Source organism: Artibeus jamaicensis, unplaced genomic scaffold, assembly GCF_021234435.1.
Source record: "Artibeus jamaicensis isolate MK-2021 breed Jamaican fruit bat unplaced genomic scaffold, CSHL_Jam_final contig_944, whole genome shotgun sequence".
Lineage (NCBI taxonomy): Eukaryota > Metazoa > Chordata > Mammalia > Chiroptera > Phyllostomidae > Artibeus > Artibeus jamaicensis.
The window spans coordinates 3,523,143-3,663,294 of record NW_026522020.1 but is presented as its reverse complement, the minus strand read 5'-3'; the positions used below and the strand labels follow the sequence as shown (position 1 = coordinate 3,663,294).

The 140,152-nt window shown below is 57.0% G+C and overlaps 2 protein-coding genes across 4 annotated transcripts in view; one reads left to right on the top strand and one right to left on the bottom strand.

Annotated features, from left to right (window-relative positions):
• ACKR3 (atypical chemokine receptor 3) overlaps nt 1-7,587 on the bottom strand; it is an 8,609-nt gene extending 1,022 nt beyond the window's left edge. The window contains exons 1-3 of one of the 2 annotated variants that reach the window (XM_037161483.2): nt 7,450-7,587; nt 7,244-7,315; nt 1-864 (exon numbers count right to left, since the gene is read on the bottom strand). The exon at nt 1-864 is cut by the window's left edge and continues 1,022 nt beyond it. In XM_037161483.2, the coding sequence (XP_037017378.2) occupies nt 1-813 (813 nt within the window). In that variant the 5' untranslated portion in view covers nt 814-864; nt 7,244-7,315; nt 7,450-7,587. Of the gene's footprint in view, nt 865-7,243; nt 7,334-7,449 lie in introns of those variants that run through there. The other variant, XM_037161484.2, reaches the window with a different exon arrangement.
• A 37,619-nt stretch (nt 7,588-45,206) lies between these two features.
• IQCA1 (IQ motif containing with AAA domain 1) lies at nt 45,207-139,786 on the top strand. 2 transcript variants are annotated; one of them, XM_037161508.2, is made up of 19 exons: nt 45,207-45,444; nt 52,408-52,732; nt 54,783-54,902; nt 56,333-56,527; nt 57,538-57,609; nt 69,306-69,511; nt 84,466-84,550; nt 93,346-93,465; nt 97,300-97,375; nt 101,160-101,266; nt 101,386-101,487; nt 104,369-104,433; nt 106,064-106,146; nt 113,307-113,414; nt 116,851-117,050; nt 123,745-123,831; nt 131,307-131,484; nt 135,877-136,115; nt 139,241-139,786. In XM_037161508.2, exons 1-19 carry the CDS (start codon nt 45,434-45,436, stop codon nt 139,364-139,366), a joined length of 2,505 nt encoding a protein of 834 aa, XP_037017403.2. In that variant the 5' UTR covers nt 45,207-45,433; the 3' UTR covers nt 139,367-139,786. The 2 variants fall into 2 exon arrangements, with proteins under 2 accessions (XP_037017403.2, XP_053511143.1); XM_053655168.1 differs by lacking the exon at nt 113,307-113,414.
• Nucleotides 139,787-140,152: the final 366 nt, after the last annotated feature.

Below are 140,152 nucleotides of genomic sequence, written 5' to 3'. Positions count from 1 at the left end.
CGCCACGTGGTAGGGCAGCCAGCACACCAGGAAGACCACCACGTAGGAGAAGATGATCTTCCGGCTGCTGTGCTTCTCCTGGTCGCCCGACGCCGCAATGGCGCGGGCCAGCAGGAAGTAGAAGACGGCGATGACGCAGAACGGGATGACGAAGCCCAGGACCACGGACACCAGCTCCATGCCGATCAGCCACTCCTTGGCGCTGTGCTCGGGGTAGAAGGACCGGCAGTAGGTCTCGTTGTTGGACGCGGACGTGACGGTCTTCAGGTAGTAGGTGTCGGGCAGGGACACGCAGAAGGCCAGCAGCCACACCAGGACACAGACACTGCGGCGCACCATCTTCTTCCTGTGGCTCGAGGTGTTGGTGAAGTAGGTGATGGACAGGTAGCGGTCCACGCTCATGCACGTGAGGAAGAAGATGCTGCCAAAGAGGTTGATGGAGAAGATGAGGTGGGTGACCTTGCACGTGAGCTCGCCCATGGGCCACTGGTTATGCTGCACAAGGCTGACCACCCAGACCGGGATGGTGACCACCACCCACAGGTCGGCGATGGCCAGGTTTAAGATGTAGCAGTGCGTGTCGTAGCCGGTGGTCTTGGCCTGGATGTTCACCCAGACCACCACGGAGTTGGCGATCATGCCGATGACGAAGATGAAGATGTAGATGAAGGACAGCGTGTAGAGCAGGACGCTTTTGTTGGCCATGCTGGGGCACGTCATCGTGTCGACCATGATGCAGTCGCTGCTGTTGCACGGCCAGCCCATGTCGGAGAAGTTCCCAGGTTCCGAGTAGTCAAAGAGATGCAGATCCATGGTGCCGAGGGCCGCAGTCAGGGCGCCTGCACAAGGAATCGAACCACAAAGCTGCAAGAGAAAGACCGCTTCGTGAGGAAACATTCGCGTTCCGGTCAAAAGGCTTTTCCAGGCCCCGCAGGCTCTGCAGTTTCACGTCAGCTCAGTAGAATTTTTGCAAAACAGACTACAAGACAACTCTGCAGAACCGAATCTAACACACCCAGAACCGAAGACCATGCGGTGCTCAGAGAAACCTGCACCAGCACCCAGCTCCCCTCCAGGCACAGCAGGGGGGGGGGCCCTCGTCCAGGATTCAGAGCTGAGGGTGCTCTGTGTACGCACATGCGAGCTCCTCTGCAGCAGCAGGTGAGGGCTGGGGACACGTCCTCACCCCCCTGGGGCCTGTCACCCGCTGCTGGAACCAACCGGCCATGCTCGGGGCTGGGGCTTAGCAGCAACTCAGTGGTGCCGGTCAAACCAGCCCACGGCCGGAGCCCACAGCCAGCAGGGCGGGGCCAGACACTGAGGCTGTCTGTCACGTCTGCACCAAGGCTTCCTGACTGGAGGGGAGAGGGGGGCGAGGAATAAAAGACTTTCCAGTTCCGTGACTCCCCAGTTCACAAGCCCTTCCTCGTGGAACAGTCACGTGTTCCCAAGTGCACAGGCGAGAACGCTGACTAAAGCACAGATTACATGCGAGCAGAAAACCCGAAGACAAAAACACCCCTCAGTGGAGAAGTGGTTTGGCATCCGGAATATAACTCAGCTGTGAAAACAAAGAGGGGATCGGCGCTCAGGAAGGCGGGGCTTCTGAGCAGCGCTCCTCAAAGCGGCGTGCAGGAGCACGCACAGCACAGTCTCTCCCGAGTCCGAAAGGGCAGATGCACGGTGCACGTTCCCCTGTGACTGTGTGTGTGTAAAGGCGCAGAGGAAGCTGGCTGTGTGTCTACAGCTCCGGGCCAGGAGGCTGGGCCGAGGGAACAGCAGGAATTGCAATTTTGACTCTATAAAGTTTGGTGTTGTTGGAAAAATGGCATCAAGAATTATGTAAATTTTAATTAAGAAGTATAAATGGGCAGTTACAAAACAGTCCTGGGGATGTCAAGTACAGCACGGGGAATACAGTCAACAACACTGTAATAACCACGTAGGGTGCCAGGTGCTTGCTAGAATCATGGGGGACCACTTCATACGCTATATAAGTGTCTCGCCACGATGCTGTACACCTGGAACTAATAGAACATCGAATGTCAACCATAATTGAAAAATAAAATAGTTATGTAAATTGTAATAAAGACAGGAATGTCCCAGAAAACCGTACAGGTTCACGGTCCCTGTTCCTGGACCTCAGAGACCCATGTGACAGCAAAAGGCAGGGAGGTCACCGTGTATCCCCTCTCTGCTGCCACTTCCCGGGTTCCATCTCACCAGTCGCCTGGATTCTACAGAGTCTTCGACAGCTGCACACGGATGGTGCCACATGTCCACCACGAGGGGCAGCAGCCTGACCTAGGCCTGCGGAGCACCAGCGCCCGCCCACCTGCCCGCCCGAGGCCCTCCTGCCAGGGGTCTGCAGAAGGCCCCCGTCCTCTCCTGGAAGTCCCACGTGGCGGAAGGGCTCCACTCTGTCCTCGGGGACTCTCCTGGGCGATGTACCTCCTCCCCGTCAGGCTCCCGATTCAGCCACCTGGTATCCTTGCTGACAAGAGAGCGGCCGCGAGCTGCCCCAGGAGTTTAGGGGCAACCCCAGCTCTGCCCGGGGGCAGCAGGTAGGCTGGGGGAAAAGCCAGGAGTGGAGGCCTCCAAGCTTAGCATCCCCGCGGGGTGGCTGTGTGTCCTGCAGAAAATTTCTCTCTGCCCAGACAGACTGCCAAGTGCTCAGGAATCTGGCCAGCACTCCCCCAAACCGCCTTCTATACGTTGGCCACGTCCCACTGCAGACCCAGAAGACCCCTCCCGACAAACCCCTCAGCCCCTACAGCCCCAAACAACAAAGGTGTCCGCTGTTCCTCCCTCCTCCTCCCACCCTACCCGGAATCTTCACGTCCTGTCCAGCTACGCAAGCCCCGCCCCCAACGGCTCCTTCGTGCACACACCCAGCCAGCAAAGCCGCCTGCTCCAAAGCAGGGCTCGGCAAACCCAGAGTCAGTGACTCCTGAGGAGTTAGTAAAGCCAGAGCTGACCAGGCACCTCTGAGACCAGAGATCTGAGGCCACTGTCTCTGGAGGTGAAATCCCTGCTGAGTAGAGATGCTGCTGTCACCCTTTTCCATGTCCCCACATGTCTGGGGTGACCCTTCTGTGACGAACTCTGCTCTGGGGTAGAGTGAGCCAGCAGGACCACAGACTGCTCCCCTCCCCACCCCACCCCCAGAGCTCCCTGGCTAACTGAGGAGGCCAGGAAGCAGAGGGCAGTGGGGGGACAGTGCCCTGGAACCCATGGGGGCTTTCCAGGAGGAGGCAGGGAGAGCTGAGGTGACCGGGGACGTGCCAACAAAGATGGTCACTGGACCTGACTGGGGCCAAGCCCCCGGGAAGGAGAGCTGGAGGCAAGAGTCAGGGCTGAGCAGGGCGAGGGTCAGGCTGGGACTGTCCCTGCGGGGGCCACAGTGGTCTTGAGCAAGTGGTGGCCTCGGTGCTGAAAAGGCTTCTGAAAGCAGAAGTGGCACAAACCCCGTAGGTATGCAGAGGCACGCGGTGGCAGGGCGCAGAGCGGGCGGGAGGCGGGCCACTGGGGAGGAAGGCGCTCCCAGGGCATGCGGGCCAGGCAGGGCCCCCAGGCACCCGCATGCACACTGAGGGGGCGTTTGGCCTCTGGGCTCCTCAGGACCTCTGCCTACAGATGACCTTGATGGGCTTTCTGCACTGTCCTCCCCGCAGCGGAAGCTCCAGGAGCCACTGCACACTATCCCCAGACGAGATCGCCTGCTCAGCCTCTCTCACTGCTATGCTGCTGGAAACTGAGGCCGGGCCAGCTCCCTCCGGCTGGCAGCTCCGGTCTCCTCCAGAGACTTCATCCAGCAGGAACTGTGCTTGGGTCTCCGGGGGGAGGGGGGGGAGCCCCGCCCCTTCTACCTGGCTGCCTGCCGTTTAGAGAAGGAGAATCGCAGGCCCTGCAGAGTCTTGAGGCAGCTGCACGTGACCAAGGTCTGGTGTTTCTGTGTTTGCCTCATGGAGTTTTGTTACTGATCCTGCAGTAAATCTACGGGGCAACCCAGGGACGAGCCCCGGCAGGCGCCTGTGGCCAGAGCACAGGGGGCAGCGGGGTGTCCGCCAGTTCCAAGGAACCAGAAAACATTTGACCTGACCACATGCTCAGGAGTGGCCTCCAGGGATCCTAGTTTATACAAGTAAAGAACTGTTCTGATTCGTTTGAGAACTCAAAAAATAGAGAGGAAGAGGAAGAGGAAGAGGAAGAGGAAGAGGAAGGAAGGAAGGAAGGAAGGAAGGAAGGAAGGAAGGAAGGAAGGAAGGAAGGAAGGAAGGAAGGAAAAGGGCAGGCCTTGCTGTAATTCAGATCGAGGCCACCTGCCCTCGGGGTCCTCAGACCTAAGTCAGTTAACACTGGGGACCCCCGTCCACTTAGGTATCGGGGATAGAATGACCCCTACATCCAGAAACCCGATCCGGCCTGTGTGCTCAGCTGCCTGGCAGGGAGGCCGTGTGACACCCACCAGGGCAGAGCCAGGGCCCCACATCACCACGGCTGCCTGCCGTCTGGGCTGGCCGAGTGTAACCAGAGCGTGAACTCCCACCCCACTGAGGGCCAGGACCAGGCCGTGGGCGGTCAGCGGGGCAGAGAGCCACTCACTGTCTCTCTCCCTCACTGCACACGATGGGGCTCCCAGAAAACAGACGAGACTTAGCCTCTTCTGTGCAAACGGAGCTAAGACTCTCTCATGAAGGTGTCTGGTGCCCTAAGAAACCTGGGGGGCGCCAGCTCTCTGGCAAACCGAGCCTGCACGTGCGCAGTCCCCACGCACCCCTGCTCCTATACCGCCCTGAGGCAGCTGCGGTTCGGGGCCACCTGAGGCAGTCCCAGCCTCTCTACCGTTCGAGCACTTGGAACAAAACACGGGTCAGCCTCCCAACCTACTCGTGGCTCAGCAAAACTTTCTCTGCAAAATTGCGCAATTCCCCCACCACTGTAATAACAAAGCAATAACGCACCTTCCCCCCAGCTCTAAATTAGTAGGTCCTTACATAACAAAGACCACCTAGTCCCCCCGCAGAGCGCCACCAGGTAGTCCAAATTACAGAGCCATCCCTGTTCCTTTCTCTTCTTTTGCTTGCCTTTATTTAACAGCAAATACGTGCCCTGGAGCTATAATTTCCTGGACTTAAAAACACTTGACTGTTTCTAAATCGCGCCTGCTCACTGGGAAGGCCTTCGGGTGCCATTTTTGCTCCCAGGGGCAAACCCAAGTCCCTCCCTTGCCTGGGTTTTAAAATGCACGTACTTCCCAGCCCCCAATTCCACTCACGTCCCACAGAACCACCGGGGAAAAAAACGCGTCCTCCGATCTTTAAGGCTGTGTTCTTCTCATCGGTCACTCTGAGGATTTAGCGTGACCCTTGCCCTCAGGCCCGAGTAACTGCCACCGACTTCCCGCGTGTCTCCTGGAAAATGAGAGCCCCGCTGCCTCAAACGTCGCACAAAAAGCCACTGTTCCTGAGTAAATAGGTTTTTTTGTTTGTTTCTTTTTTTGTGTGTGGATTTTTTTTTCCATCCAGAAAGCCTACACTTTGCCTGCTCAGGGCCTGACTGGAAACCCTGATACCTTACTTAACTCTCCCAGGACTTGCTGAAACAGGGGAGAACCACCCCTCCCAGGTCCCGCCTGCCTTTGAAGGCGGGCAGCTGCTTTTGCTATTCTTCCCCAAAGTTTCCTTCAACTCTGATTGCAGTGCACGCCCCTTTGAAAAAAAATCAGATGGGCAGCGAAAGGCAGGCGCTTTCCAGTTTTCTTTTGCCTTCCCACCTGCACGTCTGCTTTTCTTTTGTTTTTCCACCCCCGCTGCCCCTCCCCCGCCCCAGAGGCTGTGGCATCAAGCTTCGCAGTTGTGCACAGTCAAGTGTTTATGGCAGAGCTGGAGAAAAAAGAGCAAATTGTTTCCAAGCTCGAGCCCCCACGTGCAACTGTGCCTCTGAGAGGGCCCTGCATCGGGGAGCTGGGGGGGCAGCGAGGCAGCCGGCAGCGTCTCCCTTTAAAATCTATGCAAAGTGCGGCAGCCCCCACAGCCCCCCAGTCCCGCAGTCCCGGCTTTCTTCCCTAGGCAAGCTGATTTGGTCTCGGCATTTTCCTGGCATAAATAAAGGCACGCCCAGGCAGCATCTGCGTCTAAAAAGAGAAGGAAAAGTTATCACATCGCGACTCTGCAGAACGAACTTTCAAAGGACTGTAAACCGTTGTGGGGGGGAGGGGGTGGCATACCACTTCTGGGAAAATGTAATTATTCTGTTGTGAGCTGATGAATTGTGAGAAAGAGAGAGAGAGAGAAAGGAAGAAAAGAAGGAAAGAAAGAGACAGCCGGTCTGACTTTTACAACTTCTCGTTCTGTCTGGAAATTACAAGTCACCCGCACCCACCCACCTCTGACCTCACTCCAAAGCCCTTCTGAGATGCCTCCTGGGGACATGAGCGTGCTCACAAAATCAAGCAAAATTCACGTTTTACCTGGAGAGTATATTTAAATTACAAAGGCTTAGACTTGTGCACTTTTTTTCCCAGCTGAAGTTGGACTTAACACCTTCTGAGCGAACAAGAAATTTGATTATCAAGGATGCGCTGCATCAAGAGACAAGGAGACAGCGCCAGCTGCATTGAACACTCAGTCTTGGAGCCCTCTGGCTTCCAGAATTCGGGGACACCCCCCCCCAGCCCCGCAAAGCACTAAACTCAAACACACCCCAGCTCCACAGAAGCTCAGCCCGATTCTGCTTCCCCTCACGCAGCGCACATCTTCCTGGAACTGCCTGTGAACCGCTGACTCCAACTCCCAGCGATGTACTGGGAGCGAACGCAGTAAGCAGGGTGTCCCGCACACAGCCCCCGTGCCAACTCTCAAAAGCAGAGTGAACAGCCCACCTTCTGGTGAAGCCCTGCGCTCCCTGGATCTTAAATTCCCACAGCAGCCAATGAACACCAGATTCCTAAGTCCAGCAGACGCCCGGAGGGGTCGCCCCACAAGTGGCCTGAGGAAGCTGCCCTTTGCACTGTCTGCAGGGAAAGGTGCCCCCTCCCCGGGGCAGCGGCCAGGCTCTGCCAGGCGGCCGTGTGACCAGCCGCCCGGCTCTCAGAACGCAGACCTGCACCTTCCAAGCTCCCACCCCCGCGATTTGAAAGAAGCTTCCAACAAAGACCCCTCGGCTTAAGAGCAGGAGCCCTGCCCACCGCCCGCCGGCCGCCCCCTCCCCACCAGGGCTGCAGGAGGAACGGTTTCCTTACCTCCCGGCTGGCTCCGGCTCCTGCGCTCCCCGCCTTAGGGCCGAGCAGTTCCGAGCGACTGGAGCTCCAGGGCTGCGGACGTGCAATATATACACTGCAGCGAGCCGCCTCTAGATGGCAGCTTTGTAACCCTCATCTCCGCACCGCCCCCCCAACCCAGATGCAGGCACGCATGCACGCATGCACGCACGCACAGGCACACACACCCCTCTTTGTGAACCCCGGTCTGCTGCTTCCAGCGAAGTTCCTCCACACCAGCGCGCTCTCGGGAAGCCCCCAGCTCCCTTCCTTTGCAAAGTCTGGTGAAGCCACGAGGTCCCGAGCCTGTGGGGGAAACCGTGTCAGCAGGAGGGAAACTGCGAAGAAACCCCAGTGCTTTGCGAAACTGTCAAATATTTATCTGCTCTCAGGTATATCTTTAACAATAACAACCCCATTAGCACCGAGGCCTCCCTTTGAACGCCCCTCCGCTCCGGGGAAGACTTTGCTCCCCAGACGAAGGCTCTGAACTTCTGAACCGGGGTGTTGATTCATTCCGCCTGGGTTTTGTTAATTCCTGCAGAACAGGAGCCCCCGTTTTAGTGGGAGAAACCTGTCGGTATCACATTATAGGACCCCCCAAAGCGGGGGAAAGACCCTCTGTGGTAAATTGTATTTGGATTCTTTTATTTGTAAAGGACTTCAGGCCAAAGCCCTTGAAAATCTAAATAGCAGAATGGTATTCTGAAGCTGCCACACAGTGCCAGGCACACATTAAAAGTAGCAAAAAATGTCTTTGGATGATATCTTTTCCCGAGGTGAGTTTAGCCAACACTATATTATGACTGTTATTATCCTTAAAATCTACATTCTTATCTAGAAGTGGGTGGCCCAAGTTCCCGGGGGGGGGGGGGGGAATCGAGGGGGGGAGCCTCAAACGTAAAAATGTGCTCCAGGTAGGTAGTCTTCACCTCCCATGCCCTATTTAGAAAAATAACCACAAAGCAACGACCCTAAACTTATACTTTCAAACCGTGCTGTGGGGCTGTCCTCCCCCAGAGTCAAGTGCGGTGTGTTTGTGGGCTCTCGGCTCGGCCGTGTTTTCACTTTCTCCCTCCCGAGCTAAAGCTTGTTGAGATTCTTTTTATACTTCTACTAAAAATAAGGGCGGGCAGCCAAACGCAGGGCTGGAGGGCCAAGAGGTCTGCTCTCCTGTGGCTGAGGCCGCAGGGCGGAGAGAGCCCTGAACAAAAACAACATTTTGTTTAGATAAATCATCATGGGGGCAGGGGGTGGGGGGCAGCTGAGAGCGCACCTGCTCTGCCGAGGCAGCGGGCGGGGGTGGGGGGTCTGCTCACAGCCGCCCACCCTGGCCCGGCCCAATCCAGTGCCTGTCCAGGGCTGCCTGGCTCCTGGGCGCCGCAAGAGCCACCTCCCCGCCCCCAGAGGAAGCTGCTGTCCAGGAAACTGCAGGCAGCTCCCTCCTCGCACCCCAGGTGTAAGGAGGCTGTAAGAAAGCTCATTCACCGCTCTCTGGGTTCCGCTTTCTTCTCTGGGTGCCCCTGCCCCGGAGCCTGATGGGAAGGTGCCCACGCGCTGCCAAGCAGCGGTTTCTCCCTGACACTGACCGCAGGCTCGACTGTCTATTTCTGTGAACTTGGCGAACTGTCTCCCTGAGACAACTCTCTCCTGGGGCGTGTTTGGGGGCCCCACGAAACCCAGGATGGGTTTGAATCCGCTCCAATCGAACAGAAAGCAGCACTGAAGAGAAACCTGTGACAGGATGCGGTTGCTAACGCGGAGGAAGGAAAATGCAAAGTAGTTGTAAAGAAGAACTCAGTTGAGTTCCTCCGCGGCGGGGGCGTCCTTCCCTCCCTGGGGCCGGGCTGAGGGTGTGGGGCACCCGACAGGCTCGACCCTGCGCTCTGGGAGGCGGCCTGCAGGCCTCCTGGTGCTCCTCAGCCCGACTGTCCATGCCCCCAGCGCCCCAAACCTGGTCCTGGGGGAAAAGAGAGGAAGTAAGCCGTGGTTTCCAAGGGGACAAGACTCTATCGTCCGGGACCCAGAATGTCCTGGGACCCTTCGGAAGTCTACCTTTAGCTACTAGAAGGATCCCATTAGTGGAGACGGGGTCCCACCCATGGTTAGCTGCGGGGGAGTGAGTTTGGTTGCCCCAGTAGGAAACGGAGGAGGAGGAGGGCCGCTGGCTGGGAGCCTCCGGCGGTCTGCTCAGGAGAGCGGCCGCCCGCAGGGTGCTGACCAGCCTCTGCGCTTCCCGTCGGTAACCTGCACCTGGGACTGCAGGGAGCCTGCCAAGCCCCGCCCCCAGCACACCCCCTCCCCCCAATCAGTTTTGCCTGCAGGTGTGGCAGCCTGAGTCACCCTCCTGCCTGCAACCCGGCCTCTGAAAGCTCAGGAGGGGGAAGAGGTAAGGGCAGGCAGGGTCCCACATCTGCGTGAGCAGTCAGAACAGGGTGCACGCATAGAGGCTGTGGACTCAGATGTGACCCCAGAGACATGCCACAGCCCAGAGGGCCTGGGGACTGAAGACCAACTTTGCCCAGGAGCAATCTCAAGAATATGGCACAAGGCCCTGCCCACCCCTGGGTCCTGCCCCTGGGAGGAGCTTCAGCAGCTAGGGGCTTGGCCTGCTGGACTGACCTTCTCCGGGAATGACAGGCAGACACGTGGCTTCTTCCACCAGGACGGGCCTGGGAGCCAAGACGGAGCCCTGCCCTCCCCCCGGAGCCAGGGCGCTGCCCAGACACCTCCACTTTGGAGCCCTAACTCACACGCCCTGCGTCCCGGCAGCTTGGCCCTGCTGGGCATGAGGTTCTTATCTTTGGAACAATTATAATAGAACCTTCTATTCTGGCCAGGGGCCTCTGAGGATGGAATGAAAGGGTTCCCTAGAGGGACCCTGCAAGTCCCAGAAAGGCCCCACCCCTGGCCCCAGCCAAGCCCAGCGCTGCTGGGGACTGCGGGGCGTTTCCCTGGCAATAGGAGGGAGAAGCGGCTCGGACTGGCAGCCCTCCAGGGGCTCACTGATAAGGTCCGAAAGGGTTCGTCGGAGCAGCTGAACCTGAGCCTCCACTCGGCACCCCTCTCTTTGCTTCCCCCCCATTTGTAACTGAAGAAATGAGGCCCGGAGAGAGTGGGCCACCTGTCCAAAGGCAGAGTGGGAGAAGACAGGTGGAATTCACACCCGGGGCTGCCTGATGTCGCAGCGCAGGCTGTTACCTGGTGTCACGGACACGGGTTCACAAAAGGAAAAGGAGCAGCCACTGCAGCCACCACCGATCAGGCCGTCGAAACGGGGTTCCCTAAGAGCCCACCCTTGGGTGAGAATCTGGGCACAACCAACTGATGGGGGCAGGGCTCCCAGAAGAAACTCACTGTGCGGAAAAGTCTCCACTGTGGCCCAACCCCTCCTGACTCTCTGAAGCTCAGACGCGCCCTGAATTTGCCTGAACTCCAGGCACGGGCGCTGGGTCCTTCGAACACTGGACCGGGGCTGCTGGGAAGATGGGGAAGTGGGGTGTGGTACCCCCAGATAATTCCTGCTCCCCACCGGGGTGGGCGAAGCTGCTCCGGACTCTGAGCTCAGTCTCACAAAGACTCACTCCCGTCACAGGTGTGGACAGTAAACCCACATTAAGTGGGGGGGACACAGAAGTAGGAGGGTGTCAGAGGGTCTGAGAGCAGCAAGACCCCGAGTCAGGCCTCTGTTGGGTCTACAGCAATTCGACCCAAATAGGAGAATACGTTTCCTCTTATTAACACACACGCCAGCTTGTTTCTACCTCAGGACCTTTGCACCTGACATTCTCTTTTCCTGGAATGCTCTTCCCAATGACTGTCATAGGGCTGCCTCCTTCTCTTATTCTGCTGGAAGCTTAAATATAATTTCTTTAGAAAAACCGAATTTTACCAGTCTAGCCACAGTATCCCCCCATCCCAGTTATTCTCGTGTTACCTGGTATTTTTCATAGCCCTGGACCACCATCCAAAGTCAGCCGTGTATCGTTCCGTCCTCCCCACGGGGGCAGAATTCTCCGAGGGCGAGAACGGCGTTAACTCGCTTGGTGCAGTTCCCCCACTGTGACAGGCAGCGCTTGACACGTGGCGGAGTCCCAGCAACATGGACCCAGTGAACTGAGTGAATGGATGAGTGAACTCACACGAACTCGTTTTTGAATCAGGGTTTTGCCCCCCTTACATTTCACTCACCTTCTGCCTCCCAGAAATGGGGAGGAGTTAGGAAAGGACGCAGGTTAAATGTTCTGGGAAAACAGAAAACCACACACGGTAAAACAGGCGAAAGACTCGCATCGGCACTTCACACGAAGGCGTGTCTGGTGGCCAAGAAACACGGCGAGTGCGCGACTCCCGCAGCCCTTGGGAAAGTGAAATGGGAGTCGCAGGACCCGACCTCAGGACACCCGCCTGGAAGGCCAGGAAAATCGCCAGTGTTGACAAGGACACGCAGACACCACGCGTCCCACGAGGCGCAGGTTCCTGCAGCCGAGGGGCGGAGGGCCGCGTCCCTCCTCCTGGACGTGCGGGGCCCTGCAGACCCAGACGGGGTCTGCACGTGAGACCAGGACAGAGTTTCTGCTGGCTGCGCCTCAGCACACAGTGGGGCATCTGACCTGCCAGCATCCGGTCAGGCAAGGCTGTGACCCCACGTGGAAACCTTCGTTTCCATGGAAGTGTCTGAATGCTCACGCTCACTGTCTGGACTCCCTGTGCAGCAGACGGGTTGCGCTCTGAGCGACACTGCTACCCCCAGGTGGGGGGCGCGGACACAGCACACCGCTTTGGCCGCATTCCCCGGGGTTGGCCACGCACACGCCCCGTGGCCCAGCAATTCCATCGCAAGGCGTTTACCCAACGAGAAGGTGTGGTGTCGCCCACAAAAAGAAGTGCAAGAACGGTCATGACACGACTGTTTATAAGAACCCAAACTGGAAGTTACCCAACATCGGCAGGGAAAAATATTACAGACCAATATCTCTCATGAACATGGGCATAAAAACCCTTTAAAAACAGAAGTCAAATGCAACAGTGCGTACTGTGACCGAGTCGGGGCTGCCCTTGACAGGCGAGGCTGGTTTAACGCGCACACCCCAGTGCGGTTTTCCACGCCCCCGAAATGAAGCATTCGGAAACACTCAGCATCAGTTCGTGATAACAAAGTTCGATCTAAAAATAGCACGATTTCTATTTCTTCAGTTCCTCGATCTGATACAGGGCATGTGTGGATTTGATACAGGATGTGTATGGATTTGATATGGGACATGTATGAACTCAATATAGGACATGTGTGAACTCGATATAGGACACACATGAGTGCCTAGAGCTAACCTCCTGCTTACTGGTGACGCGGGGACACTCCCGACACCAAGGGCAAGGCGAGGACCCCCATCCTTGCCACCGCCTTTCCACACCGCCCCGCAGGCCCCAGCGAGTGCCAGGAAAACAGAACAAAAGAAAGAAAGATGCAAAGCCGCTTCTATTAGCAGGCGATGATTATATCACAGACTACAGGGTCAGTGGACAAAAGTCAACTGTATTTCAACCAGCAACAAACAGTTAGAAAATAAAATTCTAAACTTCTATTACAGTAACATCAAAGGCCATAAAATACATAGGAATAAATTTAGCAAACGTCACATGAGACCTCTACAAAAATAGCCCTGAGAAAAGTGGAGGAAGACCAAAATAAGACGCACTCTTGTTAATATGTCAATTTTCCCCAAATCGATATATAGATTCAATGTAGTCCTAGTCGAAATCCTAGATGGTTCTTTTGTAAACATAGCAAGTTAATTCTGAAGTTTTTATGGCAACTCGAAAGACCTAAAAATGGCAGAAACAATTCTGAAATGAAAGATCACTAGAGGACTCTCTCTTTGTGATGCCGTGACGTACTGTACAGCTACGGCGATCAGCGTAACATGGTGTTGGCAGGACAAACGGACAGAGTGAGGGGGCAAACTCCACTCCCCAAACAGACTGGCAGGTACCGTGAATGACCGGCCCCGAAGGCATCACCGCCATTAGCAACATTTGGTGCCAACCACGTCACCGCATCCCGGTAGAAGCCAAATCGCTGCTGTCCCTCAGCGGGGGTTGGCCGGGAGGGCTTTTCTGGGACTGGGACGGTGCTCTGTGCCCGACAGCTCTCCTGCTTCCACAGGTACGTGTGTTTATCTAATCTTACCACACGGCACACTTAGGTGTGTGCTCTCTACTAAAGTTTCCTCAAAGAAGTTGTAGAACAGACGCACAAAATGATACCATTCATTTCAAATTTCGAAGCACTTAAACAAAAGCACGCACTGTCCGTGGTGAGGCACAAACAGCCCCCGCTGATGTAAGACAAGCTCCCCGCCCACCTGGGGACGGTGGTGACCCCTGGGGGGGGCGGGAAGTGAGACCAAGTGGGACCCACGGAGCGTCTGCACGTCTCCGGAGTATTTTTATTTCTTTAGGCGAAATGTTCGCCCTTGTTAGGTCTTACTGGCGGCCCGCAGGTACGCGTTACATGCTTGCCCTTCTCTGTGTTTGAAACGTTTCATTTTAGCCTCTAAATTGTAAGGAAAGGAAAAGAAACTTGAATAGAAAGTTCTGGGCGAAGCATGGCTTTCTCTACTTTCACTCCATTCTCGAGTCTGACACAGAAAAAGATGTCGTCCGATCTCTGAGGGGGTCCAGGACACTTCTCCTGAGAAGGGCGCATCAAAACGCCGCAGCCTAATGGGCACCTAATGGGGTGCCAGGGGCAACAGGTTGCACCTGAGCCTCGTCTCTGAAACGCAGGGGACACTCAACAGCATTGTCACTGCCAACTCCCTGAGCTTCAGGTTACAGGTTTGGGCCTCACCACCTACCAGGGATTCAGCTCAAAAAACCTAACCCTGAGGACAAAGATGAAATATCTTATGAAATTCTTTCGGTGGATGTGGTTTTTAAGATGACAAGTTTTATATATGCTGATACATTTATATATTTTAATTTCCTCTTATGTTTGAAAAGATCTCTAGGGAGCTTAAAAACACCGTGTTGGTTCAAATTAGTAGGGGAACACCTCCTTCCTTCCTCCTTCCTTCCTTTTCCATTCAGAAAGAAAAAGGAAGACACAGGACAGATCCAAATCTCTCTTTCAAGGGACACTTTTCTTAAAAACCATTAACAACAAATGCCCAGAGTGTCTATGTAAAGGGACATTGGCTTCCACTGAAACCCTGTCTCATAGAATGGAGCCAATGGTGTTCTTGCTCTTTTTTTTTTTAAGTTAGGAAGGCCACACAGCCAGCGGTCTTGTTGGTGATTGCCAGAAACTCGACCTGAACTAGTTTAAGCAAAAAGGAGGGGTTAACAGCCCCAACAGCTGAACCAGGGTGAAAAGGGCCCAGAGCCGGCCTCGGGGTCGGCGGGAACCAGGACTCGGAGGCATCAGGACTTCCTCTCGGTTTCCCATTTCTGCCTTGCTCTGTCCTGGACCCATTTTCTCAGGCTGGAATCAGGGCAGCTGCTCAGGTTCGTATCTCTTCCCTTCATCGTCCGGGGTGAAAAGAGCCTTCTCTTTCTAGTACCAGTTTGAAAAGCCCACTTCCGACATAGGTCAGGAGTCACTCCTTCGCCCAGTCACTGCAGCCAACAAGCGAGGGCAGGTGGAGGCGACCAGGTGCTGCCGCACTGTGCGCACTCGGAACAGGTTTGGGGGAGATGCTGCCTGCCCTGGGAGAGAGCCCTGGATGGGCGGAGGCGCGGGCGCGCCCAGACTCGGTGGAGGGAGAGGGTCTGAGCTGCGAGGGAACCACACGGACCTGGGGTTTACAAGGCGCAGAAGAGGCGGGGAAGTGGCCAAGCAGAACTGGGTGGAAGCACCCGGTTCACTAGTTGAAGAAATGTCAGGTGGGCGATGTAGGCAACCATCTCCAAAACCAGAACCGGTGGCACAGCGGCCCCCATGTGTGGAGGGGCCGTCTCAGATGTTGCTGCAGGTAGTCGGCTAGACATCAGTCAGGGGAAGAGAGCACAGGGGATGAGACACTGAGTTCAGTGAACTGGGGAGCGTGAGCCCCTCCGCTGCACCGGGAAGCTGCGGCTTCACACCTCGGGGAGCACAGCACCGGGCTGCGCACTTCAGTGCCTCCCCTCCCCCACCCAGCACCACACTGTTGGAGGGGGTGGCGCAGGGGGAGGAGCTAAACCAGTGAGGCCTGTCAGTCGACTGGGCAGAATCCATCAAAAGACCATAGGAGGGACTTCCGCCAAGATGGAGGCGTAGGTGGGACATCCTTGCACAACCAAATCTAAAAACAATACAGTTTTAACAACAATAAACGCAACCGAACCACACAGAAAATCAAATACAGAGTCTGAAAACAACGAACTGCTCAGCTAAACCAGTGAGAGGGGCGAAGCCAGCAATGGAGTGGGTCGGGCAAAAAAGATCCCCCAACCCGGGCGGTGCACAAGCAGCCAAGGGCACAGATCCCAGGTCCGGGCTAGCTACAGACGGAACCCAGGGAAGAGGCGCGGCTGGCTGTCTGCAGTCAGTCGCACATTTGCACGCAGATAAACCAGTGAAGAAGCGAGCCTTGAGACAGATTGCGCAGGCCCCAGCAGGCAGCACAGGGTGGCGGGCTCGCACCTTTGCCCTCAGATAAGCAGGCAGAGGCAAGTGGTGAGGGAGACTGGGCAAGCTGAGAGGACCGCCATTGCTCCCTCTCTGACCCCGCTCCACATACAGCGTCACAAACCAGCGACCTGGGTGGCCCCGCCCTGGTGAACACCTAAGGCTCCGCTCCTCATATGTAACAGGCACAAACAGATAAAAAACATGGCTCAAGAACAACTCAGAGCCCCAGAGCCGATAAATCTAAGCAATGAAGAAATAGCCAAACTTTCAGATGCACAGTTCAAAACACTGGTGATCAGGATGCTCACAGAACTGGCTGATTTTAGTCACAAATTAGAGGAACATATGAAGGCTAAACTAATTGAAATGAATGGAAATGCACAGAAAACCAATAGTAATGGGAAGGACACTGGGACTCAAATCAATGGAATGGACCAGAAAGAGGGAAAAAATGACCAAACAGAAAAGTATGAAGAAACAATTCAAAAAAATGAGGAGAGGCTTAGGAACCTCCAGGACATCTTTAAACGCTCCAACATCCAAATTATAGGGGTACCAGAAGGGGAAGAGGAACAGTTACAAGTGGAAACCTTATTTGAACAAATAAGAACTTCCCCATTCTGGCAAAGGAAATAGACTTCCAGGAAATCCAGGAAGCTCAGAGAGTCTCAAAGAAGTTGGACCCAAGAAGGAACACACCAAGGCACATCATCATTACATTAGTCAAGATTAAAATGAAGGAGAGAATCCTAGAAGCAGCAAGAGATAAGGGGACAGTCACCTGCAAAGGAGTTCCCATCAGACTGCCAGCGGATTTCTCAAAAGAGACCTTACAGGCAAGAAAGGGCTGGAAAGAAGTATTCCAAGTCATGAAAACCAAACACCTACATTCAAGATTGATCTACCCATCAAAGTTTTCATTTAGAATGGAAGGGCAGATAAAGTGCTTCTCAGATAAGATCAAGTTCAAGGAGTTTATCATCACCAAGCCCTTATTATATGAAATGTTAAAGGGACTTACCTAAGAAAAAGAAGATAAAAAAGATGAACAGTGAAAGGACAGCAAACTCACAGTTATTAACAACCACACCTAAAACAAAAGCAAATTAAGAGGAAAGCTAGATCAGGAGTGAACCATAGAAATGAAGATCATGTGGAGGGTTAGCAACAGGGGAGTGGGAGAAGGAGAAGGGGGGAGAAGGTACAGAAAATAAGTAGCATAGACGGTAGATAGAAAATAGATGGGGGAGGGTAAGAATAGTAGGGGAAATATAGAATCTAAAGAACTTGAGATACGTGTTCATGAACTAAAGGGGAGGAATGGTGGGGGAAGGGTGTACATTGGAGGGGAATGGAGGGGAGGAAATAGAACAAATGTAATGGTATAATCAATAAAATAAAAAAATATTAAAAAACCTTAAAAGTTGAAAAAAAAACATAGGCGCTTGGGAAGTGATGGTTCTTTTGAAAAAGCACCTGATCCATCCCGAGTCCAAGCTAATATAATCCCACAGGTACAAAGAAGCTCGCTCGCGCTCTCTCTCTCTCTCTCACTCGGGAACCCGCGGTCACCCATTTGTTCATGAGCCCTCTCGCCCAGGAGCATGCAGCCATGGGGACTAGCAGCCACCAGGGCCCAAGGCAGACTGTGTGAGCTCCAAAAGACTAAAATTTCACAGGAAGAGGAAACTCTGGACTCTGGCTTTGGTCTTGGCCTTGCTGAGGACACGGTTGGAATTTTTCCATGACAGGATGGAGGGAGATGACACATTGGAGACCCAGAGGGCAGCTTCTAGTCCCACCAGAATGAATCACCTTGCCACACCGCGATTTCCGTGCACGGGTCCTCGTGATCCCATGAAGAGGCCGATTTCCACCAACATCACAGACAGCAAGTCCTTAGCTGCCTTCCCAGTGGTTGCTGTCTCAGAGCCGGCAACCACTCAGAGGGGCTCCCCAGGGCTTTCAAAGTCCTCCCAAACCTGACATGCAGTCAGACCCTGCTGTGATGACCACACATGTATTGTCTCCCAGCCACTAGCTCGCCCTCTATGCCTGCTCTGTGAAAAGGGACATGAGCCCTTTAACTGTGTTTACGTTGCCAGCTGGCATGATACCCAGCTGTGTCAGTGGAGGGGCGGAGAGAGGGGGGAGTGACCGGTTCCCTCAGCCAGGCACTTCCCCCGGGACTCCTGGGCGGGATTTTTGTACAAAGCCCAGGTGCCCTCTGATACAAGATGTCCCCATGGACAGCTCTCCTGGGACCCCAAGGACAGTTCTGCAAGGCCTGATGGTGCATCACCATGGCCACAACCCGCCACCCGGCAGCCCGGGCTGCACCCTCCTCAGTGAGCCTGGACCTGAGCCCCAGGGTCGTGGCTGCCTCAGCGTCTGCCAGTCCTGTCTTCCTCGGAGCCCCCTCTGCTTCTCAGTTGCCATCCTCCGTCCCCAACTCTCTGTCAGTGTTATCCATTTAGCCTTCCCTGCTCAAGTTCAAGTCCCTGTGCAGTGTCTCCCTTTGGTCTGGGCCCTGACCAACCCCCCCACCTTGTTCCTCCAGAAGTCCCTGCTCCCTCCCACTGGGAACTCAACACCCCTCGTGGGTGCGGAGACGCTGCCTGATCTGGGTCCCAAGTCTCAGTGAGGCCCCCTGCTCCTTATGCAAAACTTGGGAAGGATTCCTAAGCCCTCGGGGCAGGCGTGTGCCTGAATCACCGGTTTTTTTTTGTTTGTTTGTTTTTTTTCCGGTAGGAGGAAGGGATCAGGGCAGGCTCAGAACCACCTGGGCGCTTTCTCTATCTTGAGATTCCCACCTGGAGATTAAGTTCCTCGGAGGACTGAGTCACCTAGGACTGAGTCACAGCTCCCCGGGACACTGTGCCCAGCCCCTCGGGGAGCCTCTGCCCTGGTGCCCCCGGCAGTGGGGCAGACAGAGGTGGGACACAGCCCCCAGAGGGACAGATTTTCCAAAACCACTGGAATGGGTTGAGGTGACGTAATTAAAACATCACCAAAGAAAATGCTTCTTTTTCTGAAGCTCATATTTTTTTTTTATGCAATTCCCTTCCCTTCACCGTAGCAGATGCTTGTGCACCAAACTGCCGCGTTGTACAAACACAGCACAGCCTCCTGGGCACTGGATCCTCCACCCCCCGATCCCCAGGCCCAGACCCAGCCAGCCCCTCAGGCCCATCACTGACCACTGAGTCTCTGGCCTGGCCCCAGAAGGACTCTCAGCCACATGCAAAGGTGGCCGGCTTGCCCTCGCCTCTCAGGTGCCCACCAGACGCCTCGCTGGCTGGGTCTTCAGTGACCGGGCCTGTGATTCGGCTCCAAACGGCAGGTCCTTTTCCAGCCCAGCCGGTGGCCCTGACTGTGACCCTCAGGAATCTGTTCAGCCTTTTGGTCGTTGGCTTCTGTGGGCCGGGGTCTTTGCTGCCTCCCTTAAAGGACTGCAGACCTGCACAGGCCCAGTGTCACCAGGGCCATCTCCAGGTGGGGGACGTGTGGGTGCTGAGACCTGTGGTTCCCTCCTTCAGATCCACGTCCCTCCCCCCGCCCTGCGCCTGCCCTGGAGGCCCACCCCGTGGATGTGTCCCGGGCTCCTGGGCGCTCCCGCTTCTGCGGGAGCGAGCCGCAGACAGGTGAGAAATGTTAGCTGCTGTCCCACCCTCATCGGGTGCCACGCAGAGTCACCAACGCCAGGCAGCTCTGGCTCCTTCTCCACAGAGGTGGGTCCAGGTGTCACCGGGCAGGGACCTGACTCAGTTAGGTGGGCCGTCTAGGAGAAAAGAATACGCAGTCACAAAGAGAAAACTCCAGTGGCGCAAAAAGCCGCCAGCGAGGGGTGCGTGCCAAGGGGGAGTGGGCGTCAGAACTCCCTCAGAGGGTTCCAACAGTGTCACAGCTGCTCCAGGGCCTCTTGGTGGCTGCAGACCTGTCTGTGTCACCCCCTGTGAGGTTCCCCACTCGGGCCTGATCTCCACGCGCTCTGGGGACAAACACTTCTCTGTTCTGACGGTGTGATACGGTTTATGTTTCTAGTTCTTCCACAACAGCAGACGTTGCCATGTTCTCCAAATAAAACTGCCCCTCACCCCCCGCAGGAGAAGTTGTTTGGGGTCACCGCAGTCTTGCACGGTGGGGAGCAGCCCGGACAGGTGGCTTTCCGCGGGGGGCGGGGCTGTGGCCACCGGGCTCTGGTGGTGCTCACTTTGCCGTCCTTCCCGTGTGAATGAGAAACCAGCTGAACGAACTACACGGTCCAGTGACAGGTAGGCGGAAACAGGTCCACCCTCTCTCCCCCCATTTGTCCGCTGCTGTCCCCTCACTCACCCCGAGGACACATTTACAAGCCCGGGTCCAGAGTGGCCCACCAGGAAGGTGGCCTCCCTTCTCACACCTCCTCTCAGGGCAACAAAACACACATTTGCATCTCAAAAGGTCGTCCCCGGCTTGCTCTGGAAAGTCCCCTGGGTCTCCCTGGGAAGATGTAAATCACTGTGAGCCTGAGAGGCGGGGCCCCGTGGGAGGAAGGAGGAGCGTTGGCCAGTGAGGAGCAAGGCCGGAGTTCAACCGCTGGCACATGAGTCCAAGACTGGCTGGGCCCGGCCTGGGTTCCCGCTCTGCTGGGACAGGAGCAGGAGCAGGAGCAGGCGGGCGGGTCCCAGCGGCAAGAGCAGAGCGCCAGGGCCGGGGATCCAGGCAGATGGGGGACCGGGAGGATGGGGCGGAAGGGTAAACCGAGCTGCCTGGGATACTGACCTGAGAGATGTTTTTCAAACAGCCCAGGATGCTGCTGTTGTTTGCAAACTCTCCACCTGCCCTTTCGAAGCCATTGCTCCGTGAATTAACGGGCTTGGGGGGTGGGGGCAGGGACAGGAGACAGTCCCCTCATGACCTGTTTAGACGCAGGCACCTGGATCCGTTCTCCCGCAGTGACAGTGGATTCCAGAAGGTGGCTGTCAGGACAGTCCCCTCATGCAGGGCCTGCTGTGTGTCTCAGCAGGTTCAGGGGACCTGCTTTCCGCATCCCTGCTGGGGGCCAGGAGCACACTTCCTTCCTGTGGCCCGACGGCTCAAAGTCACAGGTGGGGTTTCTGGGTGGACAAGCAAGGGACTTCAGCTGGCTGGTGGGAGGGGCCCCAGGCTCTGCAGCACCTGGTGGGGCCTGGGAGGGACCCCGAGGGCTGGGAGGATGAGGGAGAAGTGGGGAGTGGGGCTCGCAGCCCCTCCTCAGTGTACCTAGGCCCCTGGGATCCAGACTCGGTACACAGCCCGGCGGGGGCGGGCATGGATGAGAGAGGCAGAGGCCGTGGGTGGGGCACTCCCTGTGGCTGTGTGGGTGCAGGATGGAGGCAGGGAGCAACCGCAGGGGCTCCCACGGGAAAATAGGCACCGTCTCCCAAACGAGGACGTGAGTACAAGGTAAAGAGAGGCTCAGCAGCCAGACACCAGGAGCAGGGCCCCAGGCTGTCCAGCCAGCCAGAGAACAGGCTGAGTTACTGCAGCTGCAGCGGGGAGGGGGGAGGTGCAGCCAGGTACGTCCATGACAATGACTGCAGTGACAAGGAACAGTCACTGAGTGTCGAGTCTTACTTTAGGAGAGACATCGCATGCATGCCTTTGAACCCTGGGGACAGATCTGCAGAGGGTATTAAACATGTCTATCAATACCCCCATTTTACAGGAGATGAACCTGAGGCTCAGAGAGGTCCCTGCCTGGCCCAGAGATAAGGGAACCTGGGTCACAGGGCTTTGCAGAGGCCGCCTCGCCCGGAGCTAGTCTGGGCTGTGTCTCGAGAAAACAAAGCAAAGCCTTGCACAGGCTTGAGTTTCCTTGAGAGTTGATGCCATCCGTCAACACGTACCTGATGGCCGGTGACAGGAGGAATGTTGATGCACCAGTCCTAATTGTGCAGCTGGAACCTGAGCCTTCGTCTCTCACCGGGCTCTGCGGGTCCGCACGCTGGCCTGGCAGATGTGTGGGCAGCGGGGTGTCCGCCTGACCCCCAGCATCTCCTGCCAGGACGTCATCTGGCAAAGCAGCCAGCGCTCCAGCATTCCAGGCCCCCTGGAACCCAGGCGTGGGCACAAAGAAGGACAGTCCTAACTTCTCCCTGACACTCCTCAGACTGCACAGAGTGGCTGGGGACAGCCGGCCCCTGTCCTGATCAGGGGTGTGGGAGAAGACAGGGCATGAAGCAAAAACACCTCTGCTGGAGCGCTCGCACCTTGATGCCCAGGCTCAAGGCACGCATGTCCGGAGGCCGGTCCCCACCAGCGGAGTCACAGCACACAGAGTCACGTCAGGACCGCTGGAGAGGCGGGGACTTCCTCGGCTGCACTAGGGAGAATGATGGTTTGCAGACAGTGTGAACCCATCAGCCCTCTGGAAACCGGTGGACTGATTCGTGTCTCCGTCACTTGTCTTCTTCCAAACCTGAAACTTAGTGTGCAGGTCCTGAACGCACTCTCTGGGTGGCCCCGCCACTGCGGTACTGTGCTCCTATTACCTGGGGGTGACAGGTGAAAACTCGGAAGGGCGGGCGTCCACCTGAGATCTGCCTCGTGGGACCTGCAGGAGAGATGCGCAGGAATGGGGCCACCATGGTCATTGGCGGGATGGTCAGAACTTTCCAGAACTGATGAAAGACACAAATCCTCAGACACGAGAAGCACAGTGACTCTCGAGCAGAACACACATATGAAGAGCTCCATACCCAGATGCCTCACGGGGATTTCAAAGCACTGAAGTCAAAAGCAATGATCTTAAAAGCAGACCAGGGAAAAGACGGACCGGCAGCGAGGAACAGCCCCCAGCTGGGGCCGCGGAGCCCAGAGCTGGGGCAGCAATGCCTTTCTCGGGATGAAGGAGAGAAGCCGTCCGCCTGGGGTTGCAGACCCCGGGGAGTCGGGCACTCAGAATGAGCTCAGAACAGAGCCTTCCCCGACCGCACGCCGCGGAGCTCGCCTGTTCACGTGCACGGCTCCGTGGTCCCTGGTGGTTCAGAGTTCCGCAGAGGGCACCAAAATCCGGTTTCAGAACCCAGTCATCAGCCCAAGGACACGCTGAAGCTTTAAAACCAGTTGCAACTACTCATTCCCCAATGAGCATTTCGGCAGTCAGAAATAAATCTTTTGGACTGTCAGAAATTGAGGGGGTTTTTTAGCAGCAAAGCTTCCTTAAAGGAAAGGAACCTTAAAAGAAAGTAGAACCTCTACTTTTAAAAAGTTTCTAAACTGTTCTACTCATGATAGAAACTTTTTAGGAAAGAAAAAGACTCAATATTCAAAAAAAGAATGAACAAAGAAAATAGCAAACTTGTACATAAATCTAAACAGATTCCGATTTTTATCTGTGGAACTGGTTCTTCATTTAGCCTTTTGCAGATACGTGGGGGCAGACTGCCTCCCTCCGAAGCACCTTTCATTTAGCGCCCAAACTTTAGTCACTGCGCTTGTATCTCTCAGGTGCAGAACTTGAATTGCGTTGAAGAAGAAGTGAGTATAATATTTTGAACATTCATCACCTGTGTGGAGAGGCTCCGGACAATGTTTATATTCTCCTTTATATTTTAGTTTGTCTTCTGCATTTTCTAGAATCATCGTTGCTGAGGTCTGACATATGAAAAGACACATCCGCCTGCACTGGGGGGGTGGGGGGGCCATGCTGCTCCCCCACAAGCACAGAAGGCCAACAGACGTCTCCTCCTTGCATTTTATAACGGGTCTCAGAGGGCACTCTTACCTCCTCAAATCCGACTTCCCACTGTAACCCCAAGAACAGACAACACGTTTGATTAAATTCTCTGAGAAAAAGTAGTTGCGTATTATTACGACAGTGTGGAAGAGCCACGCCCTTGCTCGGAGAGGACCCGGGAGAGGCCGAGGGGAGGCTGTGCTGGCCGGTGAAGCCCCACGGCTCCGTGGGTGGGCTCGGCGAGACCAGCCCGCCAGAAGGGGCCGGAAAGAGGCCATTTTCCCTTGTGGGCATGCGGGTCATCAAAGGAACCGTGTTACCTCTCACCACGTATGAAGCAATCTCCACGTCGGAAACTCAACACGCTTAGCCAGGTATCTAGTTTCTCGAGAGACCAGAAAGAATTCACGGGTGACACGCAAACCTTGCTGTCCTGCTGTGCTTCACAACTCGCGGAGCTGCGCGCCGTGTTTTCCCCAGCCACACATGGAACGAATCTCCGAAAAGGAAGCAAAACTCTGTGGTCAGAATGTGGCTCCGTCCTTTGTAGTCAGGCTGAGCAAGAAGCCAGCTGCTCCATTATAGCTTCATTTCCTTTCTCACATACTAGAAACTCGAGGTTTTTTGGTTCTCATCACACTGCATGTTTCAGGCATGCGAAGTTCAACAGGGATGCAGGAAACCATGCAAATAATTTAATAAATGAACACGGCTTCTCTTTCTAGTAACAGGAGAGTGTTTGGCCTGGAAAAGCCGGTGAACTCCCCCCGTCAGAGCTGTAAAGTATTCCCAGGGGTTTTATCTCACCTCCCCCAAGAGAAGAGACCGTATTACATGCCATGAAATCCCCCTGTTTTATAACCCGGTTGTAAAGGGAGCATTAAAAAGCCGTGGCGTGGAGACTGTGGTCCAGGCTCCTCCCCGACCCCACTCACTGCTGAAGACCAGAGTCTCCATGGGGGAGGGGAGCAGACGCCCAGGCCCAGCCGAGCTTCCTGGCCTTCGTTGGTCTGAACTACACTTGGAAGAGAACTGGATTGCGCTGGCTTGCCGGTCCTCTCTCCGACCATTTGTCCACACTCTTCCTCCCCTGCGCCCTGCCCTTTCGTCCATTCTTACTGCTGGGCAGTCAGTGTCGTTCCCGAAACAGTGATTGCCCCCTCCCATGCGTTGAGCAGCCGGGACTCCTCTTCAAACACAGCGCCGAGGGAGGGGCCCCGGGCCCCTCGGACAAGCACACAGGCTGCTGAAAGGTCTGTGGGGAGCACTGCAGCCCCATGTACCCTGAGATGGCGGCAGGACCCGGAAGCACAGAGGGTTCCCAGGCAGGTGGCCGGAGGAGGGGCCTTGAGTGCCCAGCAGAGTGGGCGTGTCAGAGCCGTGAGTGACACCCTCAGCGGCAAATTCCCACGGTCTGGGGAGAGAGCCCCTGACTGTCAGGGCATCTGTCTTCCATCCTTCTGTTGCTAAGATGGAAGCTTCCTCACCCTCACTTAGGCCTCTAGAAAAGAAGGAGGAATGGGAGGGACGAAGGGTGTCCCGTGAAACCCAAGGGAAGCAGAGACTGGCATCCCCAGGGACCGCGGTGACCGAGGAGTGTCAGCCCCTGAGATGCCAGGCTTCCCGGGTCGTGTGCCCGCCCCCACCCTGCTCCACTCTGCTCTGCTGTCCCCCGCTGACTGTGGACCAGACCTCTCTTCTTTGGGGTGAAAAACAGTGGCCTTGTCCCCCCCCAGAAAGATATGCAAATGTCTTCAATTAAAAAAAATAAATTCCAGCCCCGGCCAATGTGACTCGGTGGGAGTGTCCTTTCGTAGTTGGAAAGGTCATGGGTTCCACCCACCTCAGGCTGCAGGCCTGGGGCTCGGGTTTGCTTACAGGAAGGCAACCAGTCTCCGCTTCTCTCCCGCTCTTGGAGCAATAAAAAAAGTCCTTGGGTGGAGGGTAAAAATAAATACATATATATATATATATAAATAAATTCCATATTCCTCCTTCTAGATTTCTGCCATGCTCTCTAAGATTCCTAAAGTAACTGCCTGCACGTCCCTCGCCCAGATCCAGCCCAGATGCCTTTCCTGAGCCTCAGGCCTGTGTCTCTCCTTCCTCCACACACCTGGCACCTTGAATTTGTGGGTTGAGCGGAGCATCGGTCCCCGGCATCTGCCCCTCCTCTCCATCCCCCAGCTCAGCCACAGCCAGAGACTCGCCCCACTGCTCCCTCTGGAGGGAGGAGACGCATCTTTACTTGTCTGTCTCCCTCAGAGTCAGCGCCTGCACCCTTCCTGCTCCCACAGACCCATCTTCTTCTGGAAATTTCTAGAATCTGCCCTCAGCTCTGCCTTCCCAGTTCCAAGCTCTCACCATGAGGGAGCCTCTTGACTCGTCTCCCTGCCTCCAGACCGGGGGCCACCCCGTCGGGCCAGCCACCCCGTCGGGCCAGCCACCCTGCCACCAGAGGAAGCCCTGGAAACCACCACACTGCAGCTCAAACCTCCCCGAGCCTACCACCTGTGTGTCCCCATGAAACTCCATCCCCTTCCCAGGGGGGGACACACAGATGTGTAACCACCGCCCGGAGGAAGCACGATTCCTGGATTTGACACGTTAGTTCTACTTTGGGTTCCACTGTCTCTTTGATTTACAGTGGGAGGCAGATTCTCCCCCTGCCCCTGGATGGGACTTTCATCTTGTCCCGCCACTGTTCTGGTCCCTTTCTACCAGTGCGCCTGCCCCATCCAGTCGGTGATTAAAACGTTAGTGTAAGCGTAATGCAGAACATGTGATTCTTGCTCCCCTCAGCAGCCCTGCCTCCGCAGGCTGGGGGCCGACTGGAGAGGGTCAGGGCTGCCTCTGTCCCCCACGGTGTTCACGCAGCCACCTCCCCAGGGTGGGACTGGGACACACGAGTGTCCACCACTCTTCTCTAAGTCCTCGGCAGCCCCTTTCCTGTAACCTCGCCGCCACCCCCCCCCCCCCCCCCCCCCGAACGCAGGGCCCAGACGAGAGGGATGCAACAGCGTTGTCTTCATCCCCTTCGGCACGGTGGCCTCAAACCCCACTCTGGACAATGACATCCATTTCTTGGGGTCTCAGTGAAACTGAAAAGAAGTGACGCCTCTTCACACCCCTTTGCATTCCATTTCCAGGGTCCCCAGCACACGGGTGCCGTTCATGGAGCCTGCCCCTGCGCCCGCTTTGCCCCAGCGAGACCCCCAAGGGCCTGAGACTCTTCCTGGGTGCTCTCTCTTCCCTCCATCTCCCGTCCGCTAGAGTAGTTCCCACGCATAGTTTTACACCCCAAATGGCACCTCCTCCAGAAGGCCTCCCTGACTTCCTTTTAGGTTGAACACGTGCCTCACACTGCACTGGACTGTTTCCTTTCTGTTTCCCACAGTTGACATGTGCCCCTGGAGGGCAAGAACTGCACGTGTGTCGTGTCAATGTGGAGGGTCTGCACACTGGGTCCCGGACAAACAGTCCCTAATGGGCAAGTAAATGGAGCCCGAGGGGCCAGAAAGCATGAGGGGGAGCCCTAGAGTCAGGGCGCGCCCCGAGTGTGTGCAAGATGCCTTCCAAATCCTGGGTGGGGGGTGCCGCGCCAGGCACGGGCAGGAGGGGTGTCCCGGAGCGCTGCTGCTCTCCCGGAAGCTTTACCCTGCGGACCAGACACATCGCAAGCTTTCGCATTTACAAGGAAACTTAATTCCAGCTGAAACTCGGCTCTCCGGGCGAGACCGCAGCGCTGCTCCGAACGGAATGTGTGCCGCTCCTTCCTAACCCGAAACACATGTAAATGGGATTATGGGCTTCTCGCTGCCAATTTGCTTTGATGGCATAAAAGACCCAGGAGATAGTCCAAGTGCTGTGGGGTAATTACTGCACCGCAGCTGGTCGGGAAGTTTCCGACAATCCCAGGCAGGGCGCCCCTGCGGGAATCGCAGCGATTTTCAAAACGGGACCTTTGTTCGGCGAGGGCTGGCGCGGGTGAGCGGCACCCGGGAGGCTGCGCAGCCCCGCAGTGGCCCGCCCTGGCCACGCCCACTCACTGTCGGGCTCTCAGGACACGGGCTCTGAGGCTGTTTGGAGCTACGTCCGCCGCAGCCTGTCTGGGCCCCCTTCACGCTGGGCTAGGGTTGCAAGGTTCACGGGACAAAAATGCAAGACATCCAGTTAAGTTTTAGTTTCAGGTAAACCACCAGTAATTTTTTCACGGCCCGTACAGTATTTGGGACCGGCACGGCCTGTACCTGTGCGGGACTTGCTTACGCCAGAACACATCCATCATTCATTTGAAATTCAAATGTAACAAAGTATCCTGTGTTTCACCTGGCAGTGCCACAGCTTCCTGTCCCCTTTCTGAGGGCAGGACACCTCCTGACCAAGAGGCCAACCAGGCCTGGTCCTCAAAACCACACCTGATCTCCAGGAAGACAGAAGGTAAAGACGGCCTCTCCCAGCACGGCACCCCCTCCCTGCTCAGCGGCAGGTCTTCCCTGGATCCCTCAAAGAGGGGAGGGGTGCAAGTCTTGCTGCCCCTCTAAGTTGGGGAGCCCCCCCCAACAGAGAGCTCTCTGGTTCAAATAGACCCTTTTGACCATATTGTCATCATTTCAAATTGGGAAAATGTGTCACCAGCGAGCGGCTGTTTCCTTCTGGCTGGTCTGCTTTCCTGGCTGGGAGCCGTCGGGGCCGTGGCTGCACTGAGCACACGCAGTCCCAGCCACCGGGTCGGGGACTGCGGCCCCCAGGGCTGTGGCGGGTTCTGGGACTCTGACTCCAGGTGTGCGGCCCCTGACCAGCAGGGAGGGGGTGCGGGCTACTTGTGTTGCTTTTCACACTGGGAACAAAAAGAGCCTTTTAATCAAGACCTGTTAAGAGTTGTTTGGGGAATAATTTTTAAAAGGAGCACTTTTTTTTAGAATACCTACTTTGAACATAAACACTTTCTTAATAGGTTTTTCTTTCTAACCTGACAACTGAAGAGCTATAATTTGCAAGTGCTGATTCCCTAAAAGAAGCACATTCCTGTGCTTGAAAGAGCATGAATATGAGTCAGTGAAAGAAAGAAAGAAAATGTCATAAGGAAATTATACCTTTTGGGGAAAGTGCAAAAAGCAATGAGGGGCTGGAGGGAAGAGTGTGCCGTAAAATTACAATGCATTTCCCACCCTGGCGTTCTCCGCAGAAAATCACTCAGTCTGACGCATGAATGCTGGTAGCAAAAAGACAAAAACGTGAAATTAAAAGCAGACCACACTAAAAACAAAACAAAGCTGGAGGAATTCAAGCCATTCCGAAGGACGAGTTAGACGGGTCTTGCTGTTTGCAGAGGAGTGCTGGGGGCCGGCCCCGCCCCTCCGAGTTTGGGCTGGGTGGCGGGGTTGGAGGGACTGGGGAACATCTGGGTCATGGGTCGTTAAGACCCTAAGAGGAATTAGGAGCCTGCTTCCCGGAAAAGCGCACATAACTTTACAGGCCGTCTCAAGAGGGTCACGCACCGCCCCCACCCCCGATCTATTCACAGAGCCCAGGTTCAGAACCCGTGTGCGAAGCCAAGCCACAGTTTAACACCCTTGCTTCCTCGTGGCCGATCTGCACGAGGCCTCTCGCACCCAGAACTCTCCCATCTCCCCATCGGCAGGCAGGATTCCCACCTCCGTGTTTCTAGAATTGGACCACGAGTCCGCTGGCCAGGTGACAGAGAGCTTTACCCAGGCAGCGGGGGGCATTCGGGGGCAAGATCGCTGGCATCTCTGCCACCAGAGGGTGGGCAGTGAGGGTCCTGCTGCACCACGTCCCGCGTCACCCAGGGAAGGGCCCTTGGTCTCTGAGTTTCTGTGTCCTCATCTGTCAATGGGGATGGTGAGAGGTGCCACCTTGGGGCTGCAGGGAGGACCACGTGCTGTCATGTGTATGGAAGCGTCATGCATGGCAGGCGTCCCTGAGAGTCGGGTCTTCTCGGTCTCACCTCCACCCCTCATCACTGCTCTCTGGGTCGCCTCTCCGACAACCTGCAGCACAAATCCCTTGTCCTGGGATCTACTGTGGAGCTCAGTCTGGGACAGGGCACCACGGGAGCGCTCACTGAAGCAGACGGTTCTCGAAGGGCACAGGTGGAACTGGAAGCCTGGCCTGGACACTCGGGCGGTTGGAGGGTCATCCCGTCCACTGAAAGCTGTGGGGCACGTACCCAGGTTTTGGGTTTGGTCCCAGGTCGGGGAGCATATAGGTGGCAACTGATCGTGATTTCTCTCTCCCTTCCTTCCTTCCTCTCTCTCTAAAAATCAATAAACATATCCTCAAATAAGAATTTTTAAAAAATGGGAGTGATAAAACAAGACAGTCCAGCTCAGGGACCACCCCAGGTGTGGGCAATGGAGGATGAACCAATGGGTTGATGTTGAAAAGGACATCAGACACCGGCGTGGAACAGCAGGCCAAACACACGGACCCTCGTCACCTGATGTGCGGCCCCCTTCCCTGGCAGTCACCTCACGGCATGGTCGGCCTTTGTGGAACCGGATCTGTGGACTCAGGTGTGGCCACCTGCTCACCTTGAATGCCGTGCCTGGGGCCCTCACCCGGGAAGGAGCTGAGTCATGACAGCAAGAGAGAAACCCGTCGCCACAGCCTTGGGAACGGGGCTTCCAGGAGGTCCAGGCAGTGTTCACCTCGAAGCTTCCTTTCCCTTTGTCTTTCGGACCTCAGCTCCTTTGGTTGGGAGAATGGGGCGGCGGCTGCCACAGTCCTGCCCGTGGTCAGTATCTGGGCCTCTGGACGAGGCCTTGGGGGGTCTGGGAAGGGAAGGGGGAAGCGGGGAGAAGACCTCTCTGACTTCAAAGGAGGGGGACCGTGATGGGCATGGAGTGATAAGAGGCCCCGGTGGGATCTGGGAGTGCGGACAGGTGACCCCTGACCCCAGCCTGGGCGGCAGCTGGCCCTGTGTCCTGGTTAGACCTCCTCACCCAGCCAGCGCCGCACACGGGTCAGAGAGGCACGTGGCCGATGGAACGAGGAGGACTTTCTCCCGGTTCTGCTGGATTAAAAGGTGCGCTTGCATCGGCGGAGAGAGCACGGGAGCGGACACAACAGCTCGGGAGTGGACACAAAGGTTCCAGGTGTGCGCACAGAAGCCTGCAGGTGTTCGGTTCATCCTCACCCCGTGTCCACAAGCTGGTCGGGCGTGAACCTGTGCCTCCCCTCCCCACGGGCTCTACGCTCGCCACCGTCCCCACTGGACTTCCCTCTAGTTGTGCCCCTCTTCTAAACAAAGTCCCCGTGGCCCCTTCCAGCTGAGGTGCCCACATCCACGTCGCCCTGGCCCCTGGGCCGAAGGCTGTTGGCAGGAAAGCTGTCCACATCTCCCACGGTGGCCCTCGCTCCCCTTTATGTGAAGACGGGGGATGTCCTGGTGCCCAGCGACCTGCTCAGCTCTGAGCTTCTGGTTGCTCCTTGTACTTTCACTGACAGGCAATTCTGATAGTATTTTCACGTTGCCGATCATCTTCAAAATTTACTGTCTGATGGTTGTATCAGGGTGACAGTGTGGTTTCTCTGGCTGTTTTCCAAACACAGAGTGTCGCCTTGTTACTGAAAATAATTGGTAGATAGATTCCCTCTTAAGAAATTCTCAAGGGCAAGTAAACAGAGAACATCCTAAACCACTTCCTGCCGGGGACGGAAGCTCTAATTATGTCCTTTGACTGCTCGTGGGAGTGAACAGTGTTCTGCCTTGTTTACTAATGGCATTTATTCGGGTGAAAATGTTTACTCACGGTTCGGCCCAGGTGTCCTCCCGCTATTGGATGTGTTTCTCATCAGTCTGTGTGGCTGTGGGTGCCTGTGGCGGATAGTTACGCTGCTCCGTGTGCCATCCTGCCCCTGGTGCTGGCCGTGTCGGCGAGGCCTGCCAGGCCTTCGCCTCCAGGCTGCTCAGGGCACCGTCTCCCCACTGTGCGCTGCGTGCAAGCGTCTCACAAAGGCCGGGAGCCGGCCCAAAGCGCCGTCTCCAGGTCGAGTTAGAACAGAGAAGTCTGGGGGCGAAGGCTCCCGCAGCTGCTGCCCGTGTGGCCGTGTTCTCCGACGCCCGTTCGGGGACTCTCTCAATAGCGTGGTTACTCTTTCATGGCCTACTTTTCATTCATTCACCAGTTACATTTTCCTTACAAACCCCCCCGCCCATTAGCCCACCCATTTTCAGTGTGAGAGTTGAGTTTACTCGTCAACGTTGAGGATCAGTAACTATTTTGTATAAATTTCCATCCTGGGTAGAGTCTATCGGAAAAATGAAGGAACTGAGAATGTTTGAGTAGAACCCATGGCCACGTGTCTCTGAAATTTTGTGTGAAACACCGAGTGAAAAATGCCCTGTTCCAATGTCACCTTGTTGGAAACAATCGGCCGTCGCAACTTAACGCCCCAAAATCTCCCTTTTGAACAGCCTTGTGCTTTCTCCAGCGACTAACACAGTGCCACACGTACTGGTTTATCGGCTGTGCACTTGCTGTTTGTGAAAAGCAGTGGCTTGCGAGGCCAAGTTAAAGGCCTGAAGCCTGACCAAGAGACGCAAGTGGAGGACGGAACAGCCCAGGCTGGGGGCACCCGTGCGGACTCAGCCGGGCGGGGAGGGCAGCTCATTCCTGGTGTTTTTCTGGAAGTCTGGCTCTAGTGAGGTCTTGCTGCGCCTGGAGTCTATGTACATCCCAGAATCTTCTGAAGAAACGCCTCTTTGGGTGGACTAGTCGGCATGCAATTCTTTTTCTCTCACCTAGCACTTCTGGTGGAAAGTTCCAGCGAAGTTTTCCCAAATTCTTTCTTGTCCTGTGAAAGTCTCGGGGTCAGCCCTGGTTTGCTGCTCACGAGCTGCCTGACCTTGAGGACGTTATGTGACCTTCATTTTCAGATTTACACAATAATGCTAATAAAGCTTGCCTCATTGGTATGGGGACTAAATGAGATAGGTAATAGCAATGCGTGTCAAGTATAAAATGCTATACGTAACCGTTGGATATCATGTTGTCCTGAAAAGGCTCCTGAGCATTTCATAAGGAAAATAACCCCTCAGCTGTTTTCCGGGTGGGGCAGGAAGTGGGGACACCGGCCCAGAGCTCGGCCTGCTGAGTGTAGTGGGGTTGAGACTGTACAGACCCACGCTGGTGGGGTAGGAGGGCAATGCAGACCCGGAGTATGGCTGCAGGAATCTGGAGCTTTCTTTCGGGAGAAAATGAAAGTCTAAACGGTCAACAGCAGGCAGGGCCCCAGGGCCCCCCATTGGACCCTTTTGGGGACGGGCCCAAGGTACTTCGAGGGCTCAGACTGCATAGCGCAGTTGTCCATGTGGGGGGTCGGGTGTGCCAACTTGCTCCGTGCCCACCGCCTCCTCTACTTCCCGCGTGGCCCCTTCCTCTCTTCTCGGAGGGGTGGGAAGGCCAAGAGCGGACAGGCTCCCCACTGAGGTGCCGAGGGAAGAAGGCCCGTGAAGACGGGACAGCGTGAAGGGTGCACCGCACACGCTCAGATTATTACTTTCCGAGGCAAACACGGTACAGACAGCTTCACTGTAATAAAGAGAGTGGTTTTAGTCATTGGAATTGCAGCTGTCTGTTCCATTTTTCTGGTTGCGTGGAAATGTGTTATTGGGCACATGCTTTGAACTCATTTCATCAAAACAAATATTCTAGAAATTCAGCAAAATGAAGTCTTTCCTCCTTGTAAACTGGAAAGAGCCCAGCCGCCAACACACGGAGCAGGTGCTGGAACATACCCCATGTCTCAGGTTCAGGACGAAGCCAGCGCCAAGGGTTTGGGGCCTCAGCCGGGGCTCGTGTGTGGGCTGCAGGGTGCTCGCACCTTCCACCACCTTTGTCCCGAGCATTGGGGTGTGTGGGTAGGTGGGGCCAGACGAGCCCTGGGTGAGGGGGTGGGATGAACGCCCCTCCCACCAGTGAGTCAGCCAGACCAGAGATCAGAGCCTTCTCACAAAGTGCAACCAACAGCTTTCGGGTAAAGCAGGTTGGTTTCCCCAAAGTCCTAAAAGAAAAGAAGTGCTTGTTACCCATCAGCTAATACCACTTTCAGTCATTAATAACAGGAATCGCCCCTGCACTTCCCAGCACCCGGACCTTCCGATCACACGTGGGCAAGACCAGTTGGCTCATAGGCAGACGGCGTAAGTACACGGAGCAGTGACCGAACTCTTTCGCTCTCTGAATTTGGCCAAGATGCAGCCCCCCTGAGCTCAGCTGGGAGATGCTCTGCCCGAGCCACCAAGCAGGGATGAGACTGGCCTCAGGGGACAGAGCCTAGAGTCTGTGGAACAGAGAGCAAAGCCGACTGGGCTTTTCAAGTACACCGTGTTAACCCCTAGGCTCGCCAGGGTCAGAAGCCAATAAACGTCCCCTTTTGCTAAGCCAATTTGAGGTGGCTTCTCTGCCATTTACAACCTAAAAAAATAAACAACAGCCCTGCAGGAGTTTAGATGAGGTGGAGGGGGTATGGGGGCAGAGGGCAGCGAGGAGAGGCTGGGGGTGGGCGGACTTGGGCTCCTCCGGGCTTTGAAGGCCACAGAAGAACCAGCTACCTGAACACAGAGCCAGGCAGCAGAGGATGGAGCTATCTCAGCAGCAAAACCAGAAGGGGTCGGGCGAGGCCCTTGATGGAACGGGTGCGTCTGTGAGAGGTCTCGGCCTGGAGAAGCGGAAACGGCGCTCCAGCCTGGCTCTCCGGGAGGAAGGCTGCGAGACGCAGGGGAAAACGTGGTAATTCTGGTTTTGTGCCCTGTACGCTTTCCCAAGGGGAGACGAGAAATGGCTCTGCTCCGGCAGACAGGCAGCCTGCAATGCCACTCGCCCAGCACTCTCGGAACTCACGATGCCCACTCACCCTGAGCAGAACCCTGACGGAGCGGGACTCTCCGGCTCAGCCGAGACGGGGCTGACGGTTGTTGGGACGGGCAGGCCTGGTGTCACAGGTCTCGGCACAAGGCAGCCCTCCCTGAGCCTGGAGAAGGGCAATGCTATCAGTAACGCCTCTTACCTTGTTCCAGGCGCAGACCAGGTCGCTGGATCCTGGAACGATTTATGGTGCCTGCTGAGGCTATGGATCTTATCTTGGAGTGAAAAGCCTTCTTGCAGCTTTTTCTCTGCTGACTGTACCCTCAACCCACGCCCCTCCATGCAGTCGGAAGGACCTGCACCGCTAGGTGTACCTGCCAGCTAGCCTTGCCCCACCTGGGAAGCCAGCAGCTTCTGGCTAGTGCAGCCACCCTGGAGGCCGCTGGCCGCTACTGTGCACTTTGAAAGTGTGCCTGTGCCCAGCTGTTTTTTCTTCATGAGGCCAGAGGAGCTCAGAGGGGCACTCTGAGCGTGGAGACACCTCACGCTCGGCTGTCAGGAGGACGCTGTTCTAACACGGAAGCAGCTCTAAGAAGGCAGAGACCTCGGACAGGGGCCCCCCATGGGGAGACAGACTTCCTGGCCGGCTGCAGGCACTTGGCACGCACTGGGTGAAGGGGTCAGGCGGCGTCTGCTCCAGAGACTCTCCCAGACAGCAGCGGTCCCTGCCCACTGCATAGTGACCGCACTTAGCCCTGCGGCGTGATGCACTGACGGTGGAATTATTTTCACTTTATTTTTGATGACACAGAAGTAGCCACACATGTGACCGAGGTGCAAACTCTAAATTGTGGGGAAGTAGATGCGAAGCACAAAAGCAGCTCAGGATAAGGGTGCGTCAGGTTCCTAAAGGCAGCAAAGGTGCGTGGGGAGTGGGAAAGATGGGGAGAATGTGATGTAGCGTGTTCCACTGCACACGTGGGCATGCGATGCACACGCAGACACACGCATGCAGATGCACACAGACGCTGTCTCTAATGTTCTTGTATTGCGGAGCAGGGTTTGTTTTGCAGGAGCTTCCCGCATGCGTGGCCCTACTCGGCCTTGCGACCACCCACAGAGGGCAAGGTCTGGTCTGGCTCTCTGCCTTAGAGGGGCAGGACACGGAGACCTTTCTCCCAAATAATGTCTATTTGTCATTTTCTTTATTAGCCAAAGTGGTTTTTTTATAACCACCTGATTTTATAGCCTGTGGCAGGAAGAATTCTAAGGAGGCCCCCGAGACTCCCACCCCTGGCGGGGAGCCCCCATCACCCCTCCCCTTGAGTCAGGGCAGAGAGCCGGTGCCTGGGATGGGTCAGTGGTTCCTTTGATCAGGTTACAACAACCCGCAAGACCCCGTCTCCTGCTCACAAGAGAGAGTCGTTCCAGCTGGCTTTGCAGAAGTCCGCTGCCAGGGGCTGGGACAGGGCCACAGGGCTGGGACCTCGGGGCAGCTTCCAGGAGCTGAGTCCCAGGCCGTCCCACGTTGCAGGACACCGCATGCTGTCAACAGCCTGCACGAGCTGGCCAGGGACACAGGGACCCCTCCCTCGGGAGCTGTGCTCGGGCTTCTGACCACAGAACCATGGGATGCTGACCCTGTGGTGCTCCAAGCCGCTGAGTCTGTGCTCACAGGTCCCACACAACAGAAAGTGAACACACAGGGCATTGTCTCCGATTTTTACCCATGTCTCCGTTTTCTCCATATCTGATCGTTTCTTTTCTCCATTTGCCTCTGCCCGAATTCTGCACCCATTTCACTGTTTAGCAGTGATACGGCCTCCAAATCGCACACAGGCACAATGGAAGGTGCCCCCGGCCAGTGCACCCCGGCCAGTGCACCCGGGCCTTGAAATGCGCAGACGTGAAGGCCGGCCACTCTGACTTCTGCTTCGGTGGGACACGCCGTACTGGCCAGGGCTCTGGGCCAGGGGTAAGGCCTCTGTGCTGGGCCCTGACTGGGAGGAAGCCAGAGCTTGTTTCAGAGTCTGAAGACAGTCGGCGCTGCGGCAGCTGGGGAAGCACGGTCTCTCGATTTGCATCAGCAGCGTGCAGATAGCAGCCCTTGGCACCCCAGACTCCTGCCCTCCGAGCCGCCTTCGGGTCTCCAGGCACTTTCGTTCTCTCTCATCCTCCCCCACCACCCACCCCCACCCCGCTGCCTTTTCAGAGGGGCACGAATGGAGGCTGCCCAGCCAGGGGTCTCAGGCATGGCAGCCCCGCCTGCGCGCAGCCCGAGGGGAAGCGCTCCCTAATCTCCGAGCTTCTGCAGGAGGAGACTGGACAGGAGCCCACGTTGCAGGGACGTCTGGATGGGATGCAGCGGCTGAAACGCGTGGTCGGGAACGGCACGGGAACGTGCGGAGGAAGCAGGAGGAAGCGCAGTGAAAGAACCGGGATCATTCCGCCGCCGACTGTGTATTTGAATCCCGGGTGACACTGACGGCCTCCGAGGGGATCGTCGCATCTCACGACCCACTGCTCCCCGGGTGACTTCTCAGCTCCATCGGTGGCAGTCCCAGGAAGGCTGTCAGCACTTTCTCCTAACTTCGTGTCTCGATTCTTGCCTGTGTCGGTAAATCTACGTGTTGCTAAGATGTTAAAAACGATGTTAAAAGCCCTGGAGCAGAAAACACAAGGACAGACAATTTGGCCAGGCACCGTCCTCCAGCGCTTGGAAACGAGAGGCCTGAGAGCTGCAGGCCTTTATTTAGTAAATAGAAATAATTCGAGGCGCCCCCGGTGGACTAACTGGTCCCCGGCCAGCCAGCCTGCTGTGAACAACGGTTCAGGTGGGTACGGTTGCGGGCTCACAGGGGTCGGCCAACAGGAAGTGCGGAACCCGGAGAAGAGAAAGGCAGACGTGACGGGAACCACGTCCGAGATGCGGCGGAGGAGAGACCCTGGCTCCGGTCTCCCTCGCCCGCCCCCCCGCTCGCTCCCTCTGACAGCTTCCAGCTCTCAGCTCATTAGCCGCCCAGTGGAAAGGCCCGTGTGGACGAGAACCAGTGGAAGCCTCTGGCAAGCAGACAGCTTGGAACGGAATTCCGTGGTCTGGCAGCTCCCGAGGCACCGGGTCCTGCCAACGACCTCTGGAGCGAGCTGGGTGCCAGCTGTCCCTCACCTGAGCCTTCAGATGAGACCACAAAGCCTCGGACACCTTGGTGGCAGCCGAGTCATGAGAAGGCAGGGGAGGCTCCACAGATCCAGCTGATGTTCCTGAACCACAGAGGCGAGAGACAGGAACTCCATCTGGACGGTTTGCTGTGCAAGAGCATCAATGAAACCAAGGTTTCCTCTTTGAATATATTAATAAGATACCAACCAATTAATACTAATCAATAATACTAATCAAGGAAAAAAGAAAAGGCACAAGTTGCGTACATGAGGAATGACAGGATATCCCCACAAAACCTACAGATCTTAGAAGAAGTATTAAAGAAATCTTAGAAACAATTTAATATAATAAATTCCACAACCTATGTGAAATGAGCAGGTGGCCTGAAACGCACAAATTACCAAAGTGAAGACGAAATGGGAGCCCAAATACTGTTATATCTATTCCAGACATTCGAGTCTTAATTTGAAAAAACCTTCATGCAAAGGAAGATGTCAGGCTTCTAGCTTCTAGCAAACAGCTTCTAGCACACGTTTCAGGAAGAAATAGCAGTAATCTTCCATCAAGTTCAGCAAACAGGAAAAAAGAAGACTCCTTGCCTTATTCCATGAGGTCTGATAACTCTGCAAGAAACCCTGACACCAATCTCCAAAGTAAATGGCAGACAAGATCCTGCGTGAACAGAAATGCAAACCCCTCCAGCGGGTCTCACACAGAAAGGTCAGCAGCGGGTAGTGAGTCTCATCTGTGCCGTGGGGTTCGCCCCAACAGGCGTTCCCAAGTCAATGCACTTTGCCGCAGCAACAGAATACAAGAAGAAAATCCCGTGATCATACCAAAGATGCAGAGAAGCATTCGACCAACTTCAACAGCGTTCAAAGAGAGGTCACCACCCAGGCAGGGACAGGTGACTGACGCGACAGGAGCCCCGCAGAGCGGGGGGAAGGGCGGCCCCCGCACAGCGCCACTGCTGGTTGGTTTCCAAGTTCAGGTAGCTTTCACCCCTGCTTCACAATCTCTAGAAAACTTAATTCCCAATAGATTCTAGACCTAAATGTGAAAGGGACAGCAGAAAGCAGTAATCATAAAGAAGTGGATGGATGCATTAGATTTCATTAAAATTAGGAGATTCTGTTCACGAGAAGACATCATCATGAGAGAAAAAGGCAAACCATGGCGGGGGGGGGGGGATATTTTCACTAAACATCCTCAACACAGACTGGCATTCGAGTGCACACGTATCTTTCACCAGTGAACAGGGGAGAGCCAGAAAGTCTAACAGAAGTTGGTCCCGGATGCCCGGAGACACTTCTCACACACACAGGAGGCCACGCGGGCACGTGGAAAGGTTCTTAGTGCTCTTATGACTCGACAGGGGAATAAAAATGAAAACGGCAATGACATGATAGCGCCACAACTCCACAGAAAAAGAAAAAGGCAGAAAACACCAAGTGCCAATACGCATGTGGCGCTGCCCCGTCACTTATTGGTAAAATTGAAGAACGTATCCGCACGACCACTTGGGAACCTTTTTGGCAGTGTGTGCTTTAGGTGAGCACACGCGTGTACACGGACCCTCTGGCCCGGCGGGGTGGGGCACGCAGGCGTACAGAAGCCCGTCCCAGTGGGACCGCGGCAGCGCTGTGCATAAGGACTCCAGCCTGGGAGCGGATCTGCTCCAGGGCAGAAAGGACAAATACAACGAGGTCGCTTCACGCAGCAGAATCCTGCCTAACAACGGAAACCAACGTCATCTACGTGCAACAGCACGCAGAGTCCCACCCCCCACGCCTGCTGGCCCCACCTAGCCCCGAAGGAGCACGCGCTGTGTGGTTCCTTTTACACAAAGCCTGCGCGGTTTACAAGCTTCTTCCTTTATAACGGGAAAATAACCTCTGGGGCCAGGCAGGCGTACTTGCCGTGGGGCAGGAGACCGGGGTGAGCTGGGAGAGGCACGGGGGGCTGCTGCGACTCACGCGCCAATTACACGCGTGTCTGCAAACTGGGGAAAGGCATTGAGCTGGATGCTTAAGAGTCGCGCGCTTTCTGAACTTATATTTTAATGAAAAGTATTTTAAAAGCTGTAGTTATCATTGCGTGTGTCTGTACTTTATGGGTTAGGACAACTAAAAAGCGTGACACAATTTTCTCAGCATAAAAGTCCTGAGCAAGCAGCTGCGTGGGGACGCCTTAGGCAGGCACATGCACGCGAGGACTCAATACCTAAGTCCCAGGCCCCACAAACGGAGCGCCTCCCGCGTGCAGCCCTGTACGGGGCCGTGCACATCTCAGAGGCCCTGTGCTTCTAGGCAGAAGGGTAAAGGGGGAAGGACACGCGCAGATTCAGCTGGAAGGCGGACGGAGGAAACATGTGCATGTGAAAATCCTTACCAGCCTTCTGTCTGTTTCCTTAAAACCAAGATTATATTTCTGTTACGCCTGGCCGTGAACTATGGTAAATTAATAGACTAAGTAGATCTTTTCTCTGCTGTTAAACTGCATTTCCCTGATCGAATCAGGGCCGTGGACAATCCGAGTCTGCAAGTGGCATTAACGCGCCACTTTTGTCTTACGCACAATGCAGCTGTTATTAGCATTCTGCCCCGGCCTCGGAACTATTGTTTTACCAGAAGCAATGTGAAAACAGCAAAAGGGGAGGGAAGTGGCTTGAGAAAACAAAGCAAAACAGAAATTGGGCAGAACGTGCTGGTTATTCAGATGCATTATCAGAATATAGGAGACGGTCATTCCTGAGGTAGGGTTAAGACAAACGTGATCAATGGCTGGTGGAAACCGTGTGTATTTTGAAAGACAACAGGTGTTCAAACAATGAGAAGTGACCTCCTTTGCACCTGGGTTACAAAAGCTGCCTCTGTGTTTGTGGGAAAAAACACAGGATAATAATACAAATAAAAAACATCCTGCCTCTGGCTAGTTCCTTTTTATTCCTTTCTCACACTGGGCAGTTTTATTTATAGATAATAAGGCAGCCTATCAGAAACGCGGGCACACACACACACTCATTTCCTGGTGGAAGTGATGTTTATCTGATGGAGAATAGCCTTGGTCTCTGTATCAGCTGTTCTCTCTGGAATTCCACCCAGAGCGTGATGGACGGATGGCTCACATCCCGTTCAAACCACTTCACTAGCACAGTCTCAAGAAAATCTGTCAAGTAAGACTCATTTCCCAGCCAAAGGCTCCTCTGCTGTGTTACCGTAACAGCCTGGACAGAAGCCAGGCCACACCGCCACACTCTGTGCGGGGGCTCATCGCTGTCAGCTGTCAACGGTCACTGCTGTTAGGCTGATGGCTGTGTTAGGAGCCTCAGCTGCACACCCTGGAAAGAGCAGAGCCTTGACATCTGGGACACCCCCTGAGGCTCCTCTGAACCCCCGAACTGGGAACTCTGCTCACTGAGATGAGGATTTCGAGCAGACCCCCAGGCGGCCCCCGCAGCTGAGGGGACCCGCTGCCGCAGGGTAGAGTGTGGCCTCTGACGGGCCCAGGGCTTTGTGGACCTTGGGCGTCTAGTCCTTGTAACAGTCCCCGGAGGCCAGCGGCACGGTCCCCGGTCCAAGTTATAACGCGTCCTGGGCTTTGGGGGTCGGCTACAAGGAATCGTGAGAATGGGTGCGTGTCTCTGAACGCCAGAGGCCTACCCACTTCACTGTAATACTCACGAGTGGACAAAACGCATGTTTTACGTATTCCCAGTTACGTGGGACAATGTGAGAAGCAGCACCTCATCAAGTTGCTTCTGTACAGACAGACGCCAGACCTACCGGGTAGCCTGTTACAGCAGAAAGTTCAATGCCGGGCATTTTCAAACACACCTCTCATGTAGGATCCATACCCGGCAGCACAGAAAATGCCTCCCCCATCTGTGCCGACAGAAGGCCTTCCGACTCCATTTGAACTGTGCCCATTGGACGGGGCTGGGCCAACCTTCGCTGGCTGCGGCCCCCGCCGGCTGGGCAGTGCGGAGAAGCCGCACCAGAGCCGGTGCCCGTCCTTTCGAGTGCACCTTCAGGTCCCCTGAAATCGCAGCGAGGCCACAGCAAGTCACTTTTCCCAGTCCAGTCCCCATGGTCATGGGCAAGCTCTGCCACGGCCTTGTGACGGGAGAGGCGGAGTGGGAGGAGGCCACCAGCAGGGCTCAGACACCGAGTTTTCAGAGAAGCATTTCAGGAACGGGATCGCCCTTCTAAGCACCCAGGGTCACACCCTCTGGGGTTCTAGCAGGCCCCACACTGTGCGCGACTAGCGGGTGTTCTCCACATGCAGGGAGGGCCCCAGGGCAGCAGTGTCACCAGAACGGCTTCAAGTCACGCTGTTAGGAAATGGAAGGGTTGGGATTGGGTGTCTGACAGCTCCCATTGTCCCCGAGCCTACTAAAGCACCCACTCGTTTTTAAAGGAACTATGGGCTTCTCATCCGCCCAATGACAATGTGACCTGCTTTCACGTGTCAGCAGAGTCCTCCAGCACCTTACAGAAGACGGCTCCCAAAGATGGAAGGACCATGGACGACCGACGCGGTCACCGAGCCAGGGCAGAAATCGGCTGTGAGACGGCCTCACCGCCACCCCTGCCCTTGAGGAAGGTCACAAAACTTCCTGTTGTTTAAGCTCTTTGACACTGAGTCTTCTATTACTTGCATTTGAAAATGTGCCAATGTATAGCGAGTGCTCTATTTCCCGAGGGCTTTCGCATTTGGGAACGTTAACTTCAGTGAGTAGGAATAGCTGGGGTCACGTTTCCCCCCAAGAACTTTGTAAATGTCGCTACTTGTTCATCTGACACTGACGGGGTCACCCATGCCACTGCGGGGACCTGTTGCCATTTCTCCTGCAAGCTGATCAACATGTCCTGGACACCGCTGTCCTCTATCAGTGTTTTCTGGACCAGAATGAGAACTTACGGTCTGCAGATACAACTCTTTTACTTCGGAAACGTGCCCTTCCATCTTAGAAAAAAATTGACGTTAGGGGTCTCGCTTTCAGGAATATCAACAGACCTTTTTCTCACGGGTTCAATGCCTCAGTCTTGCTCTCACAGGCCTTGGGATCGACAGCTCTCCTCCCGAGTCAGCGGCTCAGGCTGCGCCTACTCTGCCTCTCGGTGTCCCTGCCCTGGACGCCCTATGGGACTATTTCTAACTTTCACCTGGTTTCCTTTGTCACAGGACCTTCTCCCACTTCCCACTATGTTGTTTTATAGTCTCTTCCGGCTGTTATTCTATTGTTTTTATCACCTTACTCCACTACACAAAACACACGTATAAAGTGTTCTGTTGGGTCACAGTTTCCTCCACCCCAGGCTCCTCACCCGTCTCAACCACCCTACCATCCTCATTCCCCCCTTTCAGTGAAGTCTCGGGTCTGAATGCTAAATATGCTGCTTTTCGCTTAGTAATTTTTAACATGGGTTGCTCTTTGCAAATTTTCTACTTGTGAAATGTAATGTGAGCGAGTTCTCCTTGTATCTGAACAGGGTTGCCCACTGGGTTATTGCAATTTTATCTGCCTTGCACCCCGTGAGGTAAGAACGGATCCGCTGGGTCTGTGTCAGGTCCGAAAGTCCGGCAAACCCTTTACTACCACGCCCTTGCCCTTGCCAAGCGCGCATCCGATTCCTCTGGCAAAACGCCCTGCAACTTTTGACGCTTTGCCTCCATTCACTGCCGGGCCCAGAACACGGCAGACCCTGGTGATTTCCAGGCTCCTGTCCAGGCCTGCGGCGGCAGGGACCCGTTCCTACGGACAACGGTTTTATCTCCCTGGGGTTTCCCGGTGGCTTGTTTATTCTACTTTACACTTGCTTACTTGTTTACCCTACCCTTTCAGCTGACTTCATAGATTGGCATCCTCTTTGTAGTAGAATTATGAGTGAGAATTCTTAGTATGTTGCCTGCTTGGTTTCCTTCCCAGGAGGGATGTACTGGAGGGGGTGGGTGGATGTGGGTACCGTTATGCAGTGCAGGACAGTTTATCCAATCTGCGGCATGAAGTCGTACTCAATTTTTTGTTTGGTGGCTCCTTTATTTTTGGCTTGTTTTTACTCTTCTGTTCATTGCATTACTAACTGTGGGACAGAGGCTCTGTGACCCAGACTGCGTCACTTCTATGTGGTAGTCCTTGCTCTTTTGACTAACTGCATTTGTTCTGAATATGTTTCTATATGAATTGCAGGATATAAAATTTGCAAATAAATCTCAACTGTTGCACATATGTGTGTCTCGAATGTATGTTTGTGATACCGTCCTTCCTGTCAGTCAGCGGGGTGACTGCTCGGCTCGCTGCCTGCTGAGCAGCCCGGCGCCAAGGAGGAGACCAGAGTCACATACGGTAACTGTGCTGTTCACTCAGCTTTTATTGAATGCAGGGTCGCTCAGAGTAGAACATCAATGTACATTAGTATCCCACTCTAGCAATCTAAGAGGAATATAACACACACACACACACATCAGCGGGGGATAAGGAACCCGAGTCCCAGAGTCTCAGTCTGCGGGTCCAGGAGACAGAATGGTGAGAAGGGAATCATCGGTGTCTTGCAAGGAAGGATCTCCGAAGCCAGGTGGCCGGTGGGGCAGGCGGAGTCCTCTGTCCAGCAGGGCAGAGGCTGCAGTGGCTGACGTCAAGGGAGACCCGCATGGCTTGGAGCAGCCCTCTGGGGTGTGGAGCTTGGCTGTTTCAGCCCTGGTCTGGAACCTGCCTCAGTTATACCTTGGAAGTGACGTCTTCCGCCCTTCAGGGTCTCTTGGTAAATGTCTTGGCACCACAATGCCAAGCATGGACTTTGCCCAGGACCCTCTGGGTGGTACATGGCTGTTCTGCTGGACGCCCCTGCTCTGACCACGTGTGTAGGTATCTTAAGTGTCTTCTGGCCAGCGTGTCTGCTCTGACTTAACATAGCTTCCTGCTTGGACCAAAGTGTCATGGCTGACTGGCTGCCATTTTAGTTGACATGAGTAACTCCACTTCGTTTTATAGTCTTCATACTACCTTAATCGGACCAATGCCATTTTATTGGTCCTGCTCTCCACAGTATGAAGGAGAAAGGACAAAGAAAACAATGGGAGTGACTTGCTCATTCACAAGGCACTGGCAGCTTCACTTTCATTTTGCCCCAGAAGGGCAGCGTCGGCGTCTACTCTGCCCTGAACACCCAGCCTAAGTCGGCTCCTGGCCCAGAGCAGAGGGCCGGTGACTCTAAACCAAGGAACGACTGTTACCTCGCTTTACAGATGGGGAGACTGAGGCCACAGCATTCGAGGCCTTGTCCAGGACTACATTTCATAAGATGATGAAAACGGGGCAGCAAACAGCGGTGGATGGGACCTGGGGCCTCCGGAGAACGCTCGCGGGGCGGGTCCAGCGGGAGATCGATCCCTCCCACCTGCTCGGGAGCGCTTCTTCTTCAACTGCTAGCCGCCGGCGCAGGAGGGGCTGCCCGGGCCTCCGGTATCAGGCTTGGTTGCCACGGAAACAGAAGACGGAGGCGCAGGCGCGTTGCGCACAGCGGGGGCGGGGCGCGCATCCGGCAGGAGCCCGAGAGAAAGGGCACTGCGCAGGCGTAGCGCCTCCGTTGCTAGGTTCCGGCTTGCGGCCACAGTCAGGTTCCAGAGACTGGGGTAGCGCAGAGAACCATCTCATCCCGCTGTCTGTGCTTGCGCATCCCTGGCTGGCACCTTTCCTTGGCCACAGTGCTAGGATCTCCCAGACACCTGCTGCTCCTTCCAGAAGGACCACTTCCTTAGCGCCTCTGGTGGGGTCCTGAGACCTGCAACCCTGCAGGTCTTTTGGAGGGCGAAAGAAGAGGTTCCCCGCGGGCGAGGGAAAGAGGAAAAGTAGCCAACCATGTCGAACATGTAAGTGATGGGCTGCTGGGCCACAGCCAAAGTGTGGTCTTCTCCAGACCAAAAGATGGCTTATTGCGCTTTGCTTTTTTCTTCTTTTCTTCTCCCACTTCCTTTTCTTTCGTTATACATTATAATAAATAAAGATACTTCACAAGCTAGAGTATCATCTTCTCCTGGACGAGGAATGTCAGACACTCAGATCTTCCTCCTCCCCCTCACACTGCCTCCTCCAGGCCCCCTGCGGTGCCCCCTGGCCCTGCTCATGTATTTTGGAGGAAGCAGAACCTCACAGCCCGTCGCCTGCTTTTGTGTTAGCAGTTTGCAGTACTATATGCTTGCTTTGTGAAAGCACCCAGGTTCCAGTATTACGTCAAGAAAGGTCTTGAAGAAGCGATATTATACCCCCTGCTTTGCCCGAAGAGACACCAGGCAGGTGGCAGCAAGAAGGGCATTGACCTCGCCCTGGACCCCGCACTTGCGCAGCAGTGATCTCACTGCCTTGAAATAGAACGACTTTCAATCTCACGACACCCCTTTAATGGAGGAGCTGCGACATTATGTCCATTTTACAGATGAGGAAACTTAGGCACCAAGAAGCCAAGCAGCTCGTTAGTGGCAAGGCGGGCCCTGTAGCTCAGCCTGCACCTTCGCTAGGCAGGGAAATGGGAGTGGAGAGGTTAAGGGCCTGCCGACGTTGGCAGCTGGGGGAGATGAGGCATCCAGTGCAGGAAGTGTTGGGTTGGAAGTGCCAACTGGCCATCAGACGGAGAGCAGGGAGGCACCTAGTGTCTGGTCTTGAGTTCGCAAGAGAGGCCTGTGTATGGAATAGAAACTGAGAGCTGTTGGTGTGTGGGTGGTCTTCATGAGGCACGGAATGAGTGTAGACAGAGGGAGAAGAGGTCCAAGGGCTTGGCCTTGGCTCCTCCGACAGTAAGAGGTTGGGGACAAAAGCAGAAAATAACAAAGAGGTCACAGACGCGGTCAGTGGGGAAGAAGCAAAATCGTGGTGTCCTGGAAGCCAGGTTAAAAAAAACACGTTCTTCGGAGGGAGTAACGGACTCTCTGAAATGTTGCTGGAGACAAGTCCCAGCAGAACTGGGAACTGACCATTGATTTGGCAGTGTGGCGTCTGGCGGTGACCTTGACCTTTATTGGAGCGATGGAATGGAAAGATTGAGTTGAGTGAGGGCAGGAGAGAAACCGTAGACAGTGAGTGCAGCTAACTTTGTGAAGGAGTTTTGCTGTAGTTGGTGGCAGGGAAATGAGACCCAGAGACAGACTTTTTTTTTAAAGACAAGGGACAATGGCCTTTTTGTATTCAGGGGGAATGGCCCTTGGACAAGGAAAGGGGATGCTCTGGCCAGAGCAGGGAGACGCTGGTGCCGTCCATGTTGGGGAGGGCACAGGACCCAGCTCCAGGCCTTGGCTGCAGATGGAGGGCGATTATCGCAGGCCCCGGGTGGGCAGAGTGGAGGCCCTGCGGACAGGCAGTTCCGAGGGTGGGCGTGGGGGGCGGGGCGGGAAAGAAGGTGCAGACGGTAGATGTAGACAAAGGCAACACTGAGGGATGCGGGCAGCACCTCCTGATGAAATGAGGTTCAAAGCCGGGGAGCGTTGGGGGCAGGGCCGGAAGGGGCAACAGGATCCAGGCAGGCCCTTGACCCCCCCCCACCGGTGACAGAAAGGGAGCCTCCCTGGGAGGACTGCTGTGTCCTCAGGTGGCAGCCGGGCCTCCCTCCTAACAAACGGGCTGAGGGAACATTCCAGAAGGAGAGTGAACAGCCGGACGATACTGGGAAAGTGGAAGGCTTAGTGTGCGTAACGCAGCTTGGTGAGCACTCCCGCTTTGCCACGTTCCGGTTTTCTGTGGAAGTCCGCGGCCTGTCTGAGCGCTCTGGGCCCGCACCCCCCACCCCCACTGCTGTTCAGGAGAGTGGCCCGGGCTTCGCGTGCAGGAATCTGGTCTTTCTCAACTGTCACATGCGGTCTCCTCCACCCACAGTCCTCCTGACTTCAGTCTCTGTAACGTTTTTGGGTCGAATGCTGAAGTCTGAAACCAATCATGTACTTAAAAAATGCTAAGTAGTCTCATGGATAAAATAGTACCTTCTCCTTACAAGGCACACTTAGAATTGCCAGAGCACTTCCACATCTGTTATCCCCTCCGCAGTGATCCCGTGGTGTGTCCGGGGCGGGCGCCGCATCCAGCTTGAGGAAGCCGAGGCTTGGGGGCTGAGCGAACTGCCCACGACCAGCTACCTCAGGAGGCGGGTCCTGACATCACACGAGGAGCCTTTGCCTTTAAAGACCACCTGGCCGTGCCCAGGAGGAATAAAAACACATGTCCGCACAAAAGCCATATGGAAATGCTCACGGCAGCGTCGTTCACAACAGCCAAGAGGCAGGACACCCCACGTGTCCGGCCACGGAGACATGGGCACCGAAAATGCAGTGGAATGGTAGTCGGCAATAGAAAGGAGCGAGGTGCAGATGGATGCTGCGCCACGGGCGAGACCCGAGCACACGAGGGAGGGCGAGGAGTGGGCACAAGGACCACCTGTTGTGCGGTTGGACGTAAGTGTCGTGCCCAGAGCAGATAGACAGAGACAGATGGACTGGTGGTTGCCTGGGGTGGGGGGCGTGCCCAGGGGCACACCAGGCAAGACTGCGGCCAGGGGCTGAGTTTCTTTCTGGAGTGGAGAAAACGTTCCAAAATCAGATCCACGGGAAAGTTGCCCAGCCCTGGCAACGAGCTAAAACCCACCGAGGTGCCCACTTTGAAAGGGCGCATTTATGATTCGGGGATTCTCTTGTTAAGAAGTTGTCTTGCCACGTCCCTCATCCAAAGTGACCTTTGCGGGTGTCCAGGGTGCTGCGACCTCAGGGCAGCAAGGCGGGCTGGGGCTCCAGTGTGATGGGGGCTTTGAGTGAGGTGGGGGCCGCACGGGCTGGCCTGGCCAAGGCCCAGTGTCTGGGCACCTGGCAGCCCAGGAGATGGAGGGGTCGTGATCAGTGGGAGCACGTGGGAAGTGCCGAAGACAAAGTCAGCCTCCAGGGTAAGGGGTATGATGCAGGGGTCAGCGTGCTCAAACAGCCCCTAATATTAATATATTCCCATCAGCCAATGAGCTTCGCTTGGTCTCTCCGAGAAGGGTCCCCCGAGAGACAGCAGGTGAGGGAGCACAGGCCACGGCCCACCAAAGGCAGGGCCCGGAAGACTCAAGCCACCAGAAAGGTCTCTGGCCAGAAGTTCCAGTGCCGGGCCAGCTCCTCCAGGGCCTGAAGGGGCTTCTGCACCTCCGAGCCCCAGCGGGAGCTGCACAGGCCCTGAGTGGGGGCAGTGAGGCCCTGCCGGGGTCTGCTCCAAGTGAAGGCAGCCTCGGTTCTAGGTGGGTTCCACTCTGGTCCCTGGCTGGCACTTTCCCAGGGAAGCCTTCTGTACCCCCAGGCCCTGTGCTATTGATGGGTTTGCAGCTCTGTGGGGTTCAGGTCACGCCACCAGCCCCCTGTGGAGGCAGCCTGCCCAGCGGTTGCACAACCCTGATGCCGATGGGTGTGCGAAGTGCTTTGATGTCTGATAAGATGCCCTTTATCTTTCAGGGTCGGCTCTACCCCCACGTGGGGAGATGTGACTGAAGTTATTTATAGAGTCTGCACTGCATTATTACCAGATTCTTGGTAATATTAAGTCTGCACGTCGGTCTCGGGAGTCTGCTTTCTTTACATCTCATCTCTGCAGGCAGGGGCGGATATTGCCTTCTGCCGACTCTGAACTTCTGCCACTGGCATTCTAGAATTTTCTTCAGCTCTGCTCTGGGTTTTATCTACGTCTTGCTACTTTGCTGCACTAACGGACTTACACTTTGTTACCGATTTCCTTGGATTTTGCCGTGGAGTCATTCACAAGCAGTTTTTAAGTTCTTTCATATCCATCCGTTACCCCTTTCCCCTTCCGTTTTTCTGGGGGTATTTCCAGTGTTTCTCTAGTGAAATTACTCTTGGTCTCTGGATTTCAGCATTCCGCATCACCCCCCTCTGTCCTTTGGCGTGCGTAGGTAACACTCTCCATCGGGCTGGTGTCGTAAATTAAAGTTTATTGAGCATCTTCCCAGTATCTGCGGAAACGATCTCCGGTTTGTACTGTCCTGTTTCTGAGTTCAGTTCAGCGATGAGTGGGACTCTCCTAAATTCCCGAGACGGCCCCCCTCGGTCGCAGGGAATGGTTCTTTTGATCTGGCGCCGTGTTCTGTTTGCTGAGTGGAATTTCAGATCCAAGTTTAAACAAAATGAGCCTGTAATTTTCTTCCATAGAGTTGTCTTGACAGGTTTAGTCCCTAAACCCGACTCAGTCCACAGGGCGAGCGCCGGTTCTTCTGTTTTATGTGAACCTGTGTTGAGCCGGTTGGAATGCACGGCCTGCGGCCCGGCGGGTCAGCGGGCGCCTGGGGCCACCGCCCCCTCCCGGATGCTGGAAGCCTGGGCCTCCCTGGCGGGCATTTGCTAAGCCTCTGCCTGTCTTCTGCTCCAAAGTGCATCTGGCCCCTGCTCTTCTCTGCGGCCTCCCCGCCTCCCCGGTTTGTTTGTCTTTTTGAGCCGTGACAAGCAGAATTGCTGAAACGCCCCCCGGCACCGTGACCAGGAGGTGACTCTGTTGCTCTTCTCTGGGGCCGTTCCTGGTAAAGAGCCCTTGTTTCGGGTCATCTGTAGGCCCAGAACGGGGTTCCCTAGGCTCAAGGACAGCCTAACTTTCTGACAGTCCCCTTCACTTTTCCGGCGGGTGTGGCTAGCAGAGCACTCCTGTCCGGCACTCTTGTTGGAGATGCGTCTAGGTTTGGAGAAATCTGGTTCCTGAGCACAGCGGGCAGAGCACGGGGCGGGGGGGGGGGGAGCAGTCCGTGCACAAACTACCCGACCTGTGGGGCGGGCGGGGGAGGAAAAGTGGGGCGTGTGGGGCTACGGGTCTTCGTGTCTCTGGTGTCCGACACATCCCGGCCACACAGTGCGTTCTCCCCCCATCGCTTTGGCAAGAGCTTCACTCGTATGTGTTGCGATGCCGGGGCTGCTTCTGTTTTCGGTGGAGGCAGGGGTGGCTCAGTGTTGAGCAGTGGTCCGGGCTTATGTCACACAGACCTGGGTTCAAGCCCCCTACCTGCCAACTCAGGGGCAAGCCGTCTCCTTCTCCCAATTTCGGGAGGGCGGTGATAGGAGCCCCTTTTCGTGGACTGTCACTGGGATACCTGTTGGACAAAGGTGATGTGTGGTCAATGGCTCAGTGAGGCTCACAACTTCTTGCTCCCAGGAGGGTGTGGCGAGTGGTAACGAAGGGCCCTGGGGGCCAGAGCAGAGCAGGGAGAGGGGGTGCCTGGGAGCGACCCCTGGGAATGACCTCGGGGAGGGGCGAGGGGCGCCCGTGGCAACAGCTGGATCAGAGAAGCACGTTTACCGCCACCTCCTCCCGAATCGCCTCCAGCCAATAGCAGGTGAAAGGGCTGTAAACACCCGAGGGCCAAGAGGACACGGGAGTGTGTGACAAGGGTTGTCACAAAAATGTAGGAGCAGGGAAAGGAGACCGAGGAGGAGGAAGAGGCAGGTCAGAGACCCTGGTGCCAAGGCTGGAGGGCAGGGAAGGGAAGGCACCGCCCTGGGAGGGGGCGGGGAGGTCTGGTCCTTCTGGGCTGGGCTGGAGGGGTGAGGACTGGCTGGAGGTCTGTAATGGGGACCTGTCCACCCCAGGATCCAAGCAAGGAGGCGCATGCAGGCGGCCTGGGGACACCAGGCACAGGGGAGGGGGACAAGGAGAGGCTGCCCGTGAAGAGGAAGTGAGAGCCCTCGGCCCTTTGCCAGCAGGGAGTTGGAGCTGCCCACACAGCCTGGGGAGACCCAGCAAGTGAAGCCGACATTCTCGGGTGGCCCTGGTCCCCCGGTGGTGGCTGGGGCCCTGCCCGCCCTCTCACACCCCGGTGGTGCCCACTGGCAGATAAGCCCCTCCCCAGACACGGTGAACTTCGTTAGCTTTTTTTCAGTGAGGCTCAGTTCTTACATATGTAAAAGAGCCAAAATCACCCAGTATTTGTATAAAAAGTCTCCGCCATTCATGGCAGAGTCCCATTAGGAAAAGAATGGCGCACCCAGCAGTGGGGACTGATGAAGGGACCGAGTGACAGAGGTGTGAGCTGCGTGCAGGGGAGCCGCCTGGGGTGGTGGGGTGTCCCGGGGTTGGGAAGGCTGGGCCGTCGCCAGCCTGAGCCTCCCGTAGAAGGGGGCAGCCAACCACGTGCCCACACACCAGGGGTCGGGGGAGAGGGCAGACCCCCACCCCAGCCCCCTCTGCTAGTTCCCGTGGGCTCCTGCCTGGGGTCTCGGCCCCCTGGAGCGCCCAGAGCCACCCTCCATTATGTCTGAGGTCCCTGGTGGGCGCTTAGAGCTGTGGTCACTCACGGTCACTGCCATGCAGCGTTGGTGACCACAGCCCACTCTACTTGCTCGTTCTCTTGTGGACGGACACCTGGGTCACCTCCAGGTTTCTGTTGTCGTGAACACCTGTTTCTGTGGCCATTCTTGGTACCGGTTCCTGAGCGTTTCTCTGGGGTGTACCGGTTCCTCGGTAGGGACACACGGGTTCGACTTCACAGGACCGTCCGGAACCGCTTTCCAGAGTGGTCGATCGGTTTGTCCTCACCAGCTCTAGCTTCGGACAGATCAGCTGACTGGTCTGCCCATCGGCTTCAGAACTGGCTCTGCCGGTATAGCCGGGATCCCCTTTGCACCATTTAGGTGAAAGGCTTTCTGAGCTCTTTATTCGGTGGTGGCGGCAGGGGTCACACACAGAAATCACAGGCCCCGAGGGACAGCAGGCAGCGTCTGAGCTCCCAGCTGGTGACGCATCACCCTGGCGGCCCCAGACGCCAGCCCGCGTGCCCACAGAGGGGTTTCGAAACGCTCATCGCGCGGCCTGAACTCTGTCTTTTCCAGAATGTACAATCAGATGTGGCGTCAGACCCAGGAAGCCCTCAATTCCTTGCTCGACAAAGAGTCTCAGAAGAGGGCGGAGCCTCCCAGAAGTGAAGTGTTCATCTTCCAGATGTTAGCCACCTTCTACATCAAGTACGTGCAGATCTTCAGGAACCTGGAGGACGCCTACGACCAGATGGTGCACCCGCAGAAGCGCACGCTCATCCGGAAGGTCCTGGACGGGGTGATGGGCCGCATCCTGGAGCTGAAGAATGAGATGGTGGAGCTGGAACTGGGCGAGTTTCACTATTTTGACAATATCTTACAGGACCTAAAGTTGACTCCCGTAAGTACCTGGTTTTCTTGTGTCTTTTTGGGGTAAATGAGATGGGTAGTCCTGTAACCACTGCTCTGCGGGCAGCGGAGACACGTTTATTAGTTGTTCGCTGTATCGGAAGTTGACGCACAGCCCCCCGGCAGACTGTACTGCTAGGGCCGTGGCTGAGGGGCCCTCATTTTGGGCACAGATGAATCTTTACAGGCTTTGGGTCTGCCGGACACTGAGGTCACTGTGATTTTGATGGTCACCGTGGCGTCTCCCCAGGCGTCCTTTGTGTCTGGCCTGCAGGTGCTCCGTCTCCTGCGTAGCCTGCGGCTCCCTGGGGCCAGCACCCAGCTACTGGTATCACGTGCCCAGCACCACTGGCTGCAGCCGACTGGTTCAGGGACAGGCCCCCAGGCAGCTGTGGCACCGGCACTTCCCTGAGAGATCTGACCTGGGACAGGGGGGGAGACCGGCTGGCTTCTGTCTCCAGGTCTGGGGTCTCACTCCTGAGCCCCTTGTCAGTGGGTGGAGACCACTCAGCAGGCTCTCAGGACACTGGTGGAAACTGCCCTTTAGAGAAGAGAGAGGAGAGACGAAGCAGGCTCCCGGAGGAGCACAGATAAGTGGCAGAGCCCCCTCTGCGTCCAGACATGTCCCTGCTACGGATGGACACTCGGCTGTGTCCCTGCCCTGGCTCCACAAGCTCCCCAGCCCTGCCATCGGGGTTCCCTTGTGGCTAAACTAGCCAGAGGGCCGTTTCCGGAAGCTGCCACATCAGGAGCCTTCCCTGATAGGTCCCTCCAGCGCAGACATACGTGTGGGGGAGAGTTGCTCCACCCCCAGAAGTCTCCTCAGTTCCACGTGCGGAGACCAGAACCCCCAGGGTCTGTGGGGGCCTGGAGGCAAGCCTGGGGTGCCAGCCCCCGTCTTCCCCTCTGGTCCACGCCCAGTCGCCCGGTTGGCCCCAAACCCTGACTGCGGTTTTACGGGCCCAAACGGACCCGGTGGAGCCACGTCCAAGGTCTTGTCTTGAAGTTTAGTTAGTGTAGCACCTGCACATGCTCGTCCGTAAGTGGGTCACAGCGTCACTGCGAGTGGGGCTGTCCCCCAGGCTGCCCTTTGTCCCCCGGCCACACACCCCGTGGGAATCTGAGCTCAGCTCACCCGGGCACGCCATCAGCCTAAGAAAGGCTTGGATTTCAAAACCATCCCGCCTCCCAGAAGTCCCGGGGGTACCACCCCACGGAGCCCTCCCAGAGGTACCCTTCATGCGGTAATGCTTATACAAGGAACTGATTTCCTTTTGAAATTCCTGGTTGGGGAGGAAGGTGTGGGGAGTCACATTGGAGTGGGAAAAAGGACAGCTGACCCTGGGCACCGGTCAGCTGGTCTACCAGCAGGCAGCCAGGAGGGCCCGAGGGCACTGGGCAGCGTGTCTCGTGGGCTGGTCAGGGGCCCGCTCGGACCTTTCCTAGCCTTGTGCGCCTCCAGTTACTGAACCCCGGCTGGTGAGTAGCCATTTGACATCTGCTAATTGGAACTGTTTGGTGATATATACAGCGAAGAATGGAAGTTTAGATTTATTGTATAAAAAACAAGTTTCCTGATAAAGCAAATTCATTTTGTAAGTACGTTTTGTAATGGGGCAATTCAGATAAAAACAAACCAATTACTAGAAAAAATAGGACCATTGTAAACAAAATTGGATGGTGCTAATGATAAATTACTAGGTTTAATTCGACAATCTCTACAGCTCCATCCTTCACTATTCTAATTGGCATTATTATTCTAAGTAGACTGAGATGATGATATATTTCTTTGAAGAACTTCATTAAGTTACCATTAGTTGATGGAAGCCTACGTGACGTGAGTTATTAAAGTGTTACTGTGACCATTAAACAGGGCGCAGCCACGGTTTTTCTCTGGACTCCATGGGATGGGTCTCACCCATCCCCTGCTGTCTCTTAAATGGAGAGTTAGTTCTGTCGTGTTCTCACCATGTGTTTTGATTGGGTTTGGGTCCTGGAATAGCCACCAAAATGGTCTTTACGTGTTTTTCCTCTTTCTTTAGCAACAACTAGACATTCCCATACCCAAGTATTTTTTGAAGGAGAAGGTGGAAGTTATAAAGGAAAGAGAGAAGATCCTTGCTCAGATACTGGTGGACTCCGGAGTAGGCCGACCTGAAGTGGTTTGTATATCCTTTTAGCAGAGACGATGCCTTAGTCCATAGAATCTGCCTTTCCACTCCGGAATGAGAGGACACTGGGTTCCTTCCCGTGTGAGAGAGCAGCACCTTCCCCCTCGTTACTCAGTATAGACGCTTTTGGTGACTCATGTCCATGATTTGTCAAGAACTTAGACACGGAGGCCAAAGGGCAGTTCCCTGCTGGTGGCCGGCATGTCCAGGGCTGTGTGGATTGTCAGGTCCGGGTAGTGTCCGGTCACAGACTTGCCCCCCGGAGAAGCAGCCCACGGCTGCTCATGTGAGACAGTTGAGGGCCTGCTCAGAACTCCAAGATGACGACACTTTCTTAGAAGGCCAGTTGACATTTCATGACATCAGTTTGAGTGACACGGGAATATCCGCAAGGGGACTGTCTTGAGCGAGGACAGAGAAGTCCTCAAAGACCCCTCTGGAAAGCAGAGAGCGTCTGGCCCTCCAGACCCACACAGCTGCCCAGTGGTCACCGAGGCTCCTGGTCAGCGAGACCCGTGGCTTCTGGGTGGCGGCCCTGGGTGTCCAGGTGACTTCTGCATGCTCTTTGGGGTCTCACCGCACCCCACTGTCCCCTCAGCTGCTTGTTTCTTGAAAGTACATGTGGGGTGTAGCCCAGTATCTGCCCTTGCACTTGGGATGCCCGGCTTTTCCTCCGGGGGCCTCCGCCAGTGCGGGAAATCTCCGAGCCTCCGGAGGGAGCCGGGAAGGACTGGGATTGTTCCCAGAGCGACAGTGCGGAACTGCCAGGAAGTAAACAGTGATGGCTCACGCTCGAGGGCCACCTGCTCTCTGCCCGAGTGCCCTCGCACACGTCCGCTGACCTGACACCCGAACAGCATTCGCTCTGCTCTGCTGTGCCTTGTGATGTGCCTTGTAGAAATGGGTGCGTGCCGCGGATGTGAGGGGCAAAGCCTCCCCAAACACAGAGCTCTGACTTTGGCACGGTCATGTTCGCCCGGTCATCCTGTCAGTGGTGACCCATCAGCACTGTACATCACGTGTGCTTTACGTTCAAATTCTCGAGTTAGAAATGTGCGTGTAATTTATGTTTACGCGCTTCTGTTGGTTCATGAAACACGGATAGCCATTTTGAGTTTCACCGACCCGTTCCATTGGCAGTCCCAGTGGTTTGGTGCCAACCCAAGATGCGGAGCTAATTAGTGTCTCGTCTGGACTGGTGGTATGCGCTGCAGGGGTCCTTAGACAGGGGACAGCAGTGTGAGCTTATGTCCTGCCGAAACGCATACCGCTCGTGGGCAAACAGTGGGCACTGAGCAGCCGAGAACCCCCTTCATCAACATCGGGGAACTGAGAGTTTGGGTTGGAGGGAAGCGTGTGCTGTTTCTGTGGTCCACTGGTGGAGGTCAGTGTGCAAACCTTGATTCATCTCAAATTTCCAGGAGAAATCCCCGGCCAGGACTATGCCCCTGGAAGAGGCCGTGAAAGCCATCCAGACTGCGGAGCGGGCGCGGCAAGGCCGCCTGAGGGCGCTGTTCATGAAGCACATCTTCCTTCAAGAGTTCAAAGCCGTGCAATCCCGGATCCTGGGCGAGAGAGTAGCGGATGTGGGGGCTGCCGCCCTGCGTATCCAGAAGGTGAGGCGGGAAGGGGGTTCCGGGCTTGGGGGCCCAGGCGTCGGATGCAGCCGGGGATGCGTGTCCCAGGGTGTGGTCAGCTCACGGCTCAGAATTCCGGAGCCCTGCGTCCAGGAGGATGGGATCGGTTTTCTCACCCTGGGGAAGCTGTTAATTCAGCTTGGCCGCGTCTGTTAACCTTTATTGTAGATAGGTATGAAGCACAAGGCATTTTCTTCCCGTTTTTTAAGTCATTGATAATTATCGGAAAGATAACTTGCTGCTGACAACTCAGAGAGGCTGTACATCCTCGATGAATTTTTTAAAATCCATTTGCACACGGCGTGCAGTTACAGGAGGGTTAGCGCCTGCTAGCTCACGGATGTGTGCACACCCACGCAGAATCCCCGCGACCACCGCCAGTGGGCGGAATCAGATGAGCACCGCTGGTTTACTCCCCATCTTTTTTCAAATAAATACTGCGTCGCTCCCAGGGAAGTGCGGAGCATGGCCTGTGGCAAACTAGAATTAGGCTGGAGCGGGCGTGACGTGGGAGCAGGGAGGTCAGGACCCTTGTCCGTCCTGGCAGCGAGGGGGCCAGGGGGCAGGGCTGACAGCGGGGGCGGGGCTGACCGGAGACCAGTCTGTGTGTAGAGGTGAGGTTGCAAGCCAGCACTGGAGGTCCCAGCTGAGCCGTACAAGCCGATGTGTTCTTTTCCCCCCGTGCGACTGCAGGAATTTTACTTTTAAAACCGCGAATTGACACCCTCATATCTACCGCCACACTCTTTTCAATCTGGGACAAGGGTCCACTTCAGCGTCCCCAGGTGTCAGAGAGCGGGATGGGCCATTGCTGGGATTTGTTCTTTCTGTAGAAATGTCGCCTCTGATCCCGGAAGGAAGTGGAGGAAGGAAGTGGACTCCGTCAGCCTCGCCCGCGCAGGCAGCACGCCAGGTCGTGTGGCAGTTCCCGTGGTCGTGTTTGCGTTACCTCCTTATGTACAGACCAGTAACCGTTTCTTTGTTCACAGGTTTGGCGAGGTTTCCGTCAGTGTAAGAGAACCAAGCTGGAGAGGGAAGAGGAGATGGTGTTCCTGGGGATGGTGAGTTTTCTTCCACACACAGTGTGCACCTGCTTTTCTCAGACAGGGGGCCCCATGAGGTGTGAGTCTTCCTCAGTCCCTGACGCAGCCGGTGGGTCGGGGAGACCCCAGCTGTGCTGCAGGGAAGCCTGGCAGGGACCTGGGGAGAGCGGCACTGTGCCGCCTGCACAGCCCCGTGCGCCTCGCGCGCCCCCCAAAGGTGGGGGTGGCCCGAGATGCTCAGAATCCCACCGGCCATCAGTGGTGGTCATGAGAACAGGCTGCCCTGGCAGAGCTGCCGTGTGGGGGTGGTGACCAAAGCAGAGTCTCGAGGGCGCGTTAGTCACACACGCCTGTGGAACAAATCACCGCCGACCTGGCAGCTGGCCCCTGTGATTCCCGCCGCCGAGCTCAGGAGGCTGTACTTGGCTGGGACCTCTGCCCACTGTCTGACGGACAAGGGTGGGCCGGCATGGGGTCCCCCCTGCGGCCCGGCAGGGGAAAGGCCTGCTCCCAGGAATGTGTGGTCATTGGCAGGGTTCAGCTCCCAGGGGCTGTTGGACGGAGCCTCGGTTTGGGCCCGTCATTAGCATGGGGGCCTCTCTTCATGCGATTGTCCACCAAAGCCAGCCAGGTCCTGCCGAGGGCCACGGGAGCGGTACACCTCACCTTCGCCCTCCTCAGCCGGTGAGACACAGGTCACAGGGTCACCTGCACCAGGCAGCAGAGGGCGTGAGCACCAGGAGGTGGCAGTCCTTGGGGGCTGTCTCGGAGTCTGTCTGTGCTGGGGCGTGTTCTCGGTCCCCTCCCTCTGCATCCCTCCTGAGCCGAGGGGAGACCCCTGCTTCCCAGGGCAGCCCACGCTGTTCACTGTGGACGCTTCTTCCTGACATTCAACCACAGTCACCTCCCTGCAGTTTCGACAGACTGGCTGGGCTTCTGTCCCCGTGGGAACTCGGGGTGCGTCTAGTCCCCCTTTCTCACCACAGCCCTGCAGCCATTGCGAGACAGCTCTGAGTCTCCTCCTCTTCAAGGCTCATCGCCGTCAGAGAGGGCCGCCACCACGGGGGACTTGTTGGGTGACCTGCTCAGCTCTCATCAAGGGACGTAGCAATTTAGAAAGAAAAGGAAAGAAAGCCCACGGAACCTGTTACAGTGCCCAGCAGGGGTGTGTGGGCGTGAGCCAGGCCCACCACTCATTTTCCAGCTGGGGCCTCCTGTTGTCAAGGGTTTGTAGGATTTAAAGACTCATGGGGTGGAGTATTATTCGGTCATGAAAAAGGAGGCAGTCCTGACACAGGCTACAACATGGGTGATCTTGGAGGATGTTCTACCAGGTGGAATAAGCCAGTCGCAAAGAGACAGAGGCCGTGTCACTCTAAAGGAGTCACACTCACAGAAACAGGAGTGGAATGTGGTTGCCGGGGGTTGGGGGGAGGGGCGGGCAGCTGTGTGCCTGGGGTTCAGTTTCAGTTCTGCCAAATGGAGAGTTTCAGTGGCCTGCTGGGCAACACCGTGACTACACTTAGCCCGACTGAGCCCTGGACTTAAAAGCCGCTGATGAATTTTGGTGTGTGTCTTTTATCACAATCAACATGTTTTAATTCACTGGGACCGTGACCTGTGTCCTGAGGTGGTTCCTGTACATCATGGCTGCTCACTAATGCCCCAAAATACAGATGAACAGTTAAATGAGAAGCACTATTTCATGGAATCTGAGAGGTTATTGATTGTAAGGTGTGTCATGATTTTTATTTGCCTTTAAAATATATATATTTGGTCAAAGAAACCAAAACCCACCCTTGATTGTAATAAGCATCCATCCCTAATTTCAGACACATTAAACCGAAAAAGCTGCATCTTGGGACTGGCGAACTAGGGCGAGCGGCTCCGGTTTCCAGCTATAACTATGGACAAGCGTGTGACGCATGCCTGCTCTCACACGCGGTGCGTTGGGTGGGTTCAGCCGTTCCAAGTGACCGTTAGCTGCCACTCGGCCATTACAGTCTTTATAGTCGTCACCCCCGGTTTCGTCATCAGAAATAGAGATCTACGTGATGCACACAGATTTTCCTTGGGTTCTTTTTAACAGTGAACACCTAGTGTTCAGAGTGGCAAACGCAGTTAAACTGACTCACGATGGAGGCCTCCATACACGTGGCAACATGCCACCGCCAGGAACACATGTTTATGACATGACAACACCCAGAGTGAAAATACAATTTAGAATGATCTGTACAATGTGATTTCAACCAAACACACGCAAACATCCGTTCACGTGCAAACAAAAGAAACACCCAGTTCAGTGCTCACTCTTGAACGTGGGGCCTCTGGAAGGTTTTTTTCTTGTCCATAATTGTCTGCATTTTCCAGAGTGTTTGAATGTTGCTTCATTAGCTGGAAAAACAATACACACCTAAAGATAAAAGTAAGCAGCCATAGCATACGATCGGCGTCTTCTCCTAAGACCCCCACGCTGCGCGGGGTCCGTGCAGAGGCAGCCAGGCCGCCGCGCTGCGCTGCTTTTAGGTGCCGCCCTCGCAAAGCTCACAGATATGAGACGCCATGATAAGAGCAGTGTCTGTCTCCAAGTCTCTGCCTTCAGCGCTGAACTCGGAGTCCGAAGACTCACTCTGGATAACCCAAGCCGAACGTGAAGTCTGCTGTTAGCAGCTGCTTTCATTCAGCAGCCCCCGAGTACTTGAACCCCGCCCTCGTTTACTGGCTGTCTGTTATGTTCACACGCCAGGAACTAGAGGCCGGCCGAGCAGTGTTTTTTCATCATCAAGTCTTAATATCTTACATGGATGCCACATAAAGATAGAATGGCGTGTGTTTTATTTTGATTTTCCTGTTTTACTTTGTCATTTCACTCTGCTCGGCTCCAATAAAAAAAGTGCCCACTCGTTTTTCAGCAAAGCTGAGTTTGGATAGTATAGAATGACTTGTCTGTTTTCTATTAAATGTGACTTTCTCTCAGTCTTCGTGGCCTATTGAAATTTTACACCATTGTGAAGTGTATGGATTCAATTTATAGAGAATGGTATCTTCTGTTCACTGGCTGATAACCGTAAAAATCCATTATTCCAAACCCAAGAAATGTCTTCAGCGAATGTGTTTCCCCTCTATCACTGATTAAGATACTGTCCGCCCGTTTGGAAGCGTGGGTCTCCATCCTCTCCCCCGGCACTGACCGTGCGGTTGTGGAAACCGTTGACCGGAACTGTCTTCGAATCTGCCTGAGGAGCTCGGCATGTTTCCAGGGGCGACCATGTAGTGCCTGAAAGCGGAATGAGAGCAAGAGACCTCATCATGCCCTCAGTTCCCGGCACAACGTTTTTCTCGCCCCTGGCGGCACCAGTGGGGTGGGCCCAGCAGAAGGGAACGGAATGGATGAGATGCGTTTTGTGCCCTGGGTCCCTTTGCAGTCCGCTGTTCCACAGTCCCCGCCGTCGCATGTTCTGTGTTACCCTGAAGCCATCAATGTTTGCATTGTAATGGACACCGGGCTCGCTGATTCCTGAGAAAGAGCTGTCACTCTGAAACGCATCGATGGTACCCGCAAAGCGCCGCAGAACCCTGCTCAGGCCCAGACCCGAGCAGGAGACAAGCTGTGCGCTAGGTTATTTTGGGGTCAATAAGTGAGACTTCTTCCTTACTAACAAATCACCCCACTAGGAGCTTGGGCACCCGGTGCACTCCCTCCAAGGCGGCTTCCCACGCCCTCAGCCCCCCCCCAGGCTCCTCCTTGGAGGGGCTGCCGGAGCCAAGATGAGCGGAGAACCGAAACCTTGGTATGGCCACACTTGAATGTCAACCGAAAGCCACGCCATACAGCCTGGTCACGTGTGTTGGCTGTTACATTTGGCTCCAAATAACGTCGTTTGGTTGTTTCTAGGAATAAATGTATTCTCAATAAAACAACTGCCGTGATCTGGGGAGGGTTTGTTTTGCTCTGTTTTAGATTTTCAATGCCACAGGGCCACCCCCCAATTGTCCCGGAGAGAGGTGGTGTCCCAGAGAGAAGTGAGGGTACGTCTGCACCCCTAGCCCTGAAGTCTTTGCTGTCCATGTCTGTGAAGAACCAGGATTGAGGGGGTCAGCTGGGGACGTGTGCCTGGCTTTGCTGCAGGGGCCACTGCAGGACTTGGAGTGACAGGCCCTGCCACCCTCCTTGTCTTGGCTTCTCCTGTTAAAAGCAGGCTGGCGCTGCCTGTTTGGAAGAGCATTAAAAGAGGAGGGGATGATACACCTTCAAGGAATGGTGGCTGAGTTCATCATCTTGGAAGAATACAGTGTGTTGTCATGACAACTGGATGATTTCCTGCAACAGCAAGCTGTCAAGAAGTGGGATAACTTTTCTGTGTGGCAAAACACGAACTACTTCAAAGCAGGCCACTGGTTTCAAAATAGAAAATATCCCGGCCTTCGTCATTCGGATTCATCAGCAGTGCGGTTGGAGCAGCTCACCGCCTCCATCGAAGGTACAGCCGCCCGGGGAGATCTGGCGAGCCCCACGGTCGCAGGTGCCGGCCACACACCAGGAACATGCGCAGACCGCCAGCCTGGCCAGGTGTGCAGGCCACAGACGGGCCCAGCATGGGGCTGAGCTCCGGGAGGACCGAGCCCTCTTTGTGACTTCAAAAGCCCACCCTCCTCAGGAGGTTTGGGGGAAAGAGGAAAAGTCACAGGTTTGTTTTGGGTTTTGTTTTTTCCTGTTAACTGGAATTTTACAATCTAGTGATGTAGGAAGTTTAGTTTGATAAGGTTTTTTTATTATTACTGTTGCTTTGCTTCATTCTTGTCCCAGATGTCCAGGTCATCAGAAAGTAAATGATGAAAAGCATTCCCTCCCTCTTGTCTCCTGATCCCAGATTCCCAGACCTGCGCCCTCACGCAGGACGTCTGCCCTGGTTTATCTCGGATGAGGGCCCAGGCCAGAGCCCTTGAAAATGACATGAAGAGCGGTGGGGGCCCTGAACTCCGGCGGCCCTCACTCTGGGTGAACTCGGGTGGTGCCTGACCCCACACGGCAACCTGGGCGTGGCCCAGCCCCTGGCTCCCAGGTGGTGGTTGCAGTGGGAGAAGCTGGCTCTGCGGAGCGTTTGGAACCGTCTGGCACCCTGCACACAGTCCGTGCTGCGTCAGCGTTCGCTGGCAGTCGTCTTCCGATGGCGTCCAGGCCGGTGCAGGGGTTCCATCCTTCACGGTGTGAAGAGGCTTATTTAGAAATTGTCGTTTTTGGTCTGCTGAAGTTAACCAAGGTCAGAAAAGTCACCCATTCTGGGAAATAGGCCCCAATAGGAACTGTGTCGGGGGAGGGGGTCGCCAGCCTCTGCGCATGGCGGGCCGGCCACGCCTGCTGACGCGTGGCAGGCACAGGTTTCTGAAGTGCGATCTGTGTAACCCCGGGCGCAACATTCCCGACAACGTGCTTTGCGCTGCGAGAAGCCTGTCACTTCAGGGGCACAGCGGAGATGAGAGGGCGTGAGCAGAGACTCTAGGAGCGGATGCCCCCAGTCACACCCCCAGGCTGCCGCTTCCTGGCTGCGTGGCCTCGGGTACGTTCTTGACCTCTCTGTGCACCAGTTCCCTCGTATTTAAAGTGAGAGTAATAATGCTGCCTACTTGGAAGGCTGTTCCAAGAACTAAATTAGTTAGTAAACCGCTTAAAATAGTGCTGTGCAAACTGTTAGTACCATCAAAGTGTGTACTTAAAAACCCTGGCTGGTGCAGCTCAGTGGATTGAGCGCGGGCCTGCAAACCAAAGGTTCGATTCCCAGTCAGGGCACATGCCTGGGTTGCAGGCCAGTTCCCAGAGGGGGACACACAAGAAGCAACCATACATTGATGTTTCTCTCCCTCTCTCCTTCCCTTCCCCTCTAAAGATAAAAAAATAAAATATTTTAAAAAAACATTTTCAAGAAAGTAGGACACAGAAGTGGCAGATTAAGTTTCCACCGCCAATTAATTATAAGCTCAACCAGGCTCCCTTCTAGCCGAGCTCCTAATTAGGTGAATTTCAAAACTACTAAAGATTTTTTAGAAATTAGGCTTAATGGACTAGAAAATATTTCATCTTAAATCGTTGGGCACCCTTGAAAATTGTGGCCTCTTCCAATATGGATGTAACCTCGCTGTTCCGTGCACAGACGGCCGAGGAGCCCTGGCCCTGGGCCCCGAACAGTCTTGTTTCCACGTCCGCTGGTGCTCTGAGGAGGCGTGCAGGTGTAAACACAGGTGTGTAAATACAGGGGCGTTCAAATGAAATGATGAAAACAAAATGGATTGCCGCCATAAACAAAGGAACGCACACGAGATGTCTGAATGGACCGCCTGGAGAGCAGTTCACTCTGCAGCACGAGCTGTGAAAGGCATGGGCAAGGTCAGGGCCAGGGGCGCAGGGCCGGGAGCCACAGGCCCCTGGGAGCGTCCCAGCAGCCCCGACGCCCGCGGTTCCCGGAGGCGCCGAGCTCACTCCTCTCTGCGTTGACCACAGGGAGAGATTCCGCACCATGGGCGTCTGCGGCACTCGATGCCGCTCGGCCCCTCACTGCAGTCTTCACCTCCAGGGACGACAGAGCATCAGGAAGATGCGAGACCCGCCCGCCCAAGACAATGAGCCTCCCCAGAAAGGCGCCCTCGTCAAATCACTTACTTGCAAGTGTACTTGTGGCTGATGAATTGAACAGACTTTCTCTTGGACAAGTGTCCATTTCATGTAGCTAATTTGAACGTGGGTTTTTAAAGACAAAGCCCATGACACATTGGCTAAGCATTCGAAGGTAATGGACCGTGGAGTCCCATTTCCCCACAAGCCCAGGAAGCGCCCTCTGACGTCCTGGTTTTCGGCAACATCAATTATTAAAATGTATGTTTTTTGCTGACGGAGGACCTTGCCTTCGGCATAGGTTGCGTTGTCTGGCTCCGGGTCATTAACTGCAGAAAGCTTGTAAATATAATGGTTTATTCCCATGGGAAGCCTTCATTAAGATGCGTAATTCTGCAGCTAATGTATCGCGATACACCGTGGGCCATCATGTTCTCTGTTTCCCTTTAATGTTTGTAATTCACTTTGAAGTGAGTTGCTGTTTACGCAACGACAAGTTCCCAAACTCAAACTCCCTAGGACCAAAGTCATCAGAGAGGAAAAAAGCATGATTTCCCCCCAAGGAAAAGCTGCCCATTAACATAGGACCTGAACTGACAATGGCCTTGACATCCAAAAGCAACGAGACGGAGTCTGTACCAAGAAACACGCGTGAACACACGTCCACAGCACGGAGCGAGGCAGCAGGCGAACTCAGAGCCTCGGGAGCCGGGAAGCTTCTCATTGGCTCCTTCATTCACACAGGGTGACTCGGGCCTCCCTTGGTTACGCCCCTCCGTGACCTCATCTGTCTCATAGGACGGTCGTAGCGGCCTTGTTTCTACCTCCAAGGTGGACGTGGACATGAGTAAAGAGCCCCAGTGAAAGATCGTGGGGACCGAGGGGCTGTGACAATTCGGAGGACGGCTGGGAGGCTTCCCTGCTCCACCCAGATCTCGGGAACAGCAGAAGCCAGCGGAACCCTTCACAGAGAGCAACTGTCAGGGCACGTGCCCGTCACTGATGTGTTACTTCAGTTTGGGGGGTAAACCGGGGGAAGAAGGCCCGGCAAAAATATGCTTTGTGGATGTACATCTATGGAAGAAATTTGCTGTAAAGTGCCATGAGAAATGATGTAATTGCAGGGTGGAAGCCATTCATGTGATTCATTGAGAGAGAATCATAACATTGATGCAGGACTTCAAAACAAATCACACTGTCATCAGAGATGAAGGAATCTGGGTCATTTGTAGCAAAGACCCCTTGTGACACGTTCACAAACACGATGAGTTTTAGAAGGGTCCTTGGAGAAATCAGGTGGAAATCTGTGTGAGAATTAGAAATGTCTGTTTCACACGTTTAGAACGAGGACACTGGAATGGGCAGCAGTGCCCCGGAGACAGGAGAACGGTTGCTGCTCTAAATGATTCAGTAAAGAAACCCCTGTCCCTTCATTTCGACACAAGGCACATGGAATGGATTTTGCAGGCCTTTGAGCACCTCTGCAGTGAGGGACTTAGTTTGTTTAAGATTGTTCTTAAAGTGATTCTGTGCCCCCCATTCCAGATTCACCTTCGAAGCCGTCGGAGGGTCCCTGTCGTGCACGCCATGCCCCCCCATTGCCACACCCCGAAACCGTCGCTGGCTGGCTTCCTTCGTGTTCCTCGGGCGTGTTTTGATAAACGGCCTTATGTATGCTGTTCTTTTCATCTTGTTAACTTGATTTCATGTCACTAAGTGGATGCCAAATTCCAGTCGCATCTGGGCTGTGGTTTCACGCTGAGCAATTACCCCCAGGGGCTCCTGGTGGTTTCTAGGAGACTGTGTGCGTGTGTGTGTGTGTGTGTGTGTGTGTGTGTGAGTGCACGTGCTTGTTACACATAAGTTCCATCCATTTGGAACTGATTTTAGTCTACGACATGAATTGAGTCTTTCTGAGATTATCTCGGTTTTCCACAAGTCATTGGTTTAAGTGTGTAGGTCTGTCCCTGCAAACGGAGCCCTGAATCGGTCGTGCACTACTTTTGCAGCTTGTGAAATGGACTTTGAAGTTTTCCTCTCATCCTGGAATTTTATTCGCCAGGCAGCTTCCTAGCTTTCCTTGGCTCTGTCCATGTCGACATGGGTGCCGCTTGGCCGTGACAGCTTCACACTGTCCCCACGCTGGCACGCACTGCCCACCCCCCAGGCCAGGCCCCAGGCAGGGCTTCCTGGGGAGCCTCCCCCCAGTTTCCACAGCCTGATACTGCCCCCTCCTGCTGAGCAGGAAGCCGAGCCCGCAGAGTCGGTGCCCCATCTGAAGTCACACAGGGTATGACTGTGTGAAGTCACACAGGCATTCTGCCCCGAGAGCCCAGAGTGTGGCTCTGGACCAGATGGGCTGGGGGGGGGGGGTTCCTGCCTGCACCGGTGGTCAGCTGTGTGCACCTGGAAGAGTGGCTTGGCCTTTCTGCTTCCCTGTCCTTACATGGTGGTCACACTCCCTGGTGGGAGCGCACAGGGTGGTGGGAAGAGCCAGGAGATCATTTCTGTAGGGGGGGCGGGCACGGGGGGAGGCAGGCAGGGATCCCTGCATGGGCATCTTTGACTCCTTTTTCCAACTCTCCCCTCTTCCCATCCTGTCCCTCTTCCTCCTCCTCCTCCTCTTCATTCTTCCTTTTCCTCATCATCACTCGGCTTTGCAGGCCATACAGTCGCCGTCACAACTATCCAACTGGGACAATCCAAACAACAAAATAAAGAGCTAGGGGATTATAACCTGCAGTATAAAGGAAATATCCACGAGGCCATACCGATGTAAATATATCACTGAGTCAATAAATGTGGGAGAAGAGACAAATCTTTGATGAAGAAGAATTCCAAATACTTTTGGGTTCCCCACCCCCAAGGAAGCAGAGGGTGCCTGGTGACTTCCTTCCAAAGGGGAGGGTGGGAGGTGGGGCCGGCGACGTTAGCACTGGAACCCGGTGGAGCCTGCGTAAGCTGGGTGACCGAGGTCAGCTGTCCGGCCTCTCGCTAGGACAGAATGAAGGTGCCACCCTCTCCCCCCCACCCCCGCGCCTGTGCCCTTCCTCCCCGTGAGCCAGGCCCCAGTCCAATCCTCAGTAGACAGAGCTGTGCCTGGTCTTTGAGCCTCAGAGGTTCAGAGCCGCTGATGGGGATGAAGGGTGAATAGAGTCGCTACTTCTCCGCCCCGCCCACCTCCTGGCCACCCGCAGCCCGCGCTCCCGTGCCACCTCCGGGCCCTGGCTTGTTTGTTCCCTGCTCCAGGTCGAGAAGGTTCTTTTGATCCCTCCAACCCAACAGACATCCTCTGAGGTCAGCTTTGCCCTGGATTCTGCGGGCTCTTGGCCCCTCCCACACCACGCGGCCTCTGGGAAAGAAGGCTCGCAGAAGGTGGGCAGTGGGTAGGATGCAGAGGACCCAGGAGTGATGGGGGAACCTTCCAGAACAGCGAGGTTCGGCCTTCAGGGTGCCCGGCGCTGTGCTGGTGATGCTTTCCCATGGCTCTCCGGGAAAACCGTGTGCACGTAGCATTTCGTTGACGTAAGGATGTGCGTATACAACTTCCTACTGACAAATACCCACCCTCTTCATTGCACACCCCGCACAGCCGTCGATCCTCACAGGGCACTCGTGACCTTACTGAGCCCGGTGCCTGCTGTCTGCCTGGCTAAGCAGGTGCATCTCGTGAACGGAGGTAGTTCCCGTATGGACGTGGAACGCTGTTTTCGTTCACGGTAATGAGTGAGATAAAAGCGAGGTGACAGGAAAAGGCCGGCACTTCGCTGGGCCATTGTGTTTTGAAGTCGGGCGCCCACCTTTGCTGAGTCAGAGGGCGGTTTTCAGAAGGACATTTCCTTGGCTCTTAGTGCTGTTCTGAAGGCAACCGGTGCAGGCAGGGCAGGTGCTCAGGTTTACCTGCATTATCGCTCTGCCATCACTCCAGGCGGGACGGTCGGAACACACACGAGGCCCGGCCTTGCGTTGCGTGCTGAGCCCACGGTGTGGTGGACGCGGTGGGAAGACACGCGTGTCATGCAGAGAACATGGGACCCGAGTGACGTCAAGAGCCCAGTTAACGGTCCCGTCCAGTGAAAACGACCAGGAAGCGATGAGTTGTTGGTGCCGATGACTTTCATTTTTCAAACAATCACAAGTTTATATAATTTCATATTCAAAAGTGGCTATTTAACAGCTTGGGAAATTCCCGACGATGTACCCGCTGGACCGGCAGCAGGAGCCTCAGCGGGCCGGCTCCATCTCGCCCTGAGCTGGCCCCTCGTGTGCTGACGACCAGCTGAATCTCCGAGCTCCTCAGGGTCTCTACCTGCCGAGGGTCACTGCCTCCCAGCCCCCGGGCTGTGATTCCTGGCACCCCAGGCCCTTCTCACCCTGTCCATCCACGCCCACGACATGGCGCTCTGGTAGAGCACCCGTGGGCAGTGCCACGTCACTCCCGTCCAGCCCGCGGCGTCCCCCAGGGACGCTCAGCAGCAGAGTTTCATCTCAACGGCTCTCCGCACTTGCTCTCACCTCTGCTGCTCGGGGGCTGGGCGCGTGCTGGGGTCTTGGTTGGCGCTCGCTAGCCAGGCGTTTGTTGACTTCCTGATGGGCGGATTTTTGGTGGAGAGGGAACAAAGGGATGTGATATCTCAATGTCTGGAGTGAGCAGAGAATTTTCATCTTTGGAGGTGTTAACAATAGAATAGATGTTTCCAGAGCCGATCTGGGTTTCGTTTTTCTCGAAATCGGAGCCCTCAGACCCTCTTCCCAAGTTCTTGGCTCGCTTCAAACATCGTCTTGTTCTGCAGTCTTGGCCCTCCCAGCAACCAGGAAGGTTTGGAGAGACTTACTGAACACGCCGGAGCGTGCCTCTTTCGAGCTGACTGGCACCCCCCCCCCCCGGGTTCCAGGAGACCGTGCGGAGCTCACGCCCTGGCCTCTCGCCCGGGCAGTGATGCCCGACTCCGAATGTTCCCGCCCGTTCGGCTCCTGGGTCCTGGGTGTGCTTCTCTGGGCCCTCGCCAGGGCACCACTGAGCACGTGGCCAGATTCATTCGTGTCTAACATTTCTCTCCGGCTTCACAACCTGTGCGACTGCAAACCTCTTTGCTCCTGTTTTCAGCACCCGCCTCAGCTGCTTGACGAGGTCAGCGATGCCATGATCCAGGCCCAGAAGGTGACCTGTCTGCGGAGCGCGGTGCAGAGCAAGCATGAGAACAACTACAGACAGGCCCTGGTCACCATCAAGGACGAACTGAAGCTCACGGAGGGTCCGGACATCAAGGAGAACCTGCAGGACCAGATCCGGCGCTGGTTCATCGAGTGCAGGTGAGCGGGAGCGCACGGGTGGGGCCTGCCCCTGGTGGTCTCCGCCGCCCCAGGGACCAGGGTTCTCAGGCACAGAGGTGTGTCGGTCTATATCCGTGGGGTTTCCGGCTTCATCTTTAGCAAAGGGAAGTGGTGAGGCTAAGAGTTCAGGAACTAAGTTTTTGGAATGAAGTTGCCGGCGTCTTTTTCTTTAATGTGGGCCACGGAATGCTTCTGTGACCCCGTGGGCTGGAGCCCCATCCCCCCACCCTCTCCAGGCCGGGCGAGCGGCACCGGAGCACACAGACCGCCAGACTGGAGCTGTGCTTGGGGCGGAATCACTGTGTCACCGCGTGGTCGTGCGTGTGTCTGTGGTCATCTCCTCCTCCGGGAGGACAGGACACTCGCCACGGTGCGAGAGGGCTGGGGGTTGCAGAGCACGGAGACCTCTGTGTGCGGGAGGCTGTCACTCTGCTGTGGCGTGACATCTGCTCGCTCCTGTGGCCTCTCCCCCACCTAAACGGAAAGTTCTGGAGGACTGGCCCGGCCCGGGCATGCAGGGCTGCGTGCTCTCCACGCGTGTGCAGGGAAGCGTGTGGGCCACAGTGAGCCACCCCTCTGGCCCGGTCACACAGGGGGTCCGGAGGAAGTGGCTCGGGGCGGTCACACCCAAGCGGGACACGTAGGTAGGAAGACACCGTGTCGAGCGAACCGAGTCTTCTCGTTCAGTCTCGTCGGGTCAGAATGAAAACTGTCGTGTTCACGGTCAGTGAGGGTGGCGCGCCCTGTGTCATCGAACTTCTGTCACCAGGAGCTCCCCTCCCTTCTCCGGGGATGTCAGGGTGGGTGCCCACAAAAACGTGCCCTTGGGGACGTGACTCTACTTTCACACAGGCACTTCACGGTCCGGTTTATTTTTTGGTGGCAAAACCAAGTTGAAAGCACTATGTACAATTATAACCCCAAATAAGCTAAAATTCATAAAAGACACACACACGTGCATGTATGTTCATACACACATTTATCCTAGTGACTGTGTTCACATGTGCACAGACACTAGACACCGTCAGCACAGCTGCCTCTGGACACAACAGCAGCCAAGTGACCTTTTATTTTATGTTCTTCTGCGCCTTAGTAGTCTTGGTCACTAAGTATTATTTCTATAGTAAAAGCCTAGTTAAAAATGTATTAGAAGAAAGACAAGCAGTTGAACAAGCAACTGTTGGAGATAGTCCCAAATAAGCATTTAAAATTTTAAAACACCCTAACGTTTTAAAGGTTAACGCACTACTTGTGTAACACACTGGGAAGGCATCTTCATCGAAGACCGGGAGATGGGAGCTGTTCCCCTCCCCGAGGGCCTGGGAGGCTCCTGGGTGGGTGGCTGCCGCAGATCCTGGTGCGGCCGGGGAGCTGGGCGCGGCCCTCCCCAGGCTCCGGTTTTGGGGCTCCCTCAGAAACAGGCGCAACCCTCGGGGGCCAGACCCGTGAGAACAGGCACCGTTGGGTCCCCGAGCCAGCCGCCGCCGGGGGCCTGGCGGGGGGCAGCGCCCGCGGGTGTCTGGGCGTCTTTCACAAAGATGCAGCCCTCCCTCTCTGGAAGTTATGTGAGTGGAGGCGAATTTATCTTCCCAGCGGGATTACATTTATCTGACCGACTTTGATAATATCCTTCTCCTTGCTTTTTTAAGCCAAAGACAAATAAAGAGCAAATATTATCTTTTAAAACATGAAACGGGATCCACCCTCAGGCCAAATTCCGGCAGGGCACACAATGACAGCTTAAGAAATGACCAGAAGGGACGATTCACACACACCCCTTCGATCTGGAATGCTTGGCCTTGGCTCATTTAAATAATACTTATGGTTGCCAAAAAGGGTTATACTAAGATTTGTTTTATTTAAGCCAGTTTTTAAATTAGTTTAAAGGGAGACTTTTCCCCAGTGTTACAAGGAACACATGCGCCCTGCAGAGAATTCAGGGACGGAGCAGTTTGAAGGAGGACGTGGAAACCAACTCTGAGCTTCGTGTGCGAAGGAGACGTCCCTCCAGCCTCTGGGGTCACGTGGGCTTCTCCTCCCTGCATCTTGGTCTCCCTCCGCCCTTCTCACCTGAGGACACTTACAGTCACACTCAGGGCCCACTCAGGTAACCCAGGACCATCTCCCTGTCTTGTGGCCCTTGATTTAATCGCACCGGCAAAGACCCCTTCAGCACGTGAGAGAACAGAGCCTTCAGGGGCTGGGACCCCACGTTTGGGGACAGCCCCGTGATAGAAGCGCTGCCCACCGCCCCTCCGCTGGGGAGTCCGTAGTGAGGGACCACACGGACTGTGTCGCTCGGGCCAGCGCTGCCGACGGGACTCCCTCGAGTCCCGCTTCCCTGTGGTGCTGGACGCTGGGAAGCGCTGAGGGACGCTGAACACTGTGCTGGCCGTTTCCCTTTATTCACACTGAAGTGTAGAGAGCCACCTGCCATTAGTGGTGACCACAGTGACAGCTCAGTCAGGGGACCCTTGGTCTTCAGATGTCTTGTCCTGCTTCAGTCGCTGCTTCCCTTGTCTTGGGACGTGTTGTAAACTGCCCTGTAAGTTCCAAGATCCATCGATAAGCTTCGCTTTCAAGTATCATCACAGACGGCGGAGGGGGTGAGGGAAGGGGCAGGACGCGAGCGCTGAGCGGTCCGATGCATGGGGTGCAACATGTGGGGGGTGTAGGATTTAATGTTATCACCCAATGTTACCCCTATACGCTAATAAAAATTTAAAAATAGGTACATGGATAGGTCGATAGGAGTGAAAGAAAGAGAAAAGGAAAGAAAGAAAAAGGAAAAAAGCCACCAGGAGCGACTTCCCCAACCCCTGGGGGTGACCGAGGAGAACCTGGAGCCCCGGAGCTACCCGCCCACAGCCAGTCTGTGACACGGCAGCTGTTGTCACTCAGCAGGTGCCAACATCTTCCTCGGTTCCCTCATGGGCATCAGTGCCACCTGGGTGGCTGTCAGCTCGGAAAACCAGCGCTGCTCCTTGACCTTCAACCTTTGCAGGCTGTCCTGTGTGGAATGTTGACGTCTCTCCCGCCTGCGTCTTGTCACTTACCTCCTGGGACCCATGCCCAGTGTCCTGCCCGTCCTTCTGCCCAGAGAGACTGCCGTCCCCAGGCAGCGAGGCAGCTCCAGGCCTGGCCCCGAGGTGTCCCTGCTTCCTCAGGCCCCTTTGAACCATGTACGATGGAGGGTCTGGCAGTGATGGAGATGGAGGGGCCTCGTTCCGCGTCTGAGCCAGCACGCAGCCAACCACCAGGGCCAGCGACGGGGAGGGCCCAGGGTCTGCAGGCGGGAGCCCTGCTAGCTGTTAAGATGCTCTGCCTTTTTGTCTCGTGGCATCTATCATGTTACCCATCGGGGAAGATGATACTGTGCGTCTCTCACGGAGGGGCCTCGAAGCCAGGCTGCCGGGCTGGGAGCCGAGTCTCTCCCCACTGTGCTGGGCGCCTCCCACGGATGCCCTGCTGGGTGCCAAGGCTTAGAAGGGTTGAGTAAGGTTTTCTCAGGTTCATGGCTCATGAGAGGCAGGGCCAGAAAGCAGACTTGGGTCTCGGTTCCCAAAGCCACGATGCTGGCAAAGCACGTCTCATTCTGAACGTGGCAACCGCAGAAACCTTGTTCCGTGGGTTCCTGGCCCTGGGATGCAGTGAGTGCACCCGGTCATTCTGTGGGAAAAGGGGGCGGTTGCCAAGGCTGTGAGCCTCCTTAGCTGTGACCTGGGAACCCGGGGCTCTCCGTGTCCCCGCCTCTTCCTCCTCCTGCTTCCAAGCCCTGCGCACAGAGCTGGGGGACGGTTCTGTGCAGATGAAAGGAAGGGAGGGGGGATGATGGGGGTTGAGAGCGGGGCCCAATTATTTCATAGACAGCAGGGTGGACTGAGGGAAGTCAGGTAACTTGGCTAAAAACTTGGGTAGTTACCAGCAGAAACAAATCCTCGCGGGGGACTAGAGACTCTCTGAAATTCGTGCATTGTGTGAAACCGGAATTGGGTCTCGGGAGAAGGTTCAGAATTGTTCTCTCGGAGGACTTGTAAGGACATCAAAAGAAGCCACCAGAAGGCTCACAATAGACGTCTTCGGGTAGTAGGATCAGGGCTCTGTTTGTTCTTTTCTTTCATATTCCAAGTTTTCTGTGCGGCCTACACGTGACTTTCAGAGTAGAGAAAGTTTCAGAGGGCAGTGGGAGGGGGTGGGCACACCTGCGAGGGGCTCGTTATTTCACGTCCCTCGTGTAATGATATTTCCAGTCCGTTCACAGAAGCAGCTGCGGTCTGTGGTGGAGACACGAATGTGAGCAGGTCACTCCGCTGAGACAGCGAATTACTTTTTTCTGCCGGTCGCTTTCATGGGGAGTGAATGGGGGACGCGAGGTGGGAGGGGTGAGAACCCAAGGCCCCGGCGTTTCCACCACAGCCTTGGGGACAGGTGTGGCCCCCCCCCCCCCGTGAAATCGCGTGGTTTGATGTCAGTCGTCACAGTCAATCAAATTAAGAACGCCCAGCAGCTACGGGCTCTGGTGGTTTATCCAGGCGCCAGGTCCTGTTGACAGACGGGCCCAGGGGCTCGTGTACAAACTGGGTGGACACATTCCCCTTCTGTGGGCCGTGAACACTCCAGGTGACACTGGCCCGTGCGGGTCTCCGCCCTGGGCCTCTGTCCTTTCCTCACAATGGCAAGCCTGTGGGGGCCGGGCAGGGATTCTGTGGTGCTCTCCAAACCCCGTACCCCCTGCACCAGGCCTGGGCACCGAGGTGTGGCAGGCGGGGAGCAGCCGAACAGCCCAGCCCGCAGCGCCTCAGCCTGGAGCGCAAGCAGGAGCCGCCGGAAAGCCTGGGAGACGCCGCGTTCCCCCGGCCCCGGCCCCGCAAGTTTGAGTCTGGTGGTCTCAGGGGACCTGAGAGGCTGCGTCTAATTAGCGGCTGCTCCCTTTATGGGTTACTGTTCTGTGAGCATCCTAAACGGCTCGCAGCACGGGACCCGCCCACTCAGCACACGTGCCCGTGCACGCCGCGGTCCTCTTGACCGTGGGGCCCGAGCCACGTGGACTCGGCCCTCTGACCAGCTGAAACCAGCCACCCTGCTCTCTGGGCAGCTGCTGTGTGCGCTCGGCCGCAGCGAGCCCGGGGGCCGTAGGTCCCTCACCGGAGGTGTCATGTAGCGTCTGTCCTTCCGGGCCAGCTTTTCTCTCTCCACGTGATGTCCTCCAGGCTCGTCCCTGTTGTTGCAGAGGCGGGAGTCGCTCGTTTTGTGGCTGAATGGTGTTCCGTGTGTGTGTGCCCCATGCTCTGTGTCCGTGTTTCTGTCCGCGGGCATTCAGGGGCTTCCTGTGTCTCACTGCTGTGACCGACACGTCAGTGAACAGAATGTGTCATAGAACACGCTCGCTCTCCAGTGCTGCTCCTTGACTCTACACACACACCGCTCCACACTCACACAGCAAGCAAGTCCGCGACGCCAGCCGGGGGCCTGGAAATCACCGCAGTTCTCCAGCTCCTTGGAGATGGCGTCAGAGTCCCGCAGGCGAGGGCTCCGTCCCACAAGACGGCCCCCACTGCAGACCCCGGCCCCAAATTCCGGGTGTCTCCTGCACCACGGGTTGGCTGGCTGTAAGTCGGGGATCTCCCAACCCCCACAGGTTTGATAACTTTCTAAAAATGGCTCACAGAGGTGGGGAACCACGTTCACTGGTCTGTTACAAAGGATGCGAGAAAGGATGCAGACGAACGGGCGGGTGGAGCCCGGGGAGGGGCCGAGCTGGCGCGCCCACTGGGACGCGCCCCCACCCAGCACTTCCACCCGCTCACCCACCCGTGACCTCCCCGCACCCACACTTTTGGGACTTTGTACGGAGGCTTCTTCGTGGAGTCCCGATTGTCGTTAACTCAGTTTCCATCCCTTCCCGCCTTTCTGAGAGCAGAGGGTGAGGCTGGAATTTCCGAGCTTCTAACGCCGGCTCGGCCTTCCTGAGTGCAGCCCCACGCAGGAGTCCCCGAGCCTGGCCTCGCAGGACAGACGACACTCCTGTCACCAGGAAACTCCAGGGCATTTAGGAGCCCGCCCGGGTCAGGACCCGGGTCAGAGACCCCATGGGGGCTCCAGCGCTCCTGCCATGCAGGGAGGGAGCTCCGGGCCGGAGGCAGGCGCAGAGGCCACTGGGCACTTTTTTCTCTGATTTCACAGTGGGCGTGTGACTTCTCAGGACCCTGATTTTACTTCCTTTAGGTGGACACCCAGCGGCGGGGTTGCAGAACCGAGTAGTAGTTCAGAGTCTACTCTTACGAGGGGCCTCCTTACTCTCCCCATAATACCGTCCAAGGCCCCAGCGGCCTGGCCCGGGGTCCCCTCCCCACGCCCTCACCAGTACCCGCTGACTTTCGTCCCCAGCGAGGGCCATGCCAGCAGGGGGACAGGCGGGATCTCTCGGCGGTTTGGTGTGCATTTCCCGGATGGTTGGTGACGGCGATCGCCTGTTCATGGACCTGCTGGCCACTCAGTGTCTTCTTCGGAGAAGCGTGTATTCGGTTACTTTGCCCGTTTTTTCAGTCAGGTCGTTGTTTGGTTTGGCTTTGTTTCTGCCCTGCGGTCGAAGGAGTGCCTTCTCTGTTGCGGTGCCAGCGCTCTGTCACATGCCTGGTTTGCAGAGACTGTCTCCCGTTCCGTGACTGCCTTTTTATGCTGTTGTTTCCTTGGCGACCGAGCAGTGTGCGCGTTGCCGGCGTCCTGCCTGTCCAGGCTCTCGCTGCCCGCGTCTCGGCAGTGGACCGTGGTTCTGAGGGGCCTCTGGCCGGAGGCCGCCGCCACGCCTCCCGGGGCGCAGGCACGTGCAGGGAGTCGCCCTCGGGAGTGGCGGTCACCGCGGAGGAGTGAAAACCCGTGTGACCCCGCCCACTCTGCGCAGTCGCCGTGCCGGGCCAGTTGGAGGACTCGGCAGCTGCGGCCTCCGTGGTGCTGGATGGGCTGTCACGGGGCAGGCACTTCTTGTATGTTTAGCCCTTTGGTTTGTTCTGGGACGTGCTTACTTTCTGTGTCGCGTGGTGGCACGTGGCATCACGTGTGGGTTGCGTCTGACAGAAACTGTGGCGTCTCTGTGGCTCACAAACATGCATTTACCGCTGGGCGGATGAGGCCCAAGGATCTTCGGAAGTCAGCTTCATGCCTTTGTCTGCGTTGCTGTTTGTAAGAGGTGATCTTTGAAAGCAGCACCTCCCTGGACATTCCGCCAGCTCGCACCTTTCCTCCTCCTTCCTGAGCCCCCTGGATTCTGGGGTCAGGTGGGGGGTGGCCCCGCCCCCTGGGCTGGGAAGGTGGGTGGATGAGTGGTCCCTGGGGTTTTGAACCAAGGACACGAGAGAAACAATGGCAGGGGTTTGAATGGGAAGATCTCCCCATTCCTTCCCAAAGCCATGCTCTTGCCCGGGTCTTCACTTTCCTATTCAAATGCAGATTTAAGACAGAAAGGTGAAAAGTAAGGAAGATGGACCGCTTTCTCAACAGAAGGGTACCCAAATCAAAACATCGACTGTGTCCTCAGTAACCTACCGTCCCTTTTAATAAGACGCAAGCAGAGGGGTGGGCAGGGGGGTTCCTGAGGACTCAGGCAGGAGCAGAGACAGCGCCTTCAGATCTGGGAGGAGGTGTCCGTCTCGAGTGCTGACTGCTTGCCACGCCCCAGCACCACGCAGAAACATCCACGAATCCGCCAGACCTCGAGGGAGCGGCCCCGCGCTGCACGCCCCTTGCTCGCGTCTGCTCTGAGGAGCGCGGGCTCTGGTAACGAGGGCCATGTGCGGCCAATTGCCTTCACGGGGTGTCAGTGAATTTATGGGCAGCAAGTGACACTTCGGCGGCTTCTGTGCATGGCACGAGCCGCTTGCATTAGAACGCAGGGGAAATTTATGAGCCCGCTGACATGAACCGAGGTGACTGGGTGACTTGGGGGGCACCGGCCGGAAGCCCCTCCGACCATATATTTTTCATACTTGATGAAACGCAGATAAATCTCCGTCCTGCGTGTCTGAGACGGCGGGAGCTGTCGAAGCTCAGTGTCAGACCTGGGGCGGGGGCGGGGGTGCAGGGGGAGCGTGTTGGCGGTTCTGCCTCCTAAATCGCCGCAGACGGAGCTGCCCCTTCTCCCGGTGGCGTGAGGACCAGGACGATGTGCAGATATTTTCATAGGCCCCAACTTGGCCACATGCTGTCTCTCTCCCGTTCGCTCACGAATCGCTGAGTGGGTTCTGAGACATGGGCATCGCCCGCCACTCCACCCAGCCCGTGTCACGTGAAATGGTGTTTCTGGAGCTGAAGGCACTCTGGAAATTGATCGACAGGCACACAGTATTTGTCTTTGACCGCTGGGTGACTCGGCCTCATCCTCTGCACTGTGTGGCAGAGGGGCGCCGGCCGGGTCCTCGTTCAAGGTTTGCTGGAATCGCGCCACCAGCTAGTGCAGGAGCCCCAGGTCGCTTCGTGTCCAGCAAAACACCATTTCCATTACGCGTGTAGCCTCCCTGATGCTTCTATGCCGCGTGGACGGCCTTATCGGAAGGCTCTATTGCTGGGCCCCCGGTGGACAGTGTGCCTGCCGGGCCCTGAGCTTGGCCGGGCCAAGTCCAGGGTGGGCTGCGGGCGGAGGAGCCGGCCAGGGGCCGCCAGCTGCTCAGAGCTCTGCTCTGCTTGGACGGGTCTCTCCCACCTCCCAGGCCTCGCCTCGCCGGTCCCTGTCCCTCCTCTGTCGCCATGGTAATCTAATCGGGGCGCACACTGTCATTGCCGTCACACTGTTACTCCCGAAGGTGGCCCCAAGGTGAACCCCCAGTCCAGACTGCCGGAGCCCCAGCCGAGCAGTTAGGGTCCCCTCTCAGGTGTCTGGGGCACGTCTCAGCCTCCCCGGGTCCAGGACTGAGCTGGCGTCGCAGCCCCTCCCACTGCCCCCCATACAGCCTGTCCCGCCCCCACAGATGGCGAGCCCCACCCCCGGTCTGTGAGAGAATGCCATCAGCTCTACCTTCAAACTGTGCCCCACGGCCACCGGCTTTTCCCGAGGCATCTTCCCCTGCGTCTGGCTCTGAGCCTCCGCGGCCCTGGCCTGTGCCCTGTGGCCACCCAACCCTTCACCCTGCCCCACCCTGCTCCCCAGAGTCTGCTCTCAGGTGACGGCAGAGAATTCACCACCTGCTGCTGAGTAACAGCATCACCACCAAGCTACTGGCTTCCGACAACACCCCCTGGTGACCGCATGGTTTCTGTGGGCGGGAGGGGAGCACCTCTCGGTGGGTCCTGCACTCAGGGTCCCCTGGCTGCACAGGTGTCGGTGGGGCTGGGTCTCCTCTGCTCCCACACTCTCATGGCCGATGGCTATGCACAATCCCTGGGACCTCAGCGCCTTGCTGGCATTGGCCGGAGGTCCCCCGCCCCCGCCAGGAGGGCCTCTCACTGTGGCATCTGGCTTCACCCAAGTCAGCCAGGGAGTCTGGGAGCAGGTGCAAGTTACAGCCATAGAAAACGGAATCGGAGAAGTGGCAGTCCTTGTCCTGCTGTACTCTGCGGGTGACAGACAAGTTCCAGGTCCCGCCCCCACTCCAGGGAGAGGAGATCCAGGCTGCCGTGAACACCTGGTGGCAGAGAACCAGCTGCCCCACGGTCCGAAGCACGGAGAGTGGGAGCCTTCCAGTAAACCCCCCAGGCGTGGGGGGGGCGAGTCTGGGCCCGCTGTCCTGCAGCCACCGGCGGGCTGTGGGCTACCAGATGCTCCAATCACTGGGGACCCCACCCCGGGCACATCCTCCACAGGAAGCCCAGCCTTTGGGACACACTCCCAGGACTGTCCCTGCGTGTCTCGTTTTCCTTCTGGGGACCGGGGACAAGGGAGGCTGGAGGCTCTTGTGGCTCACTGCCTGGCCCCACCAGGATTCGAGGAACAGAGGCTTCCGGTGGGCGCCGCAGCCACAGGAGACCACAGGTGTGTGTCCCTGCAAACACAGACGGGCCAATGGCAGGGACAGTCAGCATTTCACACCTCATCAAAAGCAACATGACCGTTTTGGTTCATGTAGAAAAATCACTTGAAGAAATCAGATCCCTGCTTTTTATTTTTAAAACTTCAAAACAGAAAGACAAGGTGAATTTCCAGCATAACGAGCTGTAAGCTGAATAAAGACAGGTTCTCGTGTCTTCCATTTCCTGCTTTCCCCGGGCTCAGGCAGCGCCTGCCGCTTAGTAGAGCCTCTGTAAACGCACCTTAACTGGGTACGTGAATGAGTGAGGGAAACGCTGAGTGTCTTTCAAAACGAGAGAGCTGCACACCTGCTGCGCAGCTACCGCCGTCCTCCCCACAAGGGACCAGAACCACGGGAATGGCCTTCGTCCTCACAGTTAGTGCCATCATGCAAACTACTGTTAATACAGTGGCATCGAAGCAAGGAAGAGAAATAGGTGTTTTTTAAGAGAAATAAAAGCTGTTTTGAGGCGACGATAGGGTTGCCGTGGAGGAGAAACACGGAACGGCCGTCTGTGGTGTTAGGAGGAGGGGACCAGGAGGCGCGGAGGGAGTGCAGAGCACGCCGCCTGGGTTTCTGGTCCCTGCAGCGGTGACACGGGTGCTCGAGGTGATTGATAGAGAGGACACGATTTCAATTAAACTCCGGCAGGATTAGTTATCGAACCCGAAACTTAATTATTGAAGCCACTGTGATTAGTATAAGAACAATAGGGAAGGACAAATGGAACTGTATTTCCGAGTGTGTTACAAAGAAAAATAAGGCAGATGCGTGATGCTAATGTGCAGACACACACACAGACCAGCGACACAAAGCCTGGGGCCCAGCAGCTGCCACACAGATGGAAGCAAGTGGTCTTGAGAAATTAAGTAAAAAAGCAACGAGAATGGGAAGATGCCGTTGGGGTGACGAGGCCGCTTGATCGTTGAAGCTGCCGAGCCTGTGAAGCAGTGTGGAGACTAACTGCCCGAAAGGTCCAGGTTTTCAACTACAGGAACAAGAAATGTTGAAGGAAAATTGAACTATTCAACTGCAACAGTTACATAGTTAACAGGATACTCAGACCCTAAAATAAGAGGACACAGAAGGAGCTGGGGTGCCCGGGCGGAATTGGGAGGGGCGTCACATCCTGGACCCGTCAGCCGGGACCCCTGGGCCGCGCCCCCTCCTGCGAGGGGGCTCTGCAGTGGGAGGGGCCCGGGCCCTGTGGCTCCCATCCTTTGTGATGTCCCAGAAGTTATCTGGGCTTCTTGCTGGAGCCGTGCCCCTGTCTGTTCCTCTTTCCTGATGCCTTGTAATCAGAGGTCCTGGATGACCCCCCGGAAGTCCCCAGACAGGCTGCTGCTCTGTGGCACTAAACCCTTGTCCCCACACAGCTGCCTGACAGTGGGCAGTGACAGCTGTGTCTCAGTCCTGCGCACGCTGACCGTGGAGGGGCGGGCGGCATCCCCACCTCTGCTGTGGCACACACTGAAAATACGGGTGACACCACCCAGCAGCCAAGGACATACCAAACAGAATTCGAAGCTGTGTTCTCGTAGCACGCTCCACGGGACCCAGTCACAGGGACACAGTCCCAACCGGACGGAGCGAAGCCAGGACACCCTCAAAATGCTGCCAGCCCCGGGCCTGGGGGGACAACACAGAGCGGCGTGGCACAAGCACAGGAGAACGTGTGTGCGTGTGTGTGTGTGTGTGTGTGTGTCCACGTGCAAGATAAAGAGCTGAGGGGAGATGCTCTCATGTCCTGGACATGGATTTTTAAATTTATCTTTTAAATATGTGCCCTGCTACAGTGTCTACATTCTTTGAGGATGAGGCTAATTCAGTTTCGGGTGAGTAACTGTTTGAATAGTTGTGATTAAGAAGAGCTAAATATCTTCACGTATCTGTGAAAAATAAATGCATTTAATACGACTTTTGCAAAAAGTACCATGAGAAGTGTGTGTTATTAAATGTTACTGTGACCGGTGATGCGGGACGTAATTAAGAATTCCACCAGATAAGTGGAATGTGTAAATCCTTCTAGTTTGTAGTTCCTGTCAGTTGCTACGTTTGCTGTGAGTCCCCCAAACCGTTCGGCTTTCACATGTGCAGGCGCAGTGGCCTTGCTGTGGAGGGCGCCATGGAGGGGGTGGGGCGGCTGGGGCCGAAGCAGAGAGAGCCCGGGCCTGGCAGTCCTCATCCAGGACCTGGCCCGGCCAGTTCGCAAGGTTTGCCATAGATGCGACCCTGCGGACAAGCAGCGTCCAGGGCCTAGTGTCCAGCTCAGCCAGGTCTCGTGCAGCGTGACTGTGGGACGGGAGCCCCCCAGGGGCAAGGTCGGCACACTCTGATATTCAGATCACTGCCTCCCATCGCTGCATCCAGGCCCAAGGTGGTACTAAGCAGGCGTTTGTTGATTGACTCTATGAACAAACGGATGGATAGGTAGATTAATGAAAACAATGAATGGGGGGGGTGGATAAATGAATGGATACGTGGATGGATGCGTGCATAAAGCCACCAAAGTAGCTGTGTTGATGGCAGCTCCACAGACAGAATGTCACACTCAGTGTGTGCTCACCTGCCACCCTCGCCGTTAGTGCTTTGTCCCCCCCCCCCCCAGGCACACACTGCCTCGCGTTAGGCTGCTCTCAGGGCAGCGCTGGGGATGAGTCACGTCCCGAAGAGAGAGCCCACAGGGGAGGCCAGGAGACCTGCACCGTCCTGTCCAGACAGTGACCTAACTGCCTGGAAATGTCTGAAGGGCAGTCACGTGGAACAGAAAGCACCAGGATCAGGTTCTGTTTGTCCCCGGAGGTGAAACGAGAACCCGGGAGTCAGGTTGCAGTTGGTCCGGTGTCGGAAAGGACCCCACAGCAGTCGGAGGGTCTGGAAACCGAGGGACCGCCCAGGGCAGGGTGAGCGGCCTGTCTTGGGGGCATCTGAGTGGTGCTTCTCAAAGTGTGGCCGTGACCTTGGGGGTCTCCAAGACCCTTTCGGATCCAAAAGTCAAGCTCTTTCCCTGTGACTGCTAAGCCATGATTTGCCATGGTGCCTGACACCTGTGCCCAAACACAGTGGGGGGTAGAGGGGAGCAGCGGAGAGCAAGGCGGACGCCCCGTTTGGAGTCACTGTGGTCCTCGCCATCACGCACCTGCTGGAGGAAAGGTTTCGTTTAACGAGGCCCTTGAGGACGCAGTAGGGGATCATTAATGCCGAGAGTCTGGCCCCCCGGACACACCGCTCTGGAGCATTCCGTGAGACAGAACCGCGAGTGCCAGGAGCGCCTTCCTTCCACTGCGCAGCTGCCGTTTGAGGAAGGGGGGGGACTGGCCAGTGTCGAGCCAGACTATCCACCTTGTATGGCATGTCACTAAAAAAACCAAGTGACAAACTCTGGCTATTCAGAGTTGGGTTTTAAAGGAGACATTTTCTCGAAAATGAACCCAGTGAGCCAGAAGGAAAACAACCAAGAGCCTTTGTCGCCAACAGTATAATCTGAGCTTTCTGGCAGAAATTAAAATGTTGGGACCTCGTAGTACCTCTGTGAGTTTGAGAGCTCCCAGCACCCGGCCCTGGGTGGGAGGGCGCGTGGAGTTAAGGAGCGTGCTTCTGGCGTGAGGCGATGTGTCAGCACTGCAGACACCCACAGAGCTCAGAGGGCCAAATGCCCAGTGCCCGGTGTAACGAACCCGTGTGTGGTGGGAGACCTGCCCACGCGCAGGGCAGACCAGTAGGTTCCCATGTGGCGAGGAGGACAGATTCACGACGCGGTTCCAGATTCCACGTCCCAGCCAGCCTTTCCCCCGCCCCCGGTTGAGCTGGGGGGTGGAATCGAAGCAGAATGTTCTCACGAATCCGAATGCTACTAAAGTTGCCCTCCCTTTCCCACTCGCCTGTCTGCGTGAGACCAGACGCCCTCCCAGTGCCTCCAGCGGAGCCGGCCAGGGCCAGGGTCCCTCACGGAAGCAGGGCCCCGCAGCCCTCTGACCTCGGTTGGGCCAAACCTTCCAGTGACTTCAAAGGTGCAGCGCAGGGAATTCTCACTAATTGTTTTCGATTGGGGAAATATTCATCGGAAGTGGTATTTATGTTAACACATAGTGGGTTTATTAGTGTGACTTCCAATGAATTAAAAATGCAAATTTTAGAAATTTCTCAGTTTTACTGTCTGACTCAGTGAATACCAATAGCAATATCACAGAGTTTTTTAAATGCTCTCCGGGATGCGGAACAGTTGTTAGGAGTGTGAAGGGTTCCTAGTGCTGAAAGTTTGAGAGCCGCTGTTGTCGGAGAGTCACTTCAAACATGGCGTCTCCTTGGACCCCGAGGTTCTACGGTTCAGGGTGTCAACGCAGCCGCCGAGGTCACCCTCTCTTCCCATGGGAGGGATAAGCCCCATCCTTTGTGACTTTGACACCCTTGCGTCAAAGTCAGTTTCTTCTAGAAATGGGAGCTACATACTCCTAAACACGGAATTACAAAGCTTGCTTTTTCAGATGTGGAAATCACGTGGTTATGGAGAAAGTACATCACTGCTTTGGTAGGGCCTCAGCCCCACCCAAACCCGGGGCACGCGCATGTGTCCCATGCCCCATCCTGAACGTGCAGCTGTGACACTGCCACCCTCTGTCCCGTGTCGAGCGCCTGTGTTTACCCTCGACTTTAAACAGGAAGAGGCGATTTGTGCTTCTTCTGTCCTCATTCTTAACCCGGAGTGTCTCGGTGATTTAAGGAAGAAAGAGATCGAGACGTTCAGTCTGTTCCAGAGAGAGAGACAACTCCTGCCGGTGTGCAGCCCACACTGGGCAGGGAGCCCCCGTGAAGGCCCCTCGATCCCTGCCCAGTGACGGCCATGCAGGGAGGTGGACATAAGCAGAGCCGGCCCAGGGGACTGGAGCAGAGAGGACCACGATGGGTTCTGTTTAACCCACCTCTTTTCCTCCTCAGGAACTTGACCGGCAACTTTCCCGAGTACCCTGAAGCCGAAGAAGGGGGTTCTGCTGTCATTTTCTCAAACAAGACCCCACAGCAGGTACAAATGCGGCTTGGGAAATAAAATGTAAATACGTCAGGGTTGCATTCCCTCCGAGTTGGGAGTCGCTGGGTCACGGCTGTTTTTCCACAAGCTGTTTACACGAAGAGGCCTTTGATGTGCATCAGTGCGTGCGCTTGCAAATTTGTTTCAGAGGGAACGCACCCTTTCTCCCCTCTTGCCTTTGATCGCAAGGCGAAAACATGTGGTGCGCGTCTTCCCGGTAAATGCCGAGCGGCTTGACCCCGGCAGCCCGGGTGCTCCCGTCCCTGCTGTCTCCTGTCCCGTCCTCACCCCAGTGACTCCCACAGCCTCTGGCCCTCCTCCCCTTTCCTGCCCTGTACCTGGGGCCCCGCCCACTCAGCGTCCTCTGCTCGGTCCTTCTGCCCGCGGAGACTCTGCTCTTTGCCGTTTGATCATCTGGGTAGATGCTCCCTGGCGTTGGGTGAAGTGGGCCTTGAAAGCTAGTTTTAGGGGTGTCATAATAAACTGGAAATAGGCAACTCTCCCTAACCTCAGAGTGTATTTATCGGAGAAACGGAGAGAAGACTGGCTTTGATTTCAACAGTGAGGCTTCAGAGGCAGGGCCCTCAGAAGTGGGACTCGAGGGAAAGTAGCTGCTACCAGAACTGCTAGCTAAAATTTTCCTACAAGTTCCAACTCTGTTGAATGCAATAAGAAAAAAAAGAGGAGTTACAAATATTTTAAAGGGATCATGTTGTCATTGTTTTTAGGTTATGTGATTATCTTTCCCCAAAACACAATAAACCACATAGATTATACTGGCCTATTATACAAAATTGTACAGAAGTATATTGACAAAGTTATACTGAAGAATTTGAAAGAAGACTTGAACAGACAGACCGACGGAGTATTTCCCTGGGAAGACTCAGTCAAGTACGAGTACATGTTGTCTTTTCATTACTCTGTACAGTCAGTGCAATTCCAGTCGAGTCGAAACAACTTTGTTGGCCAAAGTGCTCTCCAGGTTATATGGAAGAATAAGTACATGAAAATACACAAAAAGGTTTGGGGGCAGCATCGTCATCACGGGGCACTTGCCCACTGTCTGTAAACCAAACTGAGGGGTAAAGCGGTCAAACGTCACGGTCCTGGGGAAGCAGACTGGCACGTGGGTGACGATGGCGCCTCCCGCGTGCAGAGTTCTCGGAAAGTGACAGGAAAAGTCCGAACGCCTCCCAGAAAAGTGACAGCGAGCACAAACAGACGTCTAACGGAAGAAATTGTACAAGTCACTGACAAAGAAATTTAAACAGAAAGCGGCGTTACTCTGCCTCTTCTCACGTACGGGGCTGGTGAAAGTCTAGAATCGTGGTGATAACCGGAGTCGCTGACGTGGGGGACAAGCCTCTGTACGTTGCTGCCGGGCGTGTAAATTCCCGTGACAGTGTTCCAGGGGACGGTCTGAGTAAACACCTAAACGCTGCTTCTGCACGCCCTTTGACCTGTGCACCCTATTTAAGGAGTTCACACTAGGGAAGCAGTAAGACAAGTTGGCGTGGACTGGGGTCAACACGTGTTGTTTTGGAAAGGGCCAAACAGTAAGTATTGGAGTCTGGGGCGCGTGCGGTCGCTGCCCCTGCGGTGTGAAAGCAGAAACGGACGCTGAGTGAGTGAGTGGGCGTGCATCCAATAAAACTTTATTCGTCAGCACGGGCACTGGGCCGATGTGGCCCGGGCACTGCCAACCACTGACCCTGCTGCGGAAGCCGAAGACACCACTCGTGCCTGCATCATTCGTAGCGTTGACAGAGCAGAACAGAGGCCGCCGTTCTTCAGGAGGGAACGAGCAGAGTGACCCGAAGCCCTGGGTGGCGGTCAGACCTGCCCTGTGCGTCCCAGTCATCCCGGCTGTCCCCCCTGTGCCGCTGCAGGAACACGCACAGTTGAGCACCCGGCTTGCTCCTGTCAGCAGTCCTGCTCTGCCGCCTCCCCCCATCAAAGCCATCCCACTTCCAGAGCCTTCCCTCCACCCCCAGGGGACTCCTGTCTTTCTCCACTCGGACACTTACTGCCCACCCGCTCGTTCTGCAGGGCCCTGAGCCCTGGCTGGGTGGCTGTCAGGAGACTTGGTGTCGCCCCACTTCTGAAGTTTAAGTTTGTTCCCTCCAGCTCCAATGTCAGACACAAGTCCTGACTTGAAAGTCCGTGGCCAGCAGCCAGACATGTTTCGTGTTAGCGGAGAAAGGTAACAATTACAGGATTAAGAACATCAGCGGAATGTCTAAATTATGGAAGAGAAACCACCAAAACCAGAGCTGACATCCAGTTGAACTGAAGACAAAAGAGAGCCGAGGATGTCTGGTTAATAGTTAAAGTAACGTGAAGGGGCCCCAGGGCAGATGACGGATGGGTCGAGGCAGCAGAGTGGTCTCTGCATCCAAGGCTGAGGCCAGCTGGGCCCCTGCCTCCCGGTCTCTCCTCTGCACCTGGATGCCCAGGCCACGGCCAGCTCCGGGTCTGATGTACTAATTAGAGATGGCTCGTGCATGAAGACAGCTTCCAGAAAGCGTTAGCAGCTGTTACAAATGTTCATCATCGTAGGATGAAGCAGTAGGCCACGCCTAACCATTATAATGATGTACATAAAAAGTCAAGTTCATATTCGTGAGCAATAAAACTAGTTCAGATGATTTTTTAAGAACTGAGCATCATCACATTGATACTAAATGATGGAATACAAATCGAGCCACAGGTAGTCTTTGCTACGAGTATTAATGCCAGTATTTTAGTGAATCATTTGCACACTGCAAACCGGCGGCGTGTTACCTGAGCAAAACACCAAGGGAAGCACCAGGGATTCGGAATGGAGGGACGCTCCAAGCTCAGGGCGCAGGTGAATGCTCCGCGCTACGTAGAGAGATCCACACGCGAAAACCACGAGCTCGTCACCGTGGACGCCGGAAGGGCCGCTGACAAACTCAATGTCCATTCTTGATATGATAAAAAACAAAACGACTGGAATAAGCGGATACTTCTTTAACATGACAGAACAGCTCCACCTTAGATCAAAAGCCACTGTCACACTGAATGAAGTTCACTGGGAACATGTTCACTGATGTCAGGAGACATTCAAGGGCGGCCGTTGTCACCTGCCTCCCATCTGCCTGCTGAGCACCATCAGAAGGAAGGACGTAGAGAGGTCGCGATTGGAACGGAAGAGGCAACACGGTCCCTTTGTGAGCGTGACGTTTCGGACGGTTCTGTACTTAGAAAAGCAAAGACAATAAACTCCATAACTACCATAAAGCACATGAGAAGCTGCTGGGAAGTCAGCGAATTAACGCACAGAAAGCAAGAGCTGCCGCGGGTGCAGCGGGCAGGAGGGCAGAAAACGCAGCAGAGGCCCGTTCGCAACAGCACAGCAGCAAAGATGAAACACCCAGGAACAAACCTAGTCGTACGTGTGTGTTTATGAGCGGAAACACTCACAACAGTGCAAGGGATGCTCACAGGAAGATGAGACACACGCACCTCCGCTCTCCCGGCCTCCTCCACGGAGGCCCCGGGACCCAACGAAAGGGCCCACAGCGTTCTGTGGGAGCACGGCCGGGAGCGGGCGCAGGAGGGGGGCCGCCCCGTTCTGAACTGCAGTTACAAACTGACCGAGAACACCCAGTGAGGTCCCGAGAACAAAGTGTGGCAGGGCGTGATCAGGCCTGCCAGGCGTGGAAACCCACGATTGGGGCCCATTGGTACAAACGAATGACCAGAAAGACCCGTTAGCGGAGAAGAATGGGAAGTCAAGAAATCTACCCAGATACAGATGAAAGTGCCGTACACGCTACCGTATTTTGCTGTGTATAATGCGCACTTTCTGCCCCAGTTTTTGAGGAAAAAATAAGGATGCACATTTTACATGGATATGATGACTCCACACCATGGGTGAAATAACGGGTCTAATAAACCCGTGTATAAAGCTCATAATAACATGGGTGGGCATGACACACAGCAAAATACGGTAAACGTGGCATCTTACTTGTCTTGCGTAAGAAGAAAAAAAAAAGACTATTTAATATACGGTAGCAGAATAATCAGGTTGTCATCTGAAAAGAAAATTAAATCTCTTTATACCAGAATGGCTTCCTCTGGATCAAAGGTTTCGGCATCACACAAGGCAAAGACAGAAGGACTTGCAGAAGCCCAGGAAGAACTAAGTCCCGACCTCGCGGTGGGCGAGGCCTCCTCCCGCTGCTGCTCCACCCAGGTTCCTACCAGAAAAAATGATAAATTGAACTACACACACAAAATATTTTTAACCTGCACGGCAAAACCAACCCCCAGGGAAGTCAGGTGTCAGGTGACATGCTGGGAGAATTATTTGTAACAAGTATCTCCCGTAAGGGGTCATTTTTCTAATAATACCAGAGAAAGATCAATAACCCAATATAAAAACCAGGCAAGGGGTATGAACAGACAGTTCCAGCAAGGAAAAGCCGAAGGCGTGTGAACCATGATAGAAGATGCCAAACATGTGGGGGCGATGAAGCCCCCACGGACAGGAGAGATGCAGAGTCGGGCGACAGCGGCAGACCAAACTGATAAATTGAAGCTCATCAAAATTCAGAACTTCTGCACTTCAAAGACATTAAGAAAATGCAAATGCAAGAACAAGAACGGACGAGGAGAAGGCATTTCAAAACACATACCTGGTGAAGGGCTTGCGTCCAGAGTAGACAAAGAACCCCGGCATCTCAATGATGGGATGAGTAAGCCAATCAGAAATTTGGCAAAAGACTTGAATACACAATTCACCCAAAAAAAGATACATGAATAGCTAATAAACACGCGGCAATGTGCTCAGCATCATTCGTCATTAGGAAAATGGAAATTCAAACCACAAAGAGAAACCGTTCTCTACCCGCGGGGATGGCTGTTCGGAAAAACATTCTCTCAGGCTGGAACCGTGGCCGCCACTGGCCAGTGCCGGGGAGGCAGGAGAAAGGCGGCCCCCGCACATGGCTGGCGGGAACATGAGAGGCCGCAGAGAGTCTGTCAGTTTCTTAATTGTCACAGGGAGATGCGCCCAGTGGCCCACCAAGCCCACACCCAGGACTGTGCAGCAGAAATGAAAACACATGTCCACACATGAAAAGACCGTGCGTGAGTGTTCATAGTGGCGTTGCTCCTGATGCCAACCATCTGAACCACCCACGTGCCCCTCCCCCGGGGGATGGAGGGAGAGGCCACCCAGCGGAGCATTCTCCAGCAGAAGTAAAGGCGCCGCCCTGGCTGAGGTGGCTCAGTGGATTGAGCACAGGCCTGAGAGCTAGAGGATCGCGGTTCGATTCCCAGTCAGGGCACGTGCCTGGGTTGCAGGCCAGTTCCCAGCAGGGAATGCACAAGAGGCAACCATACATTGATGTTTCTCTCCCTCTTTCTCCCCTTCCCCTCTAAAAATAAATAAATAAAATCCTTAAAAAATGAAGGCGCCAATCACTGGCACCCACTGCAACGTGGGTGAACTCAGGGTGCGTCGAGGTAGCCACACAGGGAAGACTATGAGTCCCCCTACGGGAAATGTCCAGAAAAAGCCGATCTGTGGAGGCGGAAGGTAGATTAGCACTTGCCCGGAAGGAGGGAGGGGGAGGCAGGGGGACCGGCGATTCACTCCTGTGAGGGGGTCTTCACGCGTCATGGAAGGCTCCAGAGTCAGTGCCCGGTGACGGCTGCACAGTTTGGGAAATTCACTGAAGAGCGGATGGTGTGCTGGAATGGTAAATGCGTGGTATGTAAGATAGGCCTCAGTAAAATTAAATCTACTTTTAAAAAGCAGACAAAACAGGTGACAGGCCAGATGCGGCCGTCAGGCCCCATAAGTCACCAAAAATGTAACAGGCAATGGGGTGCCCTCCTGGCTTTGGGAGGTTTTCCTACAGTTGAAGAGAACAAGCAAAAAAAGTCAGTATAGCGCAAAAAACACACACACCCAGGACAACTGCAGTGAGGTGCTGTTTTCCAGCCCCTCGGCCAGTGAACACAGGACAAACGAGCAGCCTCCGCCCGGCGGAAGCTCATTTGATGATGGGGGGCGTGCACTTGACCCAGAACGTCTCCTGTTAGGACCCGATCCTCAGACGGGCTCACACACCGGCCCGGCGGTGTTGCGTGCATTTACCACGGCTGCGTCGCCGCTGACAGCAGACGATCGGAAACAACCTGCCTTCACGTCGGCGGGAACGTTGACAAACAGGTTACGTGCCCCTGCCTTAAAGTGGGCGAGGAAGCCGTTTCTGTGCCACGGGGGAGACATGGCTGAGGTGCGTTATCAGGAGGAAAACGCAGAGCGAGAACAGGCTGCACAAGGTGCCACCTGCTCTCCAAGACAGCAGAAGGGTGCCTGTGACGCCTGTGCGTGTGCACACGCGTGCACATGGGTGAGCACTGGGGAAGACTTTGCTGTATGGTGAGGAGCGTAAGCAAGAGCAGTGCAGGGGCTGGTTTAGAGAACGGACAACCACGATCTCGGGCCGGTTCTCACAGACACGACTGGCGACGGAAGTCCGTGTGCTCTGTGTGCGTGTGGCTGTGTGCACACCCACTCACACTTTGGCACGCATCTTCGTTCACTGGCTCTGGAAGCGTGTCTGAGGAGCCTGAGTTGGTTTAGAAAGGGGATCTCATTGGCGGGCTCGCAGCCCGGGCGGGGAGCATGTCACTGCACGCTCTTTCGTCATTTCTGAACCGTGAACCGTGTAAATCTATCATCTGCTCAAAAATTAAATTAATAGAGAGGGAAGAAACAGCATGATTGATAAAGCTCTAAAAGGGATGCCGAATTACATGCTCCCCAAATGAAGATGTCGTGCATTTTTCAGCTGCTCATTTTTATGTTTTTAAATGTCTTGGCATTTCTGCCCTGGCTGGTGTGGCTCAGTGGACTGAGCACTGGCCTGCAAACCAAGGGGTCACTGCCTGGGTTGCAGGCCACATCCCCAGTAGGGGGCGTGCAAGAGGCAACCACACATTGATGTTTCTCTTTCTCCCTCCTTCCCCTCTCTCTAAAAACAAATAAATATTTTAAAAGTTGTATTTTTGTAAAAAATATTGGTGTTTCCGAAAGTTTCCAAACCTTCAAGTACCAAAAAACACCTGTGCCTCCTAAGGACTTTGGGACGTAACACCTGTGGGCAGCCGCGGTTCACTTCCGAGAGTCAAGGTGAACTGGTCCCCGAGGAAACACCACTCTTTGGACAGGGGACTGTTAATCCTGCGCAAAAACGCTGTTTTATGACCAAAAACTAGGCACAACACATACACACCAGCCCTCACCTCGCCGTGCCCTCCTCAGAGCCCCGCCCCACGCAGACCTCCTAGAGCCGGGCCTGGGGGGCCTCCGCGCGGATGAGGCTGCACACGTGACCTCGGTTTTGTGGGGGCTTTTCTGTAAGTCCGGTCGTCCCAGAGTCGCCTGCTTCGTTCGTGATGAAGCTGCTTTTCATCCTTTCAAAGGTGTGGATGAAGCTCGTAAGAACAACACTGGTATACACTCAAAATTACTATCCCGAAAAATAGACATGAGCGTCTTAGTAAAGCTGATGAGACGTGATCAGGGAACCTGGCCCCCAGGGCTGGTTCTGTGCAGCACACAAGAAGGGAGGCGTCGTCGGCCCCTCAAACTGCCCGCCCTGCTTGGCAGCAGCGACCTCTGTCCTGAGCTGGGTGTCCGTCATTCCCTTACGAGCCTCATGTAAGTCCACGCAGTCCACAGGGCAGGACCACGGGCTGTTTCTCGTCCAACCTCCATGCTCCTCCGCCGTGAAGCGCTCCTGCTGAGCCCCGCTGTGACCCGCAGCTCGGCCCCTCAAGGGTCATGCGTCCTTGCCCAGGTCACAGCTCTCGGTGCCTCTGTGCCCTCGTCAGTGAAACAGCCGAGGGCAGCTCCACCTGTGGGCTGAGTGTGGGTGTGAAGGACTTAGTCTCTGTGAGGCTTGGAGCCACGCCCCACAGGTCGCCAGTGCTGTGGACAGACAGACGGGCGGACACGGGGACTTCGTCTTAGAGCTGAGGACACTGAGTCTTAGATCAGTTACGTCACTTGTCTCGGTCCCACGGCTAGTGATGAGCAGAGAGCCCAAGGGCCAGACGGGGTGTGTGTCCCATCCCCGGCACCCTCCTCACCCCCAGAATTCCGAGCTCTCCGTCACGGCGAGTGACACGCCTGTCCCGTTGAACTGCATTGTGGGGCTTTCTGCAAACCTTTACTGACTGCGGTGACGCTGGTCCCGTGTGGACCGAGTGCTCCTTCACAGACAGGTCAGACTTGGGAGGAGTAAGTGCGTTGGGGCCGCTGTAGGAAACCTGAGTTGGATCACAGGGGGAAGACACAACTCCGGGAAGAGATTCACAGGCGGGTGGCGTGGCGACCCACAGGAGCACCTGTCCCCCTGGAGTCCGGCAGCAGACCAAGGCCTCCGCAGCTGGGATTTGGGGACAACACGGAGACCATGGCTGTGGTGTGAGGGTTGTCGGGCCCCCTCCGGTCCGTGGGGCCCCTGGGAGTCAGGGTGGCTCTGCCTGAGGGAGAAGCTGGGCCTGAAGTGCCACCCCCTCTCCATCTGTCCTCGGAGACTCGCCTGCTGCCTCCCTCCATGAATCCGCCCGAAGGCAGGGGCGGGTGGGCCTCATGACGCCCCCAGCAGGGGTCAGCGTCCAGGGTCCACAGCAAGGCCGAGGTGGGGGCCCGACCAGCACCAGCCCGCCCTTCAGACCGAAAAACAGCCCTCACCTCGACCGGACTCTATTCAAAGGCTATCGTTTTCGTTTTTCAACAGGTTATTGAGGATATTATTGCCAACCAAGAAGAAGAAGAAAAAAACAAAAAGAAAAACAAGACACAGGAAAAGAAAGCCAAAAAAAAGGAATTAAAGAAAGGAAAAAAAGAAAAAGATAAGGTAAGGCATTTGGAATTTTAGAAATTTGAGGCTTTTCGCTCCTTGGCTTGGAACCAGTGGGGAAACGTCGGATCCGCCGAGAGGGCGGGCCCTCGCTCCCCAAGAACCGCGCTGCCTGCCGCCAGGTTTCAGGGCGGATCCGCGTCGGCCGACGGTCGGTGGCCACCTTTTCTCTGATCTATAAATACCTATTAGGATGACAGGTGGTTGCAACAACTCAGACGCTGTCCGTGTTAAGTCACATATGGGACCGATTTGCGTTTTCATTCCTCGGAATAAACGGTCCCACGAGTATCTCCTCGGGGTAGAGATAAGGAAAATTGTTCAGCAAACCATGCGACCGCCACAAAGTCAAATCATTGTATCGACTTCAACCAAAGTGAGGTCTTTCGGATTCATCACTTAATACTGACGTGTTGGGTATATTTTCATGGAAGCTTTTGTTTCTCACTGTCCAGGGCGAGTCAGGGCTCCAACAGCGGCTTTGGGTCAGGTCTTGCCTCATGCCGGGGGGGGGGGGTAGCGGTGAGAGGAGACTCCCTGCTGCTCACGTGGGGCACCGCCTGCCGCACTGGACGCCCAGCCCCCAACTACCCGGAAGGGCGCTCAGACTCCGGGTCTGACAGAGCTGAACATATGAGGTCACTCCACACCCCCAGGGCAGCTGCACCCAAGGGGGGGGCGTCACGTCAGGGGACAGAGACTCGGCCCCTCACCTCACCGGTCAACTCCAAGGGGTCCCCCCAGCTCCTGGGCTCCCTCGTGACTGTGCGACAGTCGGCTGCCCGCTGTCCCCCTCTGTGGGCGCTGCCCCCCCGCTCCAGCTGGGCACCCCAGGGACGCCAGCCCGGGAGGCCCCCGCTGCCCTGCTAACCTGCCCGTGCCTGGTGAGCTCTAAGTTGCTCCCTCGAGCCCCCGGAAAAGACAGCTGCCCGGATAAAGTGAGTTTTAGTCATCCTCCTGTCACTCGGCAAGGTGATTCGTAAGCAGTGCCCCCGAATAAGGAAGAGGGGAGGAATTTCTGTTTCATTCTAAGCCTCTCTTCCTTTCCGGAGGCACCAGGGTGTTTAACACTTGCAAATTAAAAATGCACTGTTAGTGAGGCTTGTTACCGGAAACAGCCCCTCTGTGCGTGTCCCTCTCCGAGAAGTCCTGTGTGTGCCCCTCCCGGTGCAGAGAGCGCCCCGGTGACTGGCTGCTGAGTGCGGCGGGCCAATCGAGGCCCTCGGGGTCGGGGTTGGGGTTGGGGTCGGGCTGCTCCCAGCCGGCAGCCACCCTCTGTTCAGACTCTCCAGCCACGTGGGGAGCGGTGAGGGTAGCGATCGGGAAGTTTCGTCAGAAAGGACAGGGTCAAGGGAGTCGCCATGCCAGAGCATGTGCGCTTGTAAGACCCCTGACAGCAAAAGACCCCCAGAAAGTGACAGGCTGAGGCGGTGGATTGAAACCTGCCTGCCGCATTTTCCTCTCCCAGGATTTGTCAACATGAGCAGAATACCCGGTGTTTAAAGGGGCAGCCAAAGGCAGGGGTGCGTCCAGCGACCTGCGAGCTGTGGACCAGGGAGGGACGGCTTTGGAGAGGAAGCAGAGGCTTCTGACGGCAGTAAAAGGCCGTCTCCCGTGACTGCCGCTAACACTGGCGCTGCGTGGAGGGCTATGCCTACGACGTCACAGGGGTGTGGGCAGGCGGTGGCGCTCTAGGCTGTGAGGACCGGATGCCCCCCGAGCTGGCCGCACGGGCCTTGTTCCCTGGAGAACTTCACATTTATCGTAGAAGTGAAGCTGTAGGAACAGACCAATCAGTCTGGTTCTCGCCGACGTGCCCTGAGCACCTGTTCAGGGACGTGGCGTGGGGCTGGTTCCATGGGGGGTGCAGAAGGTCAGTGAGGTGGGCGCTGCCCCTGCGTCCCCGAGCCCAGGAGAGCAGTGAAGACGCGAGTACGTGGCCAGTCGTCCGTGTCCACACAGAGACCCAGAGGCCAGGAAGCTGAAGCAAGTCCTGCTGAGCCAGTGGAAGGCGGGTTTGACCTGGGGGAGTCGAGGAGGAGGGGACGTGTGCCCAGACCCGCCTGGAGTTTTCCACAGAGGAGGAAGGGGAAGGAAGTCTGCCCAGAGAGGAGGCGGCCACTCCCTCCCCTCCGGCCTTTTCCCACACGCCCGCCTGGCAGCTGTCCCCAGGAGCAGACCCACCGGGTCATGCGGGCTCCTGCTGGGGGTGGAGGGTGGCCTGCGGGAGTCTCCCGGGGCCACGCCCTCTCCCCTCCCCGCCAGCCTGCGGTCTGTCCACTCGCCTGCCGGGCACAGCAGCTCATCCCTCAGTTGTGGGAACGTGGCCCTCCCAGCCCAGGGGCCACACACGCTCCCCCTGCTGAAGCATTTCTCCCACCAGGCTCCCTGGCCTGGGGCGCCCTCCTCGCACGAAGGCACACGCTCACACCTGCAGGGGCCCCTGAGGCCACACACATGGAGGACCGTCCGAGTATCCAGAACGCAAACGACATCACAGTTGGCACCGCACTGACCGAAGGAGATCAGAGGCCCATGAGTCGTTAGGGACACCCGAGGACAGGGGTAAACACCGTCCCAGAGAACGCTGATTGGAGTCCTGGAAGTCTCCAGGAACAAGCTCCATGGCCACACTGCCTGCAATGCTGGTCTTCCCGGGTTTGCCCTCACAGATTTGCTCAAACCACAGGGTCTGGGGCCAGTGAGCCAGGCTGCAGCGGCCGGCCCTGGGCCCTGCGGGGGGGCCGGTTTCACAGGCAGCTTGGTGGCTCCTGGAAGAGGGGTGGGCGCTGCCCCTGAGCCCCTGGCACCCTGGGTTCATGTTCTTTCCCAGGTCCTGCAAGGCAGGTGGCCCCCCTCCCAGCTGCAGCAGCCCCTGCGTGAGGTGTGAGCCGTGGTTCCGAGCAGGCCCTCCCTGGCTGAGTCCTCCAGCCCCCAACCCCTTCCTCATGGCTCCCCCCCTGCCACACGGGTGGGGGGGCCAGCACGGGGGTGCTGTGCAGACCATCTGGTGGCCGAGCCTCCTCTCAGATGTGGAGAGAGCACCATGTTTTGGGAAGCTCCCGTGGATGTAACGCAGATGCGGTGTCCCCCTGCCACCGGTGGGGGACAGCCACAGTGGTAGTGTCATTAGGCCCCTGGCGCTCTCGATACGGTAGAAACACCATGGCCCAGAAATGCCAGGTGAGGGTTTGTGAGGCCTGGCTGTCACCGCTGGAAGCAGAGGCGCCATCGTTGGAAGTGGGGGGAAGGAACCTGGGGGGCCAGGAAGGCCTCGCTGGGCAGAGGCAGCGTCAGGGACCAAGGGCTGGGGGGCGGGGGGCGCTCTGTGGTGGGGCCCAGGGCACGGAGGCCGCAGGGCCTGGGGCCCAGGAAGGAAGCTGGGCCTCCAGCTCCAGGCGGGGGTCGTGGTGGCGTCCTGGCCCCGGGAGGGACAGGCAGGCAAGAGGAAGGAGCAGCCAGGCACAGAGTGACACAGGGCGGAGCAAACGGGAGCAGTGTCAATGCGGACTCAGGGAACATGGTGGAGGGAAAGGGCAGGACCAAACTCAGGGCGTGGGGGACCACAGCGGAGGGACCGAGGCAGAAAACCGGTATCGGGGGCCCTCGCGAGCCAGCACACAGAGCTGGGTGTCCAGAGCCGGGTGTGTCCTGTGTCGGACCCACCCCTGGGCGCTGTCAGGGCGGAGGGGGCGTGGGGCAGGCGGGGCCGGGCTACGATCCACACCTGGGGAAGGGCCGGGGCGCTCGGCCACGCTGACCGCAGCCACTGTCCAGCCCTGACAGACACCCTGTGCCTGCGACTCACAGAGACACTTTCTGCATTGACAGGAGGAAGAGGAAGCTTGGAAGATGTCACCGAGCGTTTTCCTTCCGGCGATAGAGGAAGGAAACAGCGTGTACAAAGGTCAGTTCCGGAGAGGAAGCGTGACGGCGGCAGTGTCCCCCTGTCTGGAAGCTCAGTGCCCAGGAGGGAGAGGCTGCGGATGTGCCCCCTGGGGCCCAGGCCCCTGCCCGTCTCTGTTTTAAAATTCCCCAGGGTGAAAAAGCAACATACAAATAAGAAAAGAACATAATCCGAACCTCTGTTCGGTTTCGAACCCTCGCTGTCCACATCCTCCTGCTGGTGAGGAAAGTGGGGACGGCCATGCCCTGGAAGACCGACGCGGGCCCAGGGAAACCTTTGGAGCCTCTGGGCCAGACCTGCCCCGGCACTCACGCCGTCCTTTGCCACTCGGCACGCTCAGCCCAGCCCCATCCGGTGGGGCAGCCCGTGTGGGACCCGGCCTTTCAGACAGTTCCATGGTGACTTACGAGAACACTCCACCCTCAGCGTAAACCCCAGCACAGAGGGGCGCCCCAAGATGACGCTGGTCCTGCAAGCTGGATGGGAATTCCTGGAAACCCAGCAGGGCACCAGGCCGAGCCTCCAGAGCTCGGGGAGGCCTGTGTGCTCCCCCCACTCCCCCATCCACCGGTCCTGCCTGCAGGCACGAGCTCTCGTTTCTGTGATGGCGTGTTTTCTGCTCCCAGTTGTACCTGATACGTTGAGCCTCAGCCGCGTGACCTCACTGTCCTCTGCGGTTGGATGTTCCCATTTCTCAGAGTAAGGGCGTCTGCTCCGGGGACACGGACCCGCAGGAGAAGCTTGGAGGAGAGGACACTGCGGGTGGTCGGGCAGCCGCTTCCATCAGGGGGAAGGCGGTGGGAGGGGCGAAGTCCTCCTTACTCAGTGCCTGCGACAGTGCAAGGCATTGTGTTCCCCACGCAGGTTCCAGCTCGTCGCTGCCACCGGGACAGGCACACGTCACTGTCCCCTCACCCGTGGGCACCAATAGAAGGCCTGCCGTCGTTCAGGTGTGAGGGTCCATGCACTCTTTATCCAACACCAGGGCGGACCGTCACCATCGACGACCCCGTTCCCTCGCATATCCACTCAACAGCCATTGGCTGTCTCTGGTGTGCCGGGCCACGCCAGCTGGAGAGGCAGAGATGGCACATGCCCTGTGCACGCCTGTGGGAGTGGTGGTGGGTGCCCTGATGCACAGGGTGGCTTTTGCAAGCCGAGCCGGCCGCAGCAACACCCCACGGGCACAGCTGGGAGTTGCACAGGTTGGGGAACGCGCCGGGTGGGGAGGGCTGGGGTGGTCGGCCACCAGCCCTCTGGTGTGCGCCCCCGCGAACAGTGTTTGGAAGGGCACCTCTCCACTCAGCGCTGCCCCCAGCCCTTCACGCAGCCCTCGCTTGTCCCGCCGTCCGTCCGACCTCCGAGCGCTCTCCCCACGCTGCAGACACCTGGGGAGACTGTCCGCCTCATCTTCCCCACGGCCCCCGCTCTCGGTGCCCGGGCCTTCCCGTGCCTGCCCCCCGCCGTCACCCCTCGTCCTCTTGTTGCCCCGTGTTGCGGTGGAGCCTGTCCTCCAGGGCGTCCTGGGCACAGGAGCTCGGGCACCATGTCCATCTACACACTGTCCTGCACTCCCACTCGGCGACCGTCTCCCCCGGGTTGGGAAGGCCTGGCTCCCCTCTCCTCTGATGGCCCCCCGTGGAGAAAACGGGGGGAGGGGCAGAGAGTGGGTGGGGGCAGGATCCTGCGTGCACCTCCTGGGAGGTTGGGGGCTCATGGTTGGGGTTGGTGGGTCAGCAGGGAGCTGTGCAGGTGCACACGCAGACCCAGGAGAAGACCCGAGAAACAGCTGGAGCCCACGCGAGAACACACCGCTGCACCCTGCTCTTGTGGGCGGGGCTCTTCCTCCCACCGGCCAGCCTCGCTCCCACCTCAGGGCGCCAGCACCTTCTGTTCCCCATGGCTGGTCTGCTTGTCCCTGCATCCCCCCGCCCCCACCCCCACGCTGGGCCCGACCCTGACCCACCTTGACTTGCCTCCCTCTGACCTGGCTGTGCATGTCCGCTGTCTTCCTGAAGGGGGACACCGAGTCCCCAGGGGCAGGGCCTGCTACCCTCCGCCCTTCTGAGAGCAGCGCGTGGCTGGCCAGTGGGCTCAGTGACGTCACAAATTTAACCGTTTGTGAATAAGTTATTCATGCAGTAGGTAAGATATGAGCAAGTCAGGTTTCTGGCTGCATCGGAGTACATCCAGTGCACCTTCTGACCGGGGGGACGGGGTCCTCAGACACAGCTGGACTGCTCCTCCTTGGGGTCTTTAACACCCCCTCGTGTCATCTGATGCAATGTACACGCGGCATTTTGATAGAAGCAAATGGGAATTTGGGGAAATCTCATGTTTCCATGGGAAGCCAAGCCTTTTAACCGCACTGACTCGTCCAGGAAAGCTCTCGAGACTGCACGCCTTTTGTGTAAGATCTGTTTCCATTAAGGCTAAAGAATTAAAGTAAAAATCCCGCTCAGCGCCCTCCCGGAGCCCACAGGGTCAGCGCCCGGCTAGATGTGGGGCGTCATGTGGATTATCTGCCAGGTAGTCATCGACGTAAAGAAATGAAGTGTCTTCTCCAACCCCTTTTCTGCAAAATCAAAGGTTCCCCTTTTCAAATAAACTTAACATTTTAATCACCGTGATGAAGCCCCTCCCTTGTCACCCAAATGTGTGGAAGTGCCCGGCCCGCTTTTCAGGGCCCGGATAAAGGCTCATTCTCCGGGGTTTGTGGAGAGTGCAGGGCAGCGCTCGCCCTGAGGGCCAGCAATGACCATTCCGCTTCCCGAAATCTCCAGCAGCCACTGGGAGCTGCATCAGCCTGCAGCGTGGAGACCCAGCACTGCGTTTGGGGAGCCGGAGCTGCGGTCCCACAGCTCCCTGCCTTACAGTGTCCTGTCCTGGGGGGCCCTGACTCTGACCCCCCAAGAGGATATGTTCACTGGCCCCCAGACGCCCTTCTCCCACAAGGCTGACCCATGTCTGCCCTTTGGGCACAGTTGTCTCTGGGCGGCCACACCACACTGGCTGGTGGTTGCAGGTTTGGGTCCCTCGAATTTCCCTCATATCCTGAACACAGAAGGCAGGGGGAGAGCTTTTCCCAAACTGGCCCCCTTGTCCTCCGGGGGACCCCCCAGTCCCACCACCCGTGACCTGCACCTCATGAGGCATAAACTTGGTTCCCGCTGACTCGACGATACGAAGTTCCCCTCGTTTTCTGCAGGGTCCCCTTTCTCTCCCGCCCTCCTGGTGCCAGGGCGGGGCGAGAAGGGTGTGTCCACTGTGTGCGACTTGGTGCGGCTGCTGAACTGGGGCAGGGCGGGTGCCCGCATGCTCAGGGTGTCTTTCAGTAGGGGGTCGGGGTCGCATGCTGATGGGTTGAACTGGCAGCAGAATCTTGCCTAGTTTAGCGAATCATTTGAATAATGAAAGTAACGCCAAACGTTTCACAAAGTCTCCCCACAATGGTATCCTCCCACACCGCACACGGTCTTATGTGGCTGCGATTGTGCCGAAAAGAGCCCCTGGCACGGTGTCCTTCTGTTGCTGTCCACACATTAGCAGTTGGCATCGCTTTTCAGATGTTACACAAGGACGTTTCTCCTGTTTGGGTCGCTGGGGGAAGGCGGTGTGAGTCCGTCACCCCCCGGTGGCTCTGTCTGTTTCAGACTCGGGCTCCATCCCTGCCACGGGGGTGGGGGGTGGACAGCGAGCGCATCACATGGGGACAGCTGCTCGTGGTGGTCCTCCTGGGGAAGGAGGGCGTCACTCTCCTTTTCTTTGTCCTTTCGGCTCACAGACTTCTGGAAGAACAAAGACGAGTCCTGGAATTTCGCCCAGGACTATGACCCCGAGTTGATCAAAGAGGAGAAGCGGAAGGAGCTGGAGTCGGAGATCCGGGTGCAGGTAGAGCCCCACTTCTCGTGTCCCCCCGTGACCGACCCGGGGCTGAGCCGTGTTCACACCTCGCGTGGAAAACACGAGGCGCACAGTCACCTAACGAGGTGTGTTTTGTGTTCTCCGAGGTCGACGAGCTCATGAGACAGGAGCTGAAAAACCTAAAGCTGGCTGTGAACAGAGAGAAGGAGCTCCCCGCCAAAGGGAAAAAGAAGAAAGGAGGTAAAAATGTGAGTAGTGAGTGAGCGAGGGGAGGGATGAGGCCAAGGGCCTCAGACTCAGACCCGCGCCCGCGCCCCAGCGGCGTGGCCAGTGGTGCTGCCCGGCTGACACCCACTGTCCCTGTGGGAACACCCCTTCCCTTCCTCAGTGTCCCTGTTGCACCATCTGGCCCCCGAGGCGATGGGGTCACCAGGGTGATGGGAGAAAGTCAGCTCTTCGCCTTGCAGATCTGTACCGCCAGGCCCTGGCCGGGGGGTGGGAGCTGTCGGAGGGGACGGGACACATGCCCCAAATGCCCGTGCATCTGCCCCTGCAGGTAGATCCCATGGGTGCGGGGCCAGTGACAATTAGCAAGGGCCTCGGGGGATGACTTGAGTGTTAAATTGCCGCTGACCCACATTGCAGAGCTTTGGAGCAGCTGGTGGGCTCCCGGGCCCCTGGCCAGGCCCCGTGAGATCGTGGGAAATTCGGAAACTCTCTGCGCCTGTTGCAGGCTCAGAGTTTTTGAAACCCCTGCAGCTGCCTCAGTGGCAGGAGCACTGGGAGCCCCAGCTGTCCTAGGGGCGGCTCTGGGTGGCTCCCGGGTGGGAGGTGTCCCAGAGCCAGGCCGAGGGGAGCAGCACAGGACCACCAGCCCCACCTCCCACTCCGGCTGAGGGAGCCTGGCCGGGGATAGGGCTCCCCCCTGTGCTCCCCGAGGTGGGGAAGCCTCCGTAGCGTTTTCGGGGTGGTGCGTGCACCCACATACCAGGGGGTGAGGCACCACAACCGTACAGGGCAGGAGCTCCCGCCCTGGGGACCTTCCCCACCCCCACCCCGAGTCTCGCTTCCTCTGGCTGAGTGTCTGTGCCCTTCACATCAGTGGACGCGCTCCTCTGAGGGCCGTGAGCCGTTCCCGCACATGGGCGGGGCCCTCTGCTCCGGGGCCCCTGGGGCCAAGGCACCATCCTGTGCACGGGACAGGAGCGGCCCTCCGCATCCCGCTGCCCCCGTGCCGACCGCAGGCCGAGCCACCAAAGAACGGGTTACCTCGGCTCTGGGCCGATTCCCCTTTTGGGGGACGTCTCTGGGGTCCATTTCTCCGACGGTCACGCCCTCTTCATAGATTAACCCACATGCATGCGCCAGGCGGCGTCCACACAGTGGCAGCACTGGCCCTGCCTCTCGGGGCCACCTGCCCCGAGACGCTCTCCTGCCATGATCGCAGAGCCTTCAGGCCCCCAGCGTCCGGGGACCACAGCGCCCCTTGAGAGTCAGACTCCCCCCGAGTGCTAGCGCACGTAGGTGGGAAAATTGTTCCACTGATACAGAAACTCAGACTCTAAAGAAGCAAACGAACGTTCTAGTGGGGAGTGCGGTGTCAGCACCGCGCACAGCAGGAGGCCCGTGGGGCTCACAGACAGGTCCGTGAGAACCGCGACCACGCAAAGAAAGAACACAGGATGCAAAGGACAACGTCAGGACACAAAGGACAACGCGAAGAAGCGGCAACTCGCCAGTGACCGGCGCCGGGGGAGGCCACCTGCGGCCCCTGCGAGGGCTTCACCCACAACCACAGAAAGGGGGGAGTCTCAGGTCAAGCGTCTAAGCTCCCACCCTGAGGACCTAGGAAAACAAGAGCAAAAATAAACAAAGTAAGCAGAGAGAAGAAAACAATACAAACCAAGCAAAACTTATTGAAACCCAAACCAAAAAGCAATAGAGAAAATGGATGCAGTGAAGCTGGCCTTGGAAAACAGTCCATAATCTCGTGCGACTGACAGAAAAGAGAGACTCAAATGACCAACATTAGCAGTGACACGGAGGAAGTCACTGCTCACCACAGACGTCAACAGAGTGACCAGTCACACTCATGGCCACTACACAAGCCGCCCATCAATACACAAGCCGCCACCAGCCACCCATCAGGGGGCGGGCCATCCGAGTAGCTCTGGAGCGGTCCATGAACTTGACTGTGACGTTGAAACAACCGCCGCACCCAGAATTTCTGGGCCCAGACGGTTCCGCTGCTGAGTGTCCCGAGCATTTAAAGGGTGGTTAACGCCACTTCTGCACGGTTGCTTCCGGAAGACAGAGGAGAACAACACCCTTCCCAACTCACTCCGAGTGGCCAGCATCACCGTTTCAACAGCCGACGGCAGCACCGACAATGGGAGCTAAGGGCCGTCACCCTCCGTGAAGGCAGATGCAAACGCCCTTCACGTAATAGTGCCAAGCAGAACCCAGCAACGCATGTAAAGAATTCTGACCCGTGGACAAGTGGGCTCGTTCCAGGAAGGCCCCGTTGGGTCAATACCTGAAAATGAACGCTCTCCTCCAACTCAGCCAACAGGCCACAGAAGAAAAGCACAGGGTTGTACCACCGATGCAGAAGACAAACACGTTTGCTGCAACTTGGTGCCCCTCACAGCAGGTCTCTTGGGACAGCTGGGACAGGGACTGAGCGTGATAAGGAGCACCCGCCAGGTGGCGGCAGCCGACTGTCCACCTCGCGGCGGAAGAGGCCACCTTCCCCTGAGCCCAGAGCAAGGCGGCTGTGCCGGGAGCTTCAGCCAGTGCGCTGGGCAGGACGGGGGCGTGCAGGGGCCACGACGGTGGGCTGGTCGTGGCAGGAAGGTGAGTGTGACCGTGGAAGGTCCAGGGCCAGAGGAGGAAGGTCGCAACGCTCGGGGCCACCGGGGAGGCAGCTCACGCGGCTTCCACAGGGGCCACCTCACCCTCTGCCCACCCGGGGACACAGCCCTCCACTCACGAGAGCATGGCAGCTGTCCACTCCATGTCCAGGCACCACAGCCGCCTCAACCAGACACCAGCGCCCCCAGCTGATTTCTGCAGTTCATTTGCTTCCTTATGTTTCCTGAATTGTTGGATGTTTGCATTTTCTTCCAGAAAAAGAAGGGGAAGAAAGGCAGAAAAGGGAGAAAGGAGAAGGATAGAGACCTGACGGCCGACAGGTGAGGGGTGCGTGTGTGCTGCTGTAAGGCCTGGGAGGGGGCACCCCGAGAGGAGAGGGGACACAGCCTGAGTCCCAGCCATGGTCCGGCAGCGGCCCCGTGGGTGCTCCACCCCCACTGTGCTCCGTGGATGTCGTGGGGACAGTGCCGGACCTCGGTGGTGCAGGCCTGTTCAAAGGGCTGCGCCCTCCTGGGAAGGCGCACCCCAAAGATGAGCCCGGGGCAAACTGGGGCCCACTGCCCCTGAGTGCGTGGGACTTTTTTTAGGTTTTAAAACCCATGAGGTTCTTAAGAAATTGTTTAAAATACAGCATCCTGATCCAACTTTTGAGGAAATACTGAGATACTCCAAGACAACATCTGTTTCATCAAATTAATAGAAACCTTACACCAGTGTTTCTGTAATAGTTTGAGGTCATTTTAAAGTTGAAAATGTGCCCCATGCAAAAGTCCATTTGGCTGGAAAGATTCCAGATAGAGGTTTGGGGGGGGGGCTTCTTAATATATTGTTTTGATTATTTCAGAGAAGATTCAATTTTATGCTAATGTTCTGTGCATGCTCTATGTTTACATTAGAGAAATGACTCGAGTTAAACACTGCGGCCCTTGACAAAGGTCAGGCGCTGCTAACCCAAACGCCAACGCAGTCAAGGCCTCCGCAATTCTCAGCAGAGGATGCACGGCTTTAAGTAACTTCGGTAGAACAGAACTCCAGTCACTCAGAGTCAGGGGTCATTGAATTAACATTTATCCCAGTGGTATCTGGCTCCAATCGGATATTCCAGAGTCTTTTAATCATGCAAGCGAAGATCCTGGCGCAGCCGAGAGCTGTTTAAATACAGTCATATTTACAATTCTTCAGTCTGAAGAAAGACTCGGGCAGGATCAGAGAATAAGGCCCCTAGAAAAAAAGGGGCCAGTGGTGGGGGGGAGACAAAACATGTCATAGAATCGGACTCGGCCGACTGAGTCCCTGCAAGCCGAGCGCCAGGCAGCTCCACCAGGGATCTCACTCCCCCAGCGAGACAGTGTCTCCATTTGTCACCCTGGGCGCCATAAATCCCCTGCGAGCTGGCTCCGTGCCCGAGGGCCTCTCGGAGAAGTGGTTGGGACCCCGGAAGCACCGGGGAGAAGCCCTCCTGGAAGACCCTCTCATTCAGGGCCTCAGATGCTGCCTCTCTGGCGCTAGAATTATTTCCCTGGGAGTCTCGTTCTTCATAGATGGCTCTCTCAAACTCTTATGCCAGTGGCTTGAAAGGAAACATCAATTTCACGAAGGATTAGTGATCCACCACGGCTCGCAGACGCTGACTGAATCTGTAATTGCGGGCTCCTTCTGTTCCTCTCAGTGGGTGACTGCTGGTTCACGTCCGTGCCATTGTGAAGGCCGATGGGAAGGCAGGCTGCGGGGTGACCGCTGCCCTCCGCCGCCCAAGTCGTCGCCCACTAAGGGGGACATCAGCTGGACACATGGAGGCGTGACAGCATCATCTCTAAAGAGTCTCAGTTATCCCCGAATTGTAGAAAGGCCCCCGCAGCCCATTTCCTTGCCTGTACCCAGAGGCACCCTGAAACGGGGCAGGTTACAGGGCCCTGCCCGTGTGCGCCACTGACGGCCCCCTCTTTCCAGAACCATCGAGTCCCTGTACAAGGAGCTGGTGGAGGAGGGGCTGCTGGTCCAGGCCCGGAAGGTCAGCCTCTCGGATTACATCGGTAAGGCACCCAGGGAACCGCGTGTGCGGTGGCCAACCTTGGGCTTTGGGTTCCCCGAAGCCGATATGTGTTCCATGAGCATGTCGGGGGGCTGCCCCCAGACCCAGCCCGGAGCGGCTGGTGGTGTTTGCTGGGCTTGAACTGACGTGAACGCATTCTGTGCTGTGAGCCCGGGGGTCTGGCTCTCTCCCCTCATGTGGCAGCGGCAGGGTTTGGAACCCCCCGGCCAGGTCCCCGGGGCCTTCTGGCCTGTGCCTCGTGGAGGATGAGCCTTCATGTGTGCACGCGTGCCGAGGGGACGGCCGCTGGCCCTGCCACAGCTCGGTCCTTCCAGGAGGGACCTTCCGGGGGGGGGGGGCGCTGCCACCGAAGTGGGTGGGAGGAAGACAGTGGGGACACGGGTTGTGCCCAGAAAACACAGCTAAAATTAAAACTCGGCACAGTCTCCCCACCCAGTGCAGGTGTGGTTTTCACTGGCACACCCACGGAGGACAGGGACCTTCTTCTGCGCGGCCACAGGAGGGCAGTGATGCCCGCAAAACCCGACACCGATGATCAGTTTCACCGGGGGTCCCCACAGTGTCCCCTGTTCCTGTTTGTGTTTTTCAACCCAAATCCCATCAAGAACCTCCGGCGGACGAGTGGGCCGTTTCCTTCCCGCCTCCTTCCGGCCGTCTTCCCCGGGACGGTGGCCGGCCTACCCGTCCTCCCTGGCATCGGCTGTCCGGACAGTCCGAGCTCTTTCTCAGACTGCGCTCCAGCTGCCGAGGTTCGACGGTTTTCGTAGGGCGTGACTCAGAGCCAACATCGGTGCCATGCCGGGAGAGCCACGCAGGTGATGCCGCGTCCTTCTCCGCATTTCACCTTGGGGACACACTTCTTTCCACCGCTGGTGGCAAGTTCAGTCGCTGGCGAGTGAGCTGTTCCCCAGCTTGCTCACATGTGGAACCCCGCTTTCCACTCTGTCATCGTGGACGACGGGGGCAGGGGTTGCCTGGAGGCTTCAGAGGCTCCGCTTGCGGCCGTCTTGACGGGGTGAGCCCCCGCGGCGGGTGTCCGGTGGGGACCCTCTGTTTCCAGCCCCCATTCTGCACTCGTTCACCCTGTTTGTCCAGGAAGAGACGTCCCCCACCCTCCCTGTGAATCTGTGGTGTCACTGTGGGCACTTGTACTCTCTCTGTTTGTGATCACGTTATAATTTGGTTCCATCTTATTCACTCTTACATTTACATTCACCGGGTCAGTCTGTGGGAGTGAGAAGGCTGATCCCGTCCACGGATCAGAAACGATGACTCAGCCCCCCCCCCCCAAAGGCACGTCTCCCCCTCCAGGCTTGGAGGGGCCTTCCTATTTTCTAAAGGCGCAAGGGTTTTCCCAGGGCAGATACTGCGCTATGTGGGGGGGTTCTGTGCTTTATGTGTTTTCCTGTTCAGGTGCCTTGGGGTTTTCGCCCGGACTCCTTTGATTATATTCCATTGATTCTGTTAATGTGAAAAAATAACATTTTAGCAGAGCCCTGTCTCTGCACTCGTAGTTGGGATGCGCCCTCCCTCCCGGCCTGTTCTCTCCTTCCGCGTCACGCAGGTCCTGCCCGCCACCGACCCCTCGTGGTTATTCGGTGCAGCGCCTGGCCTGCGCAGTCGCGCAGACTCGCGGGCCCACATCTTGCCGCCTTACTGGTTCCTTCTGGACTTTTCCAGTCACTTCTCGGTCAGTTCCCTTGAGCCGCCTGAGGCCCCGGTGAATGGGGTCAACGCCGCAGCGTGAGGTCAGTGGAAATGACCTCCTCTGACGACACTGTGCACACCGCCACCAGGGCTGACGCCCTTCAGTCTCTCCCGGGTTCCCTCACCTTTTCCAGGTGAGGCCCTAGGCTTGGAAGGTGGCGGTGGGTCTTCCTGATCCGCCCATTTAGGAGGCAGACTGACTAGGTCACAAATACAAAAACCCACGGACAGCACTTACACCCAGACTGCGTGGCAGGGTTGCCACGGGGACAGGGGACAGGAGACAGAGTGCTCTCTGGGAAGCGCAGCGGGGGTGGGGAGGCGGTTGCCCACCTCACTAGCAGACGCGTGCCAAGGGGTAAGATAGGACGTGGCGGCGGGGGCAGCCCGCCCCCTGTGACCCGCCACGACCCCCTTCCGAGAAGGCCCTCCTCTGGGAAGACACTCTCGGGAACAGCGTTACGATTGCACAGGACGGGGACCCTAGAGACCAAACAGGAGGGCCAGAAGAACTGGGGAGGGCGCAGACCCAGGGCGGGCGAGAAGGCAGACCGCCACCGCGCTGTGAACTCAAATGAGAACAACAGAAAGGAGGCTTCCGTGTTTTCAAAGCTGCCCGAGCTTCTTCTAAAAAAAGGACTATCACTGCACATCAGTTTCGGCCGGGGACAGTGTTCCTGGTGACAGCTCATGCAAAGCGCCAGTGAAAAAGAAAGAGTGGGCAGAAATTTACACCCCGGAGGGACACGGCCACACAGCAGGTGGAGCTGGAGCCTGCCCTTCCCACCACACTCACAGCTCGGAGGGAGTTACACTGGCTGTCGCCGCCCACTTTTCAACGGGGCCGCGTGTCTTCCTGGAGGGGAGTCGGGCGAGGTCTTTATGTATTTTGGAGGTCAAGCCCTTGTCCGAGGTGTCACTGGCAAGCCCATACGGTTGGTTCATTTTGCCAGTGTTTTCTTTAGCCGTGCAGAAGCTTTTTACCCTGATGAGGTCCCACTTGATTATTCTGTCCTCTGTGTCCCTTGCTCTAGGGGACATATCGGTGAAAACACTGCCATTTAGAATGTCTGAGATTTTCCTGCCAGTGTTCTCCTCTAGGACTTTCATGGTGTCACGACTTACATTTAAGTCTTTTATCCACCTTGGCTTTATTTTGGTGTATGGTGTAAGTCGGTGCTCCAGTTTCATTTTTTTGCAGGTAGCTGTCCAGCTCTCCCAACACCATTTGTTGAAGAGGCTATTTTTACTCCGTTTTATGCTTCTGCCCCCTTTGTCAAATATTAGCTGCCCATAGAGCCTTGGGTTTATTTCTGGGCTCTCTGTCCTGTTCCACTGGTCTATGTGTCTGCTCTTACTCCAGTGCCAGGCTGTTTTGATGACAGTGTCCTCATAATACAGTTTGATATCAGGTGTTGTGATCTCTCCTACTTTTTGGGGTCATTTATGGTTCCATATAAATTTCTGAAATGTTTGTTCTATGTCTGTGAAATATGCCATGCGTGCTTTAACAGGGATTGTGTTGAATCTGTAAATTGCTTTGGGTAGTGTGGACATTGTGATGATGTTAATTCTTCCAGTCCATGCACACGGTCCATGCTTCCATTTGTTCACGTCTTCCTTGATTGTTTTCTTCAGTCTTGTGTACTTTTCTGAGTACAGGTCTTTTACCTCCTTGGTCAGGTTTATTCCTAGGTATTTTATTTTTCTTGTTGCTATAGCAAACGGGATTTTTTTTCCTGATTTCTATTTCTGGTATTTCATTGTTGGTGTACAAAAATGCCTTTGATTTCTGAATATTGACTTTGTGAGAACATATAGAATTAGAGTGATTCAGGTATGAGTCAGCAAAACCTAAGGAATGTTAGTAATAAGGGGAAATTCATTTTTAAAAAACTGAATTATCATGACAAAGTCCACAGATAATGCTTTAAGAGAAGTAAAATGTGAAATGGAAATTTTAAAAACTAAACCGGGTGGTGACGAGCAAGAGCAAATGGATTCTAAAGAAGGTAACGGACTGAGGGAGGCAGAGAGGGTGCGGCCGACAGACGGCGGGTCCCCGAGAAGGGCCCAGGCAGGAAGGAGCGGGCAGACACTAGGAACTGTTATTCCTGGGACGCTTCCTGGAGGGGAAACGCAAGCCGTGCAGGGGAAGGTCTCCCTGTGTCCCAGGCCATCCCCCCGCTAACCAGCAGCAGGACGTTTGAACAAACATGCCAGACGTTGGAGGAACGGGGGGAAGATGGGGGTATCGCCGCGATCCTCGGGGGCCACATTTTGGCGTCACGGGGGCACTGACAGGGCTGGCTATGCTGTGAGGTGACACAGAGTGTCACGCAGGCTGGAGCAAGTGGGAGAGGACGGTGCAGCCTGGGGTCTGTGCGTCCGGGGGACTGAGCCTGTCCCCGTGTGGAGGAGGGAGATGCAGGCGAGGTGTGAAGGGCAGTGACGTGACCCTGCCCCTGAGCTAGCTCACCCCACCCACCTGCGTGGTGACAGGTCCCCGCGTCCCCGCCCTGGCGGACGGCGGCATCACTGCCCCGGTGTCCCCCGGCAGCACTGTCGTCTGTCCGGGGCCCTGTGGGTCTGCACGTGGCCACCGCCGCGGCGTCCCCGTCCATCGCTGTCGGAGCTCGGCCAGCTGTCCCCAAGCGGCTCCAGAACCAGTGTGTGCTCCGAACACGCGTCATCTCGGCAGGGCCGTTGCGCCAGGGTCGGCCTGCAGGGGGCTCTCTGCTCACTCGCTCCGGAAGCCCGGCGGCCTCTGTTGGGCACGAGTTCTACAGCCTTGGCCGGTGGGGCCCGGTGGTGCGAGCGTCCTCCTGTGACCGAAAGCTCGTGGGTTCGACTCCCCGTCGGGGCACAGACCTAGGTTTCGGGTTCCATCCCCGTGAGGGAGGATGGAGTTTTCTCACATCGCTGTTTCTCTCTCTCCCTTCCTCTCTCCATAAAATCGACTTTTAAAAATGTCCTCGGGTGAAGAAAAGAGTCAGAGGTCAAATTGTAGCTCATCCCCAATCAACTGGCAGCCAATCTCAAGGGCAAACAACATTTTTTTATGTCAAAAAACCCTTTTCTAAACCAGTCAGTGCCCCTGGGTTTTAACCATCTCTCATGAGTCCCATGGTGCTTTGTGCAGTCCTTGTCATTTGCGGGGGGCCGGGCGTCCTTGTGGGGGGCGGGGATGGGGGCCACGGGTCAGCAGGCATCATCCATCTTCTTGGGGCCTGCCGGGCGCTCTCACCCCTCGTCTTTGCGTGACTTATTTCAGTTGGGTCGGTCAGTTGGTTGGTTTACGAATCGCCGCAGTCTGCTTCCTCTTTAGTCTAATGCAGTGCAGGGTAGCCGGGCAGGTTGGAGGCGAAGCCCTCTCTCCTCCTCCTGTGTCTCCGTCATTTCCCATTGTAACTGTCTTTCTGTTTCCATTCTCTCCTTGTAACTGTGGCTCGGTCTTCGTTAGCTGCAGAGGGCAGCTGTGAGAGCCACACACTGAGGGGCTCTCACGGCTGAAATTTATGGCCTCGCAGTCTGGAGGCCAGAAGGCCGAGGTCAGGGTGCCAGCAGGGCCGTTCCTCTCGCAGACCCGCCAAGGCAGAAGCGGCGCCTTTGCTGCACCCGCTCTCCCCGGCCGCCCGGACCCCGGTCCCCCAGCCTGCACGCCCCACTGCCCTCGGTCCCCACGGCCCGGACTGACCTTACAGGACATCCCTCCTCTGGTCCCTGGTGTTCCTGCTGCGTCACCAGAGCTCTGTGTCCCTCCGCACGGGGCCTTCTCCTGTGTGCGTGTCTGTGTCCCTCCCCTAAAGGACACCAGTCAGGTTAGAGTAGGGCCCGCCTCACTGACCCTGTCTCAGCTAACTACAGGGCAGCGTCACTGTTCCCCAGTCGGGTGACATTTTGAGACGCTGGGGGTGAAGACTTCAGCAGAGGAAGGGTAAGGGGACACGGCCCGCCCCCAACCCGCTGCCTGGTTCTCTTCCTGCCCCCCCATCTCAGCACCCTTTCGCCCTCCGTGTCCTTCTCCCTCCCTGTGGGACAGCTGGTCTCATGCGGGGCAGAGTCCCGGGATCTGGCTGAGGAGGTGACAGGGGCATTCTGCGTCCACGCTGAACGACAGCAGACGCAGTCCCGGGCGTTCAGGATGTCGGCCGCTTGGCTGCCGCCCCGGCCGGTGTGTCCTCCGTCGAACCCCCACCCACTCTTCAGCCTCCTGCAGTCTGTCCAGATAAAGCCTGTTTGGCACTAGAAGACAGGGCGCATTGGTGCGAGCGCAGATGTAGTTAAGCAGGACGAAGGGAGTCCCGAGCCCCCCCTCTGACGCCCTGTGCACAGCAGTGAGCGCTGGGTTTAACGCCAGCGAGGGGCCCCCCGGGCTTAGTGATGGTGAAATGAGCCACTGTCCCGTTTATCGCCTGCTCGGCAAAGAGTGCAGGACCTGCAGCCAGGACAGATGCTGCAACGTCACTCACGCTGCCACCGGCGCCGCCCTGGCCACCGGCTCCACGCAGTCACGCGGCGGCTTTCACCTCCATTCTCTTGGCACCTGCACGCGCTTTAAAGCATTTGATGCTTGCGGTATTTCACACACACAAAGTGTGTTCTTAGGTGTTTTTACACGCACACGTAAATCTGTCGTATGTGCGTACCATCGAAAGCTCGGCCGGAACTGTACTCATTACAGTTCAGGAGACCGTGTCAGGGGACATGGCCACATGGTGCCGTTCCCTCAGATCCCGGTGCAAATCGAGGCAGGGTGTCCGAGCGTGTTGGGGTCCCCACCTGACAGATGAAGACAGCCGGGCTAATTTTCGTGGTGACCTTATCTGAAGTACTTCGAAAATAGCACTGGGGATTTATGACTGGTTACAATTAAGCCCTTTGATGCTTTCTAATTAAATCTGTGAAGATTTATGTCTGCATTATTCCTTTGGTGAGCCTTTAAAAATGTAAATGAATGTTACCCTCAAAAGGAGAAGCTTCTACTTATCCCGAAGAGGCCATGTCCTCCCTCTCACACGACGGCGGTTCAGACCCCGGTTCGCCCGCCGCCGCACAGCGTCCGCGCGGGGGCCTCGAGTGATCCAGTTCTAGGGTTGGCGCAGATGTTAGACAGTCTCGGAATGCAAATGAAACGCGGCCTGCTCCACTTCAGCCTTCTTTGTGGGCCCTCCTTTTAGAATTTGGCTCTTTGTCGCCAGCCCCATGTTCAAAAGGGTATTTCCTGAAAGTTGAGAGGTCAGCGTGCAGCCTGGCGACCACGCCAGCGGGCGCCTGCACCCGAGTCCTTCCCGAGAACAGATGGGCCCTCCACTCCGGCCCACGGTTGTCTTCGCTCAGAGGTTGAATCCGTGCCCCGTGTTAGCTCGCAGGTGCCCGAGCCGGCGGCTCAGACCGGAAGCGCATTCACCTGTGCCCCGTCTTCCTCCTCAGGGGAGTACAGCTACCTGGGGACCACGCTGCGCCAGGTGGCGGTGGAGCCCATGCCGTCCCTCCTGGACGTCCGGCAGCTCGTCACCCTGTATGGAGTCCTGCCGCTAGGTAAGGGCCCGCGCGCCGGCTGTGACCACGTCGTCCGGGGCGTCACCGCCGTGCACGGTGGCTTCCCCTCCCTCCCGAGTTGTGAGTGGGGGCAGCCGGGGGGCGCGTCTGAGCGCCCGCTTCACACCCCAGACAAAGGTCCGGTGGGCTGCCATCTGTAGAGAGAACAGCCGAAGGGAGCACCTGCCATGAAAACGCGTCACATTAGACCAAGGACAAAGGTGACGGTGTGCCTTCACCATAACCTCAGGCCTCAGTCCCTCGGTCCCTCCCAGAGTTGCTGACAGGGTGTGTCCCGGCTCGCAGGGAGTGAGTCTCTGCCGGCTTCCCCCGAGGCCACTCTCACTGCGGAGGGCGGCGCGGTCGTGACTGGTCAGACCAGAGACCAAAGCCCCCAGGAGTGCCCGGGGGGGTCCGGGGGCCGGGGCGGTGGGCTCTCCCGGGCAGAGCTCGGCTGCTCTCGTTCACTTCTGCCTTCACGACTTGAGTCTGCACGTGGCCGGAGTCGGCCGGGGCCCAGCCCAGTGGAGCGCCAGCAACCATTCTGCACTGGGAATGGCTTTTCGTTTGCTTTCAGACGCGGTGGGAATAGTTTGGCACTTGGAGTTAAATAGGAACTTCAACCTATTGGCAAGAAATAGTCCGTTCCCCTTCTAACTTCCTGTCGGTGGCAGTGCCTGGAAGTTGGGGGCGGCGTTGACAAACAGACACCGCAGACAGACAGGCAGCCTGGAGGGCCCGCGTCCCGTGGGGTCAGCGCAGCGCCGTGTGATGTCCGTGGTCCCTGTGAACAAGATGAAGAGCTTAGTGCCCCCGGGCCACCCCAGTGGAACGGGAGACTCGAGCGGGAGACCAAGAGCTGGCGAGATGTGAGGACGCGCCTCACAAGCAGGAGGCCGTGTGCCGGAACCGGCCACTCCCTGGTGCAGGACGGGGGTCGACTCCAAGCCGCCTTGAGAGCATCAGGAGAAGGACGCTCAGGACGCGTCCTGCCCGGACCCTCCTTTCTCAGCGAGGAGCCTGAAGTCACTTCTGGCTGCTGCCTCCCCAGGCCGCAGGCTGGCAGGCCTTCACCCTCGTGACCGGCATGCGTGCCCGGCACAACCGGGACACGGAGAAACGGGTCCACGCCTGCCTTTCAAGTGCTCGATTTAAATTTCAGCCGTTGAAACTAGTGTCGAGTTACAAAAAGGAATGTGTTCCTTGGCCCCGGTGGTTCGGGTCACCGCTGCCAGGCCTGAGCCACTCAGCAGAAGGCACCGAGGCCAGGGGCTGAAGCCACTGCCCATGCCTGGCCCCACCGCGCAGGCTCTTCTGGCTGCCTCCTGGGCTCCCAGGATGGGGTCCGAGCTCTCCAAGCCCCCGGGCAGATAAAGGAACGCACGGGACACCTGCCCAGCAGCGACCTCCTCCCTCCCGGAAGTGCCGCAGTCCCTGCACAGGGAGGGAGAGGGAAGGAGGGGGCGTCCCCGGAGCAGAGCGGCCTGCTGCTCGGGGTGTGTCACCACGGCCTGTGCGGGTGGGCGCCGAGCCTGCTCTTCCAGATGAGTGAGCACACAGCCCAGCATCGGGAGTGGCAGAGCCGGCTCGGGGCACGGACGCAGACCCTCAGGACGCAGACCCTCCGGACACCGGAGAGCCCGGGATTTCGGTCCGTCTCTCAGCAATTCTCCGTTGTTTTTCAAAACTGCCACCGAAAGTTGAGGCAGGCAGGAAGAGCCACGGACGCCGAGGCAGGCCTGTCCCCCTCAACGACTATGCCTGCCCCCACGGATCGGTGGTTCAAAGGTCAGCAAGGCCCCAGGTGCAGAGGCCTCCACCTTACCTGCCCGAGTGACCTTGGTAACCACCCCTTCCTTCTGGAAAGTCACTTCCCTGGAGCTAATGCGCACCTTCCCCTGAGTCTCCCCCACCCTTGACCCCCCCAATTGTCCCCCCAGATCCTGCCCCCAACACTCCACTACACGCTGGCCTCAGCCAGCACCTTGGCTAGTCTGCAGCCCTGACTGCCTCCCCTGCTGGGGAGGGACCCCTGCGGCTGGCGGCATCGTCTCCCTCTACCCCTTGCTGTCTGTCCCCGCCACATCACCCATCAGACATCCGCCACTCCCGGCACCGCCAGACTCCCCAGGCCAGGCCTTCAGCCCCTCATCTGGAAGCTTCCCACAGGACCCCTTCCCTGCAGACTCCAGTTCTGCCTGTGCTTGCACGCTGGCCCAGATGCCCCCTCCTCCTGGAAGTCCACCTGAGCCACCCCCACCCGGCCCGCCCACCACGTTCACTCCCAGGGGCTCTCGAGGACCGCAGCGTTATTCGCCTTTCGTTCTGGTCACGCCCAGTCGGTTCAGTAAGTTCTTTACGGCACTTCCTGACTCCCTTCGAGTTGGAACCTGAAGGGCACCTGCCGGACTGGGAACTGAGCGGCCCTCGGTGCCCGGGTGCTGAGAAGGCCCGATGAACGGGTGTCCCTGTCCTGCGTGGAAAACGGTCTCCTTGCTCCGCCACTCACCACGGATAAAGCCTATTTAATTTAATTTTACAGAGAACTTGCCCCAAATTATTTCCAAGTGTGTGAGGGGCGTGTTAGGTAACCACGAAAACTGTTTCTATGTGGTAAATCCACGATACCTTTTCAAGGGCATGAGGAAAGAAAAAACCAGAAAAGCACCATGATAATTACAACATTGACATATTTCTGGCTGCTCAGAAAGTGCCTAGAGGTTGAGCGAAAGCAAACCAGAGGGACAACTGTCTCCACGATGGCCCTTACCAGGGCGCGACTCCGCTCCCTGCAGAACGACACAGTGCACCGTGGGCAATGCTGCCGGTGAGGACAGTGGAGGACACAGGGCTGAGTCCCATCTTGGCCCAAAGGAGACAGACCGTGTGGCTGAGTGCACGAGGCGCGGACCTTCAGTGACGGTCCAGTAACTCAAGTCCCCCTCCTGTCAAGGGTCCAGTGGACTCGCCGGGCTGGCGGGCTGGAAACCGGCAGGAGAACCAGTCTGGCTCTGGCCACTGGATCTTGGGTTCCCCCTTGTCCCCTAAGAGTCACTGATGGACACATGTCAGTCCCCTTCCTGGCCACCTCCATGTCCCCTTGCCAAGCTCTCAAAGGATGAGATGCTGCTGATGATCAGAGAAACCCCCCTCTGTGCCCCCGAAACTGTCAGAGGTAAGTCAGTGCAGGGACCTGCTGTAAAACTATGAGTGGGGGCAGAGGGGAGACGATGTGTCGGGTACTCGAGGAGACCTCGGGGCCAAATCAGCGTCGCAGAGCCAGCTGAGCCGGAAGGCGTGCCTCTGGTCTGCAGTGCTTTTGACGACGTTCGTCAGGGTGGCAGAAACGGGGTCCTGCCGTGGAGTCGGGGCCCCGAGTCTAGGACCGGCCGCTGGTCACTGGCGGGACTTACAGCCTTGGCCCCGCCTCTTCCAGGCTCCGCGGAGGTGCACGAGAAGGCGCCTCTGGTGAGGTCCCTGCTGCTGGCCGGGCCCTCGGGGGTCGGGAAGAAGATGCTGGTCCACGCCATCTGCAACGAGACGGGCGCCAACCTCTTCAACCTGTCTGCGGACAACATTGCGGGGAAGTACCCCGGCAAGAGCGGCCTGCAGATGATGCTGCACCTGGTCCTCAAGGTACTCGCTGCGTCCCTGCTTCTCGGGGCCCCCCCCCCCCCGATCATCCCGCTTCCGGTTTACGTGTCAGACCCGCGGGGGGCTCCTGGCGCCCACTGGGGCAGGCCCTGCCTCCAGGCTACCCCAGCATCTTCCTGCAGATTCCGCAGGTGCTAATTTAATGTATCACAGCCTTCGTGGGGTGAATGTGCTGCTCTTTTACATACAATATGAAAACTCACAACGTTTTACATCTAGAAGTGTGATAACCACCACAATAGAGTGTTGTGACTTTTGAGTGAGTCATTTGCCTTTTAAAGAAGATAAGAGGGAACAGTTAGTGTCTCACCCTTAGTCACGTACTTCCCATCTCCGGTGCTTTTCATTCCTCGCTGTCGCTCCAGCTTCCCACTTGGTGTAATTGCGCTCTCAGCTGCAGGACTTCCTTTCATTTGTATTTTAGGTCTGCTGGCCACAAATCCCCTCAGCTTTCATTTTACTTATTTCAGAATATCTTCACGTTACCTCCATTTCTGGAGGGTAGTTAGCTGGGTGTAGAATTCTGGGCCGACATATGTTTCTTTCAGCCCCTTACAGACATTATTCCATTGTCCAAGGTGCAGGGCATTTAAGTGACTTCCCCAGGTGACAGTGCTGCCACGTGAGAGGTTACAGCGTTGCCATGTGAGCTCACCGTCTGCACCAGGAGCCTGCAGACTTGAGTGCGTTGCTGGCCTCTCACTGAAGTCGGCTGATTTCAGCCTGTCTGCTCCTGAGCACCAACGGCTCAGCGTTCCCGGGAGATTCTGGGACACGGCCCTGGCACGACCGTGCTGTCCTTGGGCTCAGGAAGTTGTTTCTGCTGCCGAGAGGCAGTGTCCCTGCTGTCAGATAAGCGACACCAGCATGTCTTAGAATCATTGCAACCCGACATCCGTGGCCCACAAAATGCTACTGTCAGATCACCTAAATGTGGACCTCCCGCCTTGTCCACGCAGGCCGCTCCGTGTGACGGCGCCCGGCGCACGCCTCGGTAAGCTTCACCTCCACTGTGTGTGCAACTGATTAATGAAAGACCCAGAGGCCCAGCAGTGGGAGTCCTTCAATTAAAAGGCACTGGCCGGGAGGGCGCCGCATCCCGGCATTGGTGACAGACCAGCTGTCTGCGTCTCGGAGAGGTGTTTGCTTTTAATTAAGCGAAAGACAGCTGGCCAGGTGTGGGCAGGGAGGCGCCCCGAGTGTGTCCTGTGCTCCGTGGGCTGCAGCTCGGGGCCACAGCGGGGATGGCAGGGGCCCACCTGTGCCGTTTGCTGAGGAGGTGCAGTGACCGAAGGCCCAGTTACCCGGCATGTCTTCTTCAAAAGGATCCCTGTTCCCGAGTTAGTCCCTGGAGGACAAAGGTCGCAACAGCCAGGAACCCGCCACAAGGCCACGTCCAGCCAGTGGCCTTGCTTCAGCCCCAGCACGCTGCACGCATGACTAGGCACCAGGAAAACAAGTCTGATCCGTGTCACAGCTGCACATTCGAGTCCACTCCGTCCCCAGCATCTCCAGAGGGTCCCTTCTACTCACAGGGACTTCAGTGCAATGGCCACTCGGGTCCTGCCAGAGGTGCGTGGGCTGCTGTTTGGGACGCTTTCCTCCACCAGACAACTCACTGAAAACTCCTTCTTCCACTGAAGCTACACACGTGGAAAAGAACGCACATCTGGTCAGTGAGGGGACACGAGAAACACAGTCACCTGTCACCTAACCAGTTGAGAAATGAGGCAAACGTTTAATACGTGTCTCCTGTACAAAAGAAGTCACCAAGGCGAGGCCGTCACTCAACAAGCCTCGGCCTCCCTGGGTTTCCGAGACAGCACGTCGGGGTAAGCGAGCAGGAAGGATCGCCGTGACCTCGGCCCGGAGCGCGGCACGCCCTGAGGAGTGTTCCACGCACCCGCCCTTTCCGTTGGCCAGACCCCTCGTGAGGGAGGCAGGAACTGACGTCCCCGTTCACACACGGAAAACTGCGGCCCAGAGTGCTTCCTTCAACCAAAAAACACAAACGTAGGGCATGGCCTCTGGACTTAAGGTCTGTCTTCACAGAGGCTTGGCGCAGCTGGCCTCCAGGGCACGGAAGGCTCCCTCGCATCCTGCCCCGGGGACCTGTGTCCCCCTGGCGGCCGAAGAGCAAAGCCATGCCTCGGTCAGCGTCCGCCGGGAAAACAGGCTAAGGAGGCCACCCAGCCACGGTCGGGTCCAGGCCACGTGGCCCGCGAGTCTGGACAAAGGGAGGCCATGGCACTGCCCCTGCCTTGGTGCCACCGCGGTTTCTCACTGGGCTCGTGGCCAGCATCCAGGGCAGTGCCCTGAGGGACCCTGTCCAGATGTGCGGGAGTCAGCAGCTGGGCCGTAGTCGGGTGTGAAGGCTTCTACTCCAGGCTGGTAACCCAAACAAAGGCTGTGTTGCTATTCAGGGGTGATTTTTTAAAAAACACAGACACAGATGTGTAATAAATGTAATAAATATGTTAGTCCCACCTTTACAAGGTGAAATTCAATACGGAGGCAGCAAAGACCTGTACCTGACCCAAAAACCAGAGCTGTTCCAGTGAGCAAGGGCGGGGGAGGGAGCAGAGGGGGTGCAGCCTCAGGTGTGAAAATAAAGGGGCTGCTGTCGGAAAGCCGGTCCCCTGCGCTGCGCCCCGTGGAGGCCAGAGCACACGTCGGCATTCCCACTTCTGCTTATTTTCTTTAAACCCAGACATCATACTTCAGAGCTGTTTTGGGTTCACGGGAAAGCTGGCCGGCAGTGCAGGTGGGCTCCACGGGGCGCCAGGCCCGGGCTGGGGTCACAGGGACGAGCTGGGACCAGAGTTTTTAACCAGGGAGGAAACACTTGGGGGGGGAGTGCCTTAAATGAGGCTAAAATGTATCGGAAGGAGTTGAGCGTGGCCTTGCACACAGGTGTGAACGCCTCCGCCTCTTGAAATCGGCACCAGGAGTAGGGGCGGGCTGGGAAGGAGAAGGGGGTTCAGAGGGAAACTGGGGTGCTTTGTGAGTCTGTCGCCCTCCAGGCTCCTCCCCCACGAACACAGCCTGGCCCTCAGCAGTAGCACTAACGGGTTCCTGTCACCCGGCCGCCCCCCGACCTTGACACCTGTCACGGTCTGTGCATGGCACCTGCATCCCCAGCCTTCTCCTCTCCGCTGCCTCAGTTTACCTTTCTTTCCACACAGGGTCAGCCCAGTCGCGCTCCTGACTCTTAGTCACTTGCAGTTTATCCCAACTGACACCCAGTCAGGACTTGAGGTCTCAACTCTGCAGTGCCATAGAAGACAAGGCAAGGGAAGAGAAATTTAAAATATTTTGAAGTAATAGAAATGCAACATGCTCCACATACTAGTATTTGAACAGAATCTCAGTGACCGCAGTTCAGGAAAGTGAGCCCCCCGACCCTCCCCAGCACGGCAGCACCACCCTGGTGCTGCCCTGTGCCCTGCGACCCCCGTGCAGAGATGGGGGCCCCGCTGTCTGCAGGCAATGACCCTTCTCTGTTCCCAGATGTCCCCTGCCTCCCACCACAGAGCCTGACCCCTCACTGACGCCCAGTTGATGTGTGTAGAGTGGGTGGGTGAGTAGGTAGGTGTAGGGATGGGTGGGCCTTTTCAGTTTGGTGAACTGATAAGCAACTACTGAAAAAAGTAGGCACTTTTTCCTGGGTTTTCTACAGGGAGCAAAGGGACCCTTTCAGAAAGACCCCCCGGGGCTTCCCGGATCCTCTGGGCCGACCTGGCCCACCAGACACGCAGGGTTTCACGGGGAACCACGGCACCCTACCCTGGGAACCCAGTTCTGCCACTGAGTGTTCGATACTGTTTCTTTGGAGAGTTGCTGAAGCTCAAACCCGTAAAACTGACGTGGGTGGAGAGTCTTTAATTGTTTGACAGAACCTTCCGGAATCTGAAAAGGCACAAGTTGGTGGAAGTTGGTCTTCATTCCAGAATTGACACAGAACTGAAACCTACAGTGACATTTGATGGGACTGAAGAGCCCCCTAGTGGCTGTCGGAGGAAACGCCCCCACGTAACCTGTGAAGTCCAATTATGCATTAATTACATTTAATTGTCCATGACCTCAAGCTGTCTGTGGGTAATTTCAGCGAAGCCTTGTGACTGCTACATGAAAATTAAAAGAGCAAAGGATGCCATTTTTCATTAACAAATTGGCAAAGAGTTTTTTTACTGTTAATATTCACTGAGAAGAGTGGAGAAATGGATCCGCTTCTGTAGGGCTCGGAGGAAAACAACCTCCCGGCCCGCAGGTGGCCGCGAGCGCGCGCGCGGGAGTGTGAAGGACACACGGGCCCTGCGCCCCGGTGGCGTCCGAGGAACGACCGCTCATGTCCGGAGGCCCCTCCCCCGAGCACTGTTTGGTTGAGTAAGAAGGCAGAAGCCGCCCAGAGGCTCAGAAGCTCAGGGCCAGGTCAGTAGGTCACAGGCACCTCCTCACAGTGACACTGGGTAAGTGCCTGTCACGTCAGCGCAGGAAGGGCTGTCTGGTTTTTGCAAATCTGGGGCCAGGAAGGGTCATTTCACCCCCTCACCTCCAGCCTCGCCTCGAGCCCTCTGCACACCCTCCCCTCCATTTCCCAGCACCCTAGGGCACCGCCGCCCACCGCCGGGTGCTTCACACACGGCCAGTGTCCAGGGGCCCCATGTTTAAGTCCCTGACAGACGCCTCACCGCTGCTCGGGTAAGAGCAAACTCGGCGGGCTGGCCAAGGCCTTTGTGACCCCCCCCCAGAGTGACTGAGCAGCCCCCAGAGGGTAGGCCTGGCCCTGGCTAGCCCTCTGACGCCCCTCTCTCCCTGGGCCACCCTCACGGCCTCAGCGTGCCCACCCCGCCGTTGGCAGGCTCCTCCAGCACGAGGCCCAGCCTGGCACGGTGCCCGGTGCGCCCCAGCCCCTCCGGAAAAGTTTCATCAGTGAGGAAAGGGACACTGGCGTGTCTGTCGGGCCCCACATGGCAAACCCGGGGTCCCTCCCGTAGCAGTCTGGTTGGAAACAGCCAACTCCGTCCCGAGACTCCTTTTCTCCAAGGAAGGAAGCCTCTGCCCCTCGGACCCTCCTCGTGGGAGGCCCCTCCTGGAGGCCCAGGTTCTGGGCCCCACCTGTCTGCCCGGGACCGAGCACGCTCGCCACGGCCCCGGCCAGCCCGCCAGGGAGGACGGTCAGGGAGATCAGAGACCCTCTCTCGGGACCGGACAGTGGTGGTTTGGAGCTCTTCCGCTGGAACGAGAGGTGGCCGAGGAGGGTGCGGCCTCAGGGCGTCCGTCGCCGTCAACCACGGTGACACACAAGCAGCTGCCTGGCTACTCGGGCGCTGGCCCTGGGTGCCAAGCAGATGCAGGTTCGACTCCAGCTCCACCGCTCTGCCCTGCTGGTGGGCACATCGATGACCCCTCTCTGCCTCAGTGACCTCCTCTGTAAAAGGGGCAAAGTGTGGATGCACTCAGCATAGCACGTTGTTAACACCGAAGGACTCACTCGTTTCACTCAACAATAACGGTGCCTTTCCAAAGCGCCGTCCTCCACACGGCACCGGGAGCCCCAAGCAGGTGACGGACCACCCTGGGAAAGGCGTCCCTGCATGGGTGCAGCTGGAGCACGTGAAGAGTGGAATCCCCCACCAGTGAGGAGAGTGGGCTGTCCAGGGAACAGTCAGTCACGTTCAAGTTCTGTGCTGTGCTGTGGCTGGCAGTCACAGCCACCTCAGGTCAGGGTCGAGAAGCAAGACTGATGGTTTCAAGGCCACCCCAAGCCAGTGAGGCGCCTGATTTCAGCCTGTCCCCGAGGCTCAATCTGTGAGGAACAGGAAGAGAAGCCACACTGAGGTCCCCAGAACGCCCACCCGCCGTCCCATCCCCATCAGGAGGAGGGGGACCGAGCGATCACAGGCTCACAGGCAAAGGCTCGGAAAGCCCACTGCCCCCCAGGGGACGCGGCAGAGGAGGGGCCTGCCACCAGCACGGGGGCGCGCCCAGGACCGGGACTCGGGTCACGTGAGAACGTCCGAGGGTTTCGGTGCTAAAACCGAGATTGTTAAGAGGGGCTGATGAGGCCTCTTATAATAAAGCGGTTTTTTTTTCTAAGAAGCTGAAGACCTTTCCCCACAGAACCTCATTTTATTTTCCTTTGGGGCAGGAAGTAGGGAAGCTTTAGATTCAAACTCAAAACAGCTTTTAGGGAGCAATGACTCCTCAAAGCTGTGCCCTCGGGCACCAAGCCGGTCCCCCGATGACAGGGAGCAGGCCACACTGGGAAAACGCGGGGGGCCTTGCACTGAACCTGCTTTTCTCCCAGCGAGCAGACCTGCCGGCACCCGGTGCCGGGCCAACTGTCATTCCAGCCCGAGGCTCAGGCCCCCCCTGCCGCCCCACCCCCAGTTGGTCGGCAGCAGCAAATTGTTCACTGGCTGACTGGAAGCCAAAGGGACTCGAGGCCTGGGGACCCAGAGCAGGACCTGCAGGTGCCCCATGCGCCCTGCCCGGGGGTTGGAGTGGCGGGCGGCGAAGGAGGGCTCGGTCATGCGCACACAGCAGCGCCCGACAGGCCCCGCCTCCCCGAAGGCACACACACGGGAGCCCTGGCGTCCTGCTGTCCCCGGGGCCCCACCGTGCGCCCAGGAGGGAGGCACACGTCCAGCCCAGGCTCTTCCCTCTCCTGCAGGTGGCCCGCCAGCTGCAGCCGTCCGTGGTGTGGATCGGAGACACGGAGAAAACCTTCTATAGAAAAGTCCCCAGCACCGAAAGGATGGTGAGCACCCTCCTCCGAGGGGCCCTGCCAGGGCTGCCTCTGCTTTTCCGCGGGAGGAAGGTACCACGGGGCAGCCTCTCCCTCTGTCTCAGGGCTCGTCCGCGTGGGAAGGGCCCGGTGGGCTGCTTTTCTGGGGCATAATTTGGAAGAGAATGAAGGACCGTGTGGAAGAAGGGGGAGGGGAGCTCGAAGCCCAGACACCTGACTCAGAGGTGAGAAGCACTTAGAGAACTCTGCCCTGTTTTTAAAAAACGGCCCACACAGGAGTCATCGTTAGGACTTCCTATTGTTCACGGTAATGAGCAGCAGAAGCGCTGCGGGTCACGCACAAAGGCGTCCCCGGAGCCCGGGTCCTCCTGCGATTGCTTCCTTCCTCCTTTTCTCTCCGCTCCGCACCCCTCCCCCGCACTTCCCCCCACAGATCACCAGCAAACTTCCCACAAGTGAAAAAAACAATGCGGACACACGATTGTCATTCCACATCAGTTCCCACCAAAGCAGATAGTGGTTAACCGTGGATTTCCGATGAAAACCGCAAGGACTTTAATCGCTTTGGATCGTATGTGTTACACATCACTGTGAGCAGGTAGAGCGGATTTGGATAAGGAACGGAAGCTCCATATTTTCCTCCCCCCACGAGCCTTGGTTCCCCTGTCGCTTTAGAAACTTCAGGACTCGTTTATTATTTCGTCTGCGGACCAGGTAGTGAGCTCCCTCTGCTGGCGAAGATGCAGACCTGGAGGCTGGAGTTAGTTGCCTCACCCAGATCACAGAGCTAGAAGTGCAGGGCAGGGCTTAATCCACCCCTGACGCCATCGGAAGCTTCGTGGGCAAGGGCTCCTCGACAGCCACTGGACGTCAGCACGGCCAGGAGGATAACCATGGCCATGGGCCATCAGCAGTTGCAGCCATAGTGGGCCTTTGTTCTGCCCACCTCCGTGTCGGAAGAGCTCACCGGGTCCACCGGGGGAGCTCACGGCACTGAAGACTGGGTCCCACCCAGTGAATGGGTCCTGGGTGAATCCCAGACCACCTGGTGAACACAGGTCCCCACAATCCATGAGGCCGCGGGGGACCTGAGTGACCCCAGGCGCACCCCGGGCTGCCAGATGCGTGCACCCCGCACCCTGCAGGCGAGAGCGCTGTCGGGGGGAACCACTGTGTGCCTGCCCTTCAGCTGGACTCGGGAACATGGTCCCACTCACCCCAACGTCTGGGCCTGCCCCTCGGAGAGCGGGGCTGCGGGTTCCTGCCACCTTCCTGGGACTCTGGGGCCGGGCTGGGCCGGCTCCGCTCTCCAGCCCCCCAGCCTCTGGCTTCTGCCCTCGGCCGAGTCTGCAGGGCCTGGGGCTGCAGTGAGCAGTGACCTTCCACACACGTTCTGAAGGGACACCAGACCCCAGGCTGCATCCTCTCACCAGAGGAACCAGGAGGCTCCACTCTGCATCACTCGGCCACCCCGGGAACCCACCGTCCCAGCCTCTGTCCCTAAGGCCCCCTGACCCCAAAGGCACTGAGCCACAAAGAATCCCACCTTCACTGGACACAGCTGAGCCTCCACCCTCCCCAGCCACAGCACAAGCGGCACCCCAGGCGGCCGCCCACCGGATTGGAGCGGTTCCGGAATCACACTCAGAAGAAGTCTCACCCCCAGTGACCACCTGCACCCTGGAAACCCCGACCCCGGTGCAGGTCACTTAGCAGTGAAGCGTGTGTGAGGCTCACGCAGCCCTGAGCAGGGAAGCGAGGAGGAAAGCCAGGCAGCAGCTAGCTGCGGAGCCCTGCAGCCCTGAGGGGACGCGCCAGGACCCCGGGGCTGCCGGCGGAAGCCGAGCCCCTAGGCCCAGCTCACGTGTCCAGGAAGCGGCCTCCCTGGGTTGTAGGAGGGGAAAGGCTCCATGGGGTGTGGACCTGCCTGGGGCCACCCTGGGACCCAGATACGCAGGTCCACCTGGGGGCCGAGGCCAAACCTTCCTCCCCCTGGGGCAATATCTGCACCCCGGTGCCTGGCTTTCTGTCTGTCCACCAGCCACTCCTCAGCCCGGGGCCACTGCAGACCACCTCCCGAAAACCACCTGTCGGCCCTCTAATCTTACAGCCGAGGTGCAGGCTCCAGACCTTGGCGGCCCGACACCCTGCCCTCGTTCTCGACACCTCTGCCCCTGCCCTCGTCCTCGACACCCTCAGCTGCCAGGGCCCTGCCCTCCCCTGGCCTCCTGCTGCCCCAGCAGCCCTTCCTGCTGGGTCTCCTGCACCCACCCCTACCCACCCCGAGGGATGTTGGGGACCCCTTTTCTCCTCGTCCTCACCATCTCTTGGCTTCAAAGTCACCCCCAAACCAGTACCTGCCCTAGTCTGTCCCCAGCCCAGGTTCTCTCCCGAGACCCCCATACGATCACTCGGAATCACCTGGGTCACCCTGGACGTCGCCCCCCCACAGTGCTGCAAACCCGAGCATGGCCCACCTGCAATGTCCTCCTCCATCACGACCCACCGCCCCGAGCTCCTGCAGTCCCAGAGGGTGGCTTCATTTCTTAATAGGACTGCCTTTCATAAGGGGGCTCTGGATCCACGTGGTGAGATGAGCTCTGAGGATCTCCACGCCCTTCAGCCCCGTCTAGGTACAGCGTGTGGGGCCCCTGATCCGGCGAAGGCCGGCCTGTGAGGGGCCTCCTTCAGAATCCCAGCAGGAGGAGCCACCAGGGCCAGGAGCCCAGAAGCGGCTTCTCAGAGCTGAGCAGCTGAAGGCTTATGCAGTACAGTGGGGACTGGTGGGAGCCTTTTATGCAGTCATTTTGAGCGATACTACTGGTTTCCTCCCAGTCCCAAAGCTCCCGTTCTCTGCCTCTCCCCTGCTCAAACCTTCCTGTTCCACGGAGCAGACCGGGTGTTGGCTTCCCACCAGCACTCACTCTTCGGAATAACAGCCCCCATCTAGCACTCCGTCCGACACTGCACCGGGTGGTCTGCGATTGTCCCGTTCCTCGGGGGCAGGACTGAAGTTCAGAGATGTTGAGGAACCTGCCCAAAGTCACTCAGCCATTAAGAGCAGAGGCGGGACTGAGAACCAATCTGAGACAAAGCCTGCGCCGTCCACCACGTGCCCTGCCCTCTGCCTGTTACCGGGGGTTTTTCCTCCGGCTTTTCCGTTTTTACACACAGCTGCCCCCACCCCTCCCAGGAAGTTTGATGATCAGAGCGCAGGCCCAGCAACTCTTCCCTGCCCCGGGCCAGTCCTGAGAGGTGGCTCTGAGCGGGGGGCAGGTTTCTGCACAGACCTGGGCTGGGGCGGGGGTGGGGGAGCGGCCCGCTCCCAGGATTCAGGGAGTCTCATTCCAGATCGCCCCTGTCCCGCACTTTGCCCCCTTTCAGGCGCCTCTGTCCTCAGCCCGGGTCTGGAGCCGCCAGGTGGAAGATGTGGGGCCATTGTTTCCTCCCGGTGGGGCCGGAGGAGCCGGAGCTGGACGGACCCCTGTGGGCGCAGCGGAGGATGGGACAGGAGGATGCCTCGTGGTCTGGCCTCGGGCCCAGTGGGTGCGGCTGAGGCTGCTGTGAAAACGCCATCTCGTTCTCCACCGTGACCTGCGGGACAAGAGGCCTCCCCCAAGCCGAACCCAACAGCAGAGGAGGAGGACTGCACAGCCCGACCAGGCAGGACGGACCCCAGGCTCCACCCAGAATCGGCTGAGGCGATACACCGAGTTGGCAGAACGGGACAGACCACACCAGCATCTCGACAGGTGGGAAAAGTAATACACGTCTGTGTAGAGGGAGGAGAGGGGGAGAAGGAAGGGGGTCACGGGGACGCTCCGCCTCCGTGTCCCCTCTCCTACCAGGGTCACGTTGAGTTTCTCACCAGGGCTCGGAGTGAAAGTCGTCCGCGCTGGAAAGAAAGAGGTAAAACTTTCTGTTGCAGGCGACATGAGCCTGTGTATCGAAAACCCTAAGGAATCCAGTAAAAAAATATTAGAATTCGTAACTAAGTTCAGCAGGGCCGCAGGACACGGGATGAATATACGTAAAGAACAATTCATACACCTGCAATGAAAAATCAAAAGTTGGAATTAAAATAATTCCGTTGGTAACAACATCACAAAGAATAAAAGAGGGATAAATCTAAGAAACAAGTGCAGAACTTCTACTCTGAAAATGACGGAACAGTGTTGGCGGAAGCTAAGACCTAGACGAATGGGAAGACCCGTCACGGCCGTGGACTGAAAACCCGGCTGTCGTGAAAGTGGCCGGAATCCCCAGACTGACCTGCAGACGCAGCGTGAGCCCCATCCAGACTCCCGCTGGCTGCTTTGAACAGGTGACCAGCTGACCCTAAAACCCACGTGGACAGTGGAGGGACTCAGGGCAGCCAAAGCACTTAGAAGAGGGCGGGTCGGGGACTCACGCCTCCCGGGTTCGGAGCCCAGCGAGCAGGTGAGTGTGGTGCCGGGCGAGGAGAGACGTGCCCATCAGTGGGACAGAATTGAGGCTCCGGGTAAACCTTTCTGTTTGCCATGAACTGACTTTTTCATAAAGATGCCAAGATAACGCAACGGAGAACGGACAGTCTTTTGAACAAATCGCACCGGGACAGCCGGAGAGCCACCTGCAAGAGAATGAAGTCGGACCCCGACCTCGCACAGGGTACAACAACCGGTCGACTGTGCACCGGAGACCTAAACGTGAGCACTGACACTGCACAACTCTTAGAAAAACAATAGTAGCAATGGCGTGTCAGACACGCCACCAAAAACACAAGTGACGGCAGAAAAATCATATTGTATCTCATCAAAACTAAAAAAAATCTGCTATAAAAATGGCACAGAAGTGCAAAGATGGGTCACAGATTGGGAGAAACTCTTGGCAGAACCACCGTCCGCCGAGTGACTGGCATCCGGGGCCCGGGAAGAGCTCTTACAGCTCAGTAAGGAATGGCAAGTGGCCCCACGGAAAGGTGGGCCAAGGACCTGAACACACTTCCCCGAAGAAGACGCAGGTGGCCAACTGGCACGTGGGAAGATGCCCCGTCGTTAGCCGGCAGAGACGTGCAAATCGACACCGCAGTGCGAACCCTTTCACACCCGCCGGGACGGCTCAGTAGGAGAAACCAGCCCACACCGAGCGCAGCGAGGACGAGGGGACACCGGAGCCGACCCTCGGCGCTGGGATGGGAACTGGGCAGCCCCTCGGGAGAACAGCCTGGCATTCTCACAGGGGGCAAACCTGGAGTCGCCACAGGGCCCGCAGCTCAATTCCCGTGTGTGTCCCCGAGAGAAATGAAGACTTCTCTCGGGGACACACAGATTTCATAGTGGCACCACTCAGGGCAGCCAAAAAAATGGAGGCAGCCCAAAGGCGGATCAGCTGACGCGTGGGTGAGCAAATGTGGCACACAGCACGATACTCGCGGCCGCCATGTGGAGCGATGCTCGTGACCGCGGGCGCACCCCGGAGACTTGAGCTGAAGGAGAGAAGCCACACACACCATGTGGGTCTGAAGAAGGGGCTGGGGGACGGGCGGTGACCCCCGTCGGCTGCAGTCGGGGGGGTGAAGCGCTCTTGCTCGAGTGTGGCGATGGTCGCACGTCTCTCCAGTGGCACTAAACATCCAATGACACCGTTTACACGGGTGAACTGTGGGAGTGTGGGTTCTGTCTCAATCAAGTGGACGCATCCTCACCTGATAGAATAGTAATACACGTTCTGGTCTCCTGTGCAGCCCTCAGCTGGGATTGTCCCTTACCCAGGAAGGAGATTGGGGGCAACGAGCCCCCCGGCACATCCCCACTGTGAGGGGACCCCAGTGTAGAGAAGGGAGACGCTCTGGGGTCACTGCCGCTGTGCCTGAGCTGGGCTCCTGCTCACGAACTCCAGGACTCGAGGGCGTCACTCTTCCCCCCGGGACTCAGGTCGTCATCTCCAGAGTGAGGGCGGGGACTGGCCCGCCTCCCAGGAGCTGGTCGGGACTGAGAGAAAGCCCATGTCCAGCTCTGGGAGAGGCCCCTGGGCCCCCAGCGCCCAGCTGGCCTGCTCAATGGTGGTGTTAAGCTTGAAGGTTTATGAGCAGCCGGGTGAGAGGGGTGATGAGCACCAGGCGGATGTGAGGGAGAGCTGACCCCGGCCTGCCCTCACGGGCTGCCCCGTCTCATGGCTGCCCCCTCTCATGGCTCCCCCAGGTTTCTGCCAGTCCCACCGAGCCTGCCTGCCACAGCCCCTCCTCCCCACCAGCTCTTCCCGCCCAGCCTCCTCCCTGCCCTGGGCACCCAGATAGAGAACTGGGCCCTCGCGCTGGTCGGAGGAAGCAGAAAGGAAGGAGGGAGGTAGCCGCGTGGCCAACACCCTCACACTGCAGGGGATGCCTGCGCCTCGGAGCCCAGGGTGGCCACCCCCCACAGAGTCGCCCCTCGCCTTCCCTGGAAGGACTCCTCTGTCACTGCCCAGCTCGGCTGTGGGCTGGACTCAGAAAGACGCTGGGCCAACCCCAAGGTCCCCAGGGAACAGAGTCCAGAGCACAGGCCATCTGTGTCCCTGTCCAAAAGGCCTGCAAGCCGTACGCAGCTCTGTCACCCGGATACCAGCTGTGACCCCGACACCCTTCTGTTCACTTTCACTCCTGAGGGTGGCATTCACCTCGTGCCCCTGCCCTCCCCCAGGTGCCCCGGCCTCTCCCGTGGGCCGGCCACACAGGCGCTGGTCTCCCCAGGTGTCTACAGGCTGCTCCGGGGAGGCGGCGCTGGCACCCTCGGCTCGACACTCGCCCTGTGACCTGCCCGTGTACCCCCAAAGCTGCTGGGAGCAGAAATGGCCCAGGCTGTGCCTGGCTGTCCCCATGGCAGCTCTTCATCACCCCACGGCCTCCTCCTCCTCCCCGGGCGAGGTTCATTGGAATTTGGGTGTTCCCAAGGCGACGTGGTCACATCTGACCCTCTGGGCTTGAGGTCCCTGTGTCGTGCTTCTGTCCCTCAGTGCTCAGATTAGACTCAACTAACAGGTTCGCACGGTTACCAGCGGCCTCAGAGAAGGCAGCTTCCCCTCACGTAACCGGGCGTTTTCAGACTTGAGACCCAGCATGTCGGTCCCCGCCTGCCACTGCAGTGGGCAAGGGACTCTGGGGCTCACGCCCAGAGCGGCTCGGAGGAACGCTGCATATGCTGACTTCATCCCGGTCAGCTCCCCTGCACTTGGAAACCCGCCACTCTCCGGTTCTCAGGGCCAAGGTGCTAGAATGTTCTGCAGGTGCTTCCTTCCTTCCCCCTTCCAAATCTGAATTCCAGACACTGAGGACAGGAAGCGCCTGCCGTTACACTCACCCAAACGAGGGAGCAGGCCCCAGGCGGGGGGAGGGGGGGCGGGCGGCGGAGGAGGGGGGTTCGGGTGGGACAACTGAAGAACTGCCGTTTGTGGAGCCCCTCCCACAGTGCGGGGGGCCTTCTCAGCTCTTCTCTCCCCATGGGACTCATTCACTCCCCCTCCTTCCCCAGATTGAACCGAAACGCCTGAAAAAACACCTTCCCAAAATCCTGAAACTCCTGAAACCAAACGACAGGATTCTGATTGTGGGCACCACCCGCCGCCCTTTCGACGCCGAGCTGCAGGCTTTATGCAGAGTGTACCAGAAAATCATCTTGGTCCCCAGACCGGACTACGCGTCCAGATACGGCAAGTACCCTGGGGCTCAAAGCGGGGCTGTCCGGCGTGGCGGGGGCTGGGGGGTGGCCCTTGCCACCAAGTCAGCACCAGGTGATGCCCCTGTGGTGACGTGGGCACCCGGACAGCAGCCGTGACCACCGGGCCAGGGGGGCAGAACACACGCCTCTGCGTGCTTGTCAACTTACTTCCTTCCCCCAGGACCAGAGGGAGCTGGACAGGGATGACCGTTCTGTGCCCTGGAGGGGACACAAGCCCTCGCGGTGCAGGTTTTCCCTCCGATGGGCGGACTGGGATCCCCCGTCTGGTGCCCACGGTGACGGGGTCTTTCTCGCACCAAACGGTTTCTGTTCACAAGGTTGGGTTTTTCACTTTTCTGGTCTCCAAGTGTGAGCACAGGAACACGTTGACTCACTGAAAATAAATATGAAGGAGCAGAAGCTCTCTTTTCAGCTTTTTACTTTTGAGTAGATTCAAACGGCACCACTTTTGAGACATTTTTGGATGGGACAGTCGAAAGGAGGCCCTGAGGGGCAGTGCGGTGACATGAGGAGCAGCCACGAGACCCGGGCTCCGACACCGGCTCCGACCACACCTGGCCCCACCAGGGCACAGCTGGGTGACTGGGCCGCTCAGACGAGCCTCTGAGACCGCACCCCTCCTCTGCAGAGCGGGGAGGGCTTCGCCCGCGGGCCCGCTGTGAGCCGAGAGAGGCCCGGAGCAGATGCCCGCAGCAGCCCGCCTGCGGCAGGAGGTGCCCGCCGGTGCCGGCTCAGGCTGCCCAGCAGACAGCCTGCGCCCACCCCCTGCCCGTGGCTCTGCCCGGCACCTGGTCCCCAGGGGAGCACCCTAAGTGCAGGCATCTCTGGAGGTTCGGGCAGAAGGTGGAGGAGTCTTGTGACCCAGCATCAGAGTCACAGAGCCTCGCTGTCACCACAGGCGGCCAGTCCCAAGGCCAGCCCAGATTCACGGGCAGTGGGCTCCCCAGGGCACGAATACCACAGATGAGGCTCATTGTGGGGCCACCTCCGCCTCCCGTGGGGATGGGGTGGCGGTGCGGCTCTACTGGAGGTGAGGGGACCGCACACACGCACGTGCACACACACGCAGGCCCGGCCTGGGCCTCTGCTCCCCCGTCCTTCCACGGGCCGCAGAGCGCAGGGGGCAGGGAGGGTCGCACCCCCTCCCGGCTGCCAGGCTCCTCCAGGGGCCCCGGGCAGGGGCTGGCTGGAGAGGAGAAGGGTGGGCCCGGCCCGCCCGAGGACTCTCGGTCCCTACAGTCTGCCGAATGTAACTCAGCAGCTATCTTCTCCTCCCAAATCGAGCAATCGCCCTCAAAGTGTCTCTGGAGAAAACCCACCCCTGGGGGTGATTAATGCCTGTCTGGTCTGCAGAAACCCCTTGGTGTCCTGCTCTGCACTTCCCCGACGCCGCCTCCCCCGGCCTGTCCTCCCTGGGGGCCGCTGCGCTAAAACCCCATTCATCACGGCCCCCGCCCGGCACTCTGTGTGCACTCGGGTGAGTCAGGCCGTGCCTTCTGATTCTTCTGGAATTCCAGGCTTCAGAGGCCAGAAACTCATCCATATCACACTCACCTCTGTGCTTTTGCAAAATCCCAGGTACAACCACGCTTTAAGATACTGCGTCACCCTGAGCACTCACCCGGGTGGAATCGGTGTGGGACACGAGCAGAGAAGGCGGCCGGGGTGCGGGTCCCTCTGATCTGAAGGAGGGGAGATAGATAGATCGGTCTGGAGAACTGGGTGTCTTTTTAATACAAGAGAAGAAAGTAAAATACATCATCTGGTGGGGAGGGCAGCCCGCTGCCTTCAGCCCCGTCGCTTCCCGGGCCCCCAGGCCTCACGGCCGCAGCGCTGCCAGCCAGAGCCTGTTCTGGTCCGGTGTCCTCCGTGTGCATGACTGGGGTGAGGCTGGGCAGCCTGCCAGCAGCCCCTGCGCCTCCAGGAGCCTCCAGCCTATGGCTCACTCGGCCCCTTACGCCCTCCCAGCCCCACGGCAGCCATGAGCGGGTGGCTTTGTCGAAGCCACCGAGGCCATTCTCCTAAAGGCCGATAACAGCTGCCAGGCACCTGACACAAAAAGGAAATCAAGTCTGGCTGCCTCTCTCGTTCTCCGGAGCTGGAGTGGGTCTGGGGGAGTGGGCAGGTCCCACGGTGGCCGTGATGCCTGTGATGTCCTGTGCTGTCCCGTGCTGGCCATGATGTCCCATGGTGGCTGTGATGTCCCATGGTAGCCATGATGCCTGTGATGTCTCATGACACCCCTTGTGGCTGTGATGTCCCACAGTGGCCTTGACGCAGCCGCAGAGTCCGGTGCTCACCGCCATGACACACCGGTGAGCTTTGGGAGTGACCCCAGCTCAGGTGTCTTGAGGAGTCCCGACCAGCACTCCTCACGAACCCCAGAGTCCCCGCACTAAGATGGGTACCAGTGTGTCTGCGTGGACACGCCAGCCGGAGGGCCTGCAGTTTTTTACCCCACAGGCCACGCGTGTTTGCTTGGGCGGGTCCCTCGTGTCAGGAGGTGGGATGACAGGGAGGCGGGGAGAGCTGGAGCGTGTGTGGCTGGGCGCCCTTGGCCCTCACGCTGGCCAGCGAGGGGCCCACTGTGTGCTGCTGGTGGGGATTGGCCCACCGGTGCCCACAGCCGATGCTCTGAACTCCCAGCCCGGGGCCTCAGCTGCCGGGACTGTCCCCCAGCCTCCCCTGAGGAACGTGCTCCCGTCTCAGCATCTACAGGTGCTGCTCGGCTAGTCGAGCTTTCTCCTGATGTCATAGGTGTGGGCAGGAGACGCCCCAAATTCCGGGGGACCCTGTCGTCCGGTTGTAGTGGCGGTGGTTTGCTCTCACCCCGGGCTGTAGCTCTGACCTCTGACCTCGCAGCAGTGGTGTGCGGATAGGGACACCTGGCGCCCGCTACAGTCTGCCTCCCTACAGACGGCTCTGTGCTCTGTGGTCTGCTCCGCGTGGTCCTTGTGGTTGACGAGCAGCAGGGGACTGGGGCACCGAGTGCAACGGCCCGAAGTCATTATCATCACTGAGACGACAGTCACTCGGTGACTGCTCACATGACCCTGAGCAGTGCCCTTCACTGAGCCTGGTGCCTGTTCGGGCCCTCGCCACACCCAGGGGTTCAGTCTTCCCCTCCCGTTTGCGGGCAAGACTGAGCCGGCCTCAGCCCCAACTAAACCCACCCAGAAGTGGGTCCGGGGGCCCCGGCTGAGGCCCTCAGGGCCCCGTCTGGCCCACTTCCTGCAACTCAGCCCCTGACGCTGCCTTCCACACTCACTGTGGGGACACCGTGGGCCCATGGCAGACGCGCCCCTGTCCCCGGCACCACGGCCCCCCGCCCAAGAGGACAGTGGGGTTAACTGTCTGAACAGCGCAGCGCCCAAAGCCGGACTCCGACGAGGTCATGGTCCTTTCATTCCTGGACAATAGTCACACCTTCAAATCTCACTGGGCATTTCTGAATCTATGTGTTTGGACGAGGTCATCTCTTCAGAAAGCCCATTGTGCTCAGTTCAGGTAGTTACGGTCCCAGGTTAAGAAAACGTTTTAGATGCTCCCCCCAGGTCAGAAGGCTTTAGAGGTGGCTGACCAGGCCTTGCCGGCTCGGAGCCCAGCGGCTTGCCGACGCCGTCCCCGTCTGGATACAGCCCCCACCCCTGCATCACGGGTGCGGCTCTCAATGGGATGCTGTCCCGGGCTCCGTGCGAGACTCAGTTCTGTCTCCAGCATGAAGTGTCCCTCAGGGACCGTGTCATCGCTCACGTTCACCCCGTCCCTGCGTCCTGAGAGCCTCGGCTTCCCCGAAACCCACTCGCCCAGCAAGCGACCAGGCACCCAGGTGCAGATCAGTCAGACGATGGGCCCTCAGTGGCTGGGGGGGGCAGGGGACGATAGGGGCAGACCCCTTTGTCTAACACGGGGTCCCCTCCAGTGCCTCGCACCCGAAGGGAGCCGAGCCCAGCGGCGCTGAGGGACGGTAGAATCTGCGTATAAAAACAAGTACTTTTTAAAGAGTCCTGCTCTGGAAAACAGAATATTCTGAGGCAGAGACCCGCACCCACCGGGAGCATGTGCCGTTCTGAGATTCTGAATGTCTTTAAAGGCCCACACTACCGCGGTTTAGTTTTTCCTTGTCCAGTCGCAACGCGGGCACCCACAGACCTCACACGCGTGTCACGGGGCTGAGAACAGTCGGCCGAGGAGAGCGTTGGGGCGCTGGGCGTCCTGCTCGGCAGAGTTACAGAGCGGATGCCTCGGGCCCTCCGTTCTCCACCAGGGGACCCGTGGTGCGGGGGGTGCGGGGAGCCAGGTCAGGCTGCCTTCCAGTGTGACCCTGTCCTCTCTGTCTTCCCCGCCATCTCGGACCCCACAGTCTTGTGGAGACAGGTCATTCAGCGCTTCGGGGGGGTCATCACGAACACCCTGAACATAAGCTGCCTGGCGAAGATCAGTGACGGCTTCACGCAGGGCCACGTCGTGCAGGCGGTGAGGAGCGTGCTCACGGACCGCAGGGTGCGGCGGCAGCCGCGCAAGCCGCTCGTCGCTGTGGAGTTCGTGGCGGCTCTGAGCAGCCAGAGCCCCGTCTACCAGGAGGAGGAGGACAGCTTCAAGGTGAGAGGCGCGCAGTCTCCGCAGCCAGCCCACCCCCCAGGGCTCCCCAGCTCCGGGGGTTTGACCGCTGCCGTACGGCTCAAAATTCAGAAACTCAGAATTTGGGGGATTGTAAAATCTCCCCAGCCTTAGCTGTAATACGTGTCTTCCAGATTTTGAGAAATCATGGTTCGTAACCTCCTAAATTAACAGCCAGATTACAGAATTGAGTAGCAGCTTCCAACCATTGGGTTCACACATCACCACCAGCCCACCTGCAGCCCATTTCCTGCCCTCGTAGCTGCAGGGCGGACGCCGTGCTGGCCCCGCCTGCATTTTGACGAGCTCGTTCAGTGGCAAATCACTGAGCAGATACACGGAGGGCAGGGTCCCATCACACTCCCGAGTAGGTGCCACTGCGGCTGCACTTGCTCGTGGTCAGGCCGATCACTTTTGTCCTGAGAAATGTGACCGACCCGCGCTTCTGACAACGTGTCAGACTCGGGCCTCACAGAGTCGGCAGGCACATGGTCCCCTGCTCCGTGGACGTGACGGGGAACATATTCAGTGATGATGGTAATCATCTGAATACCGTTGGCTCGTACGTACCGACCACTTACGTGCCAGGCATCCTATTAACTCCCTTGGCCCCTGTTACGGAAAGGAGGAAGCGGAGCTCTGGGTGGGTGGGACGCAGAATAACGGCCCCCGAAGACAGCTACATCCGAGTCCCTGGAACGCGTGAATACGTCAGCTCCCGGGAGAAAGGGGGGTCCCAGGTGCCGGTGGGATTAAGGCTGCTAATTAGTCGACCTTAAAATAGGCTGGTGGTCCCGGGTTGTCCTCGTGAGTCCCGTGGAACCAGAAGACGGGAAAGGGGGATCAGAAGAGGGAAGAGAGAGCACGCAGTGGGAGAAAGACGCGGGCTCCTAACGTTGCCAAGGGGAAGAAGCAGGAGGGGCTGCAGGCCAGGAAAGCGGGCCCACCCACCTGGACCCTCCGGAAGGCAGCTCAGCCTGTAGACGGGGGACTGCAGCCCCGCAAGGCCCATGCGGGACGTCTGGCCTGCGGGCATGTGACAATGTTCCGTTAAACCACAAGCTTGTGGGACTTCACTACAGCAGCAAAAAAAAAAAAAAATCCAAGAGGCAAAGTGACTTCTGTTCCAGGTCACAAAGCTAAAACAGCTGAAATTCAAACCTTGCTCTAGAGCTAAACGCTGATTTTATGAACCGTGTCCCATACTGGCTCTCGGCAGGAGAGGAGCTCAGCACGCGAGGACTCGGCCGCCGCACTCACGTGGAAGACAGAGCCGACGCTACAGAAGGATGAGAAAATCCCCGGTGCCAGAAACATACGGCTCTCGGACCCAGCGACAGACAGTCCTGTGCCTGGCGTGTGGCGGAGAGAAGAGCAGCACAGACACGAAGGAAGACTGAGTCACGCAGGACAGAACGGCGAGCCCGCAGCCTCCGAGGCTGGGGTGGCCTCCCCTCCACACGTGGAGTCCTGGGTGTGGCTTAGAGGCCCACCGCAACACCACAGGGGAAGGGGAAGGAGGGAGAGAGACCCAAAGAAAGCCCCCTACTCCAGGTGAATCTAAAAGTCGAAATTCCAAACACTTCAGGGAATCCAGTATTAAGTGTAACCTGACAAAATGCTGAAACTCATGTAACGCAGGTAACGAACGAAAGCACAACCATCCGTTAGCGGTGGACTCAGAGTTTGAAACAGAGGCCGGCGGAAATGGAGAAGAGATAACTAGTCTAAAAATCATAAAAAAGAAAGCGTAGAAACTGAAATACAGTTATTAATACAAAACAGGAAAAAGTAAAAGAGGTGTGAACTGTGGACTCCACATGATCAAAGAGCAGATTGGTGAACCTGGGGTGGTTATGGGGGACCCCAAAAAGGCACCCAGAAAAACAAAAAGATAAAATCTATAAACTGTAATTAAGAATCTTTAGAGACATTACATCCCACTAAGAGATGTTCTTGAAGAAAGGGATGGAAGGAATATCAGAGGAACAGGAATTTGAGGAAATACTTGCTGAGGGTTTTCTTGAATTAAAAGCATGAGTTCTGAGGTTAAGATCGCCCTCCCAGGGACCAGCAGAACAACTAACAACAAGCCCTCCTGCACCCACCATAGGGAACCCTAGAACAAAACCCCAGGCCAGTCTCGGAATACACCAGAATACACTCAAAGAAGCCGCATTCAGGACATCAGACAGCGCTGGGACCACGTGGATGCCGGGATTCAGGGTGGCCGCCTGCGAGTGCTGAGGAATGCTACCCGTTTACCTACAACTCCACCCCACCCAGCGAGCACCCCCGAGACCTGAGAAAATAAAGGCACTTCGAGGTGTGCCCAGCCTGAGACGGTCCCCTCACAGCCACCGACAGAGGGCAGTTTGAAACAGAGACATCACAGATGCTCGTCACCCACACCCCAGGAACCCCCTTTCTGTGCGTGCATCCCGGAGAAGTCTTCTCGTGTGTGCAGGGGCAGACGTCAAGACGGTGAGTTTCAGCATTGTTCATAATGATAAAAAGTTGGAAATGGCCTCTCTGCCATTAGTGAAAGAACCGATAAGGGCCGTGTAGTGCGGCCAGGCAGTGAAGTATCACCACCGTGACGTTTATAAACCAAAATGCTTCGCGGGTCTCAAATAAAATGGGAAGGCTAAGAAAATGCCACTGGGGCCCGGCAACATCTAAGAGCTCTGTGGACAGTGTGGCTTCGCTGCGTCTGCTGTGGTTTCGGCAGCCTCCCCTAGCGTGTGCGTGCGTGGCCCCCTCAATGCCGCCGGGACCGCCAGAAGGCACCTCGGGAGCCATTCACGTTACCAAGGAAACCCACGCCATGGGGCAGAGGAGGATCTCCGGGGCGGCCGGTGGCTTCACTGGGAAGTGCTGTGGCTCAGATCGGCCTGTGGTTCCCTGAAACTGCTCGCTCCGGAAGGTGCAGGGGTGCAGGGGTGCAGGGGTGCAGGGGGGAGGGCGCCTCCACGGGACACACATGGAATCACCCCAGTGTAGTGGGCACCCGCCCCTTCCGCCCTAGCAAGGTCTTCTTCACTTCTAAGAGCGGTCCGGTGAATTCACGGCCTTCTGATCTTTCCTAAACATCTGTTTACTTTCAGAACTGGTACGCCAAAACCCCTCTGGGTAAGAAGCGCACCCTGGCCTTGCAGGGAGGGAATGCGGACAAGGCCAAGGATAAAGGAAAGAAGGGGAAGAAAGGGAAAAAGGAGAGGAAGAAAAAGTAACGCCTTCCCAAGGAGCCATCCTGGGTCCCGCTTCGCAACTCGGCCCCCACTCCAGTCTGAAGAAGACCCTCGCCCATGCCACCAGCCCCAGAATCCTCCCAGTCGGACCCTCGCTGGGCTGCCCACCGCGTCTGCTGCCCGCCGTCCTAGAGTTTGCGATTGTCCCTTAGCCTCCGGTAGTTTGTACATAACCAAAACTCACGCACAGTCTTCACGATCGGACACTTTGTCTCGTCCGTGCTCGTTGCCAAATTTCACGCGTGACAGGAAGTGCTCTCGTTTGACAGCTGGCAACGCACCGCAGTCTGTTATCAGTCCATATGTATATTATATTCTCTTGCACATATTTTAATGAATGAATTCTTTGCACTAATCATAGACTTTATATAATGGAATAAAATTCTCTGGTCCTTGAACTGACTCAGTAATTTGGCTGCTTAAGCTAAAAAATAAATAAATAAATAACCCAAACTTTAAAATGATCTATGTCAACTTTTTGACCCTGAAGATTGGGACACCGAGACCCAGGGTCACACAGAAAGAGTAAGAAGAGATCGTTATGAAAAACGTCACTACAAGAAAACAGAGGTTAAAAACACAGTAATTTACATGAAATGGGAAAATAAAAGAGGTATGACCAGACATGGTCAGAGAGCATGTTAGTGAGCCGGAGGGCAGTCCTTGGGGACCTGCCACCAAGGTCAGCCCAGAAGACCAAAGAGATCAAATCTACAACCTACGGGTAAGACCCTTTGAAGACAGAGTCCAGAGGAAAAGAAGGAACAG

Excerpts from the sequence above, each read along its gene's own strand:
- IQCA1 (XM_037161508.2), top strand. Across the intron at positions 57,610-69,305 it reads AGATGGTGTTCCTGGGGATG|CACCCGCCTCAGCTGCTTGA; the intron begins GTGAGTTTTCTT and ends TCCTGTTTTCAG. Across the intron at positions 101,488-104,368 it reads AGAAGAAAGGAGGTAAAAAT|AAAAAGAAGGGGAAGAAAGG; the intron begins GTGAGTAGTGAG and ends ATTTTCTTCCAG.